General features: G+C 35.1%; 14 protein-coding genes and 2 pseudogenes across 16 annotated transcripts; 8 read left to right on the forward strand and 8 right to left on the reverse strand.

The window, feature by feature from the left end:
* Nucleotides 1–6512: 6512 nt before the first annotated feature.
* LOC145570375 (protein PHOSPHATE STARVATION RESPONSE 1-like) lies at nt 6513–15793 on the forward strand. Of its 2 annotated transcripts, none has more exons than XM_081629432.1 (8): nt 6513–6894; nt 9309–10019; nt 10137–10344; nt 10420–10496; nt 10636–10675; nt 12535–12592; nt 13864–13933; nt 14983–15793. In XM_081629432.1, exons 2-8 carry the CDS (start codon nt 9369–9371, stop codon nt 15367–15369), a joined length of 1491 nt encoding a protein of 496 aa, XP_081485558.1. In that variant the 5' UTR covers nt 6513–6894; nt 9309–9368; the 3' UTR covers nt 15370–15793. The 2 variants fall into 2 exon arrangements, with proteins under 2 accessions (XP_081485558.1, XP_081485559.1); XM_081629433.1 differs by having other exon boundaries at nt 9324–10019.
* A 1338-nt stretch (nt 15794–17131) lies between these two features.
* Nucleotides 17132–22773, forward strand: LOC145570376 (cellulose synthase A catalytic subunit 4 [UDP-forming]-like). The gene is made up of 12 exons (XM_081629434.1): nt 17132–17246; nt 17732–17930; nt 18065–18168; nt 18258–18327; nt 18429–18615; nt 19236–19848; nt 19963–20100; nt 20211–20336; nt 20454–20666; nt 20768–21295; nt 21457–21807; nt 21932–22773. The coding sequence occupies exons 1-12, from the start codon at nt 17205–17207 to the stop codon at nt 22511–22513; spliced, it is 3153 nt and encodes a 1050-aa protein (XP_081485560.1). The 5' UTR covers nt 17132–17204; the 3' UTR covers nt 22514–22773.
* Nucleotides 22774–22961: 188 nt separating this feature from the next.
* On the reverse strand, nt 22962–27223 carry LOC145570907 (uncharacterized). Its single transcript, XM_081630030.1, has 2 exons — nt 23986–27223; nt 22962–23882 (listed from the first exon to the last, which is right to left on the reverse strand). Exons 1-2 carry the CDS (start codon nt 27221–27223, stop codon nt 23515–23517), a joined length of 3606 nt encoding a protein of 1201 aa, XP_081486156.1. The 3' UTR covers nt 22962–23514.
* Nucleotides 27224–34668: 7445 nt separating this feature from the next.
* Nucleotides 34669–40671, reverse strand: LOC145570909 (uncharacterized; annotated as a pseudogene). Its single transcript, XR_014096556.1, has 3 exons — nt 40648–40671; nt 35658–38986; nt 34669–35246 (listed from the first exon to the last, which is right to left on the reverse strand). The product of XR_014096556.1 is annotated as an uncharacterized LOC145570909 (transcript).
* On the reverse strand, nt 40404–42469 carry LOC145570910 (uncharacterized). Its single transcript, XM_081630031.1, has 3 exons — nt 42417–42469; nt 40865–42287; nt 40404–40783 (listed from the first exon to the last, which is right to left on the reverse strand). The coding sequence occupies exons 1-3, from the start codon at nt 42467–42469 to the stop codon at nt 40679–40681; spliced, it is 1581 nt and encodes a 526-aa protein (XP_081486157.1). The 3' UTR covers nt 40404–40678.
* A 1050-nt stretch (nt 42470–43519) lies between these two features.
* Nucleotides 43520–47488, reverse strand: LOC145570911 (uncharacterized). The gene has a single exon (XM_081630032.1). It carries the CDS (start codon nt 47486–47488, stop codon nt 43520–43522), a length of 3969 nt encoding a protein of 1322 aa, XP_081486158.1.
* Nucleotides 47489–53290: 5802 nt separating this feature from the next.
* Nucleotides 53291–58944, forward strand: LOC145572055 (BRCA1-associated RING domain protein 1-like). The gene is made up of 13 exons (XM_081631072.1): nt 53291–53428; nt 53531–53584; nt 53730–53800; nt 54051–54137; nt 54260–54483; nt 55291–55590; nt 55730–55830; nt 56465–56654; nt 56749–56846; nt 57321–57426; nt 57628–57793; nt 58127–58245; nt 58507–58944. Exons 1-13 carry the CDS (start codon nt 53337–53339, stop codon nt 58834–58836), a joined length of 1938 nt encoding a protein of 645 aa, XP_081487198.1. The 5' UTR covers nt 53291–53336; the 3' UTR covers nt 58837–58944.
* A 922-nt stretch (nt 58945–59866) lies between these two features.
* On the forward strand, nt 59867–65008 carry LOC145572056 (uncharacterized). Its single transcript, XM_081631073.1, has 8 exons — nt 59867–60025; nt 61964–62113; nt 62323–62499; nt 62865–62953; nt 63036–63100; nt 63463–63565; nt 64220–64330; nt 64512–65008. Exons 1-8 carry the CDS (start codon nt 59929–59931, stop codon nt 64635–64637), a joined length of 918 nt encoding a protein of 305 aa, XP_081487199.1. The 5' UTR covers nt 59867–59928; the 3' UTR covers nt 64638–65008.
* An 11382-nt stretch (nt 65009–76390) lies between these two features.
* Nucleotides 76391–81472, forward strand: LOC145570913 (uncharacterized). Its single transcript, XM_081630034.1, has 5 exons — nt 76391–76746; nt 76936–77001; nt 81106–81159; nt 81243–81365; nt 81467–81472. Exons 1-5 carry the CDS (start codon nt 76435–76437, stop codon nt 81470–81472), a joined length of 561 nt encoding a protein of 186 aa, XP_081486160.1. The 5' UTR covers nt 76391–76434.
* Nucleotides 81473–83290: 1818 nt separating this feature from the next.
* LOC145572057 (uncharacterized) lies at nt 83291–93664 on the reverse strand. Its single transcript, XM_081631074.1, has 3 exons — nt 91431–93664; nt 83820–84037; nt 83291–83524 (listed from the first exon to the last, which is right to left on the reverse strand). The coding sequence occupies exon 1, from the start codon at nt 93410–93412 to the stop codon at nt 91439–91441; it is 1974 nt and encodes a 657-aa protein (XP_081487200.1). The 5' UTR covers nt 93413–93664; the 3' UTR covers nt 83291–83524; nt 83820–84037; nt 91431–91438.
* Nucleotides 85050–89088, forward strand: LOC145570914 (uncharacterized). The gene is made up of 3 exons (XM_081630035.1): nt 85050–85244; nt 87670–88173; nt 88345–89088. Exons 1-3 carry the CDS (start codon nt 85050–85052, stop codon nt 89086–89088), a joined length of 1443 nt encoding a protein of 480 aa, XP_081486161.1.
* A 939-nt stretch (nt 93665–94603) lies between the features above and the next one.
* Nucleotides 94604–97041, reverse strand: LOC145572058 (L-type lectin-domain containing receptor kinase IV.2 pseudogene; annotated as a pseudogene).
* Nucleotides 97042–97822: 781 nt separating this feature from the next.
* On the reverse strand, nt 97823–108209 carry LOC145572059 (uncharacterized). The gene is made up of 17 exons (XM_081631075.1): nt 107982–108209; nt 107784–107873; nt 107530–107641; nt 107378–107405; nt 103540–103638; nt 103370–103439; nt 103242–103276; nt 103059–103133; nt 102884–102979; nt 102003–102066; nt 100597–100650; nt 100024–100109; nt 99867–99927; nt 99676–99740; nt 99426–99531; nt 99024–99112; nt 97823–98274 (listed from the first exon to the last, which is right to left on the reverse strand). Exons 1-17 carry the CDS (start codon nt 108045–108047, stop codon nt 98112–98114), a joined length of 1359 nt encoding a protein of 452 aa, XP_081487201.1. The 5' UTR covers nt 108048–108209; the 3' UTR covers nt 97823–98111.
* Nucleotides 108210–119105: 10896 nt separating this feature from the next.
* On the forward strand, nt 119106–120672 carry LOC145572060 (protein WHAT'S THIS FACTOR 1 homolog, chloroplastic-like). The gene has a single exon (XM_081631076.1). It carries the CDS (start codon nt 119428–119430, stop codon nt 120655–120657), a length of 1230 nt encoding a protein of 409 aa, XP_081487202.1. The 5' UTR covers nt 119106–119427; the 3' UTR covers nt 120658–120672.
* A 4120-nt stretch (nt 120673–124792) lies between these two features.
* Nucleotides 124793–130454, forward strand: LOC145570377 (uncharacterized). The gene is made up of 9 exons (XM_081629435.1): nt 124793–125115; nt 127344–127474; nt 127641–127726; nt 127848–127942; nt 128198–128294; nt 128507–128621; nt 128933–129087; nt 129179–129304; nt 130010–130454. The coding sequence occupies exons 1-9, from the start codon at nt 124853–124855 to the stop codon at nt 130241–130243; spliced, it is 1302 nt and encodes a 433-aa protein (XP_081485561.1). The 5' UTR covers nt 124793–124852; the 3' UTR covers nt 130244–130454.
* Nucleotides 130455–141736: 11282 nt separating this feature from the next.
* On the reverse strand, nt 141737–142399 carry LOC145570915 (uncharacterized). Its single transcript, XM_081630036.1, has one exon. It carries the CDS (start codon nt 142397–142399, stop codon nt 141737–141739), a length of 663 nt encoding a protein of 220 aa, XP_081486162.1.
* Nucleotides 142400–144179: the final 1780 nt, after the last annotated feature.

Raw genomic sequence — 144179 nt, forward strand, 5'->3', positions numbered from 1 at the left:
TTAGTTTAATTAAACATGCTCTCTATCATGTCAATAATAAAAGTGTGGTTCATATACAACATGCAAAAATAATTATTTCCATTCAATAATCCATCACCAATAATTCATGCTTCATAATTTAATCACCAACATCAATCAAATAATAAATTTCAACCAAAAACTATCATAATTCTATTTAGAATCAATTATTCAAAGCCTAGCATGATCATATATCACCAAATAAATACCAAGTACGCGAACATACCTTGAATACGTTCTTAAAATCGCCACGACTAATACACTCACTTCAAAGTCTCCTACAAACCAAAATCATAATATGGCATTAAAATCTACTCCACACAAATTTCCAGCAATATATACTCTTATTAAACCACTCATAATTTAATTAAAACAAGCTAAAAATTCATTTAAGACCTCTTACTTTAATCCAATTAATGGGTAATCAAATTCCTTCAAGAAACTTAATTTTTAGCTTACTAACAAAAATTCCAGCAATATTAATTCATGAAAACTTTCTGTAATTATGCTTTAAAACCCTCAAATTAAAGGTTTAAACCACCCTAAATCATATTCCTTCAATAATCAATTATTTACAAGTCTAGGGTTTCAATTGGGGCTGTTTAATTAAAATTAAAATCTGAAAATTAATTTACATCATACTTAAAATCAATCATCATAAAATCATCACAAAACTCATAATTTATAATTAGATCTAGGATTAAACAAAAGAAAAATAAAAAGAATAATTTTTTTTTCCAAAGGGTGGTCGGATACCAGCAGCCACCACGGCACTGCTGGGCTGCTGCCGCGCCCTGCTGGTGCCGCCGTGGCTGCTGGCTCTTGCGCCGGTGGCCGTGGTGGCGACCGGTGGTGTGTGTGTGGTGGCGGGCCGTGCAAAAAGGGGAAGGGGAAAAGACAGAAAAAGAAAAAGAAATAAAGGAGAAGGGAGAGAAAGTTTACCTTGGGTATTCTCCACTCTGGGCAAAGTTTAATTTGCCCAAGTGTTGAATATTTATACCCCTTTCTCTAGAAACCCTTTTTACCTAAAATTTCCTTTTTTAATCTTTCCTAATAAAGCTTAACTAAAATAAAACTTTCCTAAATTAAATTCCAACTTAATAAAATTATTAATTAAATAAAACTTTCCTTTTGTAAAATATTTCCAAACTTATTTAAAATAAATAATTCATTTCAAATTATTTAAATACCTCACAAAATACTTATTTAAAATAAAATATGTATAAAAATTCGGGGTATTACACTTATATGCAGCCCTTAGGGCGGCATATATCTTTTTCCTTAAAAAATAAAGAAAAATTTAAATTTCAAGGATATATTAGTCATCTCGCCTTTAGTTAACTATAGTTAGGCTTATAATTATAGATTGATCTCATTAATGTCACCACTAATTTAATAACACAAATAGTTGATTACCAAAGATAATATGATTTTTTGATGTTTACCATTGAGAAAAAGAAAAAAGTCAAAGCACCATTGAGAATTTCCCAAATATTAAAGATTAAACAATTGTGTTTTATTGAAACACGCTTATAGAATTTTAGTTTATGAAAATTTATAAATCCTTCTTCAACATTCAAACATAGTTCATCACTCAAAACACAAAACACATTTGTATAAAATCACATGTTTAAAGATCTAGCCATGAGTACGTACATTGATCTTTACAACTATTCCACCTAGATTTACAACCACAAATTATATCCTGAATAAACATTATATGGAGTATTTTAAATAAACATCAAATATGAAACCTTATAAAAATCATAAATCATAAATTGAAAATAAATATTAGTTTTAGAAAACTAACCGCAAAATAATCTAAAGTAGCAAAGCTCACGTGAAGGTTCATATTGAAAAGAAGGAGTCAGATCTTGCAGAGGTCGTATCTCATAGTATATAACTTCAAATTGGGTGATTCTTGAGCCTAACCTTAAAGACTTTTTGAGAGGAACAACTTTGCCTCAAACAGCAGAAGGCTAAAAATGATCAGACTTGGTTGAAAAATAACTTGGAATATATACGGGCTGAACTAGTACGAAAATGAGAGGCATAAGAAGAAAGAAAGAAAGAAGAAAAGAAGGATGGGGCTTTGAGAGCAAGAGACTTTTGGCTTAAAATGGCTGAACTTTGGGTTCTATTTATAGAGTTTGAAAACTCTATTGATGTCATGTATGATGTCAACAACTTGGGGGTTAAGTGTTCAAGCTTGTAGAGGAAGTTTATGCTTTAGTCATGCTTTAGGAGTAAGAGCACCAACAACAATGAGGAAAATTTTCCTCAACATCACAACAATGAGAAAATCAATTTTTTCCTCACAAGGAAAATCAAATTTCCTCATGGTGTGAGGAAAAAAAAAAGAATGAACAGTAGCAAGTGGGCCCCACCACCACTTGCTACCTCTTTAATTAATTTTTGCTTTGATGCACCTCCAAATGATGCGTTTTAGTGGGTTTTTACCTCAAAACACATCGTTTTGGAGGTCATCAAAGCAAACAAAAATTATAAACGTAATGATAAACAAAAATATATATATATATATTATAATTAGATTTTTTATGTATCATAACGGTAATTTATACTAGTATATTTTTTAGGATTTTTTGTCCAAAACTACCTTCATTTGACAACTATTTGTCCAAAACTGCTTCACAAAGTTTTTTTTTGTCCACAACTACTTTTAAAATGAGTTTTCATTGTTGACCACTACCTAAATATTTTTTCAGACATTGACCTTAATATTCAGGTCACTTAAAGACATGTGCAGGGCACATGATTTATTTTTTAATGATTTTGTTTTATTTTCACCCATTTTCATCCATTTTCTCTCTCTTCTTATTTTACCTATATCATCTCTTTCACTTTCTTCTCTGTAGTCTCCACCACTCTCGCACATTATTTACTGCTCAAAACATCTAATACATTATTTGTTCATAATTTTTTCAAATTTCAACCATCATTAACCAAATAAAAATATACAAAATGATGATGCCATAGTAGCAGAACTCGTTCAAGGTTCGTTAACTGTTCTCCAACAACATCTCACTTCCAATTGACATTTATGTTCTACAAAAGAAAAAAAATAAAAATTATTAAACATGAAACTGAACCAAAAATTATGCTAAAAGATAAACGTTTAACAATTATTAAACATAAATTTCAAAGAAAACCCACCAAATTTAAGAGAGAGAAAATAAAAGCAAACCCACCAAATTGAAGAGAGAGAAATCTCATTTTCGTTGAATATGAGTTACAACAATTGGGGTTTTATAAATTCAAACAAAATTAATTGAGGTAATATGGGTTTTTAGGGGGGATGGAGTATTGAGATTTAAGAGGGATAGAGTATCTGATTTGTGGAAGAGAGAGAAAAGGAAAAAAAAATTGGGGAAAAAATTAACAAAGCCATAAATAAATGAAACATGTGCCCTGCACATGTATCTAAGTAACCTGAAAATTAAGGTCAACGCCTTAAAAAAAAATTTAGGTAGTGGTCAACAATAAAAACTCATTTTAAAGGTAGTTGTGGACAAAAAAAAATTAATATGGTAGTTTTGGATAAAAAGTTGTCAAATAAAGGTAGTTTTGGACAAAAAGATCTATTTTTTAATAAAACATAAGTTAATAAAATATGGTGATTTGTAGGAGAGAGAAAAAGTAATAAGAGAGTGGTGAGGAATTTTTTATTCTCATCATTGGTGGGATAAATTTTCCTCATCAAATTTCCTCATGAAAAAAATGAGGATTTTAGAGAGAGAAAGTGGATAGAGAGAGAATGAGGAAAACATTTTTCCCTCATTGTTGACAATCCTCTAAGAAATAGACTTAGCTCCTTTCACTTGGAGTAAAGAAATACCCAAATTAGAAAAATATGATTTTCGAGTATTACATTTCCGAATAAACTCATACATATAAATATAAAATATTTTATAAATGTAATTATTATTTTCGTAAAATTATATAATGACAAGTTAATAATGCTATTGACCTAAGGTATTATCTAAAAACATATTTATATAATATTTTAAATACTTTGGAAAGAAATCAAACATAATTAAATTAATAAATATGATTAGTATATAATTAAAATGGTTTGAAAATACGAGGTATTATAGTCTACCCCCTTAAAAGAAGTTTCGACCTTGAAACTTAAAAGAAATATCAGTAAAATAATCCAAGTTAGTTCAAATTGACTTATGCTCAACTTGAAATGTCTCAAAATTACTCAAATTATATCAAAATAATTAAAAGCGCGAAACTATATCGCATTCTTCACCCCATAAAAGGGAGTTACATCCCCGTAACTCTGCCAACATTATTGAAACTTTATCTCAACAACTTGTTGAATCACCATTTTCCAAAGGGATTTTTATGACTCCTACTATGCGGAGATAAATGATAAGGCTATGAACTATGTATGATCTAGTCTTTTTCCCAAGTATAGCGCTATGTAAGGAGTCACTAGCTTGGGGTTGTGCAGTTGTGCACACTTAGGTTGGGAAAATGATTACGAAAACATTGATTATCAATTTCTATTGGAATCTATTTTTGGAAAGTCGTTGGCTTTGAAATATTGACAAGTTTTGGAATAATTTTAAACGTTTTTAAATGTGAAATTTCTATTTATTGAATCTTTTGAATAAATATTATATATAAATGTTAAATCTTACGAAAGCATGTTTAACTAACTAAATTGATTTTACATATCTAGCATTGGTATGTACTTAAGCATTTTTGCTAACCCGTACTTCTCTTTTGTTTGGCTTTGCCCTACTTATCATTCATTGATGAGTAATTAGGTGATTTCAAGCGTGGATGCTAGTTGCTGCTAAGCCTGTTCACGGATCGGATGTTCGATCCGAAATGTGATTTTGGATCGGATATCCGAATACTCGGATATCAGAATTTATTTGATATCCAAATCCGATTTGAAAATTTCGGATATCCGATAGATCGAATGCTTCGAATATCCATTATCCAATATTAAGTAAAATTGTTATGATTATTTTCTAAATTTCACTAATTTTACCATTTTTTTATCGCTAAGTTGTACAACATATTTTAATAAAATAGTAGTCCTTTTGCAACAAATATTATCATCAAATATATTAAGAATATTATAATAAGTTAATAATACAGGGTTAGTTTTATATGAACAATTTAAAAAATTTATATATATTTCACTATTTTAGGCTTTATATTTTGGATATCCGAAATTTTTTAAATTAATATCTAAATCCACATCCGATATCCGCTTTTTCGGATCGGATATCCGATCCGAAATGAAAACTCAGATCGAATATCCAAAAATTTGGATCGGTTGCAGATCGGATTCTCGGATAGTTTTGTACATGCCTAGTTGCTGCATTGGGGACCTTCGGTAACTAATCACCTAGATTAGGGTTTTCACTATTGTGGTATTTTGTTGAAATACTCCACTATACTAGTTATTGTTTTGGATATTATTATTCATATTATTAATACAAAAAAAAGGTAAAATACGTATGTATTTCTTCCGCTGCAAGTCTCTGTTTTGAAAAGTCTTACGTAATCACATGGCGGTAATATCCTTAAGTTACTTTCTAAGCCCTGTTTAATAATAATTATTGTTGGAGAGTAATTTAGGGGTGTTACATATAGTATAAATATTCATTTAATTTCATCGATGAAAATAAATTTTATAATACGATGTATAAGTTTGTAAATAGTGTCGCTCATTTAATCTCCAAAAACAAACAACTATGCACTATCAGTCCATCATCTCTACCATAATCACTTCACCCCATGCATACATTACAAGATCCATGCAAACTCCGAAAAAGAGCACCCCATGACCACCGGAAATTCCCTAAGTGTTAAATTCACATTTTTTAGGATTTTTCCTACATAAAACTTGCACTATTTTCCTCTCATCAAAGCATTTAGGTATGGAAGGAGTACAAAGCATTGTAACTTTGCAAGTATTCTTGGTGGAATGGGCTATTTATCATGTTAGTAATGCTTGGTCGATTTATTGAAAACATAATTATGTAGGTTTGGCAGGTTTTGGTCCAACCTGAACTTGACTCGAACCCAAGAATAACCCAAATAAAGTTTATTCAATAGGTAGTTAATTGTTTGAAACCTAGCTTGAATTTGACCCGCGCGAATTTGATTCGAACTTAACCTGTCTTACATTACTTAAAAAAGGTTAGCAATTTAACATAATTCGAAGTGAACTTGAATCGCCCAAAACCTAAACCTCATACGAAAGATGAATCGACTTACTAGATAACATAACTTGAACCCAACTTGAATAGAACCGAATACCAAAGTTACCAACTTTACTTGTACCGTTGTACGTAGTGGTGTTAAAATCACACTCGACCCGATGCGAAAAATATCCGTTTTAGATTTCAACTCGATAAACACAATAATTTTGCATGACTTAAGGTCAAAGTTAGATTCAATTCGACCTGACTTTACCAAACCTGGTTTGAACCCGCGAATTAACACCTCCAGATCCGGATACCTCTTTCGTTGTACGGTAAACGTTGCTCTAGCCATCGCTACCACCAGCACAAGTCCACGACCCCTCGCACCCTTGAGCAACGTAACCAACGACACCAACCGATTAATCTATGCAAAAGATTCTCAAAAGTCAGCTTCACGCGCAACAAACAAGCGTGGCTAATTCTTGAAGTTGCCCCTTTCAATTTTGTTAATGGAAGATTAGCCAAATAGGCCAAATTACCAAGGCCAAAACCCATTCACGACCGTTCACTTCTCGACGCCGGTGATCCATTTACACCCCCAAATCAATTTTAATCTTCATTATTATATCAATTTCATCGTTGTATTCCCTTCAATTTTTCTGGGTTTCCTTCCAAATTCAAGGTATGCTCTTCTAATTTACTTAATTTTTTATTTTTGTATAATATTTTGTAGCTCAAAATGAAATGAATGTGATTTTTTTTAATCTGGGTATGTATTGATTTTATCCAAATTTTTTTGAGCAATGAGAAAGTTTGGATTTTGATTGATGTTAATATTCATTTCATCTGGGGTTTTTAGATTGAGTTTGTGTCTGACTTTTTTTTATGCTGTGCATTAATTAACTTTTATATAATTACTAAGTGACCCCTCTTTTTAACAGGGATTAAGAGATTGTGCTAGGTTTTTGTGAAATTAACTTTTACATTATCGACTTGTTGATGTTTTGATTTTGCATGTTGATTACGGAGTACTAATTTTGTGAATGGTTTAGGTCATGAGGAATGTTAATCTTGTTATTTTAGTTTTATTGTCATAACAAAATATGATGATATATAGTAGTATTATCAAAGGCTTTGCCAATTTTGGTTGAGTGTGCTGACTGTTGAGCAATGAGCAGAAGGGTTAGGGTGAATTGATTACATGGGTGAGTGGGGTGTTAATTGGGGAACTTGAGGTGCACCCGAGTGGCGTAATTACAATTGTAAAGGAAAAACAGGATTCAATCTTTATTTGTACCCGGGTTGCTGCCACATTATCTAGTAGGAGTAGGAGTAGAAGAAAGTTTATTAGGAAGTTATAACTTAGAAGTGGAGCAGGGTGGTGAAATATGACCCGTCTAAAATTTTCTTTCGGAATAACTCCACTACTCCAGTATAGTTTGTTTCCGTTTCTACAATATCTTTTAGTTGCTCCTTTTGGGAGCTACCCCTTATTAGTTATACTATGATAAATATGTAGGTGAGGTTGCATACATGGGAATCGTCTTGGTCCTTGCTGATTATTGGATTTATGGGTTTGTTATTATTTTTCTGTTGTTTTTCATACTTTAATTTTGGATGAAAGACTTATTGCTGAGTCCACCATGGAAGATTAGAAGCTATTTTTATCAGGCAGACAATATCCATATTCAGTTTCCATTCTGTGCATATCTTTATGCTATTGATTTTTGAAAGGCCAAGGTGCAAACTGCTGGAGCAAGCTGTACTTGACCATCCATTTAGGCATGTGGTAATCAACTCTATTTTTTTCCCAAAAAAAAAAAAAAAAAAAAAAAAAAAAAGTAATAGAGGTTTGGGCTGTAGAACAATTAGGGTCAACTAATATTTTGCTACTGATCAGTAGTAATCAATCTGTGGATTGATTTATGTTTTCCTAGGCTCTAGTTTAATGAGCTATGTTTCATAAATAGTAAAATAGGGTCCGTGCAAACTACTTGCTAATGCATTCATTAAGTTGTTTGCTGGAGCATGAGGAATGACAAAAGTGATAATGCTAATCTGACGACTCTGAGATGCACAAGATTTGAGGAATCCAGTTTCCAATCTCACAAAATGTCCTAAATTGGCCCGTATTAGGGGTTATGGAAATTCTCGAACCTCGTAAATTCTAAAATTGCAGATTGTTTCAAATATAAACCAAGGCACTGGATGAAACAAAGACAGACATAGAATTATGCTCATCATGTAAATAAAAAAAACGAATAAAATTTGTAATTCATTTTCTGCAAAAGTATTTCACAGTTTGGATTTCATTTGATTGTTGATGGCTCCATTGCTGCTGCTATAACTCTATAACAAGCCCTAATCCTGAAAATAATTTTACCATCCCTCTTGAGTGCTCCTTTATTAATGTCTCATGTTTGACTTGATTCAATGACACTATCGTAATACTATTGCATGTATCAAGCATATGACCCACCGACTATTAGTTGATATATCTTGTGTCATACTTCTTCTCCTCGGTTATTTTTCAGTTGCAACTTATGGAATTACACGCTTGCAAATGCATATACTTAGTATTATACATATATTGTTAATATATTTGATTATCTTTTAGTAAAATTTTTAAAAAGCCGATATGTTGGATGTATATGTCGAGACTAATATAACAGACCCTACATGACTTTATTTTTCCTATCTTATAAATAAAAAAAGATGCTTTAAGGAGTCTATGTGAATAGTGTAAAATTCAATATTGTTGTTAATAAATAATGGAGGAAGTACTTTTTGATTGTGTCTCCTTTTTTATCTATTATCTTGTTTGGTTTCATTTTATTTGTTAACTACTTAATCTATCTTTTTGCCTACTATTTTGATCTGTTCGAAGAACAATGTGTAATATTTTGAAAACCTTCATTTTTCTTTTAATTCTGCAAAATGTTAATCATATAATTTTGAATTTTTTTGATGTATATGATCAATGTATTGTGAAAACCAATGTTGTAGACAATTTTTGGGCTCACTTGTGATTTTTACCGTTTAATTTTGAACTTTAAAAGTTCTTATCTGGCCCTTATGCATTGTGAACTGGTGCAGTCTCTTTTAATACAGGATCTGAAACTGGAAGGTTATCCCAGTATTTTTTAAAGGCCAAACATGGATGGACACCCTGCTATATCCATTCAGAGATCTGGTCCAAGACAATTGGGTGCCTCTGGAGCTCTGTCTTCATCCTTACCAGTCCTATCTAGTACCTTGGAAGAGAAGTATCCTAAATTGCCTGACTCCCAGCAGGTCTCTATGGAAAGGGAGCTTGTTACTGATCCCTCGGTCTTTCATTCAAATCCATTGCCATCCAACACTCATGTCAACCATATGTTCTCATCCTCATCAGGATACTCTCCTGATGTTCATTTCTCTCCTACCTCCCATGAAAACTATTCTAGTAACTCCCCGTATATACCTCCGTCTGCTAACAATGGATCGTCATTGGCTCTAATGCCTTCTACTCACACAGATCTTATTCATTCATCTACATGTAGTAATTATACTAGAGGAAACAACAACCTCTCATGGTGCTCAGATTCAGGATCTGGTTTCCCTGATTTTCCCTCCCAGAGCTCCATGTCAAGTGGCCACATCCAGGGAAATGGTGATGCTGGCAGTAATCTTGTAACACATGAAGACCTTGTCAAGCGAAATGATTGGCAGGAATGGGCAGATCAGCTAATCACTGATGATGAATCACTTAGTTCTCATTGGAGTGACTTGCTTATTGATGCCAATGCCACAGACCATGGAATGAAGGTTGTTATGCTGTATAAGATTTTTGGTCCTTTTTGCTTATAGATGCTTTCTAATTACAAAATGCTGCTTTACTGCACCACTGTTTGTCCAGCACTGATTGTCACTCTGTTGTATTAGATGTCAAATCAACTAGTTAATTCAACTCCAAATTTGTTGACGCACCCAACACAAAGTCAGCAGCAGCCTTCTGTATCATCAGCAGAAGTTGCAGCAGTTGCAAGCCCGGCTTCCACAGCTAGTGGTCCAGCCAAGTCACGGATGCGCTGGACACCAGAGCTTCATGAAGCCTTTGTGGAAGCAGTCAGTAAGCTTGGTGGCAGTGAAAGTGAGTCACTTTAATGCAAATATTGGCCTGCAGCTGATGCAACATCTAACTTAATTTGATCATTTGGACTTGTAGGAGCTACCCCTAAAGGTGTTTTGAAGCTGATGAAGGTTGAAGGTTTGACCATTTATCACGTGAAAAGTCACCTGCAGGCATGTAGGACATTGTCCTTTTATCTTAGGATCATCTATCATATGCTATTTTCTATCTGGGATTTAAAAATGTTTGCTTAATCTTAATTGTTTTTCTCTATACCATCCTATTTACTTCTTAAAATACATATGCATGCAGAAATATAGAACAGCTCGGTACAGGCCAGAGCCCTCTGAAGGTGTGTCCATGAAACTCTTCTCCCCCTCCCCCCCCAAAAACCATTCTTCTTTTTTCCAATTTTTCTCCGTGAAATGGAGCTGTTGAATTGATTGATGTATCCGTCTTAAGACTTTCAACTGTGAAAGATGGTTTAATTTGATGGTTTTAAAAGTTGTTGCTTGCAAAAAAGGGATAGGGTCCGGGATGCAAGTAGAACATTAATTACACATTGACCTTTTAAAAATTTTACTTTCTATAGCTTACAGTCTTACATATCTGCATAAGGAAGTTAATTTACTGAGTGGCACTTAATTTGTTAAACAGGGACTACATTAAATACAACATTGGATTTGTGCTCTTCAAGTTTGATGTCTTTTTGTATCAGTTTAAGTGTATCTAGATAGTGAAAATGATAGGGTTTTGTTATATAGGAAATGAAGAATTTCATTTCTAGGACATAGCTTTACTTTAAGAGCATGTTTTGACCTGTCTACACATCTGGATTGCCCATGTCACTGCTTATAAATGTAATGGCGCTTGATATATAATATATCCAAAGCTGTGAGGAGCCGGATGGACTTTGATTGGTAACACCCCCCCCCCCCCCCCCTCTTTGGTTTTTCAATCTTGGGCTTGCTCCTCATTGCTTTGCACAACACATGACTTTTTCATTGTCCAGTATCTTCCATTGCAAATTCTGGATGTATATCTTTCAAAAATAATGTTATATAAGAATGGTTTATCTCCATAAGATTCGTGTTTCTTTCCTCCCATTCAAACGACAGTGCTCATTCCTTGTGCCGTACTTTGTATGGAAAACATACACAGAACTTTCCTGTTGGATCTTGGATGTATGTGATTAATGTGAATATGTGATATTGTCAATGGACAATTGGATATCAATTTATAGATCTACTCGTTGATCTTAGTTGCTTTAACATTTTTTTTTGTATAACCTTCGCTTTTATCCTCAATGGCTGTGGGAAAGGAGGGGGAAGGGGGTTGTTGACAAATTTTTACGGGAATTGTGTGTGTGTGTGTTCAATTGTTCATTCACTGTGAAATTGTTCATTCACTGTGTATTTTAAGTCCTTCCATAATGAAGAATTGATTTTTGTTGTGTTCAATGGCGACAGGCCTGTTAAATAAGTCCTTTAAACTTTTCTAGTTTTATACTGAAGTACATGTTACAACTTAAACTGGTCCTATGTGCTGATTGTTGCTATAAACTGAGATGATCTTTAGTTATTTACTAGAACAGTAGAATTTAGGGTAGTAAGAAGATTAAGAAGAATTAATGAAGAAATTAGAAAAAAAATATAGTAAGATCTGATTGTATAGATAATAATCATGGTAGAAATTGCCAATTACAATCTAGCTTAAATTTGAGAGGTTGGTGCTCTACTAAGTAACAACGTCTCTCTCTACTCTCACAACTTCACAAGTCTTGCCAATATTCAACCTAATTCTCTGTTTCTCTCTAATATGCTCTATATATAGAGCTTTCCCTCTAATAAATGACCTATCTTATTTTTCAAGCTACTCACAAGCTAATTGTAATTCTACTGACTATAATGCTCCTCCCCCTTATATTGATGCTTAGCAAGTTAGCATATATCTTCTACTGGACAGATTCTTCATATATAAAGTGCCCTTTATATTAATTGTGGAATTGCTAGTCATGTTACTGGACAGAGATTCAAATTCTATCTGTAGTGCACCAAAATACATTTCCTGCTTCTATTTTTTTAAACAATTCCACATATATGTTGGTTTTGTTGCCTTAGCATTGATGTCAGGTCTCTAGTGTTCTTTGGTTCTTAAAATTCTCGGCCTAGGTGCTCATTGAGTATGCGGATTTCTGTCTTCTGTTTGCAGGTTTATCTGAAAATTTGTCAACTCCTGTTGCAGACTTGTCATCTTTAGACCTGAAAGCGTAAGTATTTGTTTTATCCTTGTACATGTGCTCTTCTATTGGTATTTCTTTGGGTGATGATGTTCAGCATTTATTTATTTTTCTTAATTTTGGGATAGAGAAAAGGCCAAATAATAGTTGTTGCCTGCAAATTTTGAACTGATCTACTACATCAACCTTCTTTACTGTTCTTATTATATGTAATACCTTGTGTGATTTGCTTGATAATATAGCTGGGCTTCTTAGATGTTGACAGTCGTCTCAACTAGTATTATTATGTTGATTGTGCCTTTAGGTGTTGGTTTATCACTCATTCAGATAAACAGATCAGTAGCAGATACGGGACTTTTTTGGTGGAGGTGCAGTTTGAGATTTTGAAAGTTGTCACACTTATAATTGGAATTTTGTGGGGGAACAATTTTGTATTTTTCTTTCAGTTTTATCAAAAAATGAAACCCGGTATGCAGATGCATTCCCATATTTTCCAAACATATAGCTGGATTTCCCATTGTTCTGGTAAAGTGATAAATTAAGGCCACCTTCAGCCAATGTTGACATTAGGTCAACTGATACTGCTTCTGTAATGAAAAGATTGCTCAAGTAGTAATCTACTGTTGTGATACCACTATATTAACTTGGGACATGCTGGGGTATAATGTGATTAGCATAACCGATTACTTTATCTTTGCTTTATGGAAATGATAGTGCCAAAGAACTCATACAAATCATGGAAGAAATGTCAATTACCAATTTGAAGTGAAAGTAAGCTTTGTTGGGTTGTCTAAGGGATAAGGCAGTCCACATGGGTCAAAGCAACATAAACTGAATGAAGTGAAATATAAGGTATTCTTAATTTTTTATTTTATTTATAGGGTCTTTCCTTTGGTCCATTGTGTGATGCTTGAGGATTGGAGTTGAACTAAAGTATTTATTAGCAAGTTATGACTTATGAGAGTTCCAGCAAGCAAGATTAACCTTGGAAAGCTCTATCTTATTTTCTGTTCATTGTCTAAAGGAAACATTGAAATGGAAATATAAGATGTCTTTCCAGAATGGTTATATGTTTGATTTGGTTAGTTACAGAGGGACGTGTACTGTTGATTAATAGAGTGATAGAAGCTACCATAGGAAGACAGTTTCTGAAATGAAATTTAGGTGAATTTTTATATGTAATAATGCTTTCTTAGGTCAATATTCTGAAGATTAGTCCTGCTTGGACCTTTATTTGTTTTTTCCCTTGCTTTTTTAACCATGAATCACCAAGTTTCATACCATGCTTGGTGTCACAACAGGGGTATGGATCTCACAGAGGCATTAAGGCTGCAGATGGAAGTTCAAAAGCGTTTGCATGAGCAGCTTGAGGTATGATTTTGTAAAGACTATAGATTTCTTTCAAAGTCTAAGGTGTTTTTATTTTTTTTTATTTTTTTTTTTATTATTATTGTATTATGATGTACAATTTCTAAAAACCTTAAAACAAAGATTCTTTGTAGAGTGTGCTTACATTTGAAAAGTCATATACTTTTGACCTACTCACTGGTTATCCAACCACAGTTTATAAATGGTACAAGTTCATCTCCGCCAAATCTTTGCTTCGGTCTTGAGTCATATGTCATATCTTCCTTGGTAACAGAAGAAAGTGAAGTATTTGCTGGGATGTTAATGAACGATGAACTTTAGACATTTACATTAGACACCAACATTAATTATGAATTTTAGACAATAGAATAATGATGCCCTTTTTTTTAGGTTAAGAGTCTTGAGACCTTTGCTTTCTCATTGTAGCATTTTCCTTTCTTCCCAAGTCCTATCATATGCTTTGAGGAATTTTTTAATCACATTTTAGAGGGGCATGAAGGCCAAGAACATCATTTAGCCTTAGTACTTGTTATGTCATTCTTTTTAACAAGCCAGAATTTTGGAGCTCCATTTCAGTCTGCGTAACTAGCAGCGTATACATATTCTCATGCTACAAAATTCTATTGTAGAGCAAGTAAACATCCATGCAGCCTGTGATCGTTTATGACAGCAATTGCTGATCACAATCCAACATTAGATTATACAAGAAGATATTGAGCTGTTTTACTGGAATCAACCTAGCCACTAAACAATGCTTGTGAAATTGCAATTAAAAGATGAAGTACAGGGATGCTGAGAGAGAGGGAGCAATGGCCGCGTTTTATCTATTTGAACGTTTGGTCTCTGAGGAAGACATTGAGGAGAATAAAAAAATAATAAGAAATCTTTCAAATAGTTTTAAAAAAATCTCGTGGACGTGTTATAATTTCTTGCTTTTCTCTTGCTTTATTGTTCTCCCTACTTGCATTGACTCCTTTTTAAATCATAGAATGCATTGCATTTGTTGCTAGTATGTAGACCTGTTAAGATGTTACTGTGCTATTTCTCTGCAGATTCAAAGAAATTTACAGCTGCGAATAGAAGAGCAAGGAAGATACCTCCAGAAGATGCTTGAAAAGCAGTCCAAGTCTGGGGCTGAAAATCTCAAGATTGATTCTTTGACAGTTGAAGAGCCTACTTCCCAGGCATTAACAATAACTGGGAAGGATGTAGGTCTTGAGGGTGCATCTGCTCGAGATCAAAATGACACAGGAAAGCCAACCGATGCTCCCTCAACACCTGGAGAGATGTCAGTAAGGAGAGAAGGAAAGGCACCCAGAACTGAAATCACTGAGCGTCAAAACCCTTGTGATAAAGATTTGTCGGATTTGCAACCATGTAAACGCAGTAAAAAAACTGAGCCAAACTTACCTGCAACTTCAAAACCTCCTGAAGATTGAATGAACCATATCATGAAACCGTTGCTGCTTCCGTTCTTATCTAGTGTGGTAGATGTAGCCAAGGCCATGTTTCAAACACGAGATATAGTAGTAACTCTTATGGACTTCAGTATTGCTTATAAAGAGTAAGCTTGAAATATGTAGATGTTCCTTTCCCTCACCCCCTCTAAATTTCCATCTAGATAAAAGGAAACCTGGGCAGTATTAGTTGATCATGGTACCCGATGGCTCATTTGTTTTTCTTAGCCTGTAATTTATAGTCCTAGTACATTCTGAGTAATGCAGTTCAGGTCTCACCTAGCTGTATTCTTTCGGTTTGCTAGAGAGATTATAGTAATAAAGCCGTAGCATGATGTCAGCGAATTCTATCCCCTGTACAGTGATGATCCTCCCCATGGAAATGAATGAGATGACTTTTTGATTAGCTTCAGTCTTTGGTATTTGCCTCTCGGATTCGACTTTCTGCCATAACATCATCATCAACTAGCTTATTGATGCAGTGATATTTTTCTGGGTATTTGTTTTACTGACACCAGAAAAGGAAACTGATATTTCTTGGGGCAATGGTCATTTATATCTGTTGTAACGTTCATTCAGTCTTAACTTTCTGTGTTGTTTGCTGTCAACAGTTTGGAGTTTTGTTGTATGGTCAATGTCATGAAAGGCACCCCTCAGCCAAGTAATTTCTTCTTTTGTTAAAATTTCTTTTACATCTAAAATTTTAATTTATGGTTAAAAAAATGGTCTAGATTGTAGATTCTCAAAAGGTAATCCTTGTCTGGTTAGATCAAATGACACCTTGAACCCTTGGGCTTAGTCTGGATGACTTGCTTTTGATTGGCATCAGTTTTGGCTTTGAACTGCTTTTGTGAATTGTCAGGCTAGCTCGTTAGCTCTTTAGAAAGATGCAGGGCTTTTAGGGAGCTGGAAAATACCGCCTACAATTACTATACATCGTCTGGCCCGCATATTTCCAACTCTATCTTTACCTCACTCTGCGGCTCCCCCCCCTCCCTCCCTAGAGGTGTTAATTTAGGTGTCTGCACCGAGATCAGTGATGCCGGGTCGGGTTAGGTTAGGTCTATATAAGTTTGAGGCATGCTAAATTATTTGTATTCATACAAGTCGAAATCTGAATTTAGTTTTTTTCGAATCAGTTTCATATCAGATCGGTCGAGTCAGATTTTGACACCTCTACCTTTCCCCCTCTATCTTCTCTCATTAATCACCATCACTAGAATGCCACTTCCACCACCACCACCACCCCAACCCCAACCACTAGACTCAACACCACAACCACCACATTACTACTCGCCCACCGTTACAACCCGATATTGTAAGAAAGTAGTAGATAACAACAATAGTGGACCAACTAGCCACATCTAACTTCTACATAAAGGTACTTTGCTAATAATTCGTACATAAGAAAGATTTCATACACACAAAACTCTACTCTATATTTGGTGAAAAAGAAAAAGAAATGCCAACAAACCAAGTGAAGAGTTGGAAAATGGCGCCAACCTTGGACATACTTTGAGCCTAAGTTATGAACAGCAACCTTCTTTCTCTCTCTAAACTTATGTTCTTTCTCTCTCTTACTGTCCTACCATCCTTTAAGATCACATCTAACGTCTCTTTGAATCAAACCATGACTTCCCAACTATCAGTTTGGTAGAAAACTACACCACACTCCCCTATCTTATTCTTCAGTTGTTTAAATTAATTTCATTAGATATGATCCTTCTCTTCTTTATATCTCACTTCCTCCTCTTCCATTCTTCCCTCACTACCTCCTCTCCACCCCCGCCTTCGCCTTTGCCGTGGTATACTTTGCCATGGCTGGCCTTATTCCTGGTCCTTTCCCTACTACCGATGAGGTAAACCTCCCTTCTTGTCTCTTATTTGTTCTTTGAGATATTCATGTGTAGGAACTTAGATAGTTTCTTTATTTGTCATATATGCTACATCATTTATACTTCTATCTATATGAATATTTAAAAGGAGAATAATTTTGGCCAAGTTTGCTAAAATTTGTACTATCTACCTTTGTGGGTCTATACTTATTTGTTGGTTACACTTTTTATTTTTCTTCCGTTCCTTTTTGTTGGTTACACTTTTGTTTTATTTTTCGCTAATTTTTTGTAACACAAGCCTCACCTATAACACCATTTTCTTACATTTTCTTGTAAATCTTTACTTACAACAGTCTTCATCATACTTTTTCATACACATAACCCTCTTTGTGCACTCTTTCTCCAAATGCATTGGTCTATGGATCTATAATACATTTAACTAACTTTAAGGAACGGAGGTAGTACATTCTTTCTTATGATAGTTATATTTTGTTTGTTTTCTACTGCAGAATCGTTCACCAACCCGGCAATCAGGAGGAAAGATATGCAGGGTTTGTGGTGATGGTATAGAAGTAAAAGAAGACGGGGAGCCTTTCGCAGCATGCCATGCATGTAGGTTTCCTGTCTGCAGGCCTTGTTACGAGTACGAAAGGAATGAAGGCACTCAGTGCTGTCCTCAGTGCAACACTCGCTATAAGCGTCATAGAGGTTTGTTAACCTTTTTTCTTAGCGTAAACCACTCCTTTTCTTAGCTCATATTTTCAGATCATACTGTTTTTATACTTAGCTTGACCATAAGAAGATTATGTTAAATCGGAATTTGGTTTATTTATATGTATCAGGCTCCCCAAGAGTCGAGGGTGATGATGAAGAAGCATTTGATGCTGATGACTTAGATGATGAGTTTGAGATTAAAATCAATCAACAACATCCTACTAATCAATCTGTGAGTTGAATCTTGTAACAAATATAGTATCGAATTCTCTTATGTACATTATTGATGTTTGTACTAATCATATGAAGTTAATTTTGCAGGAAAATGGGGAGTATAATCAACAGCAATGGCATGCTAATGGAAATCAATTATCTTCTTTTGCTGGAAGTGGTAAAGAACTTCAATTCTTTCTGTTTAGTTTAGAACAGAACTCTGATCTGCCAATTTTGTGCTGTTTCTGATAGTGTTATGTTTTCTGTGCTATTTAACAGTTGCTGGTAAGGATTTTGATGGAGAAAAGGAGGTGAATGGAAAGGAATTTGAAGACGATAAGGATATATATGGGAACAATGATCAATGGAAGGAGAGAGTAGAGAAGTGGAAAAGCAGGCAAGAGAAGAAAGGCTTAGTTAAAACCTATGATAGCGAAAATGATAAGGGTGAAGAAGATGATTTCCTGTAAGCAGTTATTTTAGTACTCTTGGAACTTTTTTTCTTCTGATTTTCCGCTTTATTCATACACATATTCAGCTTAGAAACTCGATGCTGAGTAGAAACCTTTTTCATTATGTTTGCAATGAGCAGCATATTAATATTTAGTAGTATGATAAGGGTGTTAAAGAAAACTTATCATAAGAATACTTTAAGAAATTGCATGTAGCTATAATATGGATCAGATAGATTTTTAATCAGGGATAGATGAAAACATTTTTTTGTATTCATGGACCATGGTAATTAACTTAGCAGTCAGATTTAATATACCGAGAAATTGTGAATTGGTTTGCAGTAGCTAGAGCTTTTGCCACTTATTTGATCAGAAGAAACAATCATTTGTCAATTTGCACATCTAAACTTAGCAATTTATCCAAACTTCAGGAGGAACAAAATTCTCTAAATCAATTCTGAAATTGAACCTCTGTATTGATCAGTGTGATGTGTAACATATTACAGTCCTAAATCTAGACTTTATGACAGAAAATGAGAAACTCGAAAAACTCATCACTAACTTGCATTGTTATTAGTGTTATTGTATCTTTACTATCCGTATAACAAAGCATTAACAAGTTTTCATTCTCCAGGATTGCTGAAGCAAGACAACCACTATGGAGAAAAGTCCCTATATCATCAAGCAAAATCAACCCATACCGGATTATAATTATCTTGCGGCTTGTTGTCCTTGCCTTCTTCCTCAGGTTTCGAATATTAACCCCAGCAGAAGATGCCTATCCATTATGGCTCATCTCTGTTATTTGTGAGACTTGGTTTGCATTTTCTTGGATACTTGACCAGTTCCCTAAATGGTTTCCTATCAACCGAGAAACTTACTTGGACCGCCTTACATTGAGATTTGAACGTGAGGGAGAGCCTAACCGTCTAGCCCCAGTTGACTTCTTTGTCAGTACTGTGGATCCATTAAAAGAGCCACCCATCATTACTGCAAACACTGTGCTATCCATCTTGTCTGTTGATTATCCAGTTGAAAAGGTCAGCTGCTATGTATCAGATGATGGTGCTTCAATGCTTCTGTTTGACACACTGTCTGAAACTTCTGAGTTTGCGAGGAGGTGGGTTCCGTTTTGTAAGAAGTATAACATTGAGCCTAGAGCCCCCGAGTTTTACTTCTCTCAGAAAATGGATTATTTGAAGGATAAGGTCCAAGCTACATTTGTCAAAGATCGACGAGCCATGAAAGTAAGCAAGCAACAGTGCAACACTATTTTCTTGTAATTTGCTGCTGTCTAAGCTGCTTTTGGTCTTTTGGAAGTGTCCTGACAAACTTAAATTTATAATTTTGCTGATTATTAGAGAGAATATGAAGAGTTTAAGATCAGAATAAATGCATTGGTGGCGAAAGCAGTGAAGAAACCTGAAGAGGGGTGGGTTATGCAAGATGGAAATCCATGGCCAGGGAATAACACCCGAGATCATCCTGGCATGATTCAGGTTAATTAATATGCTCATATTTCAGATCGATATTTGAGGAAAACTAAATGAACTCTAATCAAGAATGTTTTGTTGGACAAACGTGTACTAATAATCATATATGTGTCCAGGTTTATCTAGGAAGTGAGGGAGCACTAGATGTGGAAGGTAAGGAGTTACCGAAGCTAGTTTATGTCTCACGTGAGAAGCGACCTGGATACAATCACCACAAGAAAGCCGGTGCCATGAATGCAATGGTAAGAGGCTTCATTTTTCAATTTACTTTGTTTTGCATTTTTATTACAATTTCACAGTAAGTTGCAATCAACTAACTAATTAACATGCTTGCAATATTATCTGCTGGTTGTTTTCAGGTTCGCGTTTCAGCAGTACTTACAAATGCACCATTCATATTGAATCTTGATTGTGATCACTATGTCAACAATAGTAAGGCTGTTAGAGAAGCTATGTGCTTCTTAATGGATCCTCAATTTGGAAAGAAGCTATGCTATGTCCAGTTTCCTCAGAGATTTGATGGTATTGACAGGCATGATAGATATGCTAATCGCAATATTGTCTTTTTCGATGTAAGTTCAACCTATTCTTTTGACAGAACTGGAAATACAGCCACTATATCCTTAATGCTAATAAAAGACTTATTCTTTTTCTCGTCTTTTTTGTGGTGTAGATCAACATGAGAGGCTTAGATGGGATTCAAGGGCCAGTGTATGTAGGAACAGGATGTGTATTCAACCGACAGGCTTTATATGGATATGATCCTCCAGCATCAGAAAAAAAGCCGAAGATGACATGTGACTGTTTTCCTTCATGGTGCTGCTGTTGCTGTGGTGGTAGGAGGAAAAAGGCCAAGTCAAAGAATAATAATAAGAAAGGAATTAAGAGCTTGATCAGTAAGCTATACAGCAAGAAGAAGAAGACGATTATGGGGAAGAAGTACTCAAGAAAGGCTTCCACACCTGTCTTTGATCTTGAGGACATTGAAGAAGGACTTGAAGGGTATGAAGAGTTGGAGAAGTCATCCCTCATGTCTCAAAAGAACTTTGAGAAAAGGTTTGGTCAATCACCGGTTTTCATTACTTCTACGCTTATGGAAGATGGAGGTCTTCCTGAGGGGACAAGCTCTACTGCATTGATCAAGGAGGCCATTCATGTAATTAGCTGTGGGTACGAAGAAAAGACTGATTGGGGCAAAGAGGTAAACACAAAGTGGCTTATAATCCGAATGTCAACATATTAACATAAGATGTTATGGTTCATCAGATACATTATGTAGCAAGTATGATGATAAATTTCTAGAATAGGTGCTATGTTTTCCCTCAGCTCTAAAATTTCTTGTGAATTTTATTTTGTTTGCAGATTGGATGGATATATGGGTCGATTACAGAAGATATTTTAACAGGCTTCAAAATGCATTGCAGAGGATGGAAATCAGTGTACTGCATGCCCAAGAGACCAGCCTTTAAGGGATCTGCCCCGATCAATCTGTCAGATCGGTTGCACCAAGTTCTGAGGTGGGCTCTTGGATCAGTTGAAATATTCCTTAGCCGACATTGTCCTTTATGGTATGCTTGGGGAGGGAAGCTCAAGTTGCTAGAGAGGCTTGCTTATATTAACACCATTGTCTACCCTTTCACCTCTATTCCTCTGCTTGCCTATTGTACTATCCCAGCTGTCTGTCTTCTCACCGGGAAATTCATCATTCCAACTGTAAGTACTCTTTTCTACTCATTATTCCACTTGAACTTTCATACATTTGGTTAAATGAACCTTAGAAGAGGTCCGTTATTCAACAATGTTTAACACTTTTATTCTTCTGATGATTTTCCTGCAGCTGACAAACTTGGCCAGTGTATGGTTCTTGGCTCTATTTCTGTCCATCATAATAACGGGAGTGCTTGAGCTAAGGTGGAGTGAAGTGAGCATTGAGGACTGGTGGAGAAATGAGCAATTTTGGGTCATTGGTGGTGTCTCAGCTCACTTGTTTGCAGTCTTCCAAGGCCTGCTAAAGGTACTTGCAGGGGTGGACACCAACTTTACAGTGACTTCAAAAGCAGCTGAAGACGCCGAATTTGGAGAGCTCTACCTCTTCAAATGGACTACCCTTTTAATCCCACCCACCACCTTGATCATACTCAACATGGTTGGAGTTGTAGCTGGAGTATCTGATGCCATTAACAACGGGTACAACTCGTGGGGTCCACTGTTTGGGAAGCTCTTCTTCGCCTTCTGGGTGATTGTTCACCTGTATCCATTCCTGAAGGGTCTGATGGGAAAACAGAACAGAACACCCACTATTGTTGTGCTATGGTCAGTTCTTCTAGCATCAATCTTCTCTCTCTTGTGGGTTCGGATCGATCCTTTCTTACCTAAGCAAACTGGCCCTGTTCTCAAACAATGTGGGGTGGAGTGCTAGTTTAATCATGTACACTCCTTTACTACCTCTTTATTATACAGCAAGCACATCTGTTTTTTGTATCAAAGTAATAATCTTTGTTTTTTTTGATAAAAGAGCTAAGCTAGAAAAATTATCTCCACCTTAATTTACTTTGTATGAAAAAAAATTAGATAGACAATTAGGTGTATACTACAAGGATTTGACAACAAATATTGTGGATTTCATTGTAACAAAAATATTTTCTAAAGTCGTTGCACACATTTGAAAAGTGATACCTTTACCAAAAGTAAATTCACTCACCACTCTTTTTGTACTCTAATTTGAGGACCTAATATGGCTCTGATACCATGTGAAAGATAAAAGATATGTGAGAGAGAGTGAAGAGAATAGAACAATAATTTACTGTTAATTTATTCTCGACTAAATAAGCTGTTATACATCCAAGCTTTTATATAAAACCCAAAAAAACTAACAAACCTAGAAAGTACAACATGATCCCACTATATCTTCCACTAATCTACTAGCCTAAAGTTATTCTGAATGACTAGATATAACATTATCTGGAAAAAATTATAGGATTATAAGAGTTGACCTACTGCTACATTCTAATTATTAGGTAAACAATTGAAAAACTGACAGTTTGCTTCACTGCTTTGAAAGGAACTCTTAACAGTTTTATGTTCATTTTGGACTGAACTATTTCCTTTAATATGTTCTTAGCTACCTTCTGCAGCACTTGGGTGCTGGTAGTAATCACGTACATCCATGTTCCATACATTATTCTCATAGCAGCAAGCACATTGTCCTGTTATGTATATATGAGCACGGAATAGTATTAGACCAAATACATAGAGCAAGAAATTGTGGTATATACATGGGAACATCTTTTAGGAACGGAGGCAGTACTTCACATGCTTTTTTTTTTTAAAATCAAATTATTACATATTATGGTATTAATTTACACAGTAAATGCAGCTACTAAGTTGCTACTTGTACTAGAGTATTAATTATGCCAACAATCATGGATTTCTGTATTTTCCTTGATTTTTCGATCTAGAAGGGTCTGAAAATGGAGCTTCTTGAATTTGAGACATGAGTTTCTGAGCTACACTGAGCATGGTCGGTCTTGAATCCGGCGAGTGACTGGTGCATACCAATGCTGCGGCAACTACTTCCATCACTATAGCTTCCAATTTAGGAGATGGTGGTTGAAGTCTTTGATCTAACATATCCTTCAGGCTCAAATCCTGGATATTGAAGGATATAGTTCCTGAGAAGTGTGAGGATAATACCTCGCTTGGGCGTTGTCCCATCATAACTTCCAATGCTACAACTCCAAAGCTATATACATCAGATTTCTCAGTCACCTTCATAGTGAATGCTAGCTCTGCACATTAATGAATTCAGCATGTCAGACACTTGGAAACAACAGAGAAAATCTTGTCATAGATTTAGTATGGAAAAAAATATAAGGAATTAAGGAGATTCACCTGGAGCCATGTAGCCATAAGACCCGGCAATGTTGGTCCAATTGGATGAACCAGTGAGCAACAGCTTAGCAGTGCCAAAATCTGATAGCCTAGGCTCAAAATCTGCATCAAGCAGAACATTGTTGATTGATATGTCACGGTGCACAATTGGTGGAGAGCAGTCATGGTGCAAGTAAGAAAGTGCATTTGCTAGTCCTTGCACTATTTTCAGTCTTAAACCCCAGTCTAAAAGGGTTCCTTCATCACCATATAGCACTTCTCCTAGGCTACCTTTCTCTGCATAATCATAAATCAGATACAAGTTTCCACTCTTGGAGCAAGAACCATGTAACTTAATGATGTTCCGGTGCCTGATTTGAGTTAGTGCTGTGATCTCATTGTCAAAGCTCTTGTAATCAGACGATTGGGTGTCGCTGAATTCAGTCTTGTTAAGCCTTTTCACTGCAAGAATCTGTCCTGTTGGCAAGACAGCTTTGTATACAACCCCGAAACCTCCTCTTCCTATACAGTATTTGTCATGGAAGTTCTCAGTTGCTCTGACTATATCTTCGAATTTGAATCTTCCTTTTCTTGATCCCCAAAACAGCAGCTCAAAGTTGTCATAAAAGGAAGGAAATTCCCTGTTCTTGTCCAGCGTTGCTTCCTTTTCTTTCATCCTCCTTCTTTTGTGCCAATTTAGATATAGAAATCCGCCAAGAACACTTGCAAGAATAAAGAGGCAACAAAGAACAATGGCTTCAATCAGTAACTTTCTCCTATGCTTAGCTGAATGCTTATTTATACACCAAGGAAAGCCTTGTTTTACTCCACACAAACCCGGGTTCCCAATAAATGCTGTTGAAGGTGCTTCCTGGAAGACATTGATATTGGGAATTGGACCGTTCAGTTTGTTGTAGGAGAAATCTACTGACTCTAAGCTGATCATGCCAGAAAAACTTATAGGAATACTTCCTGAGAGATTATTGTGAGAGAGATTCAGATATTGCAAAGAAGTAAGTGAGCTGAGACTTTCAGGTATGGTTCCTGAAAATGCATTGCCACTAATGTCAAAAAAGTACCGTAACTCTGCTAACTCGCCAAGCTCAAATGGAATCTGCCCTGATAAACGATTGTGACTCAGGTTCAAGCTTGACAAAACCTTGCAATTTGCAAGCTCAACAGGAAGTCTTCCTGTTAAACTGTTCTCTGACAAATCAAGATCCTTCAGATTAGCCAAGTTCCCTATACTTCTCAGAACATTTCCTGTCAAATTATTTTGTCTTAAGCTAAGTTGTTCCAGCTGTTGCAGATTTCCAATTTCTGTAGGAATTTTGCCACTCAGCTTATTTGAGTTCAGTTTCAGAACAACCAGTTTAACCAAATTTCCCAGAGAAGCCGGTATTTTCCCAGAAATATTATTTCCTGTCAGCTCTAATCGAGAAAGATTAGAGCAGTCTCCCCATTGAGAAGAGAGTGATCCAAAAAACTGATTGTGAGCCAGGTTCAGGAAATCAAGACTTGGGTGAACCCCAAATGTCCAAGAAATATTGCCAATAAACTGGTTCCCCTCGAGCCAAACTCTATTTAGCCCCCTGCATTTCCTAAGGCAATCTGGAAGTGATCCTGTGAACTTGTTGAAATGTGCTGTAAACTCTACAAGAGCAAAGCCACTGCATAGATTCCGTGGCAACACTCCTGAGAAGTTGTTGAATGCAATCCGGATAGTAGTCAAGGAAAGGCTTAATTTACCAAAATTCTTTGGAAATTCCTCGGAAAATGTGTTGTTGAACAAAGAAAGAGTTTGTAAGTTAACAAGATCGGCTAAGGTATCAGGCAAGTTTCCTTGCAGATGGTTTGTGTTAAGATCAAGAATCTGCAATGACTTCATGCTGCCGATCTCAGGAGGTAAAGTTCCATTGAGACTGTTATTAAAAAGCTGTAAGATTGTAAGGTTTGTTAGATTACCAATAGATGAGGGAATAGGACCTGAAAGCTGATTACTAGAAAAGTCTGTCTGATTCAAAACTTTTAAATTACCAATTTCTGAAGGAATTGAACCAGAAAAATTGTTGTTGTACAAGAAAAATGTGTTGAGTTTTGTTAATAGACCGATCACAGGAGGTATAATACCACTGAACTGATTGTACTGAAGTTCCAACATGACCAATTCAGTCCAATTGGTGAAGAAATAGGAAGACAGAGTTCCTGAAAGTGAATTTTCAGAGACATCTATTTCAGTTAACAGCCTAAGATTGGTCAAGGACAAAGGCAATTCCCCGGTTAACAAATTTGAAGCTAAGCCCAAGTATGTTAAGTTAGTGCACAGGCCTAACTCAGGAGGAACCTTAGAGTTCAGTTTGTTCCATCGAAGATCGAGTCTTTGAAGCATTTTAAGGTTCCCTAAAGAAGAAGGTACACTCCCTTCAAATGAGTTATTATACAATTCCAACATTTCAAGGCCTAAAACATTACCAACTTCTTCAGGGATCAACCCACTAAACTGGTTATTTCCTATGCGAAGATCCTTAAGCAAAGTAAGATTAAAAATACTTAAAGGTAAAGCATCATGGAACTTATTATCTGTAAGATTGAGAAACTCAAGTTTAGTAAGATTACTAAACAATGAATTAGGCAAAAAACCTGTCAAATAATTTTCTGATAAATCAAGGTAAGTGAGATTAGTACAAGTATGTATAAAACTTGGAAACTCAAACTCAAGATTATTATAATCAAGGCTAAGATGGGTGATCATTGGCATAGGAGCAAACCTCGACCAGTCAGGTGACTCCAGGTAATTCGCGCCAAGGTCCAAGTACCTTAACTCCTGAAGATAGCAGAGTTGGTAAGGTACATTCCCTGTAAGGTAATTGTCACTTAAGTCTAAGGAAGTTAACCTCGAAAGGTTGCTAATCGAGGATGGTATCGAGCCATTTAAGGTGTTTTGGCTAAGATTAAGGATGTTTAGAGTAGGAAATGAAGTGAAGTTAAAATGATCAAGTGTTCCAACAATGTTGGAGTTTGCAAGATTTACTGCTAAAACTGTATTCTGTTTCTCATCACAGATGATTCCTTCCCATTTGCATAAGTTATGAGCATTTGAGAGGGTCCATGATGAGAGATTTTGTGAAAGAAGGGTGTTTTTCCAAGACAAAAGAGCTGGAATTTCTGGTTTTAGTGATAAAATGGTGTTGTTTAGAAGTAAGAAAAAGAAGAAAAAGTTGAAGATAAAGGTTGAAGATTTTGTAAGAAATAGCTTCATGATTTTGGGTTGACATAAAAGATAAGCAAAGTGGATCATATATACACAATATAATATCTTGTACAGTTACAAATCAACAATCGAGTTCCTTTCTTTCTACTAGCAATTTAAGTTGAGCAAGGACATAATTTTTTGGTTTTTTCTTAGAAAATACTGTGTTGTGAATGTTGTCTCAATGGGGCAAGGGTAAAATATCCTTATTTTCAACAGGAAAGGTTCAAAAAATTTTAAACCTATTTTCCCAACTTTTTAATCCATGATTCGCCAAATGTTAGTTTGTGCGCCATCAGCACTACTATAGTCAAAGAATACAAAAACTAAAGTCAAAGAATTTGCATAAGAATCAAGGTAAAAACAAATTAACATAACTAAAGTGGTAAAACAAAATGATATGAACTCCAAAGAGAAGTAAATATCATATAGTTTAAATCCAAAAAACATGTACAATATCCGTGCATAAAAAACATGGTCGATAAATTTAAAAAATGCAAAGTAAGTGAACATAAATTACACGTAGTTCATATCCAAAAGGATGTTTAGTTTTTATACCAAAAGTAAAAAGAATATACAAGTAAATCGTAGTGAAAACATCACAATCATATACTCCATAACATAATCTTCAACCTTACAAAAAATATATAAATGAATATACTAGTGTAACTAAATTAATAGTCCCATTACATATACTTTGGAGGAACTAACGAGGAAGTATGTCTTTGTGATTTGAATTGGTATAAGTATTTATTTACCGTTTAATAGGACAAGGATCAATCTAAAGGCCCTTATGTTGGTTTTATTTGTATGTTTTTCTAATCATGATAAAAGACAAAAGCGTAATTATTACATGCACATGAGAGTATTGAAAATAATGCTCATGTTAACATGTATATTTCACATTTTTCCTATTCTTTGTTAGTAGATGTTAAGGTGTAGATTCATTTATTTTGATAGGGTATTTTAAGTAATGAAGTTATAAAAAAAGAATTAGTAAAAGATCATTAACCAACCTTGACTAAATCTGATAAGTATTTTACAAAGATTAGGAAAAACCAAAAAAATTAAGTAGCCCTTAGTTATCATCAAAATTCGAAGCAAGGTGAGAATTTTAAATTAGGGTTTGTTTACATTTACTGAACTGAGCTGAACTAAACTAAACTGATTGGAGCTGAACTTAACTAAATTGAACTGATTGGAGCTGAACTAAACGAAACTGAACTGAGCCGAAATGAATATTTTATGAGAGAGAGAAATTAGGAGCTGAACTGAACTGGACTGAAATTAAGCTAAAGTGAACAGGCCCTTCATTCTCACGAAATAAAGTTTGATTGACTTTAAAAATAATTTTCAAAAGCCTAATAATGAGTTGAGTGATGTGAAGTTAGAAAATGGGTTACTCTGTAACCATTATTGTTTTTGTGGAGCTTATTAATAGACATTACATTTATGAAATCTATAGTGGCTTCCACTAGTATTATCTTTGAACATGATTGGTAATGTTTAATAAAGAAACTAGGAGAAAGAAGGTTAATGATACTCGTACATTGATACTCTCTCTGTGCCTCATAACCATTTGCACAAAATTTTATAAACGTGAAATAAGTTAATGATAAGTGTCTGGCTCAAGCGCTCAACTCAAGTGAAAAATAAATAGAAAAAAAAAACGTAGATTGAAATGAAACATCTATCTCAAATAGAAAAGTGAGGTAAGTAAATTGAGACGAAGAAAATAATAAGCTTATCTAAAAACGACGAAAGGAAATGGAACGGTCAATTAGAGACAATATGAGTAGAAGATATCACGTTGATTTGTCGTTCTTGTTATTGCTTAGAATTAGTCAAGTCATATCCTCAAAAATTAATGACACAATTGAAAGGGGCTTTGAGAAATGGCTTTATGCTTTTAATAATGAGCATTTCAAGTGGCTACATTAATATCGGAATATTATGTAATACCTCCGCTCCTAAAAATTCATTACACGCACTATTTTATGGAAATTTAATGAGATTTTATAACCATTAATACCTCTAGTTTTTATTAAAAAACAAAAAACATTGATATAGAAAATAAATTTTAATCGAGATGAATCAAACAATTTCTCATACAACTATTCTTGAAATATGTAATAGTTTCAAGATATTTTAGGAACCGAGGTAGTAGTTTATTTAAGCACGTGTTACTCATCACTCGAGAGTTATTAAATTTTCAAGGAATGAAGGCTTTATTAGGTTCATCTTATCTAATTAATCCGATCTGATTTAATTTGATTATTAGATTTGACTAAATTTTGATTCTTTGTCTCTTTATCCTTATTTGTACACTATTCTTTAATATTATGTCATTTAATTTGCATTAATGTGTACTTTTTGAATACTAATTTTGCAATATATATATATATATATATATATATATATATATATATATATATATATATATATATAATAAATAAATAAATAAATAAATTGTATTGTGAATTTAAAATATTCAGCAATCAGCGCGTTTTATGTATAACTGGCCACACCTTGTGGCCACTTGTAAAAAAATTAACACCTATAACACTGACAGAGTAACCCCAATTATACTAACGGATTAACCCTTATTATACTTATTACCTCTACAAGCCTTGACAAGTAACTCTCATATTACCAACTAAGTAATCCCTATAACCCTAATCAAGTAACTCTTATAACACTAATCAAGTAACATGATTATATGCGATCTCACGTACAAAGTACAAATATTATTCAAGTGGTGTATGTAAATAGTGCACTTCTTTTGAAATCAAGGGAGTTTTTTTTTTTTTTTCTTTTAAATAAATGGTAAAGCAATAATTAAATGTTGGATAACAATCGATTGTAACTTAGAAATTCTAGTGTTGTTACAATTTTAATGGAGCACATTAAACCTAGTAAAACAAAGAGAATCAACCTTATAAAAATTATACTCCGTAAGTCCGTAGTGCCGAATTGCCTATAATTCCAAAGTAGGCATCATATGCTAAGTAATGATACTCCACAAATGAAGCCTACTTTTTCTTTTTATCTAACTAGAAAAGAAGAAAACTACTTTCATAGTCTTTATTTATTATTGGAAATCTACCCTACCATATTTCCAAACTCCAATAGGCTATTTTGCCTCTTTATTAATCAAGACAAAATGTTAATTACATTGAGAAGAACCTTGGACAGTTGAATGGAACTATCCATCCAACTTGTACTCCTAATAAGTGGGCATAAGAAGTCTAATCTAAATTATAACTCTGGTTATTTTTGTTCTACTCACTTTTCATTTTAGTCCGTCCTTTTTTTATTCGACTCTCTTTGATAGTCCAGTGTTCATACATTTGCAGACATGCTGAATAAGTCTAATTTGAGTAATTTCACACTAAGCAGAAGAGCAGAAAGGCATAGAGCCATTCTGAACAGCCATGGACAGCAGAATACGAGCTGTGCCCATTTGTGCAGCTGACTTCTTAGAATTCAATCCATTCATTCACACTCATTTGAATGGTTAATACATCTGATTAAATTAGAAATACTAATTACTTAACATGTTCTTTAATTAAATCTAGAAAAACACAGAATTTAGTTGAGATGCATAATGCTAAGAGCAATTCAACTTAGAAACATTCAGCACTGAAACCGACTTAGTTAAATAATACAAAACTTGAGCATTCCAAGTACTTAAATTACGTCGAAAATAATACCAAGATGGTTAAATGGATGCCAATACATGAAAATCAATACTTGGTACTTAGTTCCAAATTCAACCACTACTGAAATTTCTTTGTTTAAAGTGTGACTTTACAGTTAATCCAAGTTGATCTGCCATATTAACGAATCAAGTACGGGTTGCCAGTGATGAATCTTAGCTTCAATGGTGAACGGGGGAGGGATGAAGAAGAAGATGTTGGTGTTGGTGATGTCCGAGTCGAAGTAGCTTCAAGATGAGTGGGAGGAAGAACAAGTTCAAGGTGGGTGTGAGGAAGGAGAAAGAAGAAGATGAAGGTTAACATCAGTTAAAAGTCCATCCAATTAAGTTTTGTTGCAAATTATGCAAATATTCCTCACTTATAATATGAAAAGACTATAATACCTATAGATAAGAGATTGACATGTGGAAAGTAATGACATTAGCGATAATTACTTTAGTTATATTTATAGATAGGTGTCAGTTGAATTGCACACAAGCCGTGCGGGGGGATTCTTTCCTCTTCACCAAAAGGAATGCCTTTTGCTAAAAGTATGCACAACATCAATAAGGATCCTTAGCAATAACAAATAAACAGATTGTATCTCTCTCCCATCAACCCCAATTGCATTACTTCAACAATAGAGCTTACAGAGTAATATTGTAAAATTCTCATTTTGATCCTAACTCTATAAATTTAAATAGGAATGGATGGAGTAGAATAAACAAAAACACATTCCATTTTGTGGATAACTCTATAAAGTTTATGTTAGTTTATTATGCATTGAGTACTTATATTTGTCATGACGCTCCCATTGTATGAGCTTTTTATTAATTTTTGGGCCATAATTTTATACATTAATTCGTTTTTTAAGATGTATGCCTCTACGTTATCATTAATTGTGTGATTCTATGTGTACTTAGAATGTCACAACTCAAAAGATATGATTATATTTACAATGCCTTTCAAACTAAATAAGTATGTATTCTCGGGTTGAAGGGTTATACAATTGCAATCAATCTATGTAAGTGGAAAGAAAACACATCTAATGAGATGATTAATTGAAGAAACTGCAACAAGGCAGCTTGTATTATAAAGGAAGTTGCCAGTGTATAGACTAACAATAACACAGAATCAGTCACCAAAGTCGAACTGTCTTCTTTTGATTCTTCAACTTTGATGACTTAACATACAATTAAGTGTAATGGCTCCAAAGGGCTCTGACATCTGATCGTTTGTTCGAGCTGACAATTGTTGAGCCACATAGCCCAAACCAAGCTCAGAAGGAATCATAGAATTCAATCCATTCCAACGAAGATCAAGACTATTGAGGTTCTTAAGCTGGCCTATCGAAGAAGGAATCCTCCCAGTTAGTGCATTAGTGAACAACTCGACAAGTTTGAGGCTAGAAATTGAGCCAATGCTCTCAGGGATGGAACCATTTATATGATTTGAGCTGAGATGAAGTTCAGTTAGGCTAGAAAGCTTGGATATATTAGATGAGATATGCCCCCAAAACGAATTATAACTAAGATCAAGAAACTGAAGCTTGGGAAGACTAGTATAAAATGATTATGGGATCACCCCACTAAATTTATTATTTGAGACATCGAGGTAAGTCAGGTTCCTGCTGCTAAATATGAAATTTGGAAACTCTCCATTAAAATTATTGTACCCAAAATTCAAGTGGGTCAACGAATGCATCGTAGCAAACTTTGACCAGTCAGGACTGCTAAGCTTATTTGATCCAATATTTAAGTAACTTAATCTCAACAATTTACCAAGTTCAACAGGAACTGTATCAGCTATATCATTATTATACAGGTTCAGATACTCGAGCTGTAATAAGTGACCGAATTCAGCAGGTATAGAACCTACAAACATGTTAGTGCTGAGATGTAAGTGAGTAAGGGTCTGTTCACATTTACTTAATTTCAGTTCAGTTCAGTTCCAATCAGTTCAGTTCAGTTCCAATCAGTTCAGTTCAGTTCAGCTCTTAATTTCTCTCTCACATAAAATATTCATTTCAGCTCAATTCAATTCAGTTCAGTTCGGTTCAGTTCCAATCAGTTCAGTTCAGTTCAGTTCAGTTCCAATCAGTTCAGTTCAGTTCAATTCAGCTCAATTCAGTAAATATGAACATGCCCTAAGTTGAGAAAGATTACCAATGCTTGGCGGGATTTGACCCTGCAGCTGGTTGCTATACAGGGATAAGCCTGTAAGTTTAGGAAAAGCACTGAAGTCAAGGCTGCTGAGTGTGCCTCTGAGGAATTGATTGTTCAGGTTGATATTGGTGAGAGAATTAAGGTTGTCACAAACAATGCCAGTCCAGTTGCTGCAAAGACTTTGGGCATCGGAAAGTCTCCATGATTTGAGTGAATAAGGATCAGACAAGGAGTTTTTCCAATGGACTAGTGCCTGCACTTCTGCTATTGTTTTTGCTGATGTTAGACTTAAAAAATGTGCAAGAAAAAAGAAGCAAAGAAAGAAAAGCTGATGTTTTACCATGATTCAACTTCACAAGAAGTAGAGCTTACTTTCCTTTATGGTGCAGTAACAATGAGGCGTGAATTCCAAAGGTTTGGGAGGTGGTTTTTAAGAACTTAGATTTTAGTAACTCCTTGGTTAATATACTAGTGCAAGAATTGTACTACCTTCGTTTCTTTATATCTCACAAGTAATACGGAGCACCTTTATTGCACATAATAAGAAACGGAGGTAGTATTGCTCACATGTAACAAAAGTCGATGGTTAATTAACAAAAGTCTTTGTTGTTAAGTCAATGGTTAATTAACAAAAGTCTTTGTTGTTGTGTTGTTATGATGGATACATTAGTCCACAAATATTTAGAAATTCATAATAATTGATCCACGAGGTTAAATACATCCCCATTCATTATGGATTATAGTTGTTCACATGGCCACAGGTGGTGGGGGTGTGCCACGAATTCTTAACAGTTAAAGAATACTCTGTCCGTCCATAAAAGAACGACCCTTTTGGAGAGTTTTCTCGGGTAAAGAAACTTAAATGGAACAAGTGTACGTGAAAGATAATAAAAGTACATTGAAAAATAGAGAGAGAAAGTACATAGTAATAAAAGTACATGAAAAAAACAAAATTTATATGAGAAGCTAATTTTGCACAAATATTATTGTAAATTGGATGGTATTATAATGTAAATAGAATGAACATTTTGAGACTAAAATTTGGACAAAAGGGTCGTTCTTTTAGGGATAGAAGGAGTACAAAACTTCAGCATTCCAAGTACTCTTCCATACTTGGTACTTAGTTCCATGAACAAGAATCACATTCAACCACTACGACAGCTTCGTGCAATTGCAGTGTAGTCTTGTAAATTTGTGCAATTGTACCAAGGGAAAAAATATTATAAGTACATACATTTAAGGCTTACCTGAGCATCGGTTCTCTTGGGCATTTTGACAAACACCGTACGAGCATGGAGTATTGAGGAGAATTGATCACTTAATACTTATGTTATTCGGACTTTTCATTTTACCTCAATTACCAGTGTCATATCCTCGATACCTTTGCGTATGACACTTAGACAATTCATTAGAATTTTTTCACAAAATAGCCGGATCAGACACTCGGACGCGTATCCATGTCGGACATCCGAGTCCGAGTAACATAACTTAACACAATAACTCATTGATCATTATTACAATAGCTCTTTCTAAAGCCTAGAAAATGAAAAGAAAAAATTATAGTATAGCAAAAAAGGAGAGGATCGGCCAATAAAATTCATTATACTTTGTATTGAATAAGAATATATACAAAGAGTAAAAGCATATGTACAATGTAATATGTATGTTGCAAAAATGCAAAATATACATAATTTTTCTGTATGCTCTATCTGAAACTGAGTGTTTATATAACAAGTGAAATAATCAACTCAAAAACTCATAAGAGAGATTCAGCAAGTTAAGTTGTCATCACCTCTTTAACTGATCATCTTGGATGATTAGCATTCAGTTTGCCTAGTGTTACACTTTCAAAGGGCTCAGAGAGATAATTGTGTGTCCGAGCAGATAGTTCTTGTGCAACATAACGCATTGTAGGCCGCGAATTTGGCTCTGTACCGGTGCATAATAGAGCTAATGTGACTGCAGTTACCACTTCCTCTGCTGTATGTCCTGTAGGTGGTGAGAGACTTTGGTCTAAAATGTCTTTCAGTAGTGCATCGCGCTTCTCAGCTACAGAAGATAATGAGGTTAGAAGTTCTCCTGGATGCTTCCCCATCATAACCTCTAGTGACACCACTCCATAGCTATAAACATCACACTTTTCCGTCACTTTCATTGTCAGAGCCAACTCTGCAAAGGGGAAACAATGATAAGATGATTTATGTCAGATGCAGGAACATGTTCAACCACAAAAAACTAGATTTCCAAGAACAAAATTACCAGACACTGAACATATATGACTAATATGATAGCATATTCTTTAGAGGCCTATGTGAATAAATGTCAAATGCAGAAATATGACCAAATATGAAATACAAATTCTATAGTGAAGGTTAAAATCTTCATAAGTTTTCGTGTATCTATATCAAATGCACATAATGATCATGTGTAAATCGATATTACCTAGACTGAACAGATTAATAGATTATGCTAGCTACATATGAAAAAGGTGATCTTAAGAAATTTCACCAAAAGAATCTAATATTAGGATTGATAGAATTTGAAAAATCAATGAATATGGAAGACAAGTTTGAGAATTACCAGGGGCCATATATCCATAAGAACCAGCAACTGTGGTCCAGCTAGATGCATCTGTGCTGAGAATCTTCGCTGTGCCAAAATCTGATAGTCGAGGCTCAAAGTCATCATCAAGCAAGACATTGTTTATGGATATGTCACGGTGAACAATAGGTGGGGTGCAATCATGGTGCAAATAAGCAACTGCATGAGCTAACCCTCTTACAGTATTCACTCTTCTTTCCCACCCTAGTCCTTCTTTGGCTTCTTTACTGTATAGCACATTTCCCAAACTGCCCCTTTCAACATAGTCATAGACCAAATACATAGAGCCTTTTCTAGAGCAATAACCATATAACTTGATTATATTCCGGTGTCTAACCTCAGTCAATGCCCTTATCTCATTCTCGAAGCTTTTTTTATTTGCCAAGGGGATGTCACTAGAATCTGACATGTTGAGCTTCTTGACAGCAACTATCTGACCTGACATCAAAGATGCCCTATATACACTGCCAAAACCACCTTTCCCAATGCAGTAAAATTCACTGAAGTCATCAGTGGCCTTGACAATTTCTCGGAAGGTAAACCTTCCTTCTGTCCCCCATATCAAAGACTCTGAATCGCTTGTGTCTGAAAAAGTTTTGCTCTCTATATCTCTCTGTTTGATCTTTCTGCAACATAAACATAATGCAACTACACAAACTGCAAGGAGAAGAAGGGAGGCAATTGGTACCACAACAGCAATAACAACTTTTTTGTGGTTGTTGTGAGACTTGATGCGGTCACAGGTGGGTATTCCTGTTGCATTCACAAAGGCCAGAATTTCCCATGTACAGCCCATTTTGGAAAAATCTTGCACTGGGGACTGAACCTGACAAGTTGTTGTAGGATAAATCGAGAGATTGTAAGCTAAGCATGTTCGATAGTGATGGTGGGACTGCCCCTGAGAGAGAGTTGTGGGAGAGATTGAGTTTCTCCAAGGAAGTGAGCTTGTCAAGGTCTTGAGGGATTGGGCCAGAAAGAGAGTTGCTGCTCAAATCCAACATAACTTGAATTTCATCCAAGTTGCTGAGCTCTTCTGGTATGTTTCCTGATAAGCCATTCTGATTCAATTTCAAGCTCAGTATACTACCACAATCCCCAAGTTCTCGAGGGATTTCCCCTGACAGATTATTTGCTGATAAATCAAGATACTGAAGATTCTGCAGCTTGCCAATGCTTTTCGGAATATCTCCCTCCAAGTGATTCCCGCTCATATTAAGGTTGATCAACAAACTTAAATTTCCCAATTCAGCAGGTATTGTCCCACTTAGTTCATTTGAATCAAGAGTTAGAACACGCAAATTATGCAGCTTCTGAAGCTCTGCTGGTATTGCCCCTGAAAGATTGTTACTGTCAAACTGGAAGTTTGTCAGATTTCCACATTCTCCCCACTTGGGTGAGATCTCACCAACAAACTGATTTTCGCTTAGGCTGATGAAAGTGAGATTTGGGTATACACCGAATGCTTCTGATATATTCCCATTGAACTGATTTCCATCCATACGGACTCTAGTTAATCCTGTGCAATTCCTCAAACAATCAGGAACCTTGCCAGTGAAGTTGTTGCCGTTAACTGTTAAGAGCTCAAGCTTGAATCCACTGCACAACCTAGAAGGCAATTCCCCAGAGAAACTGTTGTTTGAAAAGCTAACATTGGTAAGAGAAAGGCTATGTTCACCAAAATTTTGTGGGATTTCCCCTGTAAAATTGTTGGTGAACACAGAAAAAATTTGTAAATTTGTGAGGTGTGACAAGGTTTCAGGTAACTCGCCATAGAGTTGATTAGAATTAATATCAAGTACAGTCAACGACGTGAGATTCCCCATCTCTGGTGGAATTCTTCCAGTGAGATTGTTAGAGAATAGTTGTAAGGTTGAGAGGTTGCCTAAGTTTCCAATGGTTAAAGGAATTGATCCTGAAAGTTGGTTTGTCGAAAAATCAAGATCTACCAGATTGTTCAGTTTACCTATCTCTGAGGGTATAGTACCAGTGAAACTGTTATTGTAAAGGAAAAGAACCTGAAGTTTTGACAGTTGACCTAGTTTTGGTGAGACAATCCCACTGAAATTATTGTTCTGAATTTGCAAGGAAACCAACTCGGTCCAATTGCTAAGAAAATAAGGGGAGATTTCACCAGACAGAATGTTTTCAGATAAACCAAGAGCTGATATTTTCCTAAGATTGCTCAAGGACACTGGCAATTTCCCGGTTAAAGAATTCCCAGCAGCAGCAAAAAAAGTAAGGTTTATACATAAGCCAAGCTCAGAGGGAATACTAGAGTTCAATATGTTCGAATGAACATCGAATTTCTCTAGGTTCCTAAGTTGGCCAATGGAAGAAGGAATGCTACCAGAAAGAAGATTACTATGCAGCTCCATAACTTTGAGCCCAGAGATCAAACCGATATCATCAGGGATTGTACCAGAAAGCTGGTTCGAACCCAAATGAAGCTCAGTTAAACTTGATAACTTAGAAATGTTGGTTGATATTGATCCACTGAATGAGTTATTAGTAAGATCAAGGTACTGAAGATTTGGAAGACTAGTAAAAAGAGAATCTGGGATCAACCCAGTTAAATGGTTAAAAGACAAATCAAGGTAAGTCAAGTTCCTGCTCCTAAAAATGAACCTAGGAAACTCCCCAGTTAACTCATTAAGCCCAAAACTCAAGTGGGTTAACAAAGGCATAGGACTAAACATAGACCAATCAGGAGTTTCAAGATAATTAGCTCCAATATCTAACAACCTTAACCTCCCCAAACTACTAAGTTCAACAGGAATAGTATTGTTCAGATTATTATTAGACAGATTAAGATGCACAAGTTCTGACAATCGACCGACATCTTGAGGAATAAACCCATCAAAGTAATTGGTGCTAAGATCTAAGTAAGCAAGCTTAGAAAGATTACCAACAGTTAATGGGATTTGACCTTCAAGATTGTTGCTGTCAAGAACCAAACTTTCTAAATTTGGAAATGCACTGAAATTGAAGCTGCTGAGACTCCCAGAAAGATCTTGACTGCTTAAACTGATGTTTCTGACAGAAGTAACACTGTTACAGACAATGCCAGTCCAATTACAGAGGTTTTGTGCATCTGAAAGTCTCCATGAAAGAAGAGAATCAGGTATAGGAGATAAGGAATTTTTCCACCTAATAAGTGCTTGTGCTTCAGTCAATGTTGCTTCTGAAATAGAATCAAAATTCAGTGCTAAAAATATGAAAGAAATCAGAAATATTTTGTGACCCATTTGAAGAAACAAAAGAAAGAGATATGGGTTTTTTGTTCCCCTTATTTTTGGTACAAATAAATTCTGGGTTTGAATTTAAAGATGAATATAGAATAGTATTCAATTATTCATGCATTTTCATTTTGACTGATGTAATCTTTATAGTATTATAATAGGGAATGGTCAACTATGCATTGTATAATAGATGAAATTTATCATGTTCATATAGACCTTGAATTGCTGAAATATCTAGCTGTGTTATAATTTAAATACTGTCAAGTTGCAATTTTCTTTGACCATTTCTTCTTTTGGATTATGTTCAGCCCCTTGTATAAAAAGATTAGTATAAACCTGTTTTAATCTAGATCTATAAGATATTGGAATGTTGGCTTATGCCATTTAAGACTTGTTTTGCTACTTTGTATTTACTTTTCGAACCATATCACTTCTTGACACTTCTTAAAGAACCAAAACTTCATCTAGCCTAAGCCATCACTGTCGTTCAACTCGTGCTAATAACTTCAACTCTATTTTTCACTAATGGTCACATCATTTCTTAAAATAATATCCCGTGTTACTTAAACTCTATTTTTCACTAATGGTCATATCATTTCGTAGAATAATATCCCTTGTTACTTTGTATTTTTTACTAATTTTTTTTTCATACATTTTATATCTTAAGATTAAAACACTAAATATAATGTATATAAATAAATTAAAATAAATAAAATCTCAAAAGATGTTCTTATTTTCCCATACATATTCAAACCGTCAATTCAAGAAGAGAGGATCTTATACTTGATAATTTAATACAACCAAAATTGATTCGATGAGTGATTTAGGTATGAAACTATAAACCATCATCCAAATTTCATGGCATTATAAGTTCAAAATCATGTCTTTTTCTACCTTGATTAATTGGTTGACAGTTGAGCCGGAATAATTTGAGCCAAGTTGATGTTACACCCAAAAAAGTCATTCTTTTTACCAAATGTTCCCTGGTAAGGATTTAAAATTTAATTATACTATGAAGAATAGCTGGTTGGATAAGACTTGTGAGGATAAAATAGTCTTCAAAAGTTAACAAGCGGCAGCCATATTAACAAGAGAGCACCTCATGTTCATACATAAATAGATCTCAAAGTCAGAGAATATTAAATTGTTGTATACTCCTTAGACCCTGTATTTAACTACAAGTATTCATGTTGGATCCTCAACACTTTGAAGTGCGTGTTGGAAGGGAAAGCTGCAATCAATTATCATTGTTACGACTTACGAGTGTTAAAACATCCCTCACAAGTCACAACTACGTCTAAGTGTTCTAACTATACCCTCATCTCCAGAAACCTAGAACTTGAAAAGAAAAATATTATATAACAACCAATCTAACGCGTAGACCAAATGTATCTGTGTCAACTCTACCCGAGTTCAAGTACTATAGAAACACTCACTACAGACCATTAAAGAGGATTATACAGTTATGCAACAGCAAACAAAAAAAATTGAAGAAAAAAATGATTAAACAAGACACTACATTATTGGCTATATTAACAAACCAATGAAGAATTACAACCAGCTATAGGCCTATTTACCACTCCACAAACACACACAGAGACAGTGGTAAATGACAACCTCAGCAAAATTCACAGTATGATGTATTTGCAGCATATATATATATCACAAAGCAAGAGGAACAAATGAAGTAAATCAACACATTTTCAAGGATATCAGTATTTCACATATACTTTCCCATCCCAATAGGAAACCATATACGCTCTATAAACACACACGACGGCTAGCATGACTCTCAGCAGCACCTTTGTTCAAAGCTCTCTCCAGCCTAGTTTCGAAAGGAGTAGAATGCCAATTCACCCTGTTATCCTGCAATATTGTAGAATCCATCAGTACCCTGAGAATTTTTTCATGGGCAAAACAGATCCCGTAAGCTCATTACATGTATACCTCTCTATATTTGCTAGTAGTATTTGGTATCCCTTTAAACGAAGAGACTGAACCATAGTCTTCAACAGGGGTTCTATCATTCCAGTGCACCCCAACGGTGCCAAGTAATGGCCTTTCATCTGGGCTTCGACAAGGTGATTTTCTTGGGGAAGAAGTGGCAGATAATTGCTTAAGCTCTTCAACTGTTAAGGCGCCCAAAATAGGCCTTTCCTCCTGACTTCTCACAGAATTAGAACCATGTGAAGATGCACTTGCCCCAGATAATAGTGGTTCCAAGTTTATGGGTGCAGCCTTGCTAGGTGGTGTCATCTGGGCAGAAATTATCCATGTAGATAGGCTGGCATCAACTGCTACTTCACGGTCACTTTCAGGTTCATCAGATTTTGGTTTAGACTTTGATGAAGATTGCTGAAAGCTTAGATCCACTACATAGTTCTCCTTCTGCTCTTTCATTAGTGGTGGTCCTTTTACTTTTACATATTTCCATTGTGCAGTGTTCTCAACAGGATTCAACACTGAATGAACATAGCCAGACCTGTCTCGAGCACCACGGTTGAACACTACAGGAGTTACAGCTCCTCTCTCCAGAGAATCATGATCCATGTGATCATTGTGCCCATCATCGACAAAGCATGTCCCAGAACTTTTAGTCCTTGATTCCACAGATGAACAAGAAAAGTCTTGGACTTCTCTCAGATGGTACTCATCATCACTGTATTCATCATCATAGACCTCATCATCTTCATCTTCATCTTCATCGTCATCCAAATCACTTACTTGACAGTCAAGTTCTTCATCTTCATCATCACTTTCTCTACAATTTTGATACCTGTGATTTGGAGGGAATGACCCCAAACTGGACAAAGTCGAACTACCTTCAGACACTGAAGATAATTTGGGTGGTTTCATACTACATTCATCAACCACATTCTCACCTCCCATTTCACTCTCAACCATATTCTCCGGTGGCTCAGCATAGGGTATATGCTCATATTCTTTAACATTTGAATCAAAGGTGACTCTCTTTCGTGTACCTGAACTCAATTGTTCCTCTGGACTTACATTTGCATCGAACGTGACTTTCTTTTGTATACCAGAACTCAATTGTTCCTCTGGCTTAACATTTAAGTCCAAGCTGACTTTGTTTACTGTCTCCAAACTCAACTGTTCCTCCGGCTTAACATTTGAATCAAAGGTCACTTTCTTTTGTGACCCTGAACTCAACTGTTCCTCTGGCTTATGATCTGAATCGAAGGTGACTTTCTTTTGTGACCCTGAACTCAACTGTTCCTCTGGCTTCACATCTGAATCGAAGGTGACTTTCTTTCGTGACCCCAAACTCAAATGCTCCTCTGGCTTAACATCTGAATCGAAGGTAACTTTCTTATGTATCCCCAAGCTCAATTGATCCTCTAGCTTATTCCTATATACAATAACCCACAAAACCTAATTAAAACACCGCAAACCCAACAATACCAAGGAATAAAACCGAAATCAGTATCATTTCGGAACAAATTGTGGGGAAAAAACAGAGAACTGCCCAAAAACTTACTTATCAGTTAAGCTGAATTGTTCCTTCACCACTACCTTAACACTACAGAACATCAAAACAGCACACAATCATAATCAAAAACCATCAATTGCAAATTAACAACAAAATCACTAGTAAAATACAGACAGCAACTAGACATAAATTAGTTAAACCCACAAAAATTAGTACTAACACAATTTTTCCCCCTTCCCCAAAACAATAAAAAAAAAAAATAATAATAAAAATAAATAAATAAAAAAGTACAATTCAAAAAAAAAACCCTAATATGATACAGAAACCCTTTACGAAATTGAGCCAAAATACTGACAAGATGGTGAAATTCAAGCAACAAAATTAAGCGAACATGATCATTAACCCTGTGGGGGGGGGGGGGGGTGGGGGGGGGGGGTGGGGGGGGGGGGGGAGGGGGGGGATACTCACCAAGATTTAGGAACTTGAAGATCAATTGGGTTGTCAAAAAATTCTCGATTAGGAAACGAATTGGGAGTAGGATAAACAGGATTATACTGATTTCGAACATCCTACAACAAACAAAGAAAATAAATCAAATAATCAACAACAAAAATAAATCATGAATAAAGATCAAAAGATTTCAACAAATTATAAAGAGTGAGCTTACAAACCTGAGTAGGTGGGTTTTGATGAGAAACAAAATGGGTATTTTTCCGACGCTTTGATTCATCCTTGGAAGAACCAAAACACCCAAGAAAACAACCCATTGTAAGAAAACACAGTGAAAAAGATGATCGAAAAGAAAAGCGACGAAATTGAGTTTTCAGAGAAAATTTTTTGAGTTAATTGAGAACTTTCATGGTTTGAAAAGATTCAGACAAGAATTGGGGAGGAGAGAGAAAATGGAGGAGCGTTTAATGAACAGAAAAAGGGGAAAGGGGGAAAACGGTAACGAAGATTGGTGGGGAAGAAGGTGTTTGTTTGGTTAGGGTTTATGTGATTGAATTTGGGGAAAAGGAAATGACCGTTGGGAATTGGGTTAGTGGAGGGAGGAAGTGTTTTTGAAAGCGTGTTTGTTAATTGTTATTCTTGGTGGGGTCATCACAAAGTTGTTTTCTTTTTTTTTTTTTTAAACTAAGCTGCGAATTTCATTAAAGTAGATCAATTTCCGCCAAAGTGATCAAGCTTTGGGGAAAAGACCCAAGAGATACAAATTCATTACATCCTCTAGTATCCCATCTAGCAATGTGATGGGCTAGAGTATTACCCGCACGCTTAATATGAGAGAACGAAAAATAATTAAAACATGAAGCCAAGCTATTTATATCATCATAAATTAAGAAAATAGGTGAGAAACCCTTTGCTTTGGACTTAACTGCCTTCACCACTTGCTCGGCGTCAGATTCAAGAAGCACCTCTGTAAAACCCAATCTCTTTGCCAATTGCAAACCAAACCTACAAGTTGTAGCTTCTGCAACATTCACCTCCCAACCTGCTCCCACCTGGCGTACTGCAGCAGCAAGAATACCACCCTGCTCGCTTCTTATAACCACTCCCAGCCTTGTGTTTGCTCCAATATGTGCGTCACAATTAACCTTCACCATACCTGCATTCGGGCAGCTCCAAGAGCTCGGGGCACGACACACCACAGCAGCAGCCCTGTTGGTGACTTTCGCTATATATTCATTGCTAACTCGCACATAATTCATCCAACCTCTAGCAACATCAACCGCATTAAAGCTCTCATGCTCAAACACACCCTTATTTCTACAATGCCAGGATGCCCAAGCTAGCGTAGCCATAGATAGGAGATCGTCCCTCGAAAAATTTTTTGAGCACCATAGAAAGCGTTCCACAAAGCTAGTAGCAGGGGCAGATAGTACCTGATTTTGTAATGGACTAGCAGCCCAGATTTCAGCAGCCGCGTTGCAATCGAATGTGGCATGAATTATTGTCTCCTCAGGGCCATTACATATACTACACGTTTTATCGGAGACAATGTGGCGATGAAAAAGACGCTCCTTAACAGCCAAGAAGCCTTTGCAAGCCCGCCATAAAAAGTGCTTCAACTTTGGGGGGCACCCCATAGACCAAATCAGCTTCCAAACATCACTCAAGTCAGGCCCTTGCTCAATCGATACATTTTTACCCAACCAGTAGCCAGATTTTACAGAATACATACCGTCCTTTGAAGGCCACCAGAACATTTTATCAGGGAGGCTTCGAGTTGACAGAGGGATCGCAAGAATTCTGGCAGCATCACCATCATCAAAATTGCTCTTTATTGCATCAATATCCCACTCCCCGCAATCATGGTTAATTAAATCACATACTCTAAGCTCCATATCACTCGTAGCAGTAGGAGTAGGAACGATGGCAGAAGAGTTCCCTGGTAGCCAAGCTTCGTCCCAAACCTTGATTTCACACCCATTTCCAACCCTCCATTTGAGCCCCTCTAATAAAAGACCCCTTGCACCCCATATGCTTCTCCAAGCGTAGCTTGGATCATAGCCACAAGGAGCCTTAAGAACCTCACAATTCTTAAAATATTTAGCTTTTAGGATCGAGTGAATGAGGGTTCCCGGGTTATGGTGAAGTCTCCACATTTGTTTTGCCAACAAAGCTTGATTGAAACATTTTAGATCTCTGAACCCCAACCCTCCAAGAGCTTTCGGGCGACATAATAGCTCCCACCTTTGCCAATGCAACTTACCCGTAGTTTCCGATGATCCCCACCAAAATCTTGCAAGCATGGCATGAATTTGATCAATGAAACCATCGGGAAGCTTGAAAATACTCATCATATACATTGGAATAGCTTGAGCCACCGCCTTAATAAGAACCTCTTTACCTGGACGCGAGAGCAGTTTTTCTTTCCAACCCTGCAGTTTCTTCCAAAGTCTCTCCTTTAGCCCAGCAAAAATTGCTTTTTTCGACCTCCCAATGATAGTTGGCAACCCAAGGTATTTTTCATGTCTTTCCACCTCTCGGACACCCAAAATCTCAATAATTTCTTGCCTTCGATTCGGACACACTTTTTTGCTAAAAACAACTTCTGTCTTGCTTAGATTGACTTTCTGACCGGAAGCTCTCTCATATTTGCTGATAATGTCAGCTATAACCGAGCATTCTTGCACATTTGCTCTAGCAAAAAGTATACTATCATCTGCAAAAAATAAATGAGACACCCTAGGAGCGTTTCTGCAAATTTTAGCACCATGAATCAAATTGTCCTTGGCCGCCCTCGAAATAAGAGTCGAAAAAGCATCCGCACATAACAGAAATAAGTACGGAGAAATCGGATCACCCTGGCGTAATCCTCTAGATGGAACCACAGACCCCGAGATCTGCCCGTTGATCTTAAAAGCGAAAGAGACGCTATTAAGACAACACATAATACGATGGACCCAATTATAAGAAAACCCCAATTTAATCATCACATGTTCCAAGAAAGCCCATTCCACCCTATCATATGCTTTGCTCATATCGAGTTTTAGCGCCACATTCCCATCCTTCCCATCACCTCCTCTCTTCATTGCATGAAAAATTTCGAATGCTACTATAGCATTATCCGTAATAAGCCTCTGCGGGACAAAAGCACTCTGGTTTGGAGAGATTATATCTCCAAGGAAATTTTTCAGTTTATTTGCCAACACTTTAGAGATGATTTTATAAATAACATTGCAACAACTAATTGGTCTAAATTCCGAAATCAAAGTAGGTTTATCACATTTCGGAATAAGCACAATGCACGTATTATTTATATCAGCCAAATCAACATTCCCATTCCACCAACTCTGCACATAAGCAATAATATCTGCTCCAACAATATGCCAAAATTTCTGAAAAAATAATGCATGCATACCGCCAGGGCCCGGGGCTTTATTGGGATGCATTTGAAACAGAGCTTGTCTTACTTCTTCTCCCGTCGGTTCTCTATCCAAGATTGAGTTCATCTCATCAGTGACCACCGTGTCTAGGCCTCCCATAGCATCCTGATAGCCTGTGGGCGAGCTCATGGCAAAAAGATTGGAGAAATAAGCAGCAATCAGCTTTTCAATGTCAACTCTTTTATTCTTCCAAACTCCGTTGTCATCAAAAAGTCCAGCAATTCTATTTCTAGCTTTGCGTTGACTGGCTTTGTGGTGGAAATATTTTGTATTTTTATCCCCATCACGGAGCTCATTTGCCCGAGCACGAGCAAACCAATATGACTCTTCAAGCAAGTATAAGGAATCAAGTTCACTGGAGAGGGTACGACACCTTTCTAATTTCTCACCGTCCATGGGCCCCTCTTTCAATGCCTTCATATTCTTCTCTGCCTTCTTTATTTTCTTCTTGATAGAGCCAAACTTCAAAGCAGCCCAACTTGCTAATCTCTCCCCACAAACAGCAATCCGATGACGCAAATTAAGCCCACCCGAATCAGCCCAAGCCCCACTGATCGTGTCCTGGCAGCCTTCATTTGATAACCAAAAGGATTCGAATTTGAAACCCGAGCTACCCCCATCATCAATACTACTTTGCTCAGTGGACAACAAAATTGGAGCATGGTCCGGCTTGAGAATTGGTAAGTGGCGAACACAAATATTTGGGAACAAAGCACACCATCCCTCATCTGCTAGAAATCGATCAAGCCGCTCCCTCACAAAAGTTGACATTGAATTTCCTCTTTCCCAAGTGAACATACTACCATTATATCCAAGATCACGAAAAGCACACATGTCGATAGCTTCACGAAACGCATCCATAAGCCGCTCACTTCTAGGAACACCACCTTCCTTCTCGGACAAGCTTAGAATTTCATTAAAGTCACCAAACATCACACATGGAATATCGTTGAGACCTTTGAGATTGGACATAAGAGACCATGTTTGATGTTTGTTAGCTTGTTCCGGCCAACCATAAATGCCAATGGCCCTCCAAATAGGAATATTATTATCATCCAATACATGAGTATAAATATGATGAGTAGAGTAAGACACAATCCCAACATTAACATCTTTCCACCACATCCCCAAACCCCCCGACCTTCCACTACTACTAAGACAAACACCATTCGAGTAACCACAACGATTTTTTATTTTATTTAGAATTTTTTCATCAAGCATAGTCTCCATTACAAAGACAATATTTGGCTTCTCCCTCCAACACATATCTTGGAGGCACCTAACCGCACGCGGGTTGCCAAGCCCGTGGCAGTTCCAGCTTAATATTTTCATTGTTTTTCGAGGGCTTGGACATCCCCAAGACCCTCTACTTTAGACACGGTAACAACAGAAGATACATTACTCACACAAAGTTTCTGTTTTTTCTCAGGTTTGGGAGCTTGGAAGTCCTGGGTAGCCACATTCAAAGCCTCAATATTCCTTTTTTTCGAAACAGACCAACCCTCCCCACTTTCACTAGTATCCATGGCTTCAGCCCCAATGTTGCACTCCTTATCACGTAGTCTTGGATCTGTCAGTTGCACGGCCCCCTTTAACACACGATGCTTCAACAGTCCACCATCTCCCATATTTATTGACACAACCCCATCCTTTGTATTATGTCCAGCGTTCACCCCTGTAGTATGAGCATCAGCAGCCTTCACACTCTTCTCACAAACCACAGATGGGCGTAGCACCATAGCCCCACTACTCTCGTCTGCTACAGCAACCAAAGACACAGACCTGGGCTTCGGCGTGGTAGGTATGTCAGCTTTTGGTGAAGAAAAAAGTAGTTTCCTTGCTGCACCTGGTGGTCCAAGACGAATTGCTCTCGGGTCATTTATAATCGGATCGTTGCACTCTACCTCTTTTTGTCATACTTTCAATCCATTTTTTCTCCATCTCCCTCTCCGCAATAGGCACCTTCGAACGGTGAGGTGAGGCAGCCAAGAAGGGGCCATATTGGAAGACAATTGGCGATTCATCAGTACATTGATCCTTCTCATTACAGTCCTTATCATTGTGACCAATGCGGCCACAATAATAACAAAAATCACCAAGTCGCTCATACTTGAACCCAATCCACTTAGTATGCCCCGAATCGACAGCAATCTTCATTCCCCTCCGTAATGGTTTATTGATGTTGATCATCACCTTGACCCTCATATATTCATCCCACCCGAGAGGATCGGATTCATCCACTTCAAGACACTCACCAATACTATTCCCAACTTCCCTGGCAAACCAAGAGGAGCGCTTCCCAAAAGGAACATCGAGAATTCGAATCCAAAAAGGGCAGTTATCGAAAGAAATTTCAGAAGGCTGTTCGTCAGCGCAAATTTCTTTCAAGAGAAGGGTCTGATTGTCAAAAGTCCAAGGTTTACCATCTAATACTTTCCTCCTATCATCAGCATTGAAGAATTGGAAGATAAACAAATTGGTATCAACGGACCTAATTGCTACGTTCTCATCAATTCGCCACAAGTTTTTCAAAACCCTCTTCATTGCATCAATATTGAAGGTTTTCTTAGTTAGAAGTTTACCTACCAGGGATAAATCGATCTTTTGTTGCGGAGTATCATCATCAGTCATAGCACTCGAGCCACCAAGGACAAAATTCTCTTCTTCAGTCAGTTTCAACTTCTCCCACTCGTGCACCAGTTGATCATCTATTGCAAACAGAGCAAAACAGAGGAAAATTGATTGATTATGTGGAAAGACAGAATTAAATTGCACTAATAATTTTGTAGAGTTAAGCACGGAACCCTAGTACAGAGAATATTTCAGGAACCCTACTCGAGGGACTTCTTTATTCTTTTCACAAAGTTGTTTTCTTGCAATGGAGTATGTTGATGTTGATTAGATAAATCCTAGATTTAGGGATTTTGTTTAAATAAAAAAAAAAATTAAAATGCAAAATTTTGATTATCTTTAGATGGAGTATTTTGATTTTTTTTGTTAAAACGGAGAATATTTTGATTATCTTAGATACGGAGTATTTTGATTATTATCGACATGACCAGTAATACGACCCGAACCAATTCTATACACAAGTTATTGAGAGAGAACCCAATTTCGATCCAAAATTGACTCAATTTGTTCCATTTATCATATTTTCTAATGACCCAGAGGAATGAGAATGAAGGACAATTAAACCTTTATTTTTTTTAAAAAAAATGAGGCTACAAAACCCTTACAAAGGAAAAATTGTAGAAGGAACTAGAAAACTCTCTTAATCAATAAAAAAAACCCTAGAGGGAACTCCTTATAAACACTATGTTAATTTGTTCGTTGTTGTTTTATTTTCAACCCTATGGTTATTTTTGTTGCTTAAACATTATGCTATTGATATGAAATTTCAGGAACACGAAAAAAATGTTTTAACTGTTTACGAGTGCACCTAAAATTTGTGAATTTTGATGGGTTTGTCGTCCTAATCATGTAAAAGAAATATCCTAATAACTCGAGTCTTTTATATTAATAAGAAAAGCAAAGGTCGAGTCTACAATAATCGAGGGTTAATTAAGTGGCCTGGCCAATAATATATGAGCCATTGTTTCGAGCTAAGCTTCACTTTTATCCAATAATCAATTGATTGATTGAATATGAACTAGCTTAATAATGACATAGATATAATAACGAACCATGGCAATCAATCCCCTCTAGACTATTGGTCGCGCGATTTGGTCAAAGGAGTATGTAAGTGAACATGATATAATGAATAGAGTACTCAGCTCGACCCATGCATAAGGATAGCAACCCTGTTTAAATCCTAACAAATAACAAACACCTACCATTATTTAATTTGGTGATTTTAGACGATTAGTAAAGAAGATAATATAGTGAAAAGCAAATATTAGATGTCATATATCAAGTATTAATGCATCAAATTAACTTTGAAAACTTGAAATTTTGCATTGGGAGTAAGTAAATATTTTTCCCTGAGTCATGAATGTCGGTAGAAAATAAATAAGAATCCTTTGCTATATAAAAGATGAGAGAATAAGAAGAAAAACATAGTTGAAGGAGTAAGCTAGAGCATTTCTCTGAAAACATTAGAGAGTCCTCTAGAGAAAAATACTCTCCTTAAGAGACAAATATGTTCTCCATCTCTCTTAAAGTAGAGAAACTCTAGTTAAGTTCATGTCCATTTAAGCTTTCAGTTTGTGCATTGTAAGATATGAATGTTGTAATCTTTCCTTATTAAATAAAAAGTTTTCTTTCAAGAGGGAACACTATCCTCTCGAACCTTTATATCTCATATGAATTACTTTGCTGTTTAAAAGCTCATCATAAACACAATATAACTTGTTTAAGTAGAAATTACGGTCTAAGGTAGGACACGAATTAGATCTGTGTTGAGCTTGATCTAAGGAAGACAGGGTTGGGGTTAGCTATCTTGGTAAAGCCGGAAGCTGGAGAACACTATAGGTTCCATTGCTAACTAAGTTCAGGTATTGGTCAAAACTTTTTTAGTAAACAATTATTATTGCGAAGCATGGTGGGCATTAAATTTGAAAAGAGGATTCATTATGGTATATAAGTAGTAGTAGAATAGAGATAACTAGTACCATAAAAATGAATTTGTGTTGATTAAATGCTAAAAACAATATTGTCAATACTAGTTTGAATATTGCCTTGATAATATTTATCTTGTCATTGTTAGTATTAGTATTGTCATTTGTTCACAATATAGTATCACAAAAAGACAAAAAGGTTGCCAACATAAGGACAAAAGTGTGCTGGTCCGTGCACCGTGCTGGGTCGAGCCTGGCTCTAACATCATCAGGTCAACTAACCACTATTCCATGTGCAAAATCTTGAAAGTTAAAGTCTATAAACACATTGAGAGACTAAATCTAAGTCTTTTGTATCTTATCTTAGTAATTAAGGACATGGTTTTTTGGCTCGAAAATTGACTTGTCTTTTTTAGCTAATTGTCACGTGCGGACTAACTCCCCTAGTCTTATGCATGCGCGCCCACTAACTTCCTTCCCAAAGGTTGCTAGTCAAGGCTTACCCCCGAGTGTTGCTCCTAATAAGGCAACAAAAGCTAAGTAAGTGAGAAAATAAGTAAGAGCACAAGAGAGAGTAAGTTAAGAGAAATTGTATTGCTTGAGAGAGAGTGTTTACAAAAATGCTTGGATGGTTTACAAATGAGGGGAAGGTCCCTATTTATAGGCCTCCCAAAAGCCTAGAGAGTTGTACTCTAGAACAATCTAACCTCCTCGAATGGAGGGTCCTAGAACAAGGTTATTCTAGAGACTTCTATACAATTCTAAGTTACATCTCTTATGTACAACATTGCGGAGTATTCTATAATACTCTAGGTCTACAAGAATGTACAAGAGTATCCTAGAAAAATCTAGAAGCTTCCGGACGCATCCCGAGACTCCTAGCACGTTCTGGAATATTTTGGACTTCTCCTCGAGAATCCGGCTGCACCATTGTCTTCGTTGGGCCCAAAAACGGTGGACCCCAAAGTTTGGGCTCATTTGGGTTTCATTTGGTCTCCCAAATGACTCATTATTGTGTTATTGTCAATTGGTTGTTCACTAGGAAAACAACACCAAATCAAAATAAAACTCTTTAGGGGGAAGGTGCTTCCTAGCACCCATAGGCATCTCCCTTGGCCCGAATGGTTGCCTAGTGCCCAATTGACGTTGCTGCTGCCTCGGTGGGTGTGGGACTTGAATCGTGACATAATGCTTGACTTGGTTAGTTGGCTCCGCTCACAAAAGTTACAATCACCTCAAATACTTTGTATTGAGCAATCAATTATGGAATACAGAGTACTATCCTTCCCCCTTTATATGATCTTCCCATTTCATAATTACAAAGTTTAAAAAGTTTTCATTTAAAAGTTATCCCATATATGGTTAGAAAGTTCCAATCAGTTTTCCTCTATTTTGCTAAATGCGTCAAAATTCATTATTTGGCTATTGTCACTTTTCCATACAATTTTTTTTCCTTGGTTTTATTCCAATTTAAAATCATTATTCTCTTTTCCTGATTGCCACATTAATTTCTTTGCTCTTATTTTCCGTTTTACAATATTCATTTTGTCATGAAAAACAAGATTATTAATGTACTTCGATCCATCCATTTCCAAAAGACATCCGTTCTCAAAAGAAGGTTATGTTTGGTGGTTTTTTTACGCTTAATAAGGAAAATAAGATAGTGGAAAACAAGCATTGAATTAACTTTGAAAGTAGGAATATTTTTATTGGGAGTAGGTAAATATTTTTGTAAATAGGAATAATTGCATTGAGAATATGTAAATATTTTAATAAATGGGGATGATTTGCATGGAAAATGAATAATTATTTTAATTTAAAAAATAATTAAAACGTACTCTGTAACTATTGAAGGGCAACGCTAAAAAGAGCAAACGTAACCCTCTTTTACGAATAAATAGAGTAAAAATTAAAATCATTACAGGTATCATTTGATGAAGTACATGGGCCTGTTCTGTTCACCTTATTTTCACTTATTTCAGGTGTAATAAGTTCAGTTAAATTCAGATAAGGTTTAATAAATTCTGATAAGGGTTATCCATGTACAAATTATAACTAAAATAAGTTTTGATAAGGTTTAATAAGTTAAGATAAGTTCAGATGATCAGTGAAAATCAGGTGAATTGAACACACCTTAATTGTTTTTCTCTCATGAACATTTACTTTTTTTTTTTTTTTTTTTTTTTTTTTTTTTTTTTTAAGTATAAATTTACTTTTGATTCCAAATGCAGTAATAAGAACAAATAGCCTCACCTAGTGTTTAACGTTAATACCAAAGTTCAAATTACCAACTTTCAAACCCAAAAATTGGCACCAAACTTTTGAAAATTTCAGATTAATTTGTTCCAAAATTTCCCGGCAAAATTTGCAATCCTTGAAAATAATTGGCGGGATTGTGTATAATCCATGAAATAAAAAAACGACCCTCAAATATCATCCTTCTTCATTCACCATTAACCCTCGTTTCTCTCTCTAACTTCCCTTTCTCTCTCTACCTCATTCTCACTTTTTTTTGCTCAACAATGGCGGAATCTCAAGCTCGCAATGCTCATTTTCTCAATCCTTGGGCTCTTCATCTTCAAAAATTAGGGCTTGAATTAAAATGCTCTCTTTGGTATTTCCCCCCTTTCCATTTTCGTCAACATTCCTTATTTTTTTGTTAATTTTAATTTGAAAGATTTCCAGATTTTGATGAGTTTTGTGTTAATTTTGGCAGCTTGAAGGAGTATAATAAGCCAATGTTGTTACCTTGTGACCACATTTTCTGCAGGTAATTTGTGTTTTTTTTTTTTTTAATTTTTTTTTAAAATTTTATTTCTATTTACCCTTTTTAGTATGATGTTGAATCTATGAAATGTCTTGATTTTCGGTGTTAATTGAAGATAAATTGATCTGGGTTTTCCAATTAATTGCAGTTCTTGTGTACCCAAATCGAATTTATTTGGTTTAGATTGTCCCCTTTGCAAAGTACCCTATGTTGAACAAGGTAATTTTATCAACTTTATTTATTCTCCCAAATTTGTTAATTAAATGTAGATTTTCTGCTATTGCTCGATGTATTATGATTATTTTGCAAATTAGCAAAACGGTTTGTTTTATAATTATCTTTTGTTCATATGAAAAATTTCTTGTACAAGTGAAATAAAGGTTTATTTCTAATACTGTATTAGCTTAGGTTACCCTTGTTTTGATGTTCTATCTTTAAACATGGGTGAAAATGTTAACATCAATTGCAGATCTAAGGCGAGCGGCTTTTATTGAAAATGTGGTGAACATCTACAAAAGTATGGATGCTTCTTTCTCTACTCATATGCTTAATTCAGGTATATATTATCCTAACTACACTTTCATTTCGACTTTTTTTGAGGTTTAGTGGTTTAGTCACCATCCATATACTATATGTCTATGTATTGCTTCTTACAATGCCCTTGTTCTTTGTTTTTAGATTCCGGAAGGGGTAATACAAAATTTTCCAATCAGCTGGCCAAGAGACAGATTGAATCATCTCCACCGGGGAACTCAAATAGCGGGACATGTGGGAATGTGGAGCAATATGAGGCTGTTGATGTGGAAATGAATCAGATGGAGTCGTCTCTGGACAGTCCTCCGTCCTCTGATGTTAGCAAGGGCGTCGATGCTAACTGTCGTGAGCCTGGAGGCGGCTATGATGTGAGTTGTGTGCTTATGTCTTGTTGCTATACTATTTCCTTGATTTGTTGCACTTTGTTTATCAACATTGCTTGAAATGGTCTCTTGTTGGGCCTTGATTGATTACAATGCTTTCAATAAATGATTAGTGTCCTGCATTGACACAATAGCATTTCTGCCTGTACTTTGGTTATCATTATTGCCTAAAATGGCTTATTTTCTGACATTGATAAAGTACAATGCTTGCAATCAAAATTTTTTCAAGCTGTCCTGCATTGACAAAGTTTACCTGAATCAATAGCATTTCTTCTGCACATAATGGCCTCTTGTTGGGCATTGAAGGATTACCATGCACGCAATTGAATGATTTAAGCCGTGACATAGAATTTTTGTTGGTAGACTAATCATGCTTTCAGATATGTATTTTTCTGGACTAAAAGACATATGCTGCATTCAAAATTACCAATTTCGGATAAAAACTAACCCAAATCCAACAGCATAATTGTTGGAAGAATGAAGTGCTTTTTGATATTTTCTGTTATATTTTCAAATCTTGCTGCTTTTCTGAGCTTTTTGAATGGTTAAACACTTATCAATCAGCAAGTGGACCTTCTGGTTTGTAGAACCCAGTTATGCTACTATCTTGTCCTAAATGTTTCGATTAACCCTACTTCAGGTATAGTACATATTTATATGTAACAATTGGATCCTGATTTCTGGCCAGTGTCTAGGTGACTAGGTGCATATGTCCTTACAATACGGAGTACTTCATTTTTTTTACTTGTTTTGCAACTTCTTATGGTTGATTCTGAAAAATTATGCTTGCAGTCTGTAGGTAAATGTCCAACAAAGAAATCTGCCAAGAGAACTGCTGACGATTATGGAGTTCAAGAGAAAAGTAGTGATAAAATTGGAAAGAAGCAAAAGCAGCTACTAAGCCAAGGTCAGCCACAGAATTGCCAGGGTAGTATGACACCATCAACTGCCGAACTGCAAAATGCTGCTTCTGCTGGCTCTGACATGACCAACAATGGGAAAGATTCTAGCAACCAACAAGTAGTCATATACGATACTGCAAATTTAATTAATTATGTATGTGCATTTTGCCATACTTGGAAGACAACAGAGGTAACAATAATTATACCTATATATTTTAGTTTCTTTGTTGATCTGATTGGTTCATTGTAGTTTCTATGTACAATGCTGTGTCATTGTGTGCACGGTTGGAGTCACCCACAATTATTTTAAAATCTATTATCTCTTGTAGGGTAGTGGACCAATGCAGCATTTTGATAATGAACGAGAAGTTTTTGGCAGTGAGGCTGGCCGATCTCATATAATGCATGTGCACCAAAGCTGCATAGAATGGTGGGTGATCTTATAAAACCATATGAATATGTTTCCTTACAGTAGTTGATTTGTTTTTAACCAGAGTTTTCAAATTTATGTTCAACTGTCTGAACTTTAGCACCAATTCTTAATACATGTCTGCAAACCACTTCATGGGTTCTGAAGACTGAAGCAATAACCCTCAGGATGAATCTTGGCTTGGCATCATAAATTCCACATATGTTCAAGACGATTATGTGGTCACAATATAGCATTCAACTCATTACATGTTTAGTGGTCAAAACATTATGATCATGAAAACTGAATAATCTGCCTAGATCTATTACTTGCTTAACTTTCCTAGAAGCCTATATTTTTTTTCCCCTTGTAAAACTGTGGTTTGCTGATGCTCGATTTTTCATCTCTTATGGTAGTCATACCTGTGCTTGTCTTGTCATGCATCAGAACTTTAGTGGCTTGATAATGATGCTTAGCCAATTAGGCATAAAAAACACGGTGTTTCTTATCACAGCTTAGATATTATCTTGGCTTAAATGTGTTTGAAGGAAAAAAAAATACTTCTTAAGCAAGTACTTTTGTTACTTTGTAGACCAGATTCTGAATCAAAATAATTTTACATAGCTTGACATGTCCATAATATCTGTAATTGCAGGGCACCTCAAATCTATTATGAGAATGACACTACAATGAAAAATTTAGATAAAGAACTTGCTAGAGCTGGAAAACTCAAGTGCACCAGCTGTGGGCTCAAGGGAGCTGCTCTTGGTTGTTTTGCAAAATCCTGTCGGAAAACTTATCATGTCCCTTGTGCATATGAGATTGCTGGATGCAGATGGGATATGGTGAGTTCTCTTCGCATATATTATACAAAACCTATTTGTTCTAATTACAATTGCCATAAAGAGAGACTAATTAGTATTTCTGTTGGTTTAACAGGATAAATTTCTGATGCTTTGTCCTGCTCATGCTTCCCAAAAGTTCCCTGGCGAGAGGTTCAAAAAGCCTGCAGTGAAAAAGTGCTCATCAACTCAAATGTATGATATTTGGCCCTGAGCATTGTTGATAAATTCTTTGGACTAATAAAGTGCTATTAAAATACATGAATTTACTAAGTGCAAGTTTTATTTTCCGTCAAGTTCTTGTCTGCACAACTCATGGCCAATGGTCTTCCTTGTCTATGGCCCTGAAGCCTACACTCAGCACAACAGTGTATAATATCATGCCGATAATAACAAAAACATAAAACTTGCATACCTGTTTGAACAGCTATCTTTTAATGATTCCTAGTTTTCTAATTTTTACCTAAAGATTCAATATTACCTTAATGATTTTTTTCAATGAGCTCTTACTGCTATTTTGAAACTTGTAGATATTAGTTCATCATTATTGACACCTGATTTCAAATAGCACTTAGTTTTCTAATTCATGAACTTGTAGATATTAATTCATTGTTTCAAAAAAAAAAAAGAAGAAGATATTATTCATCATTTTGACACCTGGTTTTATAGATCTATTGAGCAGAAAAGCGTATGTGACTTAGATTTTTGGGCTACATCACCTACTGGAGCCAAGAATTGGGTTCTATGTGGATCTGCCCTTTCTGCAGATGAAAAGGTTTGTGCTTATTAATGTATACAAACTCTTCTTCTATCGCCCCTTTGTTCCTTAAAGCTAATTGTTAATTGTCTACTGCACATAAAAAGTATGAGAGAGCAATAAACCAAATGGTCCAAATCTATTGAGCTTTTTTGCTCAGTTTTAATATTCCCTTGCATTATAATATTGTAACATATTCTATTTTACCTATTCATGCAGTATAAGTTGGTGAAGCTTGCTAACTTATGTGGAGCAACAGTGACAAAGGCATGGACCCCAGATGTTACTCATGTTGTTGCAGCAACAGATGCAAATGGTGCTTGTAGTAGGACACTGAAAGTTCTCATGGCCATTCTTAATGGGAGATGGGTACTTAATATTGATTGTAAGCTCTCTATTCCTCTTACATAGTTATCTTCGTATTAAAATTTTTCATTTTGTTTTTTAAGCATGGCCAACGAGGCTTTAAGGACAATCTTGAACATGGATTCTTTGGGTACATAGAAGTTTATTGTGTGTGACGCTTACTTATAATTGAAAATGCTCTTGAGGTTTAATACCATACACCAGCAACTCCCATCATGTGAAACTCGAAAAATGCTTGGGTCATTAATTTTAAGTTAAAACTGTATTTGCATCTCCTAAAGATATGAACTGAAAAGAACACGCTTTAGTTTCTACATATCTCATAACAGTCCTCGTTGGATGGTTTGTCTAGGGGTTGAAGCATGCATGCAATCAAAATGTCCTGTAGATGAAGCGCCGTATGAAATTATCCTTGACAATCATGGATGCTGTGATGGTCCCAAAACTGGCAGGCTCAGGGTTTTGAGTAATGTAAGTCCTCTTTGTTCTCAGATACTGTTATAACCTAGAGGATTACATTTCTTTTGAACCATGTACATGTTTTGTTTATTTAACTTGACCTGAAAATACTATTTTCTTGCATATTACTGAATTTGACTTCAGAATATTACTTGTGAATTTCCAATGAGCAAAATATCTAAGATTTTAGCCAAAATCTGGTTAATGTCAATTCCTACAAACAACAGTTTTACATATTTTAGCTCCACTTAAGCTATACTGTTCTGTTAACAGGCACCACAGCTTTTCAACAGCTTGAGATTCTTTTTCATTGCCGGCTTTGTGGAAGCATACAAGAATGATCTGCAAAATCTGGTAAAAGCAGCAGGAGGTACTATCCTCGAGAGTGAAGAACAACTGCAACAATTTATCGACGAATCAAGTCATCCAACGACTACAATACTAGTTTATAATGATGATACAACAGGAGAAGTTAATGAGGTCTTGCAACAACAATTAATGGTACAGCAGCTAACTCTAGAGAGTGGTTCTCAGGTGATCGCTCATACATGGATTTTGGATTCGATTGCTTCAGGTGCATTACAGCCCTTTGTTAAAAAATAAAAACTGAAAAAGAACATCCCTGTTAATGTATAGGGTTTAGTATAGTACAAAAATATTTAGACTAAGTAAGTTATGGATGGGTCTTTGAGGTACGAGGGTTCTGTCCTCCCACTTGTAAGACAGCTAATAATTATTGATAGGTTATTGTTGTGCTAGTCGTTTTAGATGATCGAGTTTATGCAGATTTTGTTAATATAATTGATCAGTATGGAATCATTCATTATGTTTTCTTCCTTGCTTTGAAATGAACACTTTTAGACATCTGCTTGCCTCATTCTTAACATAAAAATGCTGAAAACAGATACGTAGTATCTATAACTTAGATAATAACACTGCTGCTGCTGCAGTGTACAGTGTAGTCTGTAGTGACGTAGTCTGGTCTGGTGTCACCTATTCGTCAAAGCCTGTTAGTATCCAATTTACAATAAAAAATTCAATACAAAATATGTTTTTTTTTTTTTTGGTCTTGATTTATTATTCATGTGTTTACTAAAAATAAAACACTATGCTATACAAGAAACAAAAAAATTAAGATAGAAGACACTAAGAATCTGTTCGGCTGTTCTAAACTCAATTGAACTAAAATAAATTGAATTGTTTATGAGAGAAGGAAATAAGAAACTGAACTGAAATTAAGCTGGAAAAAACATGCCTTCATCTTTTTCCCACGTAACAAAATGATTAATACTCGTAATAAATAAATAAATTATATTGACATAAAATAAATATTAATTACATCAAACGACACCCTTCATAGTGCTCTTGTTGATACCAAAGTTTTTGACTTTTTTTTTGGCAAATTGCTTGAGTCACATGACACACATAATCCATGTCGTATTCAATTAAATGAAATGCTATGAAGATTAATTTTTAGTTTCTTTTTTTTTTTACTCTTCTGAATATTCAATGCGTGCAATTTACGGACTGTCAACTACTTCTTTCTTTGAAAATTCTCCGCGTATAGAAAAGATAAGTAAAGGTAGGATGACAATGAAAATTTTGTGAGGTAAATATTAGAGCAAACTGTAAGAGAAGACATACAATAATCTCACCCAAAAAAAAAAAAAAAAGAAAAGAAAAAAAACAGAAAGAATGGAAAAAGAAAGTGGGAGAGTAAAATCAATCTTTGTGTATCCAATTAAATCATGTCGAGGAATTTCACTTGCTCAAGCACCCATCACTTCTACTGGTAAATTTTCTCTCTTTCTTCATTTTTTTTGATTGTTTATAATTACAATTGGCTTCATGAGTTTATGCATAAATGTTTAATTACCAGAATTTTGTCTATTCTTGGAATTTTCTTTATGTTTGGCATAAATTATGAATTTTGTAGATAATAATGTAGACGGGATTCAATCCGAGTTTTTGGATATGGAGAACTACCCTTGAGAGTTTATGTGATTGTTTGGTTAATATGAGAATTTGATTCTTTTGGAAGTTTTATATCATGGGAGATCATTTTTGTAATTGGAATTGTCTTTTAGGTTGTTTTGGTATGTAGGAATGACCGAATGAGAGTATTAGGGAAGAGAGGTTGGGATAAGGAATGAGGATTTGTTGTTGACTTGTTGGGGATTCATGAAATAAGACCAATGTCGTGTTTGGTTGTAAATATTACGGAGTATGAAGGAATGAGAATTTGTTGTTCGGAATTCATGAAATAAGACCTCTCGAGGCAATGCATGACTTAATCAAGGTTTAATTACCACTCAAAACTGTACTGAAATTTGTGTAAATTGGCTGCAAAATCCCAACAAGCAGCTCAACAGAAAAAGTTTCGCTGAAAAAAATACAGTTTAATCTAAGCAAATAGCCAAGTATTCAGCCACCGTAATCATATATTGTTAAATTACACTGTATTGTCCCTTTAATCAGTATAGGTTTAGAGCCTTAGTCACCCATAGCCACCAAAGGTGGCCGAGTCTTTGTCAATATGAAAAAAAAAAAATGAAAATACCAAGGAATTGTCTTGGTTTCATGTTCATATTGCATTATACCCGGGGGCTTAGAACCACACGAGATGTGACACCTCTAAGTTTGTTCTTGCGAGCAAAACCGCACTCCTTGATGCTCAGGGAGTCGGGGGTTATATGTATCTATGTTTTTTTTTTCCCTCTAGAGTGAATTGCTTTAGTTTCATTCTTCCATTAAAATTGTCAATATTCTACTTACTAACATGTGTTAGAAATTTATCTAAAATCGGATTAACTCAATTGATATGGTATACTTTGGGAAATGGGAATCGAAGCTACCAGTAGCTAACTAGCTACTAACTACGGAACTACCCCATGAAATCATATGAATATAATTAACATGAGAGCATATATTGGGGTTGTTTGACAATCGGCGGTTGGCTGTTGGCTGCTGGCTTGTTTGCTTGACTAGCTGGAAGTATTAGTTGTATGGGTTGGCTTTTTAAGTTATTGTTTAAGCCGGCTGTTTACAAAAGTGTTTGGTAAAATTATTCATGGTTGTTAGCTGTTTATTAGTGATAAAGTGAGCCAACAAGCCAAAAGCCAATAGAAAAAGCTACTCTTATTAGCTTTTAGCTTTTGGCGGAAAAGGTAGCTTAAAAGCCAGCCAACTACCAAACATATTCTTTGACTGTTTGACCAAACTAAAAAGCCGAAAGCCAAAAGCTAGGCAAAAAGCCAATTGCCAAACACCCCCATTATGTAATGAGGCAGATAGGTTGTGTTACAATAACTCTTTAGGACAAAGGGGAGGGTAGGTGTTAACAACTGTAACAAGGAAGGGTGGATGTTTTGTAACATTCCAAAGATGGAAGAGACTAAGTAATCAAATCATCAAAATGTGAACTAGTTTTGTAGATATCCTAACCAAGAAAACCATTGCACTTAAATAATTATTGTTGTTCAGACTTCTTCACGTCCATGGCATTTTGAGATCATTGTGAAATTATTTCAAGTTTTAACCTTTGTAATAGAACAGATCACAAGATACAGTATTATGATTTTTGCATCAGAGTCAAGAATCTTGGACTGGAAAACATTTTGTATGATTTTCAGTTATATTAAACAATACACCACTTAAGGGTAAATTATGGGCAGTCCAATGTTGCAGGCGCAAAATGACTCAATTTTTTTTTTGTGCTCACAATTTTCAGGGTTTCGGTGGGACAGGCAATGGATGATTGTCAATGCAAATGGGAGGATGATCACTCAAAGAGTTGAGCCAAAGCTTGCTCTGATTGAAATTGAGTTGCCTTCCGAAGCTTTTTCTGAGAGTTGGGAACCTTCAAGTGACTCATACATGGGTAAAGCTTTGTAATTTCACCCTACAAATTTATCTCTGATTGATTATGCACCTTACAGTTCCATTGGCCATTGGATTGTGAAAATTTTAACATACATATTTCATTTGATCTTCATTCCCCAAGATGATGAGGTGATGTATTGGCCCACTCAAAATTAATTAAATTGAAGTGATGTTTTGTCTTTGATGTGTATGTTTTTTCTCCTGTAGTGATAAGAGCTCCAGGGATGGATACACTGAAGGTTTCTTTGAGTAAGCCTCGTGATATGGTTGAGCATGTATCTGTATGGAATTGGAATGGCTCTGCATTGGATGAAGGAGCCACAGCAGCTGCATGGCTTTCAAATTACATTGGTAAACCAAGTCGGTTGGTGCGATTTGATCCAGGTAAAAGTCGTGGAAAGGTCTGCGATTTTATTTCCTGCTTGACTTTTATGGCTTTAATTAGTCTTATAAAAGTCGTGGAAAGGTCTGCGTAAAGAATGGCTGAGTATGTCTAATTTTGTACTGGAGTAGTATCTAATTGTATGTTAAGAGCTGATCTTTAGCAGAAGCTCCTAGTACAGAAATCTATTAGCACTTCTTAAGGTAAGGCCATGTTTTCGGCTCCCACACAGATATATATATTATGTGGAGGTCATTGCAAAATACTCTTATAAGTTATGAAAAGGGACTATCCTATATAGAGTTTCATTTTCTCACATTTATATAGTAGATGAGGGAACTTATACTGTAGTGTTTTTTTACTGCAGCATCGCAAACTAGAGCGACAAATCCTGAGTTTGCTAATGGATATAAAACCATGTTTTCTGACCAGTTTCCTTTCCTGCTGATATCCCAGGTTAGTTGTATGCAATGATAAAATGGACTTTTGCTCATTTGCCTGTTTTAAATGAAGGATCTCACTGGCATGTCTTGTGCAGGGCTCACTAGATGCACTGAACAAATCTCTCAAGGAGCCAGTGCCGATAAACCGTTTCAGACCCAAGTACTAATAAGTGTTCTGATGTCTTCAAAATTTTGTGATTAGATAATTTCAACATAGTTATCTGTTTTCCATTCCCAGGATATTTCTGTTTCTCTTGTTCCATATTTCACTCTCTTTTGTGATTAACTGATTACAAATACAGTCTTAACCTGTGATGCACGAGTACGGCAGTCTTTGGCCGTTTCCCGTACCGGGGAAGTATTAGTTGTAGCCCAAGAAGATTAATAGGTCATCTAATCCTATTTTTAATAAAGAAGAATACAAATTAAGATGTAGCTCATTTATACTATATCACATCTTATTATGGAATTCTTGGATTTGCTTCTATTTCTAATACCAATATCCTGCTTTTGATGTTGCAGCATTCTTGTTGAAGGTTGTGGACCATTTACCGAAGACTTGTGGAAGGAGATCAAAATCAACAAGTCAACTTTTGTTGGCGTAAGGCTTTGTTCACGGTGCAAGGTAAACAACTTTTGGTTTTGCATAACCATTATCTGCTTAATGAGAATTTTATCCCATTAATCCTCAGTAACAAAAATAGCATGGACTAGAAATAACAAGTTAACTTATTTGGTTAAATAAAGGACATGTTCTGCATCAAGTTGTAAATCAATACATTTACTTCAAAATTGTGGTCATGAACAAGATAACAAACTCAAGAAGGCAGTAGTGAACTAAGGATTGTGGAGCATTTGGGAGTTCATGCGGTGTTACATTGCATTATTTGCATGTCATGAGCATTGCAGCCCCAATATATAATATTTCAAGTACTTGTTTATTTATTATTCATTTCTGTAAGATTAATTGAAACTATACTTTCCAATACCTTACCTTGTTATTTTGTGAAGACAAAAGTAAATGTATACATTTGTCATAGGTATAAAATTTATTTGAGGTATAAAGCCTAAAGGATAAATTATTGACACGATTGTAACTGTTGAAGGATAATACAAGGATTAATACCAGTTGTAGACCTTGTAGTACACCATACGGATTTAAGACATGTTATTCAAAAATTCAATGTGTACATATATATGGTTTTAAAAGTTTGTCAAATGCTCACCCTCCTTCAATTTTCCCTATGGTGGTTGGACTGCTGGATTGGCCATGGTGCAGATACCTACAATCAATCAAGAAACAGGGATTGCTGGCTCAGAGCCAAATGAAACCCTCATGGAATTCAGATCAGATAAAGTCTTGCTTCCGAATAAAAAACCTCAAGGACAGGTATGCTATCAAATCTTAGGCTTTGTTTTGTTCATCTTGCTTCTACTTATTTCAGAAAATATAAGTTACAATTTCAGATAAAGGGTTGATAAGTTCAGATAAAACACACCATATATGCGTATGCTTATTTGAATTTGCTTGAGCAATAGTGTGGTGATAACTCGGTGAGATTGTGGTGCAGATTTATGTAGGACAACACTTAGTTTGTAAAGACTGCTCTATGAGGGATAGGGGCAACGTTATTCAGGTGGGAGATCCGGTTTACGTTGTGCAGCAACTTTCTTCAACTGCAGAGGCTGCAGCATAGTACCACACAGCACAAATTGTATTACAGTACCTTTTAATACGCGTATGTGCCAGAGCATAAGCTAAGGGAGGTACTTTTCAAAAAAAAAAAAAAAAAAAAAAAAAAAAAAAAAAAAGCTAAGGGAGGTACTTTAACATCTAAATAATGAGCACCAGGTGTTGGTGTTTTTTTATGTCAAGCGTTGTCCTGTGATAGTCAAATATTACCAGAAACTCTACCTATTTAGCTCTAGCATCTTGTAAGGTGTCAGGCTTTTTCACTAAAAACATTGGTGTACATCTGATGCACTATTTGTCCAAGCTTCTAAGAAAAAAAAAGTGGTTTAATAAAATCATTTATAGAGAAATGGTCATGACTAAATACTCCTACTATATGTTTTTACTGTTCAAATTCATTTTCTTAGTTTTCAATGCACGCATTTAAGCATATTAATCTTCAAATTCACATTATTTATAAAAGTTATAAAATTTGAAATGGTGAAACTACACCTCGAGATTAGTAAAACAACATCAACCTGAGTACTCCTTTCATTAATAAATACTCGTGACACTTTTGTTTGCAGCTTTTACGCATAGTTTTAAAAAAGTGAGTGAGTTATAAGAGGATATGAAATATAAGGATTGGCTTAATAAGGGGTGAATTGTGAGGTGATCACTATATCCCCTTAGAGTTTAAAGGCCCAAAGATTAAGAGCACATGTAACATAATTTTAAGGATATAATTGTGTCATGACCTTCCCTAGAGTTCCACTACTAAGGTTAACTTATACAGTACTTTTTTTTTTTTTTTACTCTTTTCATCACTTGATTAACATATTAACAATTTAACTTTCTTTATTTTTTTTTTGTTTGTTATTCTCATTTGTTTTACTTGAATTCTTAACACATTCATATGTTTTTTCAGCAATATAGTGATATACTAAACAAAATATTTTTGTTTTAAATTTCTTTTGAATTCTAAATCTCTAATAGTTGAGTCATGAATAACTCAAATAGTATTGGTTCAAAAAAAAAAAAAAAAAAAAAAAAACGCAAATAATATTCCTTCTTTGTACTTAGATGGTGTTATCACGATACCAAAATATTTCTTCACTACTACTGACAAATGTTTAGAATTCTTCCCCAAGATCACCATGCTCAAAGTGTCCTTAATAGGAATAAATCCCAACCACAAGATTGGAATGAAGGTCCTTTAATTCTTTACCATTAAGCCAACACTTAATAGATAATTGTCCCATTAAGCCTTCATTTCAATTTAACTTAAATTCCAGGTTGGTCAACTTGTTGCACTAAAGTATAATGAATAATGAAAAGCATGTGTGAAATAATAACATTTATTTCTTAACTAGGTTAAACTTCGTGCAATACATAAATATTTAATTTGTTAAATAATTATAATAATGAAAAATATTCAACTATATAACCACATATAATAGTTATAATGATAATATTTTATTAAGTTTAATTAGTTTATATTTTATGTAAATCAAATGTCATTATTTAGATACAATCCTTGCTTATTGTAAAAATATATTTTATTTAAGCAAATACCCACTTTAAAAGGGAATTGATCAAATTTTTAATATGACGCTACTAAATATCTATTTTATTCACCTTTTTAATAATATATGTAATAGATTAAGGTATTTATACGTTCCCTAATTACATTCCAATAAAAAAATGGAACTTGAAATAAATTATAAAAACCTACTACTTGAAGTTCCTATAATGACTTGAAAAAAGCAGAAATGAGTGATCTGAATATCATTTGAGATACTTGAAAACCATTATCATTGTTCTTTTCACTTGAATTTCAGTTACCTTATAGTATCTATAAGATAATAGAATAAAGCGTAATCTAATCTTATATATATATATATATATATATATATATATATATATATATATATATATATATATATATATATATATATATATATATATATATATATATATATATATATATATATATATATATATATATATATAGGGGTGTGCAGAAATGGACCTAGATCGAAAAATCGACCGGGATCGGACCAGGGGATTCCGAGTTGGTCTTCGGTCCTCACTAATTGGTGATTCCGGGTTTTTGGTCCGGTCCGAGTAAAATCCGGAATATTCCGGTCCGAACCGGAAAGTGTGTTTTTGTAATTTTTTGAGTGAAAATTTTAAATTTTATGTTTAAATTTCTAAAAAAATTTAGGTACAAAACTTGTAATTTATAAATTCTAGGTGCAAAATACGAAAGCACGCAAATAAAAACAAGACGTTAAAAATGTATGTATATATTAAGATACTAAAATACCAAAAAAAAAAAAGAATATAACTGGTCCAAAGTCGGACCAGACCGGAATAAATAGGTCTACACCGGAACCTGGACTGGTTAATTACGGTCTGGTCCCGGTCCCCAAAAAAAGTCGATTTCGGGTTCCGGTCCCGGTTCGGTCTAGTTTTGGACCGGTGCACAGCCTTATATATATATATATACACGCCAAGTGTCGAGCACGTAGGCGACACATAGATATTGTGTCACACATAATTAAGATACTACGTAAGCGAATTTTGGATAAGATTTTTTAAGATAAAAATGTTGTATAATGTTTTATTGATATATTCCTAATATTTCTTACATACAAAATTAATTATAACTTTTAATAAGATGTAGGCGACAACTAGGTATTATTGCGACGCATAAGATACTAAATAAGCGAATTTTGGATAGATTTTTTAAGATAAAAATGTTGTATGATGTTTTATTATTGATATACTTATAATATTTCATATAAACAAAATTAATTATAACTTTTAATAAATATCTTATAACTCAGTACAATTTTCATCCTAAAATTCATTTAAAAAAGTTATTTAAAATGAGATTCATTTATAATATATTTTAATAAAAAAAAAATAGAAAATCAGTAAAAATAGGTTTTAATAAGAAAAAATAATTTTAGTTTGATAAAAATACTTTCAGTTCATTAGAAATAATAATTTAAGTGCAATAAAAAAATATTTAGTTAATAATAACATTATATCTATTTACAAATAAAACTAAAAGGTACACTATTATATAAATGTAAGCGATATAATATCGTATGTGTAAATATTTTACAATATCAAAAGGGGTTATATGATCGTATTAACATTCAAGCTAAAAATTTTAGGACAATCCGGGCATCGCCCGGGCACAAAACTAGTAGATATATAAAGGGGTGTTTTTTCTGAGTTTTTAGAGAGCCACGTAGAATTTTGTTATTTTTAAAAAAAAATTAGAGTGCCACATAAGATTATGATTTTGCGATACGTAGGATTAAAATGCGCTATATAGGATTGCAATTTAAAGTGTGCCACATACGATAATGATTATTAAAAAATAACATAATAATTTTGATTATTATTTATAAAGTACATCACGTAGGATTATGTCAAATAAGAAAAAAAATTCTTCACTTTGAATCCAATTAAATCTAAAAGTGGATTAAGATATTTATTAAAAACTCACGTAAGCAGCAATATGATAAGGATGCACTAACTATACCAGCCATAAGTACAGTGGCGGATCGAGGATTTCCGACATGGTGAGTCACCGTTAATTATTGATCACTTGTGAAAATACAAATTTTTTTTTCCAAATGTTGTTCATAATTAATTTCAATCCAAAAATTATATTTAAAAAAAAAATTATATTTCCCCAAATTGATTTCATTCTAAAATAGGACACAAAAATCCATACTACAACCAAATACTCCGTAGTACTTAAAAATTCAATCTTACAAGTTGAAAGTACTACAAATAACATATTACAAACAAATAGTACTATAAAACTATTACATTAATCTTATGATTTTTTATTTAATTGATAAGATTTGTGGGAAAATATTAAAATTGGTTGCACAAATATAGGATATAAATAGAAGCAAAAATTATTAATAATTTATTAATTAAAAAATGAGATAATTTAAGAGACCGGTTATTAATATGTATAACCGGTTATTAATATATTAAAAATTATTAATATAGTATAACCGGTCTCTTTAATGAAACAAGAAAGCAGCGCTAATGTTGTGAATTGCAATAGCAGCATCAAAGAGACCTGTTACCTAAATAACTGGTCTCTTTGATTTTTTTAAAAAGTAAACCACTGACGCAGTGCAAAGTTCTTGTAACAATAGCAGCAACCTAAATAGATCCGCCAATGCATACGTATATATATTTCAATAGTTTTTTTTAAAAAAAATTGTAAATGATAAATTTTTGGACTGTTAGGAATTTTTTAAAAATATAATTTGAAAAAAGATAAAATTAAATTGGGAAAAAGATATGAATTGATTTAATTAGCTTATAATTTGATATTATTATAAATAGGCATTAATTTAATTTATGCGCCACTAAAGAATCACACAATACTTCATAAAAAATAATTTGGGATTTCATATTTTGGTTTATAAAAATGCCGGTCTACTTCCTTAAACTCTATTTTTTTTTTCAAATTGTAGTTACGGGTATATTATTTTTAACTATTTTCTTTTCATTATTGCATTGTTTTCTTAGGTCTATTTCGTCGATTTGAGAAATTAATTCATCCAAAAATATTTGGAAAATTAAAGTACGTGTATCAAGGCTTTTTAATGATTTGAACTTTCAGAACATAATAGCTTGATTAATTTGGACATGGTTGAGGTATGTTTTTTTATTTTTTTTATTAGATCATACTTATTGTTTTAAATTCATTGCATATAATATTTTTTCAAACTCATTTTGTAACTTACAATATTATTTTAACTTACAATATTATTTTTCATGTGTAGGGTGATTATGTTCATGCTTCAAATCAAAGGAAAATTTGTCCAACAAATTTGTTCAAAACTAATTGAAGGCAAAGTTTACATGATTCGATATTTTTCCGTTGTACCTAACTTGAGCGATAACAAGATAATGATACAATTTTTTCAAAATACAACTGTCAAGGGCGTTACTACTAATAATAAAATTCCATTGCATAGATTTGATTTTGTTCAATTGCAATATTTAGATTAGTTCCCTAATAATGCAACACTCCATAGTATATATTTTACATATTTTCATTTTTTATTATTTTAAAAATTCTATAATAAATAATAAAAAATATTTGCAACAAATATTACGCAATATGATATTTAAAAAATAGTAATTAAAAAGCTCATAATATAAGATAAATGTTATCAATAATATCCAAAATAACATAAACGTAATAACTAACAAATTGTTTTCTTTCCATATTTTATATTTTGAGCTTTGGATAGCATTAAAGCACCGAGTATTTTAGTATAATAACACATTATATGGTTGATAGTCTAGCTTTGCTCACTTAGGCAAATCTTAATCTTTTAGATAATTTTACAGATGTAGTTAATGAATTTAGACGCCATTATATTATAATATTGGACATTTTGTGAGAAACTACCTAATAAAGCCTAAATTTTGTGAGAAACTATCTAATAAAAAAATGTTATAAGAAACTACCTAATAAAAAAATGTTATAAGAAACTACCTAATAAAAAAATGTTATAAGAAACTACCTAATAAATGATCAAATGTTGTAATATACTACACCATTGACTTAATTTTAGGATGTCGATCCATCTTTGAACACCCAAAACCACCGTGAGGGTTGTTTTTCAAGGTGGTAAGGTTATTTTCGGGGTGGTTGGAGGATATTCCGAGTTGGTGAGGGTAGATTAGTGCTTTAGGATGGTAGTTTTTAGGGTTAGAGGTGGTGGTTTTGGGGTTTAAAAGTGGTTTAGATGTGGTGGAGACAATTTCAAGCAAGTTGTGTTAGTTTTGGGAATGAAAGCCGTGGTTTTGGGAGTGTTTTGAGGTCGATCAACGATGAAAATTCGGTATAGGTAGTATTTTACAAAATTTCACTTTTTCTTAGGTAGTTTTTTACAACATTTTACCTTTATTAGGTAGTTTATTACAACAATTTTTTTATTAGGTAGTTTCTCGCAAAATATGGGTTTTATTAGGTAGTTTTTGCCAAAAGCCCAGTATTTATTTTATAACTTTTGTAGTAAGTTTATACTCTTACATGTAAAAAAAAAATATATATACTCCTACAACTGTTTTGTCTAATCTATAATGATTTGATTTCTATCTTCTCTGAATTTATTAATTTTGAATTTATCTTGTCTGAACTTATTAACCCATACTCTATTTAAACTGTTTAAGACATAAAATAAAATAAGTAATTAAGGTGAACAAAGTGAAATCTCAATGTTTAGCTTAGTTGATGAATTGAAGTTGATTGAGGGTGCTACCTAAGGACTAAGGAGTAAGCTTAATTATGTCTATTTCACTAACCTTCCCAACTTTCTACAAATCATTTAGACTCAAACTAACAACCAAAAACATATTTAATAAAAAGTATTATGTGTATAACTGATCACCTGAATATGACCTATATATAGATTAACTGATATTATGATTGAAACATGTGGCCAGTTAGCTTAGTTACATATTCCTATTTCCTTTTGTAACTCTAGAAACATAAAAAAAAAAAAAAGAAAAAAAAATCTAATTAATTAGCCAAAAATGACCATCCATTCAAATAGAACCCAACTCAATCCGAACAACTTGCATGTATACCACCTTTACCATGGTCCACATGAAAATTAATATGTGAGATGGATTAACTATGGATCTTGCTAATGAGCGACCCGGACTCCCGGAGCGTTAGATAACTAGTTTATACGTTACTTAAAATAGTACTCTGTACGAATTTAAAAATGTATTGTAAAATCTATCACGCGTCGATGGATGTAATTAATATTAATTTTATGTTAATATTTTCACTTTTAACTCTCTTATCTAACAATCCGAAAACGCTCGTTAGCTTTTGCCAAATTGGAGTATTATATACCAATTCTTAATATATACCCATTTTTTAAAATGTTCAAAGAGGGAGCAAAAAGTCATGAGCAATTACAATCCCTAACATTTTAATTCATTTCTTGTTTAGTTTCGAGGAACTCCCATTAAGTGTTACTGAAAGAATTAATACCTACCCACCCTTTCATCAAGTAAAAATTAATGGCTACTAATTACAAAGTCATCACTGAATTAAATTCATCATATTAAAGATAAACTAACCATGTACAATTAAGTTTAATACAGGTATATAAAACTGGCATGATGAATTAATTATCTTTTTATATAAAATCCCAAAAAAAGTTGAAAAATACCTCTTCAAATCAATGAAGCATCTCATTCTTTGTTCATTCCATGAAAATTAAACTGAGCAATTCAAATTTAAATTTCTCAACGGGTTGATTATCATTAATGGTTGAATTAAATGATTTTTGTCTGAGTTTGCGGCTTATACATGTGGTGTCATGTGGTACAGATTGTGCTTAATATTACCTACTTCGATGCTAGCTACCTCTATTTGCATGTGCTTTTTTCTTAATTCTTTTTATTTATGCATGTACTTCATGAGATATTGTTATATACACTCGAGCGGTGCACCGTATACCCATGATTATTTTGTTTTCATTTTGATGATTGTTTTTCATTTAATTATCAAATGAAAAGCAAAAACTAATCTTGGGTTAGTTGGGTGTACAGTGCACTCTGATATATAAAACAAATTTTAGTAATCTATCATCCTTTAATAATTCTTTTGAATTAATTCAGATTATCATCAAAATCTTGAGCCTAATACATACAAGTAGGATTATTACTAAATTAGGCAAATACTAACAAAGAACCCGAGGGCGGTATTAGATAAGATGACTAAAAGTAGAAACATTAGAATGAAAATAACATTAATTACACCAATCAATGCGTGATTTTGACATGAATTTTCAAATGAAATATTTCAATTTCATATACTGTACCAGTTTAGAAATATTTTAAATTCTTATTTAATGTCCTAGATCGATTGAGAGGCGCTCGTTAGCAATATCCTTTACTCGTCATTTTAAAGGCATGTAGTATGTGTTGAAGTCGATTAAATAACAGGTTTTGGATAATGGATAAATCATATAATGTGCGCTGCATCATTTACTTTTTATGAGAATAATCTTGACTCGACATCAACTCTCACGGTTTTTGTTGTCTAGTATTTGCAGTCCAGGTACTTGGAAGTAACTAGTAAGGGGGGAAATGTTTCAGCTGTCTATTTGACACCGTGGCGATTCGATCTCTATCTGTATGCAACAACCTTCTATGCCTTGACAGTGTAATTCAGGAGATACATTCAGGAAAAAAAAGAAAAAAAAAAGGTTCAATGCTATCAGTAGAAAAAATATATATATTTGTGATATAATTTTGTATTAGGTTTAATTAATTTTGGAAATTTATCATCTGATCATTTAAATAAAATGGACTCGTTTTAAAGAAAGGGAATGAAGATCACATTAGCCCTAATAGGTCAACATATACATGATCTGCACCATAATAATGGAACAATATCTTTTTAATGAGAAAAATATTAGACAAAATCTTCAAGATTAAAAATAAATGTGATTAAGAGATGATTATAATTAACAAGGTGATATGAAGGACTATATCATATATATAAAACAATATAAATAAAATCCTAACAGAAATGAATCCTTTACATTATTATGTCACTAATGTCATGGGTATTTTAGACAAGTTTTTTATTTCCTGTATTTCTGTTGCCAAATAACCTACAGTAGTTAAGATAAGAATGAACATTGTTATCACTCTTATTATCAGTATCAGATCACGCATAAGACAGTCCACAGAAGATCTTCAAGATTCCGCCGAACGCGTTCGATTATGCATTAGCTTGTAAGCTTGTCCAAGAGGATGAGGATGATGATCATCCTTTAATTTCTGGGACTGAAAATTGCAGATTATCAGAGGATCTGCATGATTTTTGACCTCCTACCTGCCCTAGCTTAGCTTGTTATTTTCATCTTATGTTGTCTAATAATCTTCCGTCTCTAAGAACTTTTAGATCGAGACAGAGCGAGGGTGTCTTGTATATTCTATATTAAGGATCTGTTGTGTTCACCTTATTTTTACTTAATTACTCGTATTTCAATTAAAATAAGTTCAGATAAGAAAAAAATAAGTCTGGATAAGGGTTGGTTGATAAGGAATGTTCAATTTCAAATTACAATTAAAATAAGTTTTGATAATATAATTATAGATAAGATATGATAAGTTTTAATGAGTGATAATCACGTAAGTAGAACACGCTGCATACTCCATTAAGATCATTCCCAGCCTATTTTTTACCATCTAGTTACTAGAGAGAATCACAACTGGTCAAGATTGCAACAATTTATTGATGAGCAGTTTGCAAATGTGATGCGTTAACTATGTTGTCTATGTAAATGTATACTTCATTTTTTTTTTTAATTTGACCCGACTCACTTTTGACTTTTAAACTATTCACCAACCTTCTTTTGACCGTTTTTTGTCAAACATGTTTAAGGAAAAACATATTTAATATTAGAATTGTCGTCTCAATAAGTATTACCATAACATGTAACTTTTATACTTCTTTACTTATGGAGAATCAGAGTTGTTGATGGTTAAAATTTTGCATTGACAAACGTGATAAATGAAATAGGTTAAGTAAAAAAAAAAAAAACAGGAAATATAACACTTTTGACAGTATAAAACCCTAATGAGTCAAAATTACTGCTGTTATTCAATGTGTGTTTTTTTTTTTTTTTTTTTTTTTTTTTAGCCTAGTTCAATTTACGTAGAACATGACGTATAAAGATCCTTGATAAAGAAAAATACCAAAATGACATCATTTCAAGATTTTTAAAGATAAGTGACAATCTTCTAAAACACATAATTAATCATATAATTAAACCCCATGTATATATAATTTATGTTAGCTAAAAATATTTCACTGTCAGAGAATAGCTAATTCTAATTCCTTGACACTAGAAAGTAGATTTTGATTTTGACATTGCAATCTTTAATGTAGGCCATACTAATTAATTTTTAATTAGATGTTTTTAATGTTAATTAATGCTCATCTTATAAGAATTAAAATCAAAGAAATCTCAATTATTGAATAGGAATCAAGTGGCAGCCAATAGCAAATTAATTGTCATTAAAATAATTTTTTTGGTAAGCATCTTGTGACACATATATTAGAAGAAAGGAGAATCTATTAATGTCTATTTCATAAGATATTAATATTATTTTGGTAAATTTAATTCAACCATTAATTATATTTTGATTCCTGCTTTAGTCAATACATTATCTGCTAACTTCATATCATTGGATCATTGCTTTTATCATATTTTTCTCTTTTTCTCAAAACTAGTGACTCACAACTAAGTTGATAAATTTGACAATGATGACCAAAATGTATGTCTCCTTTAATTTAATCTAAATTAATTGATAATTTTCCTATTAATTCCTGTTAATATGGTTTTTGCATCATCTGATGCAATACAATGTAAGCAAATACCGTTCTTTGTCTACTCAAATAAGTTGACATATTAAAGAAGTCTAAATCATCACCTTATTACATATATGATAAATTAGCTAAAATACCTATCTTTAATTTGATGTCTAATAACAAATGATGGCTAATTTTTCACATGAAAATTATTATATACACCCGGATCAAGGTTATTTTATTTGCTCAAATTATCAAAATGTACAAAAAATTAACCTTCGGCACTCCTTACACCTTGGTGTCCGATTTTACATGCATGACTTTATTTGTAATTTATATGTAATTGTACCATATCATATCATCATATCATATTATGCATGTTATAAATTTTAATATTTTGTTGTATAGAGAACAACAATGGGCAGTTGTGTATGTAAAATAATGATACGTACCATTGAAATTCAAAAATCATGCTTCTTTAGGGATAGAGGAAGGATAACAAGAAGAAGACTTCTTGTTCACATATTTGATATATAGTGTATGCCAGCTTATCATGTTATTTTTTCATGATCATGTATGTGTAAGACTTGCAAATTTGACTCTCCATATTTCTAAATTTACTAACGAATAAAAAAACTGTATAAAATTCTATATATCTTCCCTCCAATTTTGCAATAATCATGCATAATTTATATATATAATGAATTATTAATGATCCATCCAACACTAATGTACCAAGTCAATTCCTTATCGATATAACTATCACGTTAATTTAAACTTGATCATATTTGCTAAAAGTAAAATATGATACACCCCGTCAACAATGTAATGTTTCATATTGTGATTGATATTATAGGCCAAACACCTCACCATATTCGTCAAAACCTAAATAAGACATAGTATTTTGACACCTATGCTAATTAGTAACTATGAGCCAAGCCTATTGTTACAACTAATACGAAACGAAGGGATTATATACATATATATACTCCGATTTATATAACATAATTAAGCAATTTATGTATGCAATGATTTAATGCATCCAAATTCCAAGTCAAATAAAGTGGGGGACCCAAAAGAATTATGACCAATTTGAGTTGGGACATAATATATTCTGAAACTACTGACCAAATTCCTATCCCTTTCGTTTGCATCACCTTATAAATTTAGAAGAACTTTCTTATTCTTAGGGCCCACTTTTTTTTCATTCTAATCTCTTTTTACCCTTTCAACTTGCATTATTCCTCCTATATAAGCTCATATACCCTCCTTTCAACTGCTCCAAATTAGTCAAGCAAGCCCTCCTTTTTTCTCAAACACCAAGAAAATAAAATTTCTAATTATATACGGGCCCTAAATACAAGTTTCCTAATCCATACCCGATATAATTACATATAGATCGAGAATATTGATAAAAATGGCTTACTCTATGATGAGCACAACAAATCACAAGAGAAGATGTGTGCCCTCATCTAAATTTGAGGCGAGTGATTGGATCAAGTTAGACCTTGAAGATTTTATTAACGACGAAGATTATGATGACATCGAAGATAGTTCTCTCTTTTTCTCTTTCGAAACGTCCTCAAATTATTCCGGTGCAGCATCTAATTTCCTCTTGCAAGAGAACCGCGAAAATTTGATGTCTAAGAAGAGAAAAGCCATGGAACAAGCAACTTTTGTTGATCATGAATTGGAAGATACTGCTAGTTCACCCGTTCAAAGTCCAAAGGTAATGTATACATTTATATAAATTAAACAAATTATTATTGTAGCTACCTTAGCTAGGTATTTTCATAAGAATAATTGTTACATATATATAAATTTCATATATTATTACACGTATTAAATTTTCGACATTTTATTATATACTTTTGATGTATTTTTTAATTTTCTAACCCTTGTTCTTGATTTGTAATAGGTCAACTATTTGAATCTCTTCTACACGAAGTCAAAAGATGAGATAGAAAGTAGAGATATATGCCAGGTAAATAAGAAATTAAATCAAAGAACTTGACTTTTCTTGCATTTTTTTTGATGTCAAATAAAATTCTAAACAAGTTGTTGTGCATTGATTCAGATGCAAGAAAGCGGACATAATAATTCACGGCAAGCCGGAGATAGCATGAACACGGGTTCTTTAGAATCGGAACTACGAAAGAAGGGACTTTGCTTGATCCCTACGTCTATGTTACTAAATTACCTCAGTGCAAATTAATCAACATTTGAAGATCAACTCTAGTTTGTTAATATTTTATGTAGCTCCCCCTTGATGGGATTATAGATGTATATGCACATTATTAAGATTATTATTTGGGACAAAGATAGATCGATTTAGAAGATGTATAAGATGGGGATTTTGTTCATGCATGTAATTGATCAAACAAAGGATCAAAATGTTATAGGATGACTCACATAATGTAAGAATTGTAGGGGGGATTGTGCTATTGCATATTCTAGATCTAGGTAATTAATTAAGTATAACATGTACAATTAGGTTAAATGTTGTAGTCAATTGTAAGATATACTAAGGTATTATAATTAATATTAAACATTGTAATAAATATTTCGAATTTTTGCATGAATTAACTAAGTGTAACATATATGAAGTAATAAGGCAAATATTTACTTACTTTATTATTTCTTTTGGAAAAAAGGAAAAATACTCTTAAACGTGTAATATTACATTCCAGCAAAAATTAAAGCAAACACAAAAACAGAAAAAGATCGAGGAGGGTGTGATTAAAACGAGTAGTTTGCTGATTTGTTCAAATTCAGATTTTTTTTTTTCTAGTAGCTTTTCTCTTCAATTTAACTTATGAGGTCAAAGAAATTAAACATTATTACGTCCAATTGGTAAATACTCATATTGAATAGGGTTTTGAACGATCATCATGTATCTTTAAACCAGAACACAAGCAACATATATAGTACTTCATATAATTAAAATGTTATCCCTTCCGTCCCTAAATATTACCCTAATTTTTGTTTGGTTTGCCCGTTTGAATTTGCTTCATTTTTCTTATTCTGATGGTCTATAAAAACGTCATTTCACATATATATATGTAGTAAACATTATTTGTACCCCACATGATAGATAAAGGATAAAATTACCTACCTACTAACTCAATACAAATATATGTTTTTTATTTTAAAAAAAAGGATTTGATCGAACTATGTCGTGGCAAATACTACTAGGGCCTGTTCACTTCAGCTTAATTTCAGTTCACTTCAGCTCCTAATTTCCTTCTCTCATAAAATATTCATTTCAGTTCAGTTCAGTTCAACTCCAATCAGTTCAGTTCAGTTCAACTCAGCTCAGTAAATGTGAACATGCCCTTATTGGAGGAAGTACTCTAGATAGATTTTCATTGGAATCTACTGTATAAGTATAATCTAATTAGAGACGAGAATCAATATTCATCAGTAGGTGGTTCATCTATAATAACTTCTTTTATTGGTTTATTAAGGGTTTTGAGAACTAAGCTAGCTACTTGGTGGATCCATTTAATTTTCAGGAAGTCTTGTTTAATTAGACCACGAAAGTAACTCACCTTAAATGCATGCATGTGATATATACCGATTTGCCTGCTAGGCCATTAAACCACCCAAAACTTATCTAATCAAATGTGATGCTGTTTTGCGTCTTTAATTAATCTCATCGTTTTAACCCTTTAAAAAAAAAAAAAAAAAAAAAAAAAAAAAAAAAAAAAAAAAAAAAACAAGTTGAGTCGACATAGAATTGAAGTTGTTCTCACCTAAAATAATTAAAATGTTCTACTATCATTTTATTAGATTAGTCTAATTTGATTAATTTTGCTTCAATGCATAGGTTTGACTAAATTTTACTGTATTTTTACAATACATAAAAAAAAAAAAATTAAAAAAAACTATTATCAAGTGAAATATAGTTATATTCAATTTGTCTCAAATATGTTTACATTAAAAATATGTATTTTTCATTATTTATATATTATAGGTAATTTAAGATGCTTTTTTTTTTTTTTTTTGAGAAAATAATTTAAGATGCTTTGTTATAAGTAAATTAGTGTAAAAGGTTTATTTTTATCCGCTAATTTGGTTTGATTTTTAAATATGTTGAATAAAATAAGCTCCAGAGTGAATAGCTCGAAATTGATTTAAATCAAACTAAGACAAAAGCAAAAACTTCTTCTTCCTTTTTTCCCCCTTCCATTTGCACCATATACCCTCTTGACATATAGTTAAGAAATTAAAGAACTTAGAGAACTTAATTTGGTGTAACAAAGAGCCACAAAGTACGTACTCTGTATAACAAAAATGCTACGAAACTGCTTACTACCTCCGGATCGTATTATATGCAATTTTAGAATTTTTTATATCTCATAAATAATACTCCAAAGTTGCATATAATACGATCCGGAGGTAGTATAAGAAATTTATCAACTAAACTAGCTTGCATTCATCCCCTCTTATAAATTATTCACCATATACATGATACATTTTTACTCAAAATTTTAAAATTTGTGTTGAATTCTCAACACCCTAACATAGTTATAAACACTTCAACACCTATTTTGAGCTAAAATCATTGAAATTTTTTTATACAAAATAGTTGAGCCGGACATTTAGATTCCTGTCTTGATCACTACCAACACGTTTTTCTATTCCTTTTTTCATTTATGTGTCACCTCTGAAAAACCAATTATTATTTGGTACGTACCAAATTCAACTTATTAGAAATTGCAGGTAATATATAGTATAAATCTGCCATTGTTAGGTTAGGTTGCATGCTACGTATGTATAACTTCTGACTCTTTAAAGAGATGATGAATGAATGGCAAGGTTTATAATTTTGTCTGGTAGCAACTTAATTAGCTAGGGTTCCCACCACATGTGGAACTAAAACTAGGGATACCACAATTATATTTTATAAAATTATGTACCAATCATTTGGTTGTCCTACTATAAGGAAGCATTAATTTACTCATTAAAGATAATTAGCAACTTGTTTTTATTTTTATGCATTTCACCCATCTTTCAAATTAAGTCAATTCTTCTTTTCTTTTTTTTTTTTTTTTAATTTTTATTTTTATTTTTATTTTATTTTTTTTTTAATTTTTTGACAACCCTTTTCTTGTTTCATTATCCATATAAACTTGGATAAATAATGGAATTTTATTATTATTTCTTTTTGTAATTGGATATATTCTATACTAGTTATTGGTTGGTTCTGATTGCTTGTATTAGGATCCAAAGAAAATTGGATGTATAATAATATAATAATATATATTTGAATTTTAGATAGATAATCTATATTAGTCTATATATGTACTTCTTTGCTTAGTTATGTACCCTACCCTCAGTGGTCATCAGCAAGCAACTGGTAATTTTTTTATACAATGTTTTTAATCATATACTTGGTATACTATGTTTTATTCTATCTTTTCTATTTTATTTCGTAATTAGGTTCGTTGGTTTAAATATTGTACATAATACCTTACCGACGTGTTTATTTAGGGTATATGGGAAAGAGATAGGAATTTTTTTTTTTTTTTTGGGGTGAAAAGGATCAAATTAAGCCCTAAAAGACATCAAAATAGTTAAGTAGATGCAGACCATAGAGAAAGTTAGAGCTAGAGTAGCCTACAGATTCCTGCCTAGTCTAGGCCCAAAATGGGAACTATTGTTCATCCCTACAAAAGAAGCTGGATCATTTGGGGCATATATTACATAAAACATATTCAACATACACAAGATACTATGAATCCCATCAGAGTGAGTTAGAGTCCTTCTTGCTTCCTTGGCCAGAAAATCTGCTTCCTTGACTTTGGTCCTTGGAACATTCACCAACTTTGGATTTAACCCTGCTTAGATCAAAGCCCTGCATTGTGAGTATAAAAAAGACGCTTCATCAGCAAGGGTATTTATAGAGTTAATACCCAACACAGCTCGTTGACAGTCAGAGTAAATATGGGCATGTTCCCAATGGTTCATGGTACAGAGAGAGACTGCCGCAATAATAGCAATAACTTCAGCTTGAAGGGGGGGGGTCAGAGCAGGGATATGGGCTGCTATTCCCCTAATCTAGTTGCCATTCCCATCCTTGCAGATACAGGCTATCCCAGCAGTTCCTGAAAGATCAGAGGAGGCATCCACTGTAATAGTAAACCTGGGATGAGGGAGGGGTTCCAAGAGGGAGGGCTTTGTAGCTGGGTAGTGATGGTCTATGAGGAAGTTGATTTCCAGGGCAAGACATTTGACACTGTTAAACCATTGGTCAATGGGGACATACTTTTGTTTGAAAATCCAAGTGTTTCTTCTGTACTAGATTTTCCAAAGGATCAGGAGCCAAGTGGTATTCCAGGGAAGGTTAAAGGTGGGGTTTGGACGGGTAATCTGGATATAGGAATTGTAATCCACATTGTCCGTATTACTTGTTTGTTTGGTGACCTATCTATTTTCTTTTGTAGGTATAGGGATAAAACACCGGTATCTAACGGAGTTGCCTGTTTAGTAGTGTCTTCACTAAATCTATCTTATCTGGCTTTAAGTGCATCAAGTATGTTCTTTTGAATATTTACTTCAATTTTGCTCATTTTTATTTTCTTTGTAAACTGATTAATAATGTCTTGTCATTAACAACATACTTTGTATAATTAACCAAAAAAAAAAAAAAAAAAAAAAACCCTAAAAATAAACAAGTCATAAAGCAGTAAAAACTTAAGCAGGAATAACATCAACTCGAAAAAAAACCTAGACTTGCTATCAATGTTGCCGTTGACAAGCCTTTGAGAAGAAACAAGATATCCTCCTAAATCTAAATTGAGGGTTATTCAAGTTCGCGATTTTCTTCTATTCTGAAATGTATGATCTTCCAAAAAACAGAAAAAACCTTTACGAAAAGTATAACATGATTTTACAAATGCATCACAAGTGAAACTCATGAGAATAAATACTTGTATAAAAAAAAAAACACTTTTGTTCTGATCCAGATATTGTGTCTTTGTTGCAACTTCAACATAAGTTACGCCGATTTATGAAGGCTTCAATGTTTAAAGCTTTACACTGACCATGTTCATTTGCAGATGAACGTGATGCCCGGTTGTATCCATGAAATTCAGCATCCACGCATATATATTTAATTAAGAATCTGTAATCTTCACAATCTAAGCTTCCATGACTGGTTGTATCCGTGAAATTCAGCTTTACACCAACCATGTTCATCAGAAGGGTGAACTCTATTTGTTAAGAATCTGTAATCTTCACAATCTAAAACTGCATTTCTTAATGACATGCCCTTAAGGCTGTAATGTTGATCATATGCAGCCAGACCTTGTTGACCAGAAACTATTCTACACAGCTTATGTTTCTACAGAACTGTTTTGAGCAGCTCTGCGGTGACCTTGTACAGGCCACTGAAGAACTAACTGTCCAGTTTAAAATTATCTGCCACCTGTATAACAAAAAGTCAAGAGCCACACTTCAACATTCCAAAGAAAAAATAGGAAGAGAAAGCAAGAAAAAATCTATCCATTGTTTCCCCTGTTGTGCCAAAGAAATCTTTTAATTACAAGAATGACAGGTGAATAATGGGGCTCAGAAATATTCTAGGTGTGTATTTTCTTCCATGTTACGACAAGGGAATAAATGAAAATACCGACTGAATATAGAGGACCAAATATACATCATGTTTCTGGTGCACATAGCAACAGAAGTAAGCTCTGGTTTATGAATGCATTGCAGTTTTATTAAACATTATTCTCGAAGTCATGGGTATAAACAGGGAATAATTTGAAGGATTTTTTGGTGATTAGTCAAAAGAAAAATAAAACCAAAAGTTTGAATTTAATAGCAAAATACACAAGTGCAAGTAAACACATACCATAACATGGAATCCATAAAAGTCAAACCATTCATCAGCCTTTAGAAATCAGAAATATTTAGCACAACCTTACCTGTGAAGCAGGGATAAACACGCATCAACAGTAACACAGGTTGTTCCAACTAGGTGGAAGGCCAGATTTCTGTTTAACATGGAAAAAATTAACATCAAGTATCATACATATAAATGCAATAAAGAACAAGTCTTTCCGCAACAAGATTCTCTATCATCTTAAGTTTTCAGACCTTCACAACATGTCCTCACTCCTCAGTCCATATGCAATAATTTGCAGATTCTAAGGTCGAGATAATCTGCATCTTAAAATCTATATAGAATAACGGCAATAATTGCAACTTGCAAGTTATCACCAGAAATGAAATATAGGGCAGATTGAAGTTCAGGGTTGCCAGTTTCATCATTTAAAATACAATAAACAGTATGTTTTCTACAGTAACCTAAGGCTCTATTGACAAAATAATACTCAAGATCTGACACCAATCATTCAGCTGGAAATTTCTTGTCATTGTTATTTCTGCAGAATGCCTAGAATGATTGCATAGCTGTGTATAATAAAAGTACACAGACACTCACCAAAGGTTGATAAATCATCCTGAGAAATGAGAGCACCTCTAGCCTTCCAATGAAACTGGAAAGAAAGAGCCAATATGTAAAGGTGGTCAATAATACAATATTCATGGGACTTGGGATAAGTATACTCTGTTTGGTATAAGCAACAATTGCAAAAAACCAGTGTAATTGATCTATTAAGTAAGTGAGCACATAAATACAGTTGGCATGAGAAATAAAAGTGAGCAGCTGCTGGCAGCATAATTTATTGCCAGAAAAATGGTTATTATCAGAAATTGATGGAAACCTCCTGTAGATCAAGTAAATTCAGGATCTTATACTCAATTAAGAAGGGGAAAGAATCCATATAATACCTCTAGATCAATGATCATTGAAAGCTAAATATCTCAATCATATGATTACATCAGTGATGCGGTAACCGTCTAATGAGCAGCCACTAATAATCTGTATTTCCAGATGAACCTGAAGCAATATGTTCCTGATAGTGTCCAGCTTTCCTCTGAACTGATTCAAATAATCTGTCCAAAATTCAGCTGATGGACATTGTAATTAATCGATCAGCTATGAGAACCTACAAAACACAACATCAAAGCAAGATCAGAATCATACAGCACATACCTTTTCGTATTAGAAATTGGAGAGGCTTCTTCTGAATTAACATGTTAGAGAGAAACTTGGCGTGTGAGCATCTTGTCCAAAAAAGTTACATTCATCAGCCCACAAGAAGACAATAGGATCAAATTTAAGAAAGTTTGGGAGGCACTTTAAAAAATAAAAATGAGAAGATTAACAAACAATAGGCAAAAGAACAACATCCAAGCTAACTCATCTATGATCTAAATCCTAATTGCCAAAACATTCAGATTGTGTTTGTATGGTGGGAAAGCCCTGTTCATCAAAAGGTGTTTGAAAAAAATGAACTGCCGCACTTCTTGAACACCTCTACTTATCACAAGTGATGAGCCACAACTTGTACTTATCCACACCATATTCCCAAAATTTAATTGACAGCAACACTGTGACCTCTAAACTCGCCCCTAAACCAAACCTCACATCATCCTGTCCCCATAATGCTGAGAAGAAGCTAATCCTATAGGAATAGACTTCCACCAGACCACCAGAAAACTAGCCCAACCATCCCAAGGAAAAGATGTTTTAAACAATAATGCACTGCGAAACTATTACTCGACCAATAAAATTCTAGAGAGAGATGAGAGAGAGAGCGCCCCTGCCACCCCTGCTGTGCCCTTGTCTCCAGACCCTCCCCATCCGCCACCATCTCCAAACCATAGCTCATCCCAACCATCTGTCTTCCCAGCTTCTTCACACCTCGTTCAACCAAACAAATCTTTTCTCCAATCTCTAAACCCCTCTGCCGATTTCCAGATCCCCCCATCCCTTATTTCTGCTATCTCCTTCCCCTCCTCCCCGCCTGCATCTTTTGACCCAAATTCCCATCTTGTGCTTGACATTAAACCCTCAGAAGCCCCTAAACTGGTATCGCCATGGATACACTCAGTCACCTTCAAAGTCATTGGGAAATCCCTTTCCTTTGACTATCTGAAACAAAAGATCATTCCTTTATGGAAACTGCCGGATACGGTAAAAATCAACACCCTGGGAAAGGGTTTCTACAACATCAACACCCCATCCCCGCAGGAACAGCAACGTATCCTCGCCGGAGCACCATGGTTCATTGGGAAGCTGCTGGTGCACGTTCAACCATGGACACCGGGGTTCCGAGCATCAGAAGCAAAAATTACCACCGCCCCTATCTGGTTAGCTCTACCGGAATTACCAATAGAATTTCACAACCACGAAATACTACGGAAGATTGAGAACATGATTGGCACCTTTATCAAATCAGATCCATACCCACTTTCATCCAACAAATTCCTAGTTGCAAGGATTATGGTTTTGATAGATTTGTCAGAACTTAAGAAATCTTTCATCTGGGTTGGAAATTACAAACAGAGCATCATCTATGAAAATTCCCTCCCAATATGTCAGAAGTGTGAGACGATCGGGCATGATATCCTGTAATGTCCGAAATCAGAAGCCACGAGTCAACAAACGGCCACCCAACAGAGCTCCGACCTCATTTCGGAGGCGGAAGAAGGGGAATGGATTCAAGTTCACAGAGGGTAAGAAATTCAAAAAATCTGAAAAGTTAGAAATACCCTCAAAACACTAATCAGGGCAAGGCGCAAAAAGAAGTGTCTCGACTTGGGGAACAAGGCAAGTTGACTTTGTCAAAAGAAAAACTAAAACTCGTGGCTACCCCCCGTCCATTCGATGCTGAGGGATCTAATCCAATCCAAACCGTTGATTGTGTGGTCCAAAATCAAAACGCAGCGGTCCCCTCCACAAACCCTATTTTATTCTCTTCTCCAACACAAGTCAACCCTCGGCAGCCACTTGCAAACCCTCCTTCTCAAACACCGACCAACCTGAAACAACAGTCAACAACCAAAAATGGGGTCGTCCAACGGCTCGGAGCAGTTTTCGGAGAACAACGAACCTTTCCAATACGGAAGCGAATCGGAAGAAGAATCAGTTCACTTCACCCCTCCTCAGTTAAGAATGCTACAAATTCGGAACTCAGTCCCAAAGCCTCGATACATCCTCCCATTTCAACACTACCCATCAAACTACCCCTTCCAATCTTCACCAAACTAGCACCCGAGCTCCACAAGAACTCAAATTTCTCGACCCACCGATTCCCCAATACCCGGAAAACAACATCAACAGCAAGAAAATACTGCTGAAAACCCCTTCCAGATGGACACGCGTTTCACTGCAGTACCTCAGGATGTTCTTGACAACAACCTTGTGTCACCCCCCTATCAAGAACTGATGATGGTCGAAAAAGTAGGAGGAAGTTTATATCCAGCTCACCTTCCGGATACCTTCTGGGACTTACACCTTGTCCTCCGACCCCACAAAAATTGTTTGTGTATCTTTTGCAAACGCTGAAATAGTTCAGTTCTTCAAACCCAGATGGAATTCAAACAGATGGAGATCAAGCTCAAAACCTGTACAATGTGGACCTGGATGTCGATCTAATGGAAGCAGAGTTCACCCCCTGATTGCCAAACTACACAACAGGACCTTATGGAAGTTTGTGGAGCTGGGAAGCTCAACCCCACGGGAAGTACGAAAGGAGTTCTTCAGCGACCTACCATTCCCTGAACCCATGATAGTTGTCGCTTGGAATGCTCGAGGCATACTTCCAAATTAACATCTATCACATAATTACTGAACACCAACCTGATCTTCTCTTCCTTTCGGAGATCAAAACTAGCAAAGCTCACACTGAACACATCATCAAGGGATTACCTTATGACAGCTACGAACTAGCGGCGCCAAGGGGTTTTTCTGGGGCGTTTTCCTACTCTGGATCAGAAAGGTGCTGCATTTCCAGTCCATAAGCCGTGGCATTCATGCCATTCATGGAATTGTCAAGGTAATAGATTCAAATCTAACATTCTATATTTCTGCCATTTCTGCTAGTCCTAGATTTAGGGAGAGACTTGCTTTGTGGTCTGAGCTAGTAGATATGTCTAGTAATATCAATATGTTGTGGGCGTGTATTGGAGATTTCAATGAAATTTGTTGCACAGCTGAAAAACTAGGAGGTACCCCCCTCAGACAAAATAGAGCAAACAAATTCTTATAGTGCATCACCTCTGCTGGCCTTGTGGACTTGGGCTTTATAGGTAATATGTTCACTTGGTCAAACAAGAGAAAAAGAAGGCCTGTCATGCAAAGACTCGACAGGGCCCTTACAAATCTTGCTTGGCTTCACTCTTTCCCACCTTCCTAACCCACCTTCCCAAGGTCACTTCTAACCATTGTCCAATCAAGCTGAAGTGCCTCAAACCTCCACCACCTAGACAAACCCCCAAACCTTTCAAAATGGAAACTCATTGGTACTTCCAACCAAGCTTCAAACCTTTCATTGAGAATTCTTGGACCTCTATCCCAGGGACCTTCAACCAAAGCTAGGACACCAAGCTAACCAGATTACCTCCTGGGTTAAAACAAATGCACCTGACCCAAAAGGCAGAATCACTAGACTACTAGACTATTCAGGAGACTAAATGGCATCCAAGCAGCTAGAGAAAGGGAACCAAACAATGGTGTCCTTTTCCACCTGGAAACCTCCCTAAACACTGAACTTTCCACTGTATGTATACCCAGGAGGAAGCCTTCTGGGCCATCAAGTCTAGGGTCAGTTGGCTAGCACATGGAGACAAAAACAATGCTTTCTTCCACCAATCTGTGTTGGCTAGGAGAAGGAGAAATAAGATTCAAAACCTTAGATCTGAAGTGGGTGAACCAATTCTGGACAACATGATATTGGATCATGCTGCCCACTACTTCTCCTCCCTGTTCACTTCTGAGCTCCCCTGTGACCAACCTGAGCATCTAACATATTCTTCTGACTTCTGTATCTCCTCTTCCCCCTCCCCTTCTGAAATCCACCAAGCAATTTTCTCCATGGGGAAATTTAAAGCCCCTGGTCCTGATGGGTTTCATCCCTTCTTCTTTCAAGACCACTGGTCCCACCTGATATTCACAGTTTCACCAACAAAATTTTCACTGATAAAATCATTCCTCATGATATTGATCATACTTCCATCAGTCTTATTCCCAAAGTTGCTCTTCCTGAGACTATTAAGCAATTTAGGCCTATTAGTCTTTGTAATTCATCTTACAAAATAATCACCAAAATCCTAGTGCAAAGAATGAGACCCCTCCTGAATGGAATAATCTCCCCAAACCCAAAGGAGCCAAAACAATTTCATTGCTGCATGTGAAATATTGCACTCGATGAAAGTGAAATCTGGTAACAAAGCTTGGTTTGCCTTTTAGATAGATTTGGAAAAAGCATATGACAGGTTGGAGTGGCCCTTTATTAGGGAATGCCTTGCAAGGAAGGGGTTTGATAAGGACACTTGTGATCTAATCATGAGTTGTGTTTCCTCCCCTTCCTTCCATGTCATGATAAATGGTAGACCCACAAAAACGTTCCATGCCTCTAGAGGAATAAGGCAAGGAGACCCTTTATCTCCTTACCTATTCAGCATCTGCATGGATTACCTCTCCTCTCTGATCCAAGAAGCTTGTGATGAGGGCACTTGGACCCCCTTCCAATTCAAAAGAAATTCGGTGGCCATCTCACACCTTATGTTTGCTGATGACCTGATCCTATTTGGAGAAGCATCTCCTGTAACTGATATCCTTGACTCCTCCTTCTCTATCTCTGGTAAAAAAATGAACAACTCTAAGAGTCGACTATATTTCTCAAGAAATGCCCCTCAAGCCACAAATGATCTGTTCTCTTCCCACTTTACTGTTTCCCCTAGCTCTGACTTAGGTACTTACCTTGGATTCCCTCTCACTGATAAGAGACCCACCCCAAACCAAGTAAGCTACATTGCTAGAAACATGGCCTCAAAACTCTCAGCTTGGAAATCCAAAACCCTATCGACAGCTGGAAGGGCAGTCTTGATCAAATCTTCCTTGGCCAGCATCCCCCAATATGCCATGCAAGCCATATCTCTCCACTCCTCAGTTTGTAAGAAGATTGACCAAATTTGCAGTAGATTCTTTTAGGGATCCACTGATGTGACCAGAAGAGATGTCACATGATTGGTTGGGACAACATCGGCACTAGCAAAGACCTAGGGGGCTTGGGGTTTAGAATGTCTGAGCTTCAAAATAAGACCCAACTTGCAAAACTTTGTGTCACTTGACTCCTTAGTTGCCACCATCATCGAAACAAAATACTGTTCAAGGACAAACCTAAACTCTTTCAAGTATGGTTCTCATATCTGGAAAGGTATGGGTAAAGGGTGGGAGGTGTTCCAACTTTTCACTTAATGGTCCATTAGGAGTGGGAACCAGTGCCTCCTTTGGGATCATAATTGGACACGGCATGGTCCTCTAAGATTCTTAATCCAAGGGCCCCTGATGCCACATGAGGAAACTAAAACCCTGAATTGCATAATTAGTGATGGTCAATGGAATTTACAGAACCTCAGTGTACCTATCCCTCCCCACATCCAACAGCTAATCATATCCACTCCCTTCCCGGGGGGATGATTTTTCCTTCTGTTCCCTCTCAAAAGGCAAGTTTTTTTATGCAAGCCAAGCTTACTCCTACCTCTGGCAAAGGTTGAATGCCAATTCAGCCCCCCAAATCCCATAGGATAAGATGTGGAACTCAAACCTCCCTCCACAATCAAAACTGTTCTTGTGGCAGGGCTTGTGGGATAGACTTCCAACATGCAAGAACCTATTTCTTAAACACATCACCCCTTCTTTGTTGCTTGCTTTTGTCCTGGCATCATTGAGGATGGCATCCATGTACTAAGGGATTGTATTAGATCAGTGGAAATCTGGAGAATGGCAAATCCCCCTACAAAGTTTGACCAATCTGACATTCAAGCCTGGATTGTGCATAACATTGAGCATAACTCACCCCACCTACATGGGATACCATGGAGCTTCTCCTTCCCTGTCATCCTGAAAAAAATTTGGCTAAGAAGGAATGAATGGATCTTTAATAAGAAATCCAAACCCTTATAAAGCTTCTGGGCCACCACAATTCATTCCATCAAAGAACTCTTCTACTTCTCAAACACCAACTCCCCACCAAGCATCCCCAACAACCCATCCCTCCACCTGAACCCAGTCTGACCAGCAACCAGATGATAATATCAGTGGATGCCTCCTTTACCCCTAATACCCTTTCTGCTGGTATAGCTTGTATTTGTAGGAGTTATTCTGGGATTTGGGAACAGGGTCTAGCAGGGCATTGCTTAGCTCCCAATTCTTCTTATATGGCCGAACTCTATGCTATCTTAGCTGCTTTACATTGGGCCAGGAAAATTCTTGGATGAACATCCTTATTCTCTCTCACTGTCAACGGGCTATCAATATAATTTGTGATACTCATTCTCCCCCTGACGAAGGCCATCTATTCTCAATCTGGTGCAGGGACCTAATGCCACCTTCAAAGTTCCAAGGATGCAAGTCAGGGAAGCAAATTTCAGCCAGGTCGAGTCTAACTCCTACCCAGATTAGAAGGAGAGAAGATCAAAGCTGAATTTCAGAATTTGTCTTTTGTAACCCCCCTCCCAATCCTAGTGATAGACTTTCAGAAGAAAACTGTAGCTCTTTTGGCCGGAAATGGCATGTCTATTTGGGTGCTGCGCCACCAATCTAACTCCTGATGTGTATGTTTTTGACTATGTATACTTTCTTGCTGCCTCAGAGGGGTGGTACTATTGCTAATTAAGTTTGTTCCTTTTCACCAAAAAAAAAAAAAAAAAAAAAAAAAAAGCACTGCAAAATTGCTTCAGAAACACTAAATACCAAGGTAAACTCACTTTAATAATGTGATCAATACAAATATTTTACAAAGTCTGTTCTAGCAGATGTAAGTCCAAAACAACACATGTCCTGACTGAAGCCTACAAATGATGGCTTGCCAGTGACAAAGATACTACTAAGCACATTAAATCATATTCTCTGAACTAGAGTTCACAATAATCCATAAGCTGAGAAACTAATGAAAAGCATGATGCAGCATATCTAGCAGCTTCTTTAAAGGAAAGTAAGTTGCAACTAGTCACATGGAGATAGAATTGTCTACATTCAGAAATCTCACAGCCTCCACGGGACTAATAGACAATGAATCAATGGGAATGCCTTCATGTTAGGCCAAAACCAGCATGATCATTTCTAAAGCAAAAAAATTATTTTGCTAAGGACATAGAGCATAGATGTTTTTGTGCCCTTAAAGAAGGTGACGAATAATTTGAATAAGAATTGACCTTTTTTTTTTTTTTTTTTGAAGCCAAGCAAAAGCATAGATATCTAGAGCAAAATATAGAATTAAAGAAGCCCCTGAAACAAAAGTAATTATGGTAGAAATCAAATCTAAGTCTCACCATTGCAGTCAGTGGAATAAGTTAATCCTACACTTGTCCAAAGTTGCTATAGTCTTCTTATATTTGCAACAGAGCATTAGAACTCCTTTCCAGGTAGAAGCTTCTGGTGACAAATATTTCTGCAACATCAATTGCAGTATATTGGAAGCAGCTAAACCTCTCTGTCGTTGGCATAATCGTAAAACAAGCACATCAAGGAACTCTTTCCCATCTTGTGGTGGGTTCATCTTCTCTCTCAAAGCCCTCAAAAAAATGTCACAGGTGTATAGATCGGGATCACAACCTTGATCCAACATACTATTCAGAAGATCAATGGCCAGATATATTTGATTGCTGTTGCATAAACCATTAAACAGTATATTGTAAGTTACTACATCTGGCCGACAATCTATGCCTTGAAAAAGCATCTCATTAAAAACCTTCAACCCCTGATCAACCAAGCCAACCTTGCAGAAGCCATGAATCAATGAACTATAAGCAACGGTGTCGGGCTTCAACCCTCTACCCAACATATGTCTCCAAAATGCCATAGCCTCTGTAAGTTTCCCTTCCTCACACAAACCATTGATAAGCACACTATAACAAATCACATTATGAAAACAATCATTATCTTCCATTTCTTTCCAGACAAGTAGTGCCTCTCGGCTGTTACCTATCTTAAAAAACCCTTTGATCAAGGAGCTATACGTATAAGGATTAGGTTTAAGGCCCTTATGGATCATCTCAGATAATACTTCTTTAGCATCATTAGGTCTTCCAACACGGCACAAACCATCAATCAAGACACTATAAAGGACAATATTTGGACTAATTCCTTTCCCTATCACATCCTTCCAAAGTCTCATTGCCTCTTCTGGCTTTCCTTCCTTAAACAACCCGCTGAGAAGAGAGGAATAAACATACACATTAGCTCGGAATCCCCTCTCTTCCATAGAAAGCAATAATTCAGTTCCATCAACAGCTCTTCCTTGCTTAACAAGACCATTAACAAGAGTTCCATAAGTGATATCACTAGGCAGACACTTGTTTGATACCATGTGATTTAAGAGACTCATTGCTTTATCCAATTTTCCTACCGAACAAAGCCCATGAATAAGGGTGTTGTAAGTCACCACATTAGGGGTGCAACCTTTCAAGAGCATGTTCTCAACAAGTTTAGCTGCTCGAAGCATGTTACCCTTCTTGCAAAGTCCATTGATCAGTACATTATATGTCATTGGAATGGGATAACAACCCTCTACCTGCATCTCATCCAACAACGAAACTGCTTCATCAATTCTATCCGTCTTGCACAACCCATCCATCAATGTGTTATAAGTAAAAGCATCAGGAACACATTGTTGAGTAGGCATTTCTCTAAATAATTCTACAGCCTTATCAACCTTTCTCATCTTGCACAAAGCTTTAATAACCAAATTATAAGTTAACACATTTGGGACAACATTCATACTTCCAACAACACTATCATGAAAGTTTAAGGCCTTTTCATACAAACCTACTCCAATAACAACAGTTAGAACAGAGTTAAATGATCGGACCGTCGGCTTACAATCGAATTCATTCACCATTCTTTCAAACAATTCTATGGCTTTTTCAGGCAAATTTGATTTCCCATAAGCCTTAAACACTATAATGAAATCCCTTTCCCTATATACCCGACGTTCGCGTTTCATTCTATCAAATATTTCCTCCAATAATCTAAATTTACCTGAATTTGCATAATTTTCAATAAGCAAATAAAAGGTGGAATCACCCAATTGATAAGAACCCATTTTCGGGGCCGAATCAAATATTTCTTTGATAATAACAGGTTCAACATCACTATCATTATCACTATCAATTTCATCCTCAAATTCTGATACATTTTGAGCTGGAATATCAGAAATGAAACAAGAAGAACGCAAAGGGTAAAATACCAACTTACTTGGAATCGAAAAAATTCTGGAATTAAGCTTCTTTAAGGCGAAACCAATGATGGGCATTACTCGTAAAAATCCAATTAATTGAAAAACTTATTAGGGTTTATTCAGGATTTAAATTTGAATTCATTCATTCCCCTTAGATTCATAAACCCTAGCTGCAAATGTGACGGAACAAAGGAATGGGGTGAGCTTGAAGACCGCGATTTTTATAGGCGGCGGTTGGTGGGGCGGCGGCAGTTATGGTGGTGGGTATAAAACAGAGGGTGGCTTCACTGGCGCAGGGTGAACTGTGAAGGAGGGGAAGAAGGTAAACTAATTTGGAGATTTAAGGGTGGTTTTGTAATTGTGCATTCGAAGGTTATATACCCTCAGTTTTTTTTATTATTTGACACGTTTTGAATTTTGACACTTTGGTTACTACTCTACTACTCCGTATTTTGATTTCATTTTGTGATTTAGTGTTAAGAAAATAAATACATTATACGTGGTTTATATGTAGTCATGTTGGATTCAACTCAATATTTTCTTATAGTTTTTTTTTTTTTTTTTTTTTTTTTTTTTTGGGTGAAGATATTTTCTTATAGTTACTAATGATAGGAACTAAGCTTTGCTAAAGAAATTCATCATTGGATGTATATATACTTAATCAAGTGCTTAATTTTTTTTTAAAAAAATTGTATTGAATGCTTCACGAGTTTCAATGTTGATGTAGTCTTTCTGTTTTCTTTTAATGTATCATTTACTGTTGACTCTTGTTTCTAAAAAGGTAAGTAAATTTGAGAAAACACAAAAAGTAAATGGGATATGGGTACATCTTTCAGTACTAGAGGGAACAATATTTTGAAAGAATACTTGTTTGTTGTTCCAATTCCCCTATAGTATGTTCTGGTTTTAAAATTGTTGTTTATGAAGTTGATGATTTTGGAAGGAAACTGATATGAGATTTGTAAAGTTGTAAATAGTGAACCCATGATAAGTGGAAGTTCTAGTGTGCCTAGGTCCAACTTTTTTCCTATGAAGACACTTGAGCAACTGATCTTTGTATGTTTTCAGGTATAGATCAGAGCACAAGAAAGACTTACATAGTTACATTGCAAGTTAGGTTTACTTAGAAGGCTATTGAATGCAGATTTCAATTTCCAAAGAATAGCACATAATAAAACATGATCCAACAAACTTACATTGCATGTTAGAGTTACATAACAATATTGCAAGAACTAACATTGCATGTTATAGTTACTAACCTAACAATTTTGCAAGAACTAACGCCAATTTTATTAATAAGGTAGACTAAATATCTGAACTAGTACTCTAACAGCTAGTACACTAGAAATACATGATTCAACGGCCACATTGAAGGACTGAATTTGAGCTAGACATGAACCCGAGAGAGGCAGTTCCAGATGATGATGGATATGAACCTGAATTTCCCCAAACCTCACCAAAGTAAATTCCGCTTTCAGTGTTGTATTCAGATGGTATGTCAGGCAAAGTTGCACTACCATCAAGAAACATGACAGCATGCCTCATTGTAGGCCTTTCTGCTGCCTTAGGATGCAAACAGAGAAGGCCTAACTTTAATATTAGTTCCATCTCTTTTGCCTGATAATTACCTTCCAATGTAGGATCACTTACCACAAGAATTTCCCCCCTTTTCCAACAATCATAAGCCCAATCACTGAGGAAAAAGTCTTCTGCATCATTATCAGAATGCTTGCCTGATGGCCTCCTCCCACAACCGACCTCAAGTAGAAACATTCCGAAAGCAAACACATCAGAACTGGTGGTAGGTTTTTGTGTTCTACTGACTTCAGGTGCAATGTACCCAATGGTTCCTACCACATTAGTGGTTCGAGGATCATTGTTGTGATCATATAGTCTAGCCAGACCAAAGTCACCCAACCTCGCGTTCATATCAGCATCTAACAGGACATTACTTGCCTTCACATCTCGGTGCAGGACAACTTGTTCCCACTCCTCATGAAGGTATAAAAGGGCAGATGCCACCCCTTTAATGATGTTGAATCTCGAGGACCAACATAAATTTGACTTACCATCTTTGTCAAAGAGGAACTTGTCTAGGCTCCCGTTTGGCATATACTCATACACCAGAAGAAGCTCCCCCTTTCTTCTGCAGTAGCCTAGGAGCTGTACCAAGTTCCTATGCCTTAGCTTTCTCAAACTAGAGATCTCCGCAACAAATTCTTTCATCCCTTGTTTCGAATCATGGGAGACTCGTTTTACAGCAACTTGGCGATTTATTGAAGGTAATACACCCTTGTACACCTTCCCAAAACCGCCAACTCCAAGAAGCTCAGAGTTCTTAAAACCTTTTGTTGCTACATAAAGATCCATGAATGAGTATCTGTGTGGGGCATATTCCTTTTCCCAAGGTTCAAGCAATTCTTCAAACATTTTTCTCCAAAGAAACCAAACAGCCGCAACAATCATTACTAAAAAAATCAGAAGTACAGCAAGTAGAGCTACAAATATAATAAGCTGGTTTTTTTTAATCTGATGTTTGATTTTTGGTAGTGATGGAAGTTTAGAAAGGTCTAAATCTTGCGCTTTCCCATTTTGATTCCAGCTCCACCCTTGTATGTAATGACAATTTGATACAAGGCCAGTAGCAGAAGTGAAACCGACATACATGGAATGAAGGAGTATGCTAGAAAGATTGAGGTGCTTTGAAAGTAAATACTTGCTAGGCTTTGGATAACTTAATGGAGAAACTGTTACATTCAACAGCATGTCTACATCGTCGTACTCTATCCAAACTTGCATTGGTTTGCCACTATTAAGCTGCAGGGTTTTGTTCACCCTTTCTTTGTCAGAGTAGTATGCTGCGGAAGCAGCATCAACAGATTTGAGGCTATTGACATCAATCCCAACATGATTGCCATCGATATCATCAACATCAGCATTTTGGACAGTGTCTAATTCTACTGCAACTATATGATTTGTAAGAAGGCCATCAGTGGAAGGATTAAAGAGTCCTATGTAAGCGGATGGGAGTGTGTCGTTGAAGTTAGTAGTTGGACTGATAACGAAAACAATTCCATGGCCGGAATGATTTAGAACTTGAGGAGTCATTGCAAAAACAAAAGTGGTGGAAAATGATATACGATTTGGTCTGAAGGTGACAGGATGCGGGTAGAAAGCATGGGAAGTTTTGTGGATCGAGTAGTTAGTCATTTGGAGAAGACCATTTGGAAGGATAGTCGCGATTCCATCAACATGAAGTTTATTGATGGATCCTTGGAAACCATTGTAAATGAACTGTGTTTCATTTTGAGCTAAGGTATGTACAGCTAATATAAGAACAACTACAAGGATCATTGTTACTAACTCAAGATTCGAGATCAAATCATTGGATACATGAGATTGAAAGTGTGTTTCTTTACTTAGCACTACAGATTTGAGTGATGAACACAGATGAATACAAATGAGTGATGCAAAATGTCTTAGATTGAATAGGAGTCAATTGAAAAGTCGTTTGAAAAGTCATATTGATGTCCTATGTTATCAAAGATCTGTTATGCATGGCTGTGTAAATTAGTTGTGTAATATTCAACATCCACTTGATAATGATTTGTAACCTACTCTTCAGGACAATTTATTGTTTGTCCAACTATTGTAATTGACTAAGAACATGCAAAGAAATAAAGAATGGATCAAACCATTCATCACAGAATCATGTACATGAATTTTTCACATTTTTTTTCTTTCTATTTCTTCATTTTTACATTAAGAAACTAAACAAAATTCTTTGATACGAATATTTGAGCCAGTTTTTTTTTATTTCAGATAATTGGGATCAAGTATTCCACTCTCTCTCTCTTCCTTTTTTTTTTTTTTTTTTTTTTTTTTTTTTTTTGTTTCCTTCGCAATTTCTAGGATCCGATTCGAAAAGTCAAGATTTCCAAAATTTTCAAAACAGATATTGATCCAATATCTGAAAATGCACATCCCTTTACACAAGCATAGATTAAGTTGTTCGAATAAACATTACACATAAACCCGTAGAGGGTTGAAACATACAGTTTTGTTCAACAAGGGTCTCCATGAAGGCTGGATGAGATGTCGCCTTGCACCAAAATTTGTTCCTACAAAACAAGGGAGTGGTGGCTTTCAAAAGCACCGGCTTATAGTTTTCGAATCCTGGAATGCGTTTGGATAAGTATGTCAATGTTGTTGCACAATGAATAAACGAATGAATACTAAATATGAAGTTGCATTAAAGGCCAGGACTAAGAGAGATCATTTAGAAGCGGCACTAAAGGAGAATAATGTAACTTCTCTAGAAAGATCATACTCATAGCTATATCTCCGATAACTAACTTCGAAGGGTTCCAGTCGATGATTTTCCTTGCTGCGAAATTCATCAAAGGTCATACTCGTGGCCATATCTTCAACAATAACGACAATACAACAAATGGCCTGCTAATGTGATTCCGAGAGCATGTCAACTAAATTAAAATTAATTAAATATTTAATACTAACATACAAGGTATCAAGATTGTGTTTAGGTGCATTGGTTAATCTACAGATTGGGATTAAACGATGTCACTCTACACTTGTTCCAAAATTTCTTCTATCTAAGGAAAATATAATAAATTCTGTCCCTATGTTCTGATATAGAGATATCCCACCTTGCTGAATCGATAATCATAGTCTTCTTTGTGCATACATTTTAGTTGCAAGCAAGCTTGTAGATGCTGGGATTGGGTCTAGCTTATAAATTTGAAGCTGATGCAACTCATTCAATTTCTTTGACAATTTTGCTTGTTCGCAGAGGCTTCTTTTGCACACTGGATGGGCCGCTGTGAGCTCTTCTTCTATCATCTTTTTTACGCTGTGCTGTAACTGTTGTACGTCTTAAATTCTGGGCTTTGTAAATTGATAGAGGCAAGTGTCTGTGCCTGCAGAGCAAACAAGAAGCATATGGATGTCATTTAAATATGCATCTTTCATACAGACCACAAGAAAAAGCAGAAGTCCAATAGTTTTTGCCATGTAGCAATCTCACTAGAAGTATTGTGTGCTTAGGCCTTGATATATCGAGAACTGTTAGTAAGTTCAATTTCTTAAAGCCTGATTACAGTTAACTATTCCACAACCATAGGCCGGCCTATATTTTTAGTCAGTCCATACTCCATAGTGTGGCTAATTTTCCATGTTACTTCCATCCCTTATGCATCAATGTTTTCCTTCTTGTCCCATATCATTAACCCCCCCCCCCCCCCCCCCCCTCTCTCTCTCTCTCTCTCTCTCTCTCTCTCTCTCTCTCTCTCTCTCTCCCATTGATCAGGTCAGACATTAAAAGCAATTTTAATGAATGAGAGCATGGAATGAAAGAACGAGGAGGCAAGAGTTGATATAGAATGAAAGGATAAAATCATATAAAACAGGGCTTCCTTTGATTTCCAAATTGCAACATTGTGATTTCAGCAATGAGGTTCTCAAAAGTCATAAAATTAGGGAGGCATGGAATGAAAGAACGAGGAGGCAAGAGTTGATATAGAATGAAAGGATAAAATCATATAAAACAGGGCTTCCTTTGATTTCCAAATTGCAACATTGTGATTTCAGCAATGAGGTTCTCAAAAGTCATAAAATTAGGGAGGGGTTGGGGGGGGGGGGGGGGGGGGGGTTGATGAGGGAAACTAACCTTACAATACGCTTCACTTCATCGAGGTGCTTATAGCGGTTCTTTACAGCCTCATCATAGTCGTGCTTCTTTCTCTCCCTAGGAAGTAGCTGCAAAAAAAAAAAAAAAAAAGGATTTTGTTTTCAACATGAAAGAACAAGCACCTAAATCAACATATTCAATTCAAAATCCATCGGCATTTACACATCACCAAATCAGCTATACCTAGAGAAGCTAGGTGTTACATTGATTATTCAATACAAATAAGAAAATCAAGAGGATCGTACAACACATTTATATAGCAGAAATGCAATTATCATCACCATAAATACTAAATCCCTTAAGCAAAAATTTAATAAAAATACGTAAAGCACAAAATTACTTCAGATGACAACACAACACAAGAGATCTAGCAGTACTTACAACTCCAAGTTGTTCAGATGCTCTAGCTTTCCACAGACGCAAGTTAGTGTCATCACTTCCAGATATAACATATGAAGCATCCCCACTGAACTTGACACAGAATACCCTGCATAAAGACAAAGCTGATTAAAATTCATGATGCAACTAGCGTTCCCATATTATCTTTCAATAGAAAGATGAGAGCTTCAGTTTAGTGATAACGGAGTACAAAATATAGTAAACTAGCAAAGCTACAGAATAATAAACAAACCTTTGCATCCTCTTGGTATGATATATTTCCCGACTATGGCCACCATTATAGGAGAAAATTCTTACCTGGAAACAGGATATTTACTAAATAGATACTAGTGATATAAAAAAATTAAAAAAAAAAAAAAAGGGGAAAAAAAAAGAGCCAAATGGGGGAAGAGAGAGAGGAGAAAGAGGGACCAAATAACATACTGTTCTATCATAAGACCCTGTGACAAATTCTCGACCTGTGGGAGAGTAATCAATGTCCATCCTGCACATAAATAGTCGATAGCGAACAAACATTATTATCACAGTTACCCTTACTAGACTATAGTAAAATCTTAAAGAGTTCCAAGTAAACCCATACACTGCAGAGACATGATCTTGATGAACACACGTAGCACCATCCAGCTTTCTAAGATCATAGCTATAGCAGTTGGAATCCTCATTTGCCTGCATCATTACATGCATGAGTAACTACGAAGTTGTACAGCTAATCTGAACGGCCTGCTCTTAGGATGGTTAAAACAGTCAAAGACAACTGCCACAACAAATCACATCAAACCACTTTCAACGATCAACTTTTGGAGGTCCCAGCTCCCAACTACTCCATTCCAAATTATTTGTCAGCTTAACTTGCTTCTTTTGTTCGAAAATAAGTGGTCACTAAAATGTCAATGCACCGGTGCTTTTAATTTTACCACAAAAAAAAATAAATTGCCAATTCTAATACAGTAAAAAACTTCTGAATTTGCGGGCTTAGCTTAAAGAGACCTCTTTATTCTAAACTGTACAGAGTATTAATAAGATGGAGAATTACAATACACAAATCAATATCAACTGCTCAAAGTGTGAGACAAAATCAACAAACACTATGATAGAGAGTATCATGAAGTGAGAAACATTTTGCATTGAAAAAAATGTAAATAGCGATGCTTACAGCAGTGAAGTTCAAAGGCTCCATTGGATTCCAAGCAATTGAATTAGATTTTGTCTGCAAGAGCAAGCAAAAAGCACCTTGTCAAGACAAGAACAGCACATACTCTAAACATGCTTGCCATTAACAACATATTCATTGAAGGGTCATAAATGGAATAATGTATACGATCAACTGAGTAAAATTTACATAAATGTTGAAACAAGCTTAAGAAAAATTAAGAATAGGCCCTCAAAGACCTCAATAAATCATGGGTTGCTTTACAACATAGAAAATAAGAGAACTGCCTGGAGCCACCTTGAACTGTTGTAGTTTGCACATAAGGACCTGTTAGTATCAATTTAAATGATAACAATATGTTGGAGATTAAATGAAGTTTTTAAAATTAAAAGGCAGATTCAGAAACTTCATATAAATAATGGTTTTTGGCAGACTATTCTTTAAAGCAAGAACAATCACTATAGTGCTGGGTATTGGAATGTTACTCCATGAGATTTGATGTAGCTTAAGTCTGCTTACTGCGTCTTCATGGGTTAAGGTGGCTAGGGCTTACTTCAAATTATTCATTAGGGAATTTACAGAGGAAATGAGCTAATTTGTAACTATGTTGACTGGTAGAAAGAGTTTGTGACCAGGAAAGAAAGGGGTACAAGTTGTGAGTACAAATTCCATGGGAGTAGACTCCAAAGGTATTAATATAAAGGGTAAGGGAAATCAAAACTTGGGCCCTTGCTCCCTAGCTTTCCAAAAGACAAATTATTTAATTTAGTTTGCAAAACACACCGTAAGAAACATGAGATATTCAACTTGGAAAATTAAAGTTCTATTGCCTTCTTTAGTTCATCAAACATAGCATAAATTATGCAACGGATTTCTATTGGTCAAAAAAAAAAAAAAAAAACCTCATCAATAAAACCATGAAAACAAGGAATAAACTTTGGCAGGCAAAAATGGCGCCCTCAATGAGGGAGAACACCCTGCTCTTTGTGGCTACATCAGACTTGGACTATGGAGAATATTAATAATATTATGACTTGTACTCAATCTACATTCTGGAATCAATCTAAACACCTTTTCATGAACATGTCAGCTGTCTCAGCACTAATAAAATTCTGATAGCAAAAGAAAAACACTTCACAAGGAGCCAAAGAGGTCATCAGAAGACACCATGTGTAACCAAATAAAGTCCTGTAGATTCTTCCCCCTAGTCTCTTTTACTGTTAAACAAATTAGAGATAGGACTGCATAGTACATGACAACACTCCCAACACCATCATCATCGCATGATTCGAATATAGCATTCTGGCCTAATAAACGTTCTTACAGTTTTTAGGATAGATTGGAAGAATACACCTGGTTAGCCCCCATTCAAGATTGCTATTAGCTACATAAATGTGCATTAGCAGTACCTGCATGATAATCTTCCTCACTGGGGTAGACAAACGAAGATCATAGATTGCAATGCTGCGATCGCTGTGGAAAAAAGATATTAAAAAAATATATATTAATCGACTAAACTGGAATCATCACTGGCAATCATTGCTAGAAAGCTTTTAGCCAGAACTTTTCCAGCTCCAAAGTCAGTATTAAGTAGGAAATCCCTTTTTTTTTTTTTTTCTGCAAACTAAAACATCTTTATGAAACAAATGCAATTGCAGGGATGCTAGTCTACACTCCACAGTCAACTATTGTAAAAAAAAAAAAAAAACACGGTGTATTTCACCATTTTGCTCCAGAAAAGGCTTTTGATCAAGGGAGAGTAGAATCATTTTATCAGCCTAGGTTCATCAGTCATATACTTGTATCTGCTTAATCAGATAAAACTGGCCGTAAGCTATTTACTAAGATGAGAAATAAAGTTAAAAATATATATATGTAGAATATTACAGCTTCATTGACCTCCAGGGTCAATTTTGTCCAAGAAACTAATTAAGAAGAGAAAAATAATAGAACTTCTTATCAGAACTATATGAAAATATGACAATGCCAGTCCATATAAGAGTTACAATACAACCTATGCTTTTGGAATTCTTCTAATATAAAAGTCTAATATAAAAGGCAAAAGAATATTTTGCTCTGTGCCTAAAGCTTGATTGCAAATTTTTTTTAAAAGATTTTTATTATTTTAAAAGTCATGAAGCAGAGTAAATGAAAATGCATATACATCCTCATATTATAAAAGGCACATCATATATATAGTATGCATGAATGAAACAATAGTTTGCCTATCACTTTATGCATAAGTGCACAAATGAGAGAAAATTATCAAACTATGATTTTTTTTCCTTACCTGCCTGATGTAGCCAGCATATTTGGCTCTCCAGGGTTGAAACGAACAGATACAATAGTGTCAACTCCCCACTCAAAGCTATTTATTGGCTGTGACCTAGTGTAACAAAACACAAAGTTATTTAATCCACTGGTATGGAGGGGTTGGGATATGAAAAACAGGTTTGAAGTAAAACCTGTTCTGATCCCATACATCCAATCGTGCACCTGCTGTAGCAAAACAATCCCCGCCCCACTGGTGATCAATAGCTCTATAGGATATCAAGCACAAATCATTATTAAATTGGTAAAGAGGATTAAAGATTACACAACCTTAAGAAGGTAAAATTAACTTTCTTAATGCGATCGGGGAGACTTACTTGTATGCATTTTGCCCAGTGTAAACGGCGAAAGGCTGCAAATTTTTCGATGTATTATAATCGAGCCATCAATAAAGATAGAACCCATTCAATACCAATAATAATGGCCTTAATTAAGGAAGACAAACCGTTGGAGTGACATCAGAAGATTCATCAGTGTCTGTGATAAACGGATCTGGAACATTCCACAGCCTGACACTAAAATAACAACAGGGATTAGATGCCCAAATTACTGATCTGATTCTAATAACATACTCCGTATAAAAGATGATGGCTGCTAATAAATGTCACGACTTACGTGCAATCAAGTCCACATGACACAAGAATTCGTCCATCTGTCGATGTTGCCAAACCTTTTACTGCACCTTGATGACCAAGAAAACGACAAACAGTTCGCCTAAATTTTCAAAGATATTAACTATTAAGCATCAAACATTCAAACTAATAAAGAAGAACGCATACAAGCAACAAACAGATATTATTCATGAACAGACAAGGGACAGTCATATTATCCCAAAGTTGGAAGCAGAATTCAGTGGAACCTAAATATGTTCAGTATAGAACTCTAATTATAAGACAACAGTAGTACAATTACAATCTTTAAACTGCATCATTGTGTTCAAATCTACGAAATATAATGACAGCTACAGATGCAAAAAATAGCAGATATAGTCGAATATAGTTGTGGTAAGAGGCAGGTTATCACAAAATCAACAACCATTCAATAGGGGAGGATATTAACAACTTGGGTCAATCTCAGATAGATGTTTAGATGCTATAAACTTAGTAATCAATCCTGATAACTTGCTTTCCTAAGCCCTCTGTCGCAGAATAATAAGCCAAATAACCCATGTTTGGTCTTTCTTAACCAAATTTGACCATGGCTGTTAATCACCTTCCATTGTTTAAAAGTTAGAACTTACGTAGGTACTTTGGGCAAAAGCTCTAATACTCCCATCATATTCACTCATTACAACTCAATACATATTTTAGTAAAATAAAGATCAGACATCAGACCGAACTTATATTGACCACCAAAAGGGAGTGTGGCTGGGTAATAAGTAATTTTCTTATTTATATGAAAACTTTACTTTGTGCACTACACATATGACTGATATTATCAAAGCTTTCCATTTACTATCACCAATGTTTTCTTTGGGTACTGGATACCTACATGATTTTATTTGCTATTTCAGAATGAAGTTTTACATATAACAAACAATTGTGTTTCAATGTCTTCTAATTTTTACTAATTAGTTTAAAATTTAAGGGTTTTAAATGGTTTAAGCTTGTTAGTTTATTTTTAGTTTTTTTTTAGAGAGCCACAAGAGCAGGTGATGAGAATCGGTCCCAACGAAAGCGGGAGGTGGGCTTTGGCTCTAACCACCTGAGCTATTCCTCACTCTCAGTTTTAAGTTTATGCATTTGGGCTAAACTCGACTAGTAGGCATTGTTAAAATTTGGTAAAGAGACTTGCATTAGATGTTAATTAAGCTTAGTGGGCTAATTAGAGTCCAATGGTTTATCTTAAGGTTAGCCCCATGGTTAGCTAGTAGCCTAGTACCCTAATCTGGAGACTTAAGCTTTGTTTTATTCAATTTGTTTCTATTACTCATTATTGTCGAGGACAGATCAAACAAAATACCAGAAAATTAAATTTAAAACGTATCACCCAAAAAATAGTTAGGAAATTTAGACCAAAACTTAAGAGATTTTTAACTCCCTACCTCATTTAGGATAAATGTAACACAATAACAGAGCCTTAGATTGTTAGGATTAGTTTATGATTTGAGTGGGAAGTTTGTTAAGAGTGGACCTAAGGTAACTAGAATGTTTTGCTAATCCTGTATAAAGGCCAATTTTGTTCTAGATGAAATTGAATTGAGTTTGTAGAAATTAAGACGTATTGCTTGAAATTCACAATGAGTTAAATCAAAACACAAAACTGAGGCGTTACTTGTATCTTGAACCGAGACTTCAAGAAATTTTCAAACTGAGACTTCAGAAAATCCTCAAACTAAGAGTTTGAGAGAAATTTTTCACATTTTCACCATAAACCACATAATTGATCCACTTATCCACTTTAGTTTTTAATTTGCAAAATTCAAATTAGTTAGACGTATCTCCAATGATACCTATAACAGTATCTGACTCAAGACAGAGTACAAAAAAGCATATGCGGAATGCTATATATAATTCTCAAAAGGGATATAATGAACAATTTGCATTGGGTAGTGGGTAAAGTAAAAGTTGACTTCTTCTTTTAAAGAGTAGGTAAGGGGAGGAGGTGAAAAGTTTGGCAAAGAAAAGTAAACCATAACACTGCAGATGAGGAATTGATCAAATTCTGTCATAGCTAGGTTCAAAAAAGGCAGAGAAGGTGAAGACTTTTCTCCGGACAAATCCAAGTTTCAGTTACGGTTTTTCCTCAATCATCTTTTAATCTTGGATTCGATATAACTGAGGTTTCTAACATTTCTTGGCTATAATTAGAATTATTTTCTATCTACTTAATTAGGTACAGTTGAAATTTTTTGGTTGTTACAATAATTCTACTTAACAGTTTTTTAGTGTTTTCACTTTGCTTCATAACTTACATCAAATTTGAGATCCAAAAGTTTTGTTGCACTTGGAGATATATTAAAATAGCTACAGGCTATAGTTTGGACCCAAATTCATTGTTATTTATCAGGGTTTTGCCGCCACTACTGTGTTGTTACCCTAACTTCTTTGCTAGATTGATAATCGCTAGTGTAGAGCTCAATGACACTTTGAAAAATCATCAATGAAAGAATGGCTCGACTTGTTGAAGATAATAAGACTTTGAATCTTCAAATCAGTAAATATGTTTATAAACTCAAAAAGCCTTTTCAAGATAAAGAGGATAAGGAAACACGGAACCTTCTGTATGACCTACCCATGATAATGAAAGCAAATTAGTTACTCCCTTTGATTCAATCTGATAGTCCCACTTTGACTTTGCACGGTCTATTGACCATCAATATCTTTAAGTTAACTATATATTAACAAAAACTACATCTTGATACGAACCTAACAATATCTCATATGACTATATTTTTATCATGGAGGTAGTGCCTTAATAGTAGTTTTCTAGAGTGGGTCAATCCAGTAAAACAAATAGAAAATATGATTATAATTAGGAAAAATTGACAATAATCCCATCTATTGTTGTTCATCTTTAAACATGTCCAAACCATAGATTAACTAGGAGTCTACTAGAAGTCCTTACTTTTGGTAAGTCTTCTACAATTGGTCCTATGACCTAAGTTAAATAGGTCCAGTATGCCACATGGTATATAAAACACCTCAATAAACATAAAGATTGGATCTTTCCATTAAGAGCGTTGGGTATCTAAAAAACTATACCAACATAAAGGTCATATTCTCATTCTTATCAGCAACAAATATTTACCAAAGACATTTAAAATAGATAACATCGTAGTTTGTCAAAATTATGATTCAAACCATTCTGCTTGGTAGCGCATCAATTCAAAAGATAGTCTACTTTCAGGTCTCAAGTATCAAATTTACTTTCATTATAGACAAGCAAAAGAAAGTGACATCAAATAATAAGGACTTAGCAACATTGTACTCTAGCAACAATTCATCTTTAAGGGCGATACCCAGTACAATAGTAAACAACTATGTTACATGGACTCGGGTACCCATGTCCAACATGGGCACGTGTCCAAACGTCTGAATCGGCTATTTTGTTGGGGGGGGGGGGAATCAATGGTTTTGAACCAAAAGTGAAGTGTCCAAGTGTTGCACCCATGTCCGAGTGTCGAGGGTTCATTATGGGTACTTGAGGTGAAATGAAGAATCCATGTAACACGGGTAGACAAGTTCATCAAAGCAGGCCTAAGTCGCAGCATAATAGCAAATTCCACTAGTGAAACTCGATTACTAACTTAAAATTATATGAGGAGAATACACACACTCTCATACACTGGATTATGTCAACCAACCTAATGAGCGACACTTTTCTGTAACTAATTTAAAGAACAAAAAGCTAATCAAATAAGGTAAGTCCCAAGTAACAAGAGAAGTTCCGGAGAACAAACCGAAATTAACAGACTTTTCTCAGTAAGCTGATTCAAAGTTGCACAATTTACCTGGAAGCAATATCCCAAAGACGAATATCTGTCCAAAATAGAGAAGAAACACATAATTTCAAATTTTGCAAGTAAATGCAATCCACACTATCAAACAACAAACAATAAAACAGAAGCATTACAAAATCAAACTCAGGGAGGGAACAAGGTACCTCCATCCATGGAACCCGAAAATATCGATTTCAAATAAGTTGGATTCTTAGCCATACATGAAACAGCATCTATATGCCCATCCATTGCCCCAACAAACGGCTTTGCAAAAATCTATCAAAATCCCCACAACATTCATCACCAATTCAATTACACAAAAAATTCATAAAAATAAATTTCAAACAAACTAACAAAAAACTCATAATTCACAAATCAATATAAAAATTCAATACAAATAGAATAAATATAATTGCACCTTTTCTAATTTAGCTGCATTAAGAGCTCGAACATATTCCGTTGCCTTCTCCTGAGGTCTAAGACTAGGATCATAGTTCCGAAATACTCTCTGATTTCAATTTCCAATCAATATACAAAAAATACAGCTTTTAGCATAAAAATTAATTGCAAAAATTGAAATATTGAGCTAAAATTTATTGAATAGTGAGAATTAAACCTGTAAATCTTGACTTCGTTCACGAGTAAATTCATCTGTAGAACGCGAAATCACTTTGACCTTCATTTCTGCTTGCAATTATGTTGTTTTTTTTGCTGCAATTAAACCCTAAATTTGGATTCAAGAGAAGGTTTGGAATTGTGACGTTTGAAGGAGTATTGGGGATTGTTGACAGATAAACCCTTAATTGGGAACTCTCGTTCTTAAACCCTAGAGATACCAAACCAAGCCTAATTTGTTACTTTTTCCGTTTTATTTTGGTTGACACGTTATTAAGATACATCTGTTCATAATTTCATTTTAAAATTAAGTACGAAAAATGTACATCTATCGAATTATTGATAATACGGCTATACTAATGAAGTTTTGGTCTAGCGGTTAAGACTGAAGGTGTGTGTACGATAGGTCACAAGTTCAAATATGCCATATAACACACATTCTTTCAACTAATAAAAACAAGAAAACACTATTTATTTATTTAAAGATTGATTTCCAAAAGTCCCCCTATTGTTCTCCTTTTTGTTGGAGGCTTGTGTCACCAAATGGCACAACAATTGTATTAAAATTTTTCTGATTCGTAGAGTAAAATAACTAATGGAATACGAAAGAAAGTGTTACACAAAACTTTTTTTTATTAAAGACATTACCAGAAGCAAGGAAGAGAACTGGCCGGGGGAAAAAGAAGATTATAAAAAAGAGTAGTAAAAAAAAACTTGCTTGTTGAAATTGAAATCAAGAAATACCGATAAAGAGTCCACTCCTCAATTGCTCTATCTAGCCGCCTGTGTGAATTGAGTATACTTACATTCATATAAAGCACCTACTTACATGTAATTTGATTTGTATATTGTTTGCAACATAAATGTTACTTAGTCTCCTTTTAAAACAAGGGCATATATTATCATTGACTCTTGACAACCCTTATGTCATATCTCAAAGACTCAAAATTGTGTTCTTTTGTCCTTTAAGAAATATATCAACAATCTTGAGATATGTCTTTTCACTCAAGTGAAGGTTGACCATTGTCTAGTTATACAATTTTGACAAATAAATGATGTTAATGTCATGTTACTCTTACCATAAGTCACATACTAAAAGGACAAGTTGACCACTAAGGGCTTGTTTAGAATGTTAATTTTGCTTGTAAGTGAAATCGTAAGAGCCTATTTAAGTAGCCTAACTAAGCTTTATTAGTTTCTAATATTTAAAAAATTGAGATTGTAAGATCATATCATACGATCTGATTCAATCGATTGAATCTTGTTTTCCCTAATTTTGAAGCCCTTAAAAAAAATAGTTTTGAATAAGGGAGCCCCAAGCCCCCATTTGACCTTATAGATAAACATAAGATATTTATCTAATGACACATTTGTAATATAAAAGTGTTTATATGTCGAGTCGTTAGCTAAATCCGTATCTTTTGACTACTAATTTTTGACATTGTTTGAAACTTCAGCTCAAGCTTCATCCTCTATGGAAATGAAACCATTCATGAAAGCGTTCTCCCTATGAACCACCACCATGTTTCTGGCGGCGTTGTCACTGAATTAAATGAAAACGTACACTAAGAAAAATAGAGAAATAAAGTCATGATAAACCCCATATGGTACATCTTCCCCCCCCCCCCCTCCATTTATGTTGTTCACGAGCTTGATTTTAACGTGATTTCTGTTCGAGATGTGATCCGACAACCCGCATCGTAGATCCGTGAACACCTTATCGTCCAGTCAAGCACCTGCACAGGAAATAAGAAATAGCTAACCCTGGGGTGGATCCGGGGATAACCACTCCGATGACAAAGTCAAAAAGTGTTTGAGAAGAAGAATAGATAATATCAAGAGAGAGAAAAAGAGAGAGAGAGTAATAAATGCTACCCTTTAATATGGGACAAACTTACTTATTTATAGTGATTTCAACTGTCAGGAGGCTGCATGCCATGCAAGTTGCATTCATGCCAAGTAATGGCTGGTCGACGCCACGTGTTGCTTGGTGACCAACCGTTATGCAGATATGATCATTATGACATTTAGCCCACACCCGTTCAATTTATAAAAGGGGTGATACCGGCATATATTATGCTAATATCTGTGCCTCCCCTCCGTTTTCTTCCCTCCTTCTAGCGCTAATTTGTTCTAGATGTGATCAAACAACCCGCATCCGAGATCAGTGAAGATCCTATCGTTCAGTTAAGCAGCTACACAGGAAATAAGGATTAGCTAACTCCGGGGCGGATTCGGAGATAACTACTACAATGACAAAGTTAGAAAGTGTTTGGGAATAAGATAAGATGATATCAAGAGAGAGAAAAAGAGAGAGAGAGAGAGTAATAAATGCTACCCTTTAATATGGGACAAACCTATCTATTTATAGTGATTTCAACTGCCAGGTGGCTGCATGCCATGCAAGTTGCATTCATGCCAAACGTTGGCTGGTCGACGCCACGTGTTGCTTGGTGACCAGCCATTATGCAGATATGCCGATATGATCATAATGACATTTAACCCACACCCGTGAAGGATTTATGTCTTCATCGTGTGCAATTACTAGATATATAAATGGATCAAATTATGGAGGTAATTAAGTTCGGACATTTGGGTCGTCGTTTTATCATAGCTAGAGGTACTAACGATCTTTGGGCTAGTAAGATGCCCAAAGCCCAATTGAACGGATCCTATAAGGTCACACAAAGGGTCTAGATCGGGCACGAGAGGACAAGACCCATGATGGGCCTCATCCTCTGGTATGGCCGGCCACATGGAGTAGATTGAAGGGTTTTGGGCTTCCTAACCCTAGTCTAATTGTAATATGATTATAAATAGACTAGGTGCCTAGGGTTTGCTAAGTTGAATGCAATAATCTGATCAGTGTGATCAAACCCTAATTAGCAAACACGAGACCAACCCCTCTCATACTCCTCTCTATCTCACGGCTCTCTCCTCTTCCCTTGGCGCCAGTGTGGTGGTTCGTGGTGGTGGTAGATCGTGGTGGTCGGTTAGTCCAATAAAGGTGGTGATCATGGTTTTCCTCTATCACTCGACCAATCTAGTATTGGTGGGCGGCTCGTTCAAAGCTCGTGGACTAAGTAGAGGAGCAACGCTTGGGGCTCTATTCTCTCCCTGATTTGTCAACCATTTGCTACGTGGAATTCACGCTTCAAAGGTATGATTATGTGTCTTGTGTGTTATGCATGTGTTCTTGGGATTAGGTACTTGATTGAATACTGCGTAGTACCTATAAACTCCTACAGTGGTATCAGTTAGCCTCTTGCATGAACGCGCTAGATCATAATAATACGATTATTTGATGTCCATGTTAATTTTATAATCAATTAAAAGGGAGAAATTAATTTAATTATGGTTCAATTATTATATTTAATGTGATTAAACTATTGGAATTGATTAAATGTGATTTAATTATGCTCAAATAACCATGAAGAGGACCGAATTAAGCCCTAGATCATTCGAAATTTTCGAACCCCCTAACCCCAATTTTTCGAATTTTTCGAAATTAATAGCCCTAAAATATGATTTTTGTGCTTGATTTTGATTTAATTCGATTTGTTTTATGATTCATAATTTTAATCGGATAGATTTATGCATAAAAATGTTTTGTGTATGATCATTGATTTAATTTTAAGAGTTAGAATTAAATTGGGATTAATTTTATGATGAACCCTAATTTTAAAGTTGAATGTTGATTTAATTTTAATTTTTGGACTGATTTAATTTAATTTTAATAAAAGTTATTTTAATTAAATTAAAACACAAAAAAAAAATATTTAGAGGCGGCAGCCACGACTGGGTGGCGTAGCCACGGTGGCTGTCGCCGCTGCTGGTCCAAAAGGGAGGGGAAGGGGAGGGCGGAGGTCGGAGGGTGGTTGTGGGCAGCAGCAGCATGCAAGCGTTGCACGGCTGCTGCCACGGCTGCCAGTGCTGCCGCCGTCAAGGCAGTCAGCCACCGTGGCTAGCTTCGGCTAGCCAACCATAATTAGATAATTATTTCAAGATAAATCAGCCACGGTGGCCGGCGGTGGTGGCTCACGATTTTCAAAAAAAAAAAAATTATTATTTTGTTTTAAAATTATTTCAAGATAAATATGATTTATTTTGGATAAGATAAAATATTTTGAAAATATGATCTTTTATTTTAAAAGATAAAATCGGTTTTATTTGGATAAAATCTTTTATTTTAGGATAAAATCAAATATTCAAAAGTTGTTATATTTGATATTATCCATATTTAAAGTTGTTAAATTGGTAATTATCCATAATTAAAGTGGTTAATTTTGGATAAGATTGATTAGGATATTCTGAGCATATTCCAAAAGGATAATAATTGATTTAAATAATGTGATTATCCTATAATTAAATTAGGATAATTGATTTTAAAATTATTTGATTGGCTAATAATTAGGATAGAATCTCCTAAAGTTGTTAGGATAATCATGGAAGATTAAATATGATTTATCTTTCTAGATTAAAATAAGATTTGATTCTATCTCATGCCTAAATTAAAATATATGATATTTTATGATTGGTCATGGATAATATATGATATTATCTAATTATGATTTAAAATATATGATATTTTAGGAAATGCGTTGCCTTAATTATAAACCATTCGATGTTGTAGTTTAGACAAGCATGTTGAGTGATCTATTACATGGCATTTTTATAATATATGATATTATGTTGCTATATATAGACTAGTATGGCCCATAGATTCTAAAATACGATCTGTGCACCGTGATGTATTTTTGTAATCTAAATACGGTCTGCGTACCGTTAAGTATTTTTGTAACTTTTATTTAAAGTAAATAGATTAGTTATTTAAATAGTGTTAGTCCATAGAAGCTCATGAAGTGAAGGCCCAAAGGAGCAAGGTGGATGGAGATCCATGATGATTCAAGTGGGAGCTTTTCATTTCTAGTTTTCTTAGGACTAAGGGGCCATACTATGTCATGTTTTATTGCATTAGTAGATTATGCATGTTAGATTTTATTTATGTTGATTGATGATGCGCTAGAGTTCACTATATAATCACAACATAAATGAATCTAGGTCCCAGAAATATTGAGATTGCTTTTCCAATTAGATACCTAACAATCCTTCGATCGTGAGTGATGGGTCGGCCTCAGCAGAGTGTCACTTGTTATCTTGGGTAATTTGGGGTAGATCACGTTCTACATATTTAATTGGTTATGCTCAACAAGGTTACCTAAAGCGTTTAGAACCTTGAAGCAAAGGGTAATAATTAAGCATGTGATGGTTAATTATTCAACCAAGAGTTACAAGAGTTGTAATTAGTAAAGAGTTTACTCACCTTGAAAATGTAATGCTTGATGGTAGGGCCTCAGCCCGGTTAACTATTACACAAATAAAGGATCTTGGAATCACTTAAAATTCAATTGGGATCATTTAATTATTGAATAAAGTGCTTTAAAGTTACCTAATTAATTCGTATATGGTACTTTAATGTTAAATTAAACATAATTATCAAACTTTGCCTTATTTTGACATAGATGGGTAGCCGTAATCACAATGACAACAACATTTACAATCTTCGACCATTCCTTGAGAAGGATAGGTTGACAGGAGAAAACTTTTCCACTTGGGAAAGAATGCTAAGGCTCGTTCTGAAATCTGAAGGTAGAAAGGATGTCATTGACACCCCATTGCCAGGACCTCTTCCAGAAAATACAACTACGGCAGAAGTCAAGAGGCACAAGGAAGATCATGATAGAGTTGTGCCTATCACTTGCTTGATGATTGCTACCATGGAACCTAGTCTTCAAAAGCGTTTTGAGGATCAGGATGCGTACACAATCATGCAAGAACTTAAAGCTTTGTTTAAGAAACAAGCTAGAGTTGAAAGGTACGAGCTTCATCGTGAGATTCTAGATTGTAGGATGGAGAAGGGTGCCACAGTTCATGATCATGTTTTCAAAATGATCGGCCTTATTCAAAGTATGGAGAAACTGGGGCACCCATACAGTGATGAGATGGCAACAGACATCATTCTCCACTCACTTCCAGAAAGTTTTAACCAGTTTATCATGAATTTTAACATGACTGCGACTGCAAAGACTATGAATCAATTGCACGCAATGCTGGTTAGTGCTGAAAAGCAAATCCCTAAGGAACATAAGAAGGAAGTTCTTATGATTCAAAAGGGAAAGGGGTTCAAGATAAAGGGGCAAAAGGCTAGTGCCAAGAGCAAGGGAAAGCAAGTTGCCAAGGCTCCTGAGAAGCCTAAGGCGAATCCAAAACCCAAAGCTGCAAGTGAAAGTGAATGCTTTTATTGCAAGAAGAAGGGGCATTGGAAACGCAATTGCCAGAAATACCTTGACTTCTTCAAGAAGAATGGAGCATCAACCTCAGGTATTATGTTATAAACATTTTAACTTTCACTTAGGTATGTGACACCAAGTTGTAGTGCTTAACATTATTAATGTTGTGCAGAAGCTGCAAAGAAGTGAGGCTAGCATGGAAATGGAGCTTGAAGGTGCACTAGAAATGTTCGAGTGGCCAGAGATAGCTTCATAGTTTTAATTTCTGAATTTTTATGATGATTTTAGAACAATTTCCAGTTTTGATGAGACAATATTTCGGTTTTCTTGTTTGAATACTGATTTGTTTTTACTTGGCTTGGACAAGTGTTGATCCATGACCAAGGTAATAAATTGTTTTCATTTTGCTAGATACAAGTTAAATTTGTTTTATGACATTGATATAAGTAGATCACAAAAGTAAAATTAGATGATTTAAAGTAGACTTACTTATAACAAAGTAAGATTAGGTCACATAAACCATTTTGCACATCCAAAGTTATATTGGGTGGACTCTTATTCTTATATGATTATGAATCACTTGAGAATTAGAAGTCATGCTTGATAAGGTGAAATGACCAAGTTGCCTTTTAGTTGAAAGGGTAAAGGAGCTAATGACCTTTTGGAACACAAACATATGATGTGTGTGAACCATAAGTTCGAGAATTAGCAAAAGATTTAACTATTTCATTGCTTTTACTAACGATTTAAGTAACTATATCGATAATTACTTAATGAAGTAAAGCTTGGAAACATTGAAATGTTCAAAATTCCAAAATGAAATGTAAAATCAGTTTGAGATGAATAGTTAACACTACAATATGATTGTTGTGATAAACATTTAACTCAAAATAAAGATCATCTAAAAGGGAATTGTTGAATTAGTTCACAATCCAGAAACATTACAATTAAAATGTATGTTTATAAAGAAGGAATCAAACTTTGCTTGCCATGGTTCGATCCAGATTAGCTTTAATGATTTACAAATATCGTTTGAGGATATGCATTACAACAACAATTACGAATATACTAAACAGAAAACTTAACCAAAGCAGTAGAAAAGATGTCATAAGAGTTATGATTTGGAAATGTTCCAAAAGTTATCTTTTCCAAACAGGATTAAGGGTTATGAAATCAATGTAAAATGTTTACAAAGATGACATAATGCACCCTAAATCAGACAATAGTTCTTCATGGGTTTTCTCATGGAAGCTAAGAGGTATTATTCCTACAATCGCGTAGAAAACAAAGTGTTTGGTGCTTGCGATAGTGTCTTTATAGAAAGAAATCTCTTCCTACAAAGCCAAGTGGGAGTAAAGTTAGATCTCGATGAGATTCGAGACGAGCAACAAATGGATGTGGATAACACCACATCAGAGACGAAGGCATATGAAATCAGTTAATTTGATAAACCATGTGTCGAAGCAAGCTAATTCCACTAGCAAGGCTTCTATCGTCCCAACTTGAATGAAAGGCTTCAAAGAGTTGAAGAGAATAATTCTATTGTTGCTCATACCTATTGTAGGTTACTTGGGATCAAAACAAACAGTTTGTCGAAATCTTGAGAAAAGGTGGATTCTAAAATTTTCCTATTAGAATGGTTAGAACCCATGCCCTACAAGCAAGCTTTGGATAAGTGCCAACTCAAGAAATGGCTTAAAGCCAAGAAATTCAGTATGGACTCCATGTCTGTAAAGATGTATTAGTCCATGATAGTCTAACAAATAGGGTCAAACCTATTAGATGCGTAAGCCTATTCGAATTATTCTAGTTATGGATATCAAAATCACCTTCTTGAAATGTTCTTGATGGAGGATATGTATATGATACAACCTAAGAATTTTGAAATCCAGAAATCCTAGAAAGTTTTGCAAACTTCAGAAATTCATTTATGGATTGAAGTAAGCATCAGGGAGTTGAAACATTCGTTTCGATTAGGCAATCAAACAGTTTGATTTCCTCAAAGAACGAAAAGGAATCTTGTAGAGACAAGAAGTTTAGTGGGAGCAATTGGTCTTCTTGGTCATGTAGTTCATATGAAATGACATATCAATGCTTGAATCAGTCAAGAAGTGGTTAGAGAGTTGTTTCTATACGAAAGACTAAGAGATGTTGGGTACATATTGGGAATCAAGATCCATGAAGTGAATCTTGAAGAATGATTGGACAACATCGAGAGACTTATGTTGATAAGGTTCTTGACAAGTTCATGAAGCAAGACTCTAAGTAAGGATATCTTCTCATGTTTCATGGTAGTACGCTCAGTAAAACTCAGTGCCTTCAAAAGCTAATAGAGTTGAGTTGTATGGATAGCATACCTTATGTTTTTTGCAAAAGGGTCCATTATATGTGCCATGATATGTACAAAGAAAGATATTACATATGACTTGTGCATGTGTAGCAAGTTTCAAGTAAATTCAGAACAAGCATAGTGAAAGTTGCAAAGAGCAAATCCTTGAGTACTTAAGAAGGACTAAAGGAATTTTTCTAACTAATGGTGTTAAAAGTAAATAAGTTGTCAAAAGGTTATACGGATGCAAGTTTCCAAACAGGTAAGATGACTTTAGATAGTGATCTAGATACATTTTGTGTTTGAATGGAGAAGAAAAGTAAGCTTGAAGAGTTCAAAGCAGAATACTGTTGCATACTCATTGTCAGAATATGTGTATTTAGCTACAGTAAAAGTAGTTAAGGAGGAAGTTTGGATCAAATTGTCTCGTGACTAAAAGGACACCTTTGCCAAAACAAAGGAGTCAGGGTCACATCACAAATCCAAACAAATATATATGAGATATCACCTCATTTATGAGATCAATGACAAGCGGAATGTTGTGATATGCAAAGTTTTATTATGAGTGAGAAATCACTAAACCCCTTCCATAGACTAAGATATGAGAGTCATATTAAAGACTTGGATTGAAGGAAGTTATGTAATTCAAGTTGTATATGTTTTGAGAAAACATATTACATAAGGAATGCATATACTTGCAGAATTATGTTTAAAATAGAAATTTCATTTCTCTTATTTAATTATGGTTTTGGAAATTAAATAAAATGTCCAAAATAATTATGGATTGATGGGCTCATCAGGTTAATTTATTTAAATAACATGGTGAATGAAACCCCACAGGTGAACAAAATTCATATATTATTTAAGTTCCTAGTTCGAAATCATTAAAGTGACAATAAATGATTTCAATAAATGGACTAGCATGTAAGATTGATTGGATAGCGTAGTTTCATGGGCTATAGGGGCATAGAGATGCTCGGTCAATCACTTGGATATGCATGAATGATGCATGATCGAACTATTGACCTACTTTGAAGTTCAAGTATAGAGCTTCCGGATATATTAGTGAATTCCTTTGATATGAGTGGAACATTGATTTCATTCAATGATTGATTCAACTGTGGTACACTCAAACGTCTACCCGTAACTGGAGATTATAAAGTGTGTTTCCCGGTTATTTCAAAAGTTGAGTGGGAGCCTTGTTGCCACAAGATTGGATTGAGTCTACCTATTAAATTAGGAAATGTGTCATGGCCGCTTGAAGAGGGAGAATTCAGAAAATACGTGCCCGCGTTCAAATGCATTACTCAGTAATCATTTGGTTTTGTAATTCTAACTCAGATTTCAAGAAACGATTTGTAGATTAATATGATCTCGACATGTGATGCAATCATATTATCAAATCGACACATATTGACTTAAGGAATTTGAATATTGCACACTTGTCTCAGACAAGTGGAAGATTGAAGGATTTATGTCTTCATCGTGTGCAATTACTAGATATATAAATGGATCAAATTATGGAGATAATTAAGTTCGGACATTTGGGTCGTCGTTTTATCATAGCTAGAGGTACTAACGATCTTTGAGCTAGTAAAATAGCCCAAAGCCCAATTGGACGGATCCTATAAGGTCACACAAAGGGTCTAGATCGGGCACGAGAGGACAAGGCCCATGATGGGCCTCATCCTCTAGTATGGTCGGCCACATGGAGTGGATTGAAGGGTTTTGGGCTTCCTAACCCTAGTCTAATTGTAATATGATTATAAATAGACTAGGTGCCTAGGGTTTGCTAAGTTGAATGCAATAATTTGATCAGTGTGATCAAACCCTAATTAGCAAACACGAGACCAACCCCTCTCATACTCTTCTCTATCTCACGGCTCTCTACTCCTCCCTTGGCGCCAGTGTGGTGATTCGTGGTGGTGGTAGATCGTGGTGGTCGGTTAGTCCAATAAAGGCGGTGATCGCGGTTTTCCTCTATCACTCGACCAATCTAGTATTGGTGGACGGCTCGTTCAAAGCTCGTGGACTAAGTAGAGGAGCAACGCTTGGGGCTCTATTCTCTCCCTGATTTGTCAATCATTTGCTACGTGGAATTCACGCTTCAAAGGTATGATTATGTGTCTTGTGTGTTATGCAAGTGTTCTTGGGATTAGGTACTTGATTGAATATGATTCATGATTTTCTGCTGCGTAGTACCTATAAACTCCTACAACCCGTTCATTCTATTAAAGGGTTGATACCGGCATATATTCTGCTGATATCGGTACCTCCCCATATAATTTCTCCATCGAAACTCGTCCATCACCCAACCTCCTTTGACGCCTTTAAGTTGACAACGTTTAACTTTTTCTTGCTTGATATTACAAAGTTACCCTTATTAAATGCATATATAGACAATTATACCCTTAGATCAACCGATTTTGTTTATGAACTTGTAAACTTGTGTTTTCTCCTTTTGAATAGGCTAGGGTGCTAGGCTGCTACAATTCTACCCCTCTCCCACCAATCACCAGCAAAGAGCAACTCTGCTGGTTCACTGCAACCATCAGCTGCTCCGTATCACCACTATTTCCCACCCACCTTTCTCAGTGATCGTGAATTTACTGCTAATTTCATCAGCGAAATTCATGGCTAGCAATAAAACAATGCCACCATTGCCTCCTTATAAGTTATACCCTTTTTGTTTCCCTAAAATTTTCAAAGGAGAGAAAAACTTGATCAAAGTATTTATAATGGGAATCACAATTACAAACTAGTCATAGAATAGGTTTGATTAATTAACTATTTCGGCAAATCATCAGGAAAAATTGGAGTGGTATTGAATGCATTTTGCACACCACCTGTTCGACAAAATGCCTCATAGAACATTTCTGATCATGATGCGCTTCAAAGGGGTTTTTGTGAATAATTTTGCTGCGTTGAGTTCAAACCCATGTCAGAATTTGGGTCATATGTTGGTACAAACCAGGCATAAAACTAGTGGAGGTAGCAAACCCAAGAAGAAAATCTATTACAGGGTTCATGAACTCGACAAAGTCATGGACCTTCAGAAGAAGCCTGCTGTAATCCTGCAGCTTAAAGACATCATTCAATCCCAGAAAAACAAATGTATCTTTCTTAGGGACCTTGAAAAGGAAGTGGGTTTTGTGCAGAAATGGAATTGTATGGCTGCCATTGAAAAGTACCCTACAATCTTTCATGTTAGTGGTGGTGACAATGCTCCTGTTGCAGTTCGGCTTACTGACAAAGCACAACGAGTTGCAGCAGAAGAAGATGAAGCGCGAATGCTTATGGAGCCTATTCTGGTTAAGAATCTGAGGAAGTTGTTAATGTTGACTGTTGATTGTAAGGTGCCAATGGAAAAGATTGAGCTTATAGAAAATGAATTGGGTTTGCCAATGGATTACAAGAAATCATTGATTCCTAAGTATCCTGAGTTCTTTTCAGTGAAAGATATTAATAAAAAGGCTTACTTGCACTTGGAAAATTGGGATTCTTCACTTGGAGTTACTGCTCGAGAGGAGAACTTGGTTCCAGAAGGAAAATTAAAGGATGGAGGGAGAGGAAAGAAAGTTAGGATTTCAAAGGATGGCAATTATCCTGGTCCTTATGCATTTCGTATATGCTATCCTGCTGGGTTTCGGCCAAATACAGGTTTCCTTGAAGAACTCGAAAGATGGCAGAAAACAGAATTTCCTTCTCCATACTTGAATGCAAGGAGGTTTGATCAGGCAGATCCTAAGGCTAGGAAAAGGATTGTGGCAGTGCTCCATGAGCTTCTAAGCTTGACCATTGAGAAGAGGATGACATCTTTTCAAATGAGTGCCTTTCAGTCCGAGTTGCTCTTACCTGCTAGGCTAATACTTTGTTTAATTAAGCACCATGGTATCTTCTATATCACCAATAAGGGTGTACGAAGTACTGTTTTCCTTAAGGAAGCGTATGATGGCTCAAATTTGATCGAAAAATGTCCTGTATTGAGATTTAAAGCCAAATTTGTAGCACTTAGCGGTAGGAAGGATTCAAGTTTTGCTGATGGAATTAATAATTAATATTGAGACTTTCGTTGAACATATGAAGTCTGTCTGTATCGGTTCTCTTTTTATGTGCTTATGGTTCAGACTGAAGTCGTCTTTCTGCATTGATTTACTTCGGATATGTTTATCATTCATGAAGGCTAGTAACTAGAAGGAATAAACTGCTCAAGTGCAAGTGCTTATAGTGATTTCACACCCCCCCCCCCCCCCCCCCCCCCCCCTAAAATGTCTGGTTTGGAATTTCTTGCTACACTCTGAATTATCAATCTATTGCTGTCTCAGCAACACGATTCTTGTGTATAGTGTGTTGGTTGACATCTATGGGAAATGGGAAACATATTCTCTGTAATCAGCTCATCAGTAGCATGTTCACCCTGCTCAAGACTCCTAGTAGAAAAAACAAGTTTTACCCAAATCATCTTTAATTCTTGCTCTTGGCTTTTATGTACAATTTCTGAACTTTGTACTCCGTACATAACATGTTAGAAAGTATAACTATACGGATTACACATTTCCTCTAATAGCTTTGTGTAACGTCTCACACGTTAGAAAGTGTAACTTTATCTTTACAAGTTTATCTTTATCTTTACAAGTTTTTTCTAATGGTTAAGTGCTTATTTGGCTAACACCGAAATTAAATCTATATCTATACTTTATATATTAAAAAGTGTTCTTAAAAACGTTTATGTGCCATATGGCACTCTCGCCATGTCATCTTTCAACTATAAACATATTCTAATAAAAAATGGCTATCATGAGATTTTAACTCACAACCACAAAAATATGCATAGGTGTTTTACCATCTCATCTATAGATTAATCATGTTTTTATACTAGACTAATATATATATATATATATATATATATATATATATATATATATATATATATATATATATATATATGGATTGAATGGAGATCTAAACATTTAATAACTGCAATTCTTAAAAAAATCAATCTTATTGTATTTGCTAATTATGCTCATCGAGGTAATACATACAAGCAAGAAAAAATAACTATTGTTATAAATTAATTTTAGTTATTAGATTATTTTGATAATAATTATGTCTTATTTTCATTATATTATAAATTATATACAAAGGACGTGTTTATATAATTTTTTTGACAGAAACATGTTTATAATTAGTCAATAGTTGTTCCATAGATAATTTATTCAAAAGTTTAATGAAAAACTATTATAAATTATAAACAAATAATGAATAAATATATTATAAAGAATTAACCTATTTATTCAATTACAAGTGTTCAAAGAAACAACTAGGAGCATCGCTCGGGCCTAGGGATGGCAACAGGTCAAATCTGGACCGGGTCCGGATGGGCCCGAATCCAGTTCTGTTTTTGTATCTAGGATCCAGATCTAACTCAGATTCGTCGGGTCTAGAAAATGGAGACCCGGATCCAGATCTGACAGGTCCAACATATCCGGATCCAAAACGGGTCCAATATATTTTGCCTAATTTTTTGCAATAAATGTAATGTTTGAGTAAAAAAAAGCATTTCAAACTTCCGTTAGAGTTATTAAGTTCATCCTAAATTTAAGTTATACAACTAATCTAAAAACACAAAATAACCAACATATACACTTATATTTTGAAATAAAAATTATAAACATCGAAAAATTTACGATGTTACAAATGAGCAAGTGAAAAATTAACGATGATGTATCCGATATGAACATCCAAAATTCATCTCTTGAAAGGGATAATCTTTATCACTACTAACATCATCAACAGTTTTAATAAAGAAACAAACAATTTTAGGGTAAATGGATCTCGGTTCGGGTCTAGGGGCCAGACCCGGATCCGACGGGTCCAAAATTTGAAGACCCAGATCGGTGATCACGAATCCGGGTCAGGTTCTGATCTACTGCCATCCCTACCCGGGTCACACACTAGTTGTGTAAATAAATCAATACTATATAATGTTAAAGATATTGCACAAACATATTGTATCCAATAATGTGATTTTTTGGGGGGTGTTAAATACCGCCAACATTTAAGGTAAATAGACACCAATGCCCTTACTATATCCCTCACCCGTCTTCTTCTTTCTCTTTTATTTTTTTCTCTCTCATAACCCAATAAAGGCCACAACCACCCCTTCCCAATTAAACCACCATCAACCACAAACAATGGCTTTACGTCGGAGGTTAAGGGAAGCGGCGGTCGTACGTCGGATTTGGAAGGGTAGCGACGGCGACGAACGGAGTGATGAACTAGCATCACGGTGGTCATCAAATTAGTTCGTCCTCGATCTGTTTTTTTTTTTTTAATAATCTTCGGCAAGCAAAACCGATCAAACACCATGGTAACCGGTTTTGCACGCCGGTTACCGTGATCAACCAGCATGAAAAACCGATCACCCGGGATGGTAACCGGTTTTGGACGCCGGTTACCGTGATCAACCAGCCTTAGAATCCGGTTACCGTCCCGGGTGACAGATTTTGCGTGCCGATTGTGCTTGTCGCCGGCAATATAAAAAACCACCACCCTTCTACAAACGAAGGAAGCTGGTGGGTCGTATTTCCGATGATTAATGAAGGCTGCTGGTGGTTCCGACAACACAAACAAAAATATGGTAACTCCAGTCTTGGTAGTTGTGGACTTGTGGGCAGTGATGGTGGGTGGTCGTGGTCGTGGTCCTAGTAACGTGGATGGTGGTGGTTGTGCTCAAGGTGGCGTGGGTGGTGGTGGCAATGGTGGTAGCCTTTGTGGTGCGTAGTTGACGGTTGAGTTTGGGCTTGATGGACTTAGGAGAGAGAGAGAGAGAGAGAGAGAGAGTCAAGTGGGGACGATTAAGGGTAATTTTGTCCCTTCATCACTTTTTGTTGGCGGTTTGATAAAAAACGTTGGCGGTATTTAGCAATCCACGATTTTTTCCCCTATAAACTATATCAAATGTGATTTTATATTTTCAGTTATAAAATGAAATTTTTAAATAAAAGCATTAAGATTGGAATTTTTTTTTTAAAAAAAAGATATCAACATGCATAGAAAAGAAAGATTTCTTCAAAATTATCACAACATTATTGAAGAACGAAGAAAAACGTGCTCGCAGTTACTCTTCATATCAATTAATTCAATAATTTAGTACCCCTCACAAAAATCGTGATCAATTTTTTTTTCTTTTTTTTTTGTTATATATATCCTAGCTTGTGTTTTGTAATTGTCATTTCAGTGCTCACAACCATTTCTCATCAGGGTCTATCTGTATCGATTACAATCAACCTCGTCCTTCTCCAATTAGGCAATCACCTCCCCCTCACTTCTCCCCCCATTTTCGTATCCAAATTTCGTATTCGTGTATCGGCCACGATTTTAACCTAGCCCCCTCTCCCTCTCCCTACCCCACTCCACCCCACTTCACTTCTCCCATATTATTTTTGAAAAATAGCTCCCCATTACTATCCAAATTAAAAATAAAAAATATAAATAAATAAAACTCTTTGGCGCGCTCAATACACTTGCTCATCTACTCCCCTCTTCTCTCGCAAAATTGTTTCTCCACTTTCGCTCTAGTTCTTATTTGAAAAGCCGTAATTTTATGGGTAGGAATTTACCTAACTTGTTTGGTTAATACGAGAATTTGAAATGTCAATGAATTTTGATTGATCAAGAATTCAAGATAGGCTCGGTAATTCATTTTCGAGTTTGGTAGGAAGCGTAAATTCCCATGAATTTCTACTACTATTTTTGTTTATTTTTATGTCAACCATACAAGTGACACAACAAACATAGTTCGTATCAATTTTCATGAATTTTTACTCTGCTTCAGTTGTCAACCTAACTAACATACCTATACCAAAAATACTTCACCCAAACTCAAATTGTAATATTATACTACAAAATTCAATTTAGACCCACACAAAAGTTGACCTAAACTAATCCGAACAATTAAATTAGATATAACTTGGCTCGAAAATTGATCTCAACCCCTAGACAAGAATTCAAAAGAAAAAATTTATCTTGAATGTTAGAAAAATCGAATTACTCACCAAGTTACCTACTAGATAAAACTCGGATCAAATTTACTCAATCCAAACGACCTTATTTCGATCACCACTCGTCCACTCAATTTGAAGGGAACGGGTACAAGTAGTGGTACAACTGCAGCTGGTGATTATTCTGATGATATAATTAATACCCACAAGTCCACAACGTTTAATCTATAAACAAAAGCCGCCCTTTTTCATGCACGACCCATTGATATATGATAAGATAAGGTTTTTATTTGATTTCTTTGAACCCCAGAAGTTAAAAAAAAAAAAAAAAATGGAGGAAAAATTATCAACATTTGCAAAATCATCAACACCTTCACCAATTCAACAACTTTCTCATCTTGCTCAACGTTGCAATGCCATTAATCTTGCTGAAGGTTTCCCTGATTTTCCTGCTCCTTCCCATATCAAAAATGCTGCTGTTTCTGCCATTAATTCTGACTTTAATCAATACAGGTTTTACATTATTTTCTCTCTCCTCTATTTTTTTCCTTCTATATTTGAGTATTTATTTGTACCCACCTTCCTATTTATGGGTTATTGATGGTTTGACCCATGATTTGAATTAATTTAGTTTCCTATTTATGGGTTATTCTTCATGAATATTCTTGGGATGCTTGGTTATTGCCTTATTGTTATAGAACTAGTAAATTTAATTATTTCTATAGTACAACCGGTTGCACGATACAACTAAGATTATTTTTTTGTCTTCACCAAAAAAAAAAAAGATTATTTTTTTGTGTCGTTTGCTTGTATGGGCGAGGTCCAAATAAGTAGTATGTGGGTAAGAACGAGTTTTCTCAGGCATATGTGGGTAAATTATGATCACGCCACCTGAGAGTGTGAGAGGGTGTAAAATTATATTCGGTGTATAATAGACCTATAATTTAATTTATTTTAGTTTCCTAGGGTTATTCTTGATGGATATTCTTGGGATACTTTGTTAAAAAAATTGGAAAATTAGGCAATTTCTATCAAACAACCCAATGCATGATACAACCAAATAAGCAAATGGGTAAAAAAAAAAAAAAGTGTTCCGAGGGGACATATACAAATATTGGATAGATTATGATTATGCCACACGGGAATGTGAGAGGATGTAAAATTACACCGGGGTTATAATGGACATGCTGATGGTTTGCATTTGTTAGCAGTCTTAGCACTAGAACGGGGTGTTAATTCGGGTAAACAGTTCTGGTTTGGATTGGGTTTATCAGTTTCGGGTTATAACGGGTTAAAATAATTAGCGGGTCGGTTTTGAAAATCATCGGGTCAGTTCGGTTTGGTTTTTTTAATTGCAGTTTCTATTCGGATCGGGTCTTTATCAGGTCGGGTTCTAGTCGGTTCGGGTCATAATCAATTTGGGTTGAACCTGGTCAATTTGAAAATGGGTTTAGCCTGTTTAAAGTGGGTTTCGGTTAAAAATAGTTTGGGTCTTAATCAGGACGGGTCGTAATTGGTTCGGGTCATAATCAATTTGGGTTAAAGTGGGTCGGTTCGAAAATGAGTTTCGGTTCAAAACAGATCGAGTGAAATCGGGTCCAATCATTATTGTTTCAGGTTATAATCGGTTTAGATTGAACTTGGTTGGTTTGAAAACGAGTTTACCCAATTTGAAGCGGGTTTCAGTTCAAATCATATCATGTTAAAATTGAGTCGGATGATCATCGAGTCGAGTAAGTTAACGGGTAGGAAGGGGTCATGTTATAATCAAGTCAAGTCATAAATAAGTTGGGTTTATCGAGTAGTAGGTTGAAACGGATTAGATCATAAATATATTAGGTTACAGGTTGTAAATGACTCAGTCATAACGGGTTACGGGTGTTAAACGGTTTGATCTCAACGGGTTACGGGTCGTAAACGGTTTGGTCACAACGGGTTACGGATTATAAATGGTTCGGTCACAACGGGTTACGGGTTAGAACGATTTAGGTTTATCGGATTTTTGCCGGGTTTTAACGGTTTTCGGTTTAAAATGGGTCGGGTTACTATCGGGTTTAGACGTAATCGGTTTGGGTTGCTTTCAGTTTCGGGTAGTAACGGTTTGGCTTGATAACGGGTCGGGTTAGTAACAGTTCGCACAAATTCGATTCAGTTTAGTTTCGGGTTGGAAAAAATTGGGTCAGGTCAGTTTTTGGTTTCCAAAAAATGGGTTTTAAACAGTTCAGTTCCTTTTTGGATCGGTTTGAAACAGTCGGGTTTAATGGTTTGGGTCAGAAACTGACAACTCGTGTCTAGAAGTAAATATGTTGTATACAAGTATGGAGTTGATATTTTAATTTCATTTGATGTGGACCAATCTTATAAGGACCATCTCTGTTTTATCATAGAAGGGGAGTATTGAATGTGCCTAATAGGTAGTTTTGAGCTGGAATTATTATACTATGGGTGCTCAAAAGATGGTTGAAGTATGTATAAAATGATTATCTGCATATGTTTTTGCTAGTTGGGACGAGGCCAGGATTAGTTACCAGTTTGGATGTTATAAGGATTTAAATTGTGTTATTTACACAGAAGTCTCTTTTGCTTCCGAGCTGATTAGAATTGTCTATAAAGCAGTGTTGAAGTATAGCTTATACGAGCAAGTTTGCTGATTAAAGATGACCTAGGCTATTATAGTTATAGGATTATGATCCTTGAGATTTGATTTGGTATATGGAGTCTGAATCTGACTAGATTTGTAGACATGTGCAGGAAATATGTGATTATGTAGCAAAGAATATGAAAGACATGCACGGTATGGATATTGACCCTGCAACAGATATAGTGATTTGTTGTGGTCAAACTGAGGCGTTTGCTGCAGCAATGTTTGCCTGTAAGTTCAACTTATGCTTGGTAGAATGCAACACAAGGTAATGCAATGGCTAAAAGGAAGACGTGCACACTATCTGGCAGAAATTGCATTACATTGTGTTTTCAGTAAATTTTAAGATAGTAGTTCTAACAAGTTTTCAATGGTATTCTCTGAATGCCATATGCAGTAATTGACCGGGGTGATGAAGTTATCGTGCTTGACCCGTCATATGAGACATATGAATCTTGCATTAGTATGGCTGGAGGAGTCCCAGTAAGCCCTTTTTTATGGTTTGCTTAAGGCTTAATTCAGCTCACTACTCCCGAATGATTTAATAGAAGATGGCTAAACATACTCCGTATATCATTTGCCTGAACTCTGATTTTTTGGCCAGATATTTGTGCCCTTAGACCCTCCTTATTGGACTCTGGACCCAGAAAAACTCATGAAGGCTTGTACTTCCAAGACAAAAGCTATAGTATTGAACAGGTTTGGAATTATTTTGCAGTTCTTTACTCTCCAATAATTAATTAGTCATGCGGCTATTGAGGAGAAAATAAAGGAGCAATTTTGAATAACTTTGCAATAGGCTTTAAATGCTATTTGTCAAAAGAAGAAAAATTGTGTTAGCTTGGTATCAGCACTAGATTGGTTTGATGAGTATGATGACTATGTTTCAAATCACAACTATGTAGTATACTGAAACTGCTACGTATAATGTAAATTACTGATACAAAATGACAGCCCTCATAATCCTACAGGGAAAGTGTTTGGAGTAGACGAGCTGGACATAATTGCTGAAGCTTGCCAAAAATGGGACTGCCTAGCTGTTACAGATGAAGTACGGGCAGATAATTTTCTTACTTCAATTGGCATCAAAGTTTTTTTTTTTATTTGAGGTTCAGCGTACTATATGGTGTCCCATCATGTCTTTGTTTTTGCATACTAATGCTGTTTTTATGATCAATAGTTGCCATAAGACTTATGACATCTACTAGAGTACTAGGTGACAGTGAAACCCACATCTTATATTGAGATAATCATGTTTTCCAGGTGTATGAATACATAACTTATGATAATGAAAGGCACATATCCCTCGCTTCTCTTCCAGGAATGCAAGAGCGGACCATCATCACTTCTTCTTTGTCTAAAACTTATTGTGTGACAGGTGATCTCAACTGCCTTCCCATACCATGCAACCATTTTCATATTTGGCATTTCTTATCCAGGGATGGATCCTATCTTCTTAAGTGGCACTCTCGCATACAGGGTTGGATCCATGTTATCAGATTTATTACTTGTGGAGTTATGGGGACAATTCTTTGCAATTAAATTTGGGAATTTTGAAAGTTATGAAATATGAAATTGAGTTTCTTTTTCCTGTTATAAAATTGGCCAGTTGCTCTTGTTAAAATTTTCTAATCTTGGTAAATTGTTTTGCCTGGTAAATAATTTTCTGGATCATCTCTACTCTTGTAGGTTGGAGAATCGGATGGGCCATTGCCCCTGCATGTATAGCTGATGCTATAAGAAACATACATATAAGACTAACAGATTCTGCTCCAGCACCTTTCCAAGAAGCTGCCTTGGTAGCTTTGCAGAGCCCCCCAGAATATTACAAGTCACTTAGAACAGTAAGATTTATAACAGCTAAATATGTCTCCTCCTGATAGTGCAGTGCTGCAGTCTCTAAAAAAATTTATCACTACAACTTCTGTTTCCTAGGACTTTGAATCCAGAAGGGACTTCATAGCAGAATTGCTCAGTGGGATTGGTTTTCAGACTGAGTTTAAGCCTCAGGGTTCATTTTTCATGTTCGCAGAGCTTCCCAAGGATTACAGTAACTGTGACGTAAGTTGTGTCTTCTCAATACTTTCTATTTGCATTATTTTAGTAATGGAATGCTTATGCAGTTTATGTGTCACCACTCGCCATCCTCCAAAGAAAAAGATTGTCTTATAGCAAACTATTAATCAATATGGATTATGATGGAGGAGGCATTATTCATCAAGTAATCAACTATATAAATATCAAACTATTAGGTGACGAGTGTTTATTGATGCATGTTATTTTGTATTTTATGTATTGGATTTATATTTCATTATCAGCATCCTGATTGTCACCTTAATGCCTTTCCAAAGTTATAACAGAGATTTACAAATTGCGAAAACTGCATATCACAAATTTACAATCCCATTAAACCCGAAATACTGCCAATAAATCCCCAAAGTCCTTATAGCACAACCTAAGTTCCCCTGAGGGCCCCCCTGATATGCATTCTTAGCTTATCATGGCTATAAACTTGTCAACCCTTGGGGAAATTAGATGTATATATCGCCTTAACTCTTGTAATATGCAGAGGCTATTACCCTTGGACCCTGGATTAAAATGAAATGACTACCTGTGTGCATAACTACGAATTATAAGCAGCACACAGAGCTTGTTTAGTCGTTTATAGTTAGTCCATAGCAAACCAAAGCTAAGTTTTTTGTCATAATTGTCAATTCAATGTGTGTGTGTTGAATTTCACTAAATTTCAGGGTCACTTTCTTGCAGATAGATTTTGTCGAAGAACTGATAAAACAGGCAGGCGTAGTTGCAGTTCCAGGATGTGGATTTTTCCATACAAAGCGTCCACCTGATGGTTATCAAAGAAGGTACATCAGATTTGCTTTCTGCAAAAGCAGTCAGACACTAATTGCTGCACTCCGTAGGATAAGTGCACTTCTAAACTCGTCTGGTCATCTCAAGCTCTTTCACTCTGAAAATGACCCAGAGACAGTTTTGTAATCTGTTGTTGAAATTCATCAATTATGCTGTTCTTTATTAGCAACATAGATGCATCATATTAAAATGGTAATTCAATTCTTTCACTTATTTTTGTTATAGATGAAAGCTCGTGTATTGTATGGGTTTTTACTATATAAATCTCAAGAAAAGACGTTTTTCTTAGTTAGATAGACTCTAAGATTTTATTTTAATTATTTGATTTATTTCTTTTTTTTGAAAGGAAATTATTTGATATATTTCACTATTTAATAGTTTTAGACAAAAAACAGATAATAATTTAATTAAACTGCTATTATATTGCCTATTAGAAAAGTATAATTTTTTTTTTCAATGTAATTATAATGCGAATTTATTCATTATTGTTTTTTATTTTATTTGTTGTTGTTAGTTATATGACAGATGAATTTTTTAAATATGAATAAATTGTAAATATGATATTTCATTAGTTAAATATTAGCGAAAGATAATTTTTTTATCTTTAAATAATTTAAATCATAAATTATTATTCGCTGATTTTTGCACTAGAAATTAAACTCTCAATATCATTCATTAAAATTGTGTATATTTATGAATATCATTCATTAAATATATGGATAAAATTCATAATATCATAAGATAATTTTTTAATTTTAACACTAAAGTTATCTTTTGTTGTTTTATTTATTTTATGTGACGCTTGAATTTAAAATCCCAAACCTTATTCACTAATTAAATAAATTATTAATCTAATTTTTCATTAGACAAAATAATACATTTTATTATGTGGCAAGCCAGATGCTCCCGAAAAATGCCTACTTTATTTATATATATTATATTTTATATATTTCTTATAATATTTTAATCTCTAACAATTTTTTTTTGTTTAAATTTTTAACATATATTTCAAAGGAAAAATGGAAATTAAAAATTCAACCTTTGTACTTTCTTCTCTAAAAAAAATCAACCTTCATTTAATTCCACAAAAATCAATCTTTATACCTCATCTAAAGATCCATTACCTATTAATGACCGATTTTGTACGTTATATGCCACGTGTTAGCTATTAACAGGTCATTAAAAATAAAAATAAAAAAAAAATCAGAAAACCCAGCCCCACCCTCCTTCCCTGACCACCCCATATCCACCAGCCATTAGAACCCAGCAACTCCACTGGAAAAAAAAAATTTAAAAATTAACAACCACCATTCCACTAACTAGCCAATAACACCACCACCTCCACCAGTCAGCTACCTTTTTCCCCTTCTCCTTCGCTGCCGGTGCACGACACAACTTCCCAATCGCCGGCCACCCTCAACCAACCCCCAGCCCCTACCCGACTCTTTCTCCGCTTTGACCACCGCCTGAAACTTGCATCCCCGTCTCGCCTGAAGCCCGTAACCCATCTTCAACCCCTTTGGTTGAAACCTGTAACCAATCCCATCCCCTCACGTGAAACGGATTCTCCTCTCACTAACAAACTGCCCACCGACATCTAGCTCGCACCACCACTGTCTCCAAACCACCATTTACCTCACGAATAATGTTTGTGTTAGCGAAAGCTTTGAGGATTTGAGGGTCACAGTCGAAGAGTTTGACGGATGTGAGGGTAGTTTGGGGAGTGAGGAAGTTAGTAACTGAGGAAGGTGGTGGGAGGTTGTCGGCGACGCGGCCAAAGTTGACGTTGGTGAAGGAGGAAGTTGCGGTGGAAAGGAGGAGGAGAAGGAGGAGAGAGAAAATGAGGAGGAAGTGGATGTGATTCGTCGTTTTTTGTTGGGGTAGGTCGTGGTGGTTATGGTTGTGGTGGCGTAGATGGTGGCGGCTGCGGGTGTGTGTTGTTTCAGTTTTGAGGAGAGAGAAGGAGTGAGAAGAGAAAGTAATATATATATATATATATATATATATATATATATATATATATATATATATATATATATATATATATATATATATATATATAACCTGTTTAACAAGTTAAATGTCAAATGGATCTGTTGGTGAAGGTAGGGTATAAAGGTTAGATTTTTGTGGGATTAAGGGTCTATTCACATTTACTGAACTGAGCTGAGCTGAATTGAATTGAACTGAACTGAATTGATTGGAGCTGAACTGAAATGAGCTGAAATGAATATTTGAGAGAAGGAAATTAGGAGCTAAATTTAATTAAACTGAACTGAAATTAAGCTGAAGTGAACAGGCCCTAAATGAAAGTTAGATTTTTTAGAGAAGAAAGTGCAAATGTTGAATTTTTAATTTTCATTTTTCCAATTTCAAATAAACTTTTAAAGAATGTAAAGTTATTTCTTGCATTAAAAGTTTTAAATTTTTTTATAAATATTTCATCTTATTCATCGGATATTTAGGTAAAACCATTAATATCAAAAGATGATATTTATTTTTAAGATAATTTAAATCCTAATATCAAAATATAATTTTTAGTTTTTTTTAAGTAATTTAAATCTTTATCTCTAAATATAATTTTTAGTTCATTATAAAAATGGATAATTTTTAAGTTTTTTGAATAATATAAATCGTAATAAATCTCTATTCGTTGTTTTTACTTATATGGCAAAATTCTTAAATATAATTCGTCATTTTTGCTTAGGTGGTGAGTGGATTTTAAATTTTTTTTTTTAAAAAAACAAATCTAATTTCTAATTGATCGAAATAATAACTTTGCTTATGTGGCATGTTGAATGCTTCCCGAAAAATGCCTACTTTATATGTATACTAGTGTGTGTCCCGAACATTGCCTCGGGTACCCATTTTAAGGAGTGTACTTATTTGTGGGCATGTATATTACCATTATTATTTTTTTAAAATGTTAAATACAAAAGAGAGTAGGAATACTACATATATTTTTTTTTTCACATTTGTTATTATTTTCTGTTTTTGTAAGATGCACTATATTCATTGGTCTACTACGATCAATGTTTGTGAAGTATACATAAGGAAAAAAAATGTAGTTAAGATATTGTTTATCAAAGTTCTATGTCGATATATATGCTAAATTTCAATGGAACGCTAAAAAAATAGAAGGAGTATAATTTTGTGAAAAGAAGAGTGAGTCAGTAAAAAAATAAAAATAAATAAAAAGTTAAAAGTAATTATATTTTTTTAACCGTAAAATCAACATATTATATTATTAGCCTAATTTGACCATTTGTAATATGTGGCTGGTAAATGGGCTACGGAGGCTTTGTATAAGAATGAAAGTATTTTTATTTTTAATTTTATTTTATTTAATTTTTTTTTTTTTTTTTGGGAATGAATATTATCAGATGAAATGATATTAAAGTAGAGTACTTTCATTTTTCTTGTTCAGTCACTTTGGTCTGATGGTTTCAGTCTTTATCTTTCATTTATTTTTCTTACCTTCTTGTATATAATGAACCCTCCATCAACATCCTTTGTTCTTAAGTCCAATTCCCATAAATTGATGATTGTTCCTCTTTGGGTTTAATACTTTTCACTATCTGGTGATCCTCACTTTTAAAATCCAGTCTTATTTGTTGTTTTTGATTTCTAAATCCTTGATCAAATTATAATTTACTTGTTCATGTGATGTTCTATGCATGTGAATGGTTAGAGCATAATTTTATAAATATAAATTGAGAAATTTGAGTTAATACAAAAAAGCAAACGGAAACTAATTGTACGTAGTATTAAATTTAGTAGTACCCTTTACCATTTATTATTTCTATTCTTCTTAAAATAAGCTGAAAAAAAAATAATATGATTAGCATACAAACGCTTTTTAAGTGAAAAATCCATAAAGTTTTAAGACCTTGCTAACATTGATATGAATTTACTTCAAGATTCTCTTGTATTGTATAGTTCCTGTTGTTTCCTGTTTTTTATAGTTTTTTTACTTCGTTAATTTCATTAACAAAATAAAAAATACAAACACAAATATTTTTACTAAAATAAAAAATTCTATTATTGTTAATTGGACATTCATATTAATTATGATATGGATATGTTGCTATAAATAAAATTCTATTGTCAATAAAAAGATAAAAAAAAAATTTCAAAAGAATTATAAATTATTTTATGCATACTTTTTATCCAAAACAAATCTATCCAATCTAATTTAACGTGACATTTAATCTAATCACAATAATATCTATTTGTCGCCTACGTGGCTCGACACTTGACGAAAAATGGAATGCCAAGTGTAGCTGTCTCGTGGCCTGGCTGCGAGATCGGCTTTGGATTGTCCTAAACTTTTTAGCTTGAATGTTAAATACGATCCTATAACCCCTTTTGATAATGTAAAGTATTTAGACATACGATATCATATCACTTATTTATATAATAGTATACTTTTTGTAGCTTTAATTTATTTTATATTTTTTGTAGTTTAATTTATCTGAAAATAGATATTTATGTTTTTATTAACTTGATATATTTTTTTTATTGAACTTAAATTATTTCTAATGAACTGAAAGTATTTTTACCAAATAAAATTATTTTCGGATTAAAACTTATTTATACTGATTTTCTATTTTTTATTTAATTAAAATATATTATAAATGAATCTCATTTTGAAGAACTTAATCGAATTTTATGATGGAAATAGTATTGAGTTATAAGATATTTATTAAAAGTTATAATTATTAACTTTGTTTTTATGAAATATTAGAAGTACATCGACAATATAATACTGTACAACATTGTATCTTAAAAAAATCTATCCTAAATTCGCTTACTTAGCATCCTATGTGTCACAATAATACCTATTTGTCGCCTACGTGGCTCAACACTTGGCGAAAAACTGAAATGCCAAGTGTTGATGTCTCGTGGTCTGGCTACAAGACCGACTTTATATATTAGTGATATATAAAGTGATATATATATACATATATATGTATGTAGTGATATATAAAGTGATATAAATATACATATATATATTAGTGATATGTATATGTATGCATATATATATATGCATACATATACATATATATATACATATATATGTATATATATACATATATATATATGTATGTAGAATTATGATCATGTGAGAACCAAGGTGAATAATAGGAACTAGGAACTAATCTCAGCCATTGATCGCACTCCATCTAATGGCTCACATTGCACCCGCTCTCATTAATGGCATTCTCGTAATTACGCTGTTTTTAAACTTTTTTCCAATTTTTTTAACTTTTAAGGCAATTTCATTTACTTTAAGACTGATTTCATTTACTTTTACTAAATTTTCATTTACTTTTGAGAAATAAAACTGAAAACTACTTTATAAAGTTAAAATATTACAAAAATGCCATTAATGACACGGGAAGCATGTGAGTCGTCCGATTAACATGATCTAAGGGCCTAGATTAGTTCCTAGTTCTTATTTTAGCCTTGGTTCTCATTATAACTTGGTTATATATATTATTAACTTCTATTTTTAGGCATCTATTTTTAAATACTTATTTGTCTCTATCATTCATTAGGGGTTATGAGAGGGTTATATAGCTAATAACGCGGTGTACTGTTGTATTAAAAAAAATCTTAAATTTATTTTATAATATCTTTGTCCATATAATAACTTGCTTAGTCATACATAAAGAGAGTTTTCTACTTGATTCTTGTGTCTTAGTCATACATAAAGAGAGCTTTCTACTTGACCTTTATGTCGGGCCAAAAATCTACCCAAAATCCACTCAAAATTCGGGCCAATTCAGGCTACTTTGATAAGTTTTCTTAGGTCAAATTAGATCAATTACAATTCAAAACGAGGAATTTTAAAAGAAGGAATTTTATGTATTTGTAAATACATAATAATGATAAACATAGGGGGTTATTAAACGTCGCTCCCATTTTACAAGGGAACGCTCACATTTTTTTTAATGAATTTTCATTTTTACCCCTAGCATATAAATACTCACGACTCATCCACGACACTCACAACTCTCATATTTCACTCTCTAACCTCACTATAAAACTCTCATTTTATCTCTCTAAAAATTAAAAAAATTAAATTAATTAAAATCTGAAAAAAAAACACACCACCACCAACAACCACCGACAACCACCAATTGAAGGAGGTGACAAAGGCGATGGCTGATCCGCAACGCATAAGGGTGACAAACGGCGGTAGGGGCTTGGGCAGCGGTGGAGTCGGCGGCGGCGAACAGGTAAAGTAAAAAAAAAAATCGGAAATCCAGGTCTTCCGCCTAGAATTTCCGGAAAAACCACGGAGGATCCGCCTGAAATATCCAGATCCTCCTTGGTTTTTCCGAAAATTTTAGGTGAAATTTGAGATCCGCCTGAAACTTCCGGAAAAACCAAGGAGATCCGAAAATTTCAAGCGGATCCTCCAAGGTTTTTCCGGAAAATCCAGGCGGATGTCCTGAATTTCCGTTTTTTTTGTTTTTTTTTTAAATTTTTTTCGTGAATAATTTAGTTTAAAAACTGTTTGTGATTATGATTATTGTTAAAACAACATGATTAATAATTATTAGTAATGTTATTGTTAGTATGATTATTGTTATGTTGATTATTGTATTTATTATTATTATTATTACTATATTCAAAAACATACAAAGTTATACAACTTATAGAAAATTAGTGGGAAGCCGAGATACAATCTGGGCCCCTACTTCTCTAGCTATAGAAAAGTCGATCCTAGTAAAGATATGAGCTGCAGCACGCGCCCCAATATCCTGAGTCTTCGAGAACTTCTAGATCCGCTTCAGCAATGCAACAACCTCCTTTTCTAACTCCCTAAGAGAAGAGAAAGAGAAAGGAAGGAAGCCATATCCAATTGCTTGACAACTGGATTCATACTTGACCCGCTTTCGATTGGCCGCATCAGTCACTACCCGTCTAGAACAAAGTCAGAAAGCCCAAACTGTGTCAAAGGAGAAGACCCTGTCAAGTCAACACAGACATCGCGACCACGATCCCATGAATAAAGTAACACATCTGCAGGTCTGAGAGCCCCGTCGTTCCCTCCAGATAACCCAATGTCCACCTCCTTTCTAACTGAAATCCCTGACCGATAGCAAACATCAACAAGGGTATCCCGAACAACATTATGCCAATGTTTAATGCCCACAATACCAGCACAAGACATCGCGTGATCACCGTAAATATCCCTAGTAAAAACCCTTGAACAAGCAGATCATGGCGTCGTGATAGAGAACAATGGAACACCCAATCGGTAGCACAACACACAACGATAAGTCTTGACATTCATCGCCTGACCCAACCCCGAAATGATTATTATCATCATCATTATTATTATTATTATTATTATTATTATTACTAGTAGTAGTAGTAGTAGTAGTAGTAGTATGTTATTGTTAGTAATGATTTTTGTTATTATGATTATTGTTGTTATTGTGATTATTGTTGTTGTTGTTGTTGTTAAAATGTATTATGTTATTAGTACATTGCAAAATATGTGGTTTATAATAATTATTATTTTTGGTGATTGTGTTGATATGAAATTATTTTATTTGAATATTAATATTTGTAGTCCAACTTTAATCAAATAGTGTTTTTTGTAATTATTATTGATATTTGATTTTGTACTTATTTAATGTAGATCGAGGGTTTTAGTGCTTGTCATGCAATATCACGACGTTTGAATGCGTATGTTAGGAGACAGTCATCTCGTTCAGTAATGACCGGGTCACCGCTTCAGCATGAGCAGCAATATGGGTCTCCTAGTGGTTGGTCGGGAGACCATCAGTCAGGAGGTAGTCGGCCCATGTATTCGCCAAGTGGACTACACATCTGACGAGGAGGACGAAGACTCGGCTAGTCATGCTGGTGATCGGGACGAAGAATCGGACCCTCAGGATTATCATATGGTATATAGGGGTCAGCATGGGAGATTTGTTGGTAGTCAAGCGAGTCAGCCTACCACCAGCTCGGCAGAGACATGGTTAGTGCAGCAGCCGATGCCAGGTGGTCCTGAGGATGGGACTGTTATCCTTAGTTTTGGTGGTCACGTGGAATCATATATATGGGTCGAGAAGGAGCGAAATGTTTTGCGGTGTTTGAGTAGGTCAAAGTTGTGTTCTGAATTGGTTAAGTGGCAAGGTCGTCTTCCACATGAGCACCTTGAATTGATTGATGGTAGTTGGTTGTCTCACTTACCCGGGCTTATGTTTAAAAAACTTGATTGGCCGTTGATTTTTGCTTTTGTTGATTAAATTTACAATAACGAAGTAAAGACAACAACTAATATAGTAAAACAACGAACCTGTGGATAATTCAAACCACGTCTTCACTGCTGAATGTTGGCTCTTAACTCTATAGTTGCTCGTGTTACCAAAGTGAAGAACTTGTTTCGTCCAATATGTCACAAATTTGGTTTTATGACAAAGCCATGTTCTCTCAACATAAAGAATCACTGCTGGAAAACTTGCCCGCCTAGCTTTCATTATAGCTAGAGCATCATCATACTCCTCCTCGGTTGTAGTATCCATGATACGTTTCCATTTGCCATTTTTAAAACTCTTACCAATCTTCTTGTTTTTGAACATATCAGTTACCCTAAACTCCACATCTGCCTAGGTGGATCCGGAAGTCTCAGGCGGATCCACCTAGGTAGATCCGAATTTTTTGGGCGGATGTCCATTTTCCAGAATAAAAAAACGACTTACAGATTCATCCGACGACATCTCTGGAGTAAGAATGTTTCCGTCTCCATCGTCTAAAAACTTGATAATTTTTTTTAAAAAAAAACACGATTTTTTGGTGGTGGATCGAAAAAAGTGGGGTTGGATGTCGTGGGGACCGATATGGTGGGCTCGGGATTCACGTGTGTAGACACCCAAATGTGTCTCCCCAAAACCAAACCCAGTGATGAATACCTTTCACGTCATTTGATTATCGAACGAAGTGAAAGTGTGAAAAGTGTAGTGATGAGGATGTTTTTATTAAAATATCTCTTCTTTCTGTTTTTGAAAATATTTCTTTTCTTACCCTATTTATGAAAAACGTGCATTCCAGTTTAGTTTGGTCCATGATATGGGTCTAATAATAGTGTAGTTGGATGGGGCTTGAAAAGACCTTTCCAACGATATATTATAAGCCCAATTCCGATGAATAATGAGGAAGTTATGGCCAAAATACTAAACCGGGCCCAAACCGGATTTTACCTACGACCCAATGATCATGTGGAGGGTCCAAAGGTTTAATCCTATTCCTAAAATAATTAGGATTTAATTAGAAGCTTTTATGAGTTTCTAAAAGATCTTAGTTATCCTTTTTGAAAAGATAAAATCAAAGAGTTTGAAATTGAATAAAACTTTTCTTTTTTTTTTAGTCCTAATTCTATTCGAATTTAAAGATGTTCAAAGACAGTCAGATATTATTTTCGTGCCTCATGATCTTTATCCAAATATTATATGGTTGGATATATATTGAAATTATCTTTCCAATGATATATTATAATATTAATTCCGAGCTATAACGAAAAAGATATGAAAGGAATACGAAACTCTATCCAAAACTGACATCCTTCCACTATTTCAGCCATATCTTTTTATCTACAAAATATTTTAATCTGATTCAAATTTTTTGGAAAGTAGACTTCAAGATCTTTCCAAAGACATATTATATTCCTTATTTGGACTTCTAGATCAAAAGATATGATAAAAACAAAATCCGCTAAAACTGTCTTGCAGCGCCGGACGACAGGCTTGTCGCGCGGCGCTGCACTATGTCGCGAGGCGATGCACTCTGTTGCTCAGCGACAGAGGCTATTGCGGCAACAGCGTCGTGTTTTATTCCTTTTCGAACTCCGATTCCTTTTTTATCATATCCGGACTGTTTTCATTATAAATAGCGTCCTTAAACCTCTCTTTTTCAATCATCAACTCTCATCAAGGAATTCTTGATATTCTCTCTCTCTTTCTAGCCTAGCCTTTTACAAACACTATTCCTCATACATTGGCACTACACACACTTAGCCAAGTTCGAAGTTGCCTTCGCCCTAGACGTGAAAGGTTTGATATTTCTGAGGGTTTGGTCCCAAATCTCTACTTCAATTATTTAGTTTAATTGTTTGATTTATTATTTTCCTTGAAGTTACTAAAGCGTGTATTTTGTTATTAGAAAGAGGCACGAGGCATCAAAGTATGTAGTCTTATTGCTCTATTCTTGTAGAAAGCATGTTTATTATTTATTAATTCCTAGCATCATGTTAGGATGTTATTATTGCTTTCTAGTATCATGTCTAGGGTGCTTCCTATGCTTTCTAATATCATATCAATATCATGTTAGTATCATGCTAGGGCTAAAGCTTTGATTTTTATTATTTAGTGACATGCTAGGGTTTGTTATTAATCTTGTTAGTATCATGCCTAGGATCTTGCTATTATTATGCTTTAGCGTTATTATGATTATTATTATGATTATAATTATGATTATTATTTTTATTCATGTTGCTTGATGTTTATTATTGTTATTGCTTGATCACGCCTTTTATGCATGTTTAAAGGGAATTTGTACTTGTAATCACGCTTAATAAGATAATTAATAATCTTGTTTAGGGTTAATATGATTATAATTCAAGTGATCGCCAATAATAGTTTTATTTGTGCATTAAATTCAACCAACATAGATAAACAGGTTTAGGGTTAATCTATTGATTGCATGTTAGTCAGAAAGCACACATGAATACGAGTAGAATAAAGTAGAGGCCCATTTAGGGCAGGTTTAATCTCTTTTAGGTTGGATTTGTACCTTCATCCCCGAACACCAGTCATGGTTCCAGACCTATTGGAGTTGACGATCTCATGGATCGTTAAGGGGTGTAACCTTCACCCTGTGAACGGTTTACAAGTTCCTAAAACTTGTTGGCGACTCTTTTGCTCTAGTTTCCTTCCCTTTGGACGCCACCATACTTAAGTGTATGATCACAGTGGGGTACAAGTTTGGGGTAATGCTTGAAATATTCCCTACAACGTGGTACAAATTAAAGGGGACCGTTTTCATATAATAATGGTCATGACCAACAAAGGACCTTTTTATGCTAAAACTTGTAAAAAGGGAATAATTGTCCATTCATGTAAAAAAAGGGAGCGTTCCCTTGTAAAATGGGAGCAATGTTTAGCAGCTCACTTAACGTATTATAAAAACACATGGTAGAGAGAGAAAAGAGGAGAGAGATAGGAAAAAAGAGGCCTGTAGGTGGACCCCACTTATTTTTTTTGGTCAAATTGTCTCATGTGATGGGAAGCCACATGCTAATTGTTCCACTGTAAGCTTATATAGTACCATTGAATCTTCAGTGGTTCTATTTATGCATAATTTTTTTTTTTGAAACCAAGATAGAGCATTTTATTAATTAGCATCCAAATCCACCAAAATAAGCAAACTTTGGGGGAAAGGAGCAAATCTTACAATCTCCACATTATCACTAGTATCCAATCGAGCCACCAAGTGAGCGACGGTATTACAATTTCGTTTAACATGTGAAAGAAAGAAAGTATTGAAGTAAGCTCTATCTCTAACAATATCATCAAAAATAGCATATATAGGGGAAAAGCCTTAATCATTCGCCAACACCGCTTTTACCACATTAATTGCATCGGACTCAATCCAAATGTTCTTGTAGCCCATTCTCTGCGCAATCATCATATCATATCGCATAGTCAGTGCTTCAATGCACACAGGTGAGGAGAGATTTACCTTCATTGTTGCTTCCACAAGTAAGCATCCATCAGCATTTTTGCACACAATACCCAGCCCAGCCATGCCTTCCACAGGGACATGAGCGTCTACATTGATCTTCACACACCTAGGAGGAGGGTGTTCCCACTTGTTGAGGCTGACCGGGTTTGCTTGTACAGGTCCCGAGTGTTTAAACACCTTTTGAGCATAGCCATTATAGTCTTGAACCAGCCTATTGAAACCCGCAGCAAGCATGCCAAAATCTGGTCTCTCATCCCCAAAGACAAGGTGGTTTCTGCAATGCCAAGAGGCCCACATAAGCACAGCCATGGAGCACACCGCTTCCGCTGTATATTTCCTGTTCAACCAATACCATAACTCAGCAAAAGAGTCCATTGGAGCATCACTAAGGTTTGCTCGAAGCTCACTGCACTCCCAAATAGCCTTAGCAGCTTCACAATCAAAGAGAGCATGTGAAATAGTTTCCCTCGCAGCCCCACAAGTCTGGCATGTTGCCTCATTTGTAATATGACGGCGCATCAACCTATCCTTCACTGCTAGAAATGCCATGAACAACACTCCATAAAAAATGCTGCAGCTTAGGGGATCCTTTAGTCTTCCAAAACATCTTCCATGCCTCTTCGTCCCACTCATGAGTTGTATTGTGCTCATAACCCATCTTGGCAAACCAATACCCAGAGCGCACTGAGTATCCATCATGCTTCGTACAACCCCAGTATAATGTGTCTGCACTCTCAATTCGTGACAAAGGCACAACAAGAATTAAGCTACTGATCTCAAGAGTAAAAAGGTCCCTCACCAAGTTCGCATTCCATTCTCTTCTTTCTTCCATCAGTAGGTCTCGTATCACCATATTATCATCAGCATTATCAGGTTTCAGAGGACAAAAAGGTCTGCCATCCTTAACCAGCCAAGCATTTTTCCACACCAAAATTCCATTCCCGTTCCCTACCCTCCAAATTAGCCCATCTTTCAGCAACCTTTTAGCTCCCCACATGCTCCTCCAGGTGAAACTCGGATCACGACCCCTTCAAGCCTCAAGAACACTCGAGTTTTTAAAATATTTTGCCTTAAAAATTTTATGAAGCAAAATGGACTCATTTGTTTGTAAGCGTCAAATCTGTTTTGCTAAAAGGTCCGTATTAAAACATTTAAGATCTTGGAACCCCAACCCACCCTTTGACTTTAGGGTGCATAACTTATCCCAACTTTGACAGTGCATCTTTCTACTATCCTCTCTTGATCCCCACCAAAACCTTCCAAGCAATGAGTGAATTTCATCAATAAGACCATCCGGAATTTTAAAAACACTCATCATATAAGTTGGAATTGCTTAAGCCACCGCCTTAATTAAGACCTCCTTGCCCGGTTTCGAAAGTAGCCTCTCTTTCCAACCATTCAACTTTTTCCATATCATCTCCTTCAAGAAAGCAAAAACGACTTTTTTTTTAATTTCCCAATAATCATCGGCAACCCCAAATATTTCTCATGTCTTTCGACTTCTCGAACTCCAAGAGTATTAAGAACATCATGTCTCCTCACACTAGAAACACACTTACTAAAAGTTACCTCTGCCTTACTGTAGGGAATATTTCAAGCACTATCCCACACTTGAACCCCAATGTGATCATACACTAAAGTATGGTGGCGTCCAAAGGGAAGGAAGCTAGAGTAAAAGAGTCGCCAATAAGTTTTAGGAACTTGTAAACCGTTCACAGGGTGAAGGTTACACCCCTTAATGATCCATGAGATCGTCAACTCCAATAGGTCTAAACCATGACTGGTGTTCGGGGATGAAGGTACAAATCCAACCTAAAAGAGATTGAACCTGCCCTAAAAAAATAGGCATCTACTTTATTCTTCTCGTATTCATGTGTGCTTTCTGACTAACATGCAATCAATAGGTTTACCCTAAACCTGTTTATCTATATTGGTTGAATATTAATGCACAAATAAAACTATTATTAGCGATCACTTGAATTATAATCATATTAGCCCTAAACAAGATTATTAATTATCTTATTAAGCGTGATTACAAGTACAAATTCCCTTTAACATGCATAAAAGGCGTGATCAAGTAATAACAATAACAAAACATATCAAGCAACATGATAATAATAAAAATAATAATTATAAAAATAATAATCATTATAACAATCATAATAATCATAATTATCATAATCATGTTAAGCATAATATTAATAGCAAGATCCTAGGCATGATGCTAACAAGATTAATAACAAATCCTAGCATGTCACTAAACATCAAAAATCAAAGCTTTAGCCCTAACATGATACTA

This window comes from Chenopodium album, chromosome 12 (genome assembly GCF_948465745.1).
Source record: "Chenopodium album chromosome 12, dcCheAlbu1.1, whole genome shotgun sequence".
Taxonomy (NCBI): domain Eukaryota; kingdom Viridiplantae; phylum Streptophyta; class Magnoliopsida; order Caryophyllales; family Amaranthaceae; genus Chenopodium; species Chenopodium album.

Bases quoted from the DNA above. Each gene is read 5' to 3' on its own strand.
- LOC145570376 (XM_081629434.1), top strand. From the start codon at position 17,205: ATGGCTGGCCTTATTCCTGGTCCTTTCCCTACTACCGATGAG. The intron at 20,101-20,210 runs GTTAATTAATAT...ATATGTGTCCAG, and splicing joins ATCATCCTGGCATGATTCAG to GTTTATCTAGGAAGTGAGGG. The intron at 21,808-21,931 runs GTAAGTACTCTT...ATTTTCCTGCAG, and splicing joins GGAAATTCATCATTCCAACT to CTGACAAACTTGGCCAGTGT.
- LOC145570907 (XM_081630030.1), bottom strand. From the start codon at position 27,223: ATGAAGCTATTTCTTACAAAATCTTCAACCTTTATCTTCAACTTTTTC. The intron at 23,883-23,985 runs GTGAATCTCCTT...ATTAATGTGCAG, and splicing joins TTATGGCTACATGGCTCCAG to AGCTAGCATTCACTATGAAG.
- LOC145572056 (XM_081631073.1), top strand. From the start codon at position 59,929: ATGGAAAAAGAAAGTGGGAGAGTAAAATCAATCTTTGTGTATCCAATT. The intron at 62,114-62,322 runs GTAAAGCTTTGT...TTTCTCCTGTAG, and splicing joins TTCAAGTGACTCATACATGG to TGATAAGAGCTCCAGGGATG. The intron at 62,954-63,035 runs GTTAGTTGTATG...TGTCTTGTGCAG, and splicing joins CTTTCCTGCTGATATCCCAG to GGCTCACTAGATGCACTGAA.
- LOC145570915 (XM_081630036.1), bottom strand. From the start codon at position 142,399: ATGCGCCGTCATATTACAAATGAGGCAACATGCCAGACTTGTGGGGCT.
- LOC145572059 (XM_081631075.1), bottom strand. From the start codon at position 108,047: ATGAAGGTCAAAGTGATTTCGCGTTCTACAGATGAATTTACTCGTGAA. The intron at 103,440-103,539 runs GTAAGTCGTGAC...TTGTTATTTTAG, and splicing joins TCATGTGGACTTGATTGCAC to TGTCAGGCTGTGGAATGTTC. The intron at 103,134-103,241 runs GTAAGTCTCCCC...GATATCCTATAG, and splicing joins ACTGGGCAAAATGCATACAA to AGCTATTGATCACCAGTGGG.
- LOC145570910 (XM_081630031.1), bottom strand. From the start codon at position 42,469: ATGTTCTGTAGTGTTAAGGTAGTGGTGAAGGAACAATTCAGCTTAACT. The intron at 42,288-42,416 runs GTAAGTTTTTGG...TATTGTATATAG, and splicing joins CAATTCAGCTTAACTGATAA to GAATAAGCTAGAGGATCAAT. The intron at 40,784-40,864 runs GTATACATGTAA...ACAATATTGCAG, and splicing joins CTACTAGCAAATATAGAGAG to GATAACAGGGTGAATTGGCA.
- LOC145570914 (XM_081630035.1), top strand. From the start codon at position 85,050: ATGGAAACTGCCGGATACGGTAAAAATCAACACCCTGGGAAAGGGTTT. The intron at 85,245-87,669 runs GTTAGCTCTACC...ATGTATACCCAG, and splicing joins ATTACCACCGCCCCTATCTG to GAGGAAGCCTTCTGGGCCAT. The intron at 88,174-88,344 runs GTAATTCATCTT...TTTGCCTTTTAG, and splicing joins ATTTAGGCCTATTAGTCTTT to ATAGATTTGGAAAAAGCATA.
- LOC145570377 (XM_081629435.1), top strand. From the start codon at position 124,853: ATGCACGACCCATTGATATATGATAAGATAAGGTTTTTATTTGATTTC. The intron at 125,116-127,343 runs GTTTTACATTAT...CTAGATTTGTAG, and splicing joins TCTGACTTTAATCAATACAG to ACATGTGCAGGAAATATGTG. The intron at 128,295-128,506 runs GTACGGGCAGAT...CATGTTTTCCAG, and splicing joins GCCTAGCTGTTACAGATGAA to GTGTATGAATACATAACTTA.
- LOC145572060 (XM_081631076.1), top strand. From the start codon at position 119,428: ATGCATTTTGCACACCACCTGTTCGACAAAATGCCTCATAGAACATTT.
- LOC145570913 (XM_081630034.1), top strand. From the start codon at position 76,435: ATGGCTTACTCTATGATGAGCACAACAAATCACAAGAGAAGATGTGTG. The intron at 77,002-81,105 runs GTAAATAAGAAA...CCATCCTTGCAG, and splicing joins AAAGTAGAGATATATGCCAG to ATACAGGCTATCCCAGCAGT. The intron at 81,160-81,242 runs GTAAACCTGGGA...GTTGATTTCCAG, and splicing joins AGGAGGCATCCACTGTAATA to GGCAAGACATTTGACACTGT.
- LOC145570375 (XM_081629432.1), top strand. From the start codon at position 9,369: ATGGATGGACACCCTGCTATATCCATTCAGAGATCTGGTCCAAGACAA. The intron at 12,593-13,863 runs GTAAGTATTTGT...GTGTCACAACAG, and splicing joins TCATCTTTAGACCTGAAAGC to GGGTATGGATCTCACAGAGG. The intron at 13,934-14,982 runs GTATGATTTTGT...ATTTCTCTGCAG, and splicing joins GTTTGCATGAGCAGCTTGAG to ATTCAAAGAAATTTACAGCT.
- LOC145570911 (XM_081630032.1), bottom strand. From the start codon at position 47,488: ATGGAGACTATGCTTGATGAAAAAATTCTAAATAAAATAAAAAATCGT.
- LOC145572055 (XM_081631072.1), top strand. From the start codon at position 53,337: ATGGCGGAATCTCAAGCTCGCAATGCTCATTTTCTCAATCCTTGGGCT. The intron at 53,801-54,050 runs GTAATTTTATCA...CATCAATTGCAG, and splicing joins AGTACCCTATGTTGAACAAG to ATCTAAGGCGAGCGGCTTTT. The intron at 55,831-56,464 runs GTGGGTGATCTT...CTGTAATTGCAG, and splicing joins CACCAAAGCTGCATAGAATG to GGCACCTCAAATCTATTATG.
- LOC145572057 (XM_081631074.1), bottom strand. From the start codon at position 93,412: ATGCCCATCATTGGTTTCGCCTTAAAGAAGCTTAATTCCAGAATTTTT.